The sequence below is a fragment of the Elgaria multicarinata genome, chromosome 1, assembly GCF_023053635.1.
Source record: "Elgaria multicarinata webbii isolate HBS135686 ecotype San Diego chromosome 1, rElgMul1.1.pri, whole genome shotgun sequence".
Classification (NCBI taxonomy): domain Eukaryota; kingdom Metazoa; phylum Chordata; class Lepidosauria; order Squamata; family Anguidae; genus Elgaria; species Elgaria multicarinata.
The window spans coordinates 122,201,147-122,345,325 of record NC_086171.1 but is presented as its reverse complement, the minus strand read 5'-3'; the positions used below and the strand labels follow the sequence as shown (position 1 = coordinate 122,345,325).

General features: G+C 42.5%; 1 protein-coding gene across 1 annotated transcript; it reads left to right on the top strand.

Annotated features, from left to right (window-relative positions):
- Positions 1–42,472: 42,472 nt before the first annotated feature.
- BCAR3 (BCAR3 adaptor protein, NSP family member) lies at positions 42,473–143,014 on the top strand. The gene is made up of 12 exons (XM_063135960.1): positions 42,473–42,708; positions 56,670–57,000; positions 79,311–79,350; positions 113,701–113,844; positions 120,041–120,483; positions 122,470–122,570; positions 127,809–128,440; positions 133,854–133,969; positions 136,541–136,712; positions 140,231–140,342; positions 140,854–141,066; positions 142,037–143,014. The coding sequence occupies exons 2-12, from the start codon at positions 56,678–56,680 to the stop codon at positions 142,213–142,215; spliced, it is 2,475 nt and encodes an 824-aa protein (XP_062992030.1). The 5' UTR covers positions 42,473–42,708; positions 56,670–56,677; the 3' UTR covers positions 142,216–143,014.
- The last annotated feature ends 1,165 nt before the right edge of the window (positions 143,015–144,179 follow it).

Genomic DNA, 144,179 nt, shown 5'->3' with positions numbered 1-144,179 from the left:
TGTGTTGATAAACATATCTCAACCCACTCTCTAGAACAGGTGGATTTCAAACTGTGTTCTAAGGAATACTGGGATTCCCCAATGAGAAGAACAGTGACTAATTATTCAATGTGCACTAAAACCCTGTATTTGAACCCAAACACTGGGATTAATTTTAGAAAAAGAGATTCAGGAGTGGGGCGGGGAGACCTGCTTAAATCCCTCCAATGCTGATCATAACTTCTCTGTTCCAAAGAGGATTTCAACTCATTTTGAACACTCGTGGGGTGGGAGTGAAGCTTCTTGGGTGTGTAATCTGGAATAGAGAAGGTGTGGGTGAAATAACCCCTCCCTTGCTATTTCTGTACTCCGAATTTCCCCTCTTAAGCTTTTTTCCTTGTTCAAACGAACAAGCTCCAATAAGCACATTTGCAAGGAATATGTAGTTAGCGTCTCAGTTATTTATACATACATACATACTACGTTTTAGGTAAACAGCCTCCTAAAACAGTCTACAAAGTGTTGGGGAGGGGAAATAAAGTTACATTAAAATGATTTAAATAAAGTGGTATTTAATAAAGACTTAAAGAGTATCACAGAATAACACTGCAGCAAACTAAACATCCTTAAAAGCCTGGGTAAATTTAAATTGATATCAATAAAGCACAGCTTGTTATGTTGTCTGAACCTGGGCAGCATGGCTTGTTTGAAGAGGAAACAACCCTCAAATAACCCCACAACAGACCATCCATTATCTGAGGGTTGCTTCGCCCTCAAACAAACAATGCCACCTTGGTTCAGACAACACGACAAGCTGTGCCCAGGTGGGTAATTAAAGAAATGGTGCCCAGCAAGCACTGGATATTAAAACAAGCCACTCTGACTTCTTTAACCAACCCACAGTGACTTGTTTTGATTGTGTGAACCAGTTCTCTATCATACATATGCATACAGTACCACCACTTAATTTCAAACCAGAACATTTGTTGGCAAATTTTCTATACCTTCTCCTCATTATTATTAGTATTATTATTAGTATTAGTATTAGTATTTGATTCAATTGGGAAGTTCTTTTCTTTCTTTGAACATTTGCTCACCATTTCTATTTAGGCCAGGGGTAGGCAAAACATGGGTTGTGGGTCACATGCTGGGCTCACCTGACCTAAGACTTAGACCCTAGACAGACCCTTCAGGATAAAATTTGAGCTCACCAAGACTCTTCAGGACAAAATTTCGCTCACTAATGGCCACATCAGTCTCCTCTCAGAACTGGAGCTTTAGGCTGCATCCCAGAACGAAGAAAGCTATTTGGGGGGGGGGGGTTGTTTGCTTCAGTGAGATGTGGATTGCCCCGTAAGGCTTAAACAGAGTTGTCTGGGTAATTTCTTTAAAACTTGCCTACAATATGTACAATCTGTTGAAAGACAAAATAATCAGGGCTTTAATTTTTCATCGCTGTAGTCTAAGGTTATGATATTACAAGGAGTTGTGTGCTCAGAACTCCACTGCCTGTAACAGCATGCACTTCTCAGAGACATAGCAAATTAAAGATCTCTGCTTCAAGTTTAAGGAAAGTTAAAAGTTACATTGTCAAAGCAGATCTGATTCAGTGCTGGCAATACTAATCAGCAATATGGATATTTTTTTTTATCCAGGTAGAACTACTCCAGGTAGTAACCAAGTGATTCAGTGGTCATACGTTATGCACACTACTTGTTGTGCAGCATAATCCTATGCATGATTATTTTGAAGTAAGTCCCACTGGCTTCAATGAGCCTTACTCCCTAATGTGTTTAGGATCACAGCCTTAATTTCACTAGCTGCTATGCCTGTGTACTGGGCAAAAGCTGGAAAGAAACCAGCACATAATGTATCCCTGTGAAGTAAAGCATGTCATAAAATGCAGCCTGTTTATTGGGGTCTAAGATAAGACACCCTCATCAAGATAAGGGGTGCAGTTTACTGTTTGCCCTGTTACTTACCTTTTATGAGCAAGTACAGTCTTGGCTTTTGGCACCAAAGTAGATATTTATCAAGATGAAGGGGGAAGTATATCCCCCCCCCGTTTTATTTTAATGAATGGGAGGAATATGTCATGTCATATCTATCTCGATACTTACATCAGATATTTAGCTGAAATGGAAATATCACTATTTAGTTCATGGAAACCAAATCCTTTCCTTTAAAAAACAACAACGGTCTGGAAGCTTTTCAGGTTTCAACAAATTTCTGCTGTTTCTTAGGAATTCTTATGTGCATTGTCATGCATTTTCCCACCCTTGTTCTGCAGCATTGGCTGTTGCTGGTGGGGGTGGAAAAAAGAGACAGGCAAATATTTTGCCTAAATTAGCCAGCTGAGGATAATGGGAATTGTAGTCCCGCCCATCTGGGAGGGTTGGTCTAAATGTTATAGAAAGAAAGGCGAAGAACTCTTCACGGGGATGTTCTTTTCAGCAACGTGTCCTTTTCTAAGGTCTAGTTCTTCCCATGCTAACAAATAATTAGCCCCTGCAAAAGTCTTTCTCATCTAAATAAATTGTACGTAAAGCCTGATCCTAGCTATGCATATACAAAAGTAAGCCTCACTAATGTTCAGTAGGACTTACTCCCAAGTAAGTGGTCATAGGATTGCAACTTCAATAAATACCTTTGGCCGGATTGTGCCCACAACTCTGGCAATTTTGTTTGATTCTCAGCACACACTACAACCACCATCAGCATCAGGAGTATTATGGGTTGTATCCAAACTTATTCCTACTTAAAGTAGAACCATTGAAACAAATGGGACTTAAGTGAGACTAACTGTATATTTCTTTATATGGCACACCTTATGTATGTACAGGGGTGGACAGGTTCATGTACATTGATGGTGCTATATAAATAAATAATAATAATAATAATAATAATCTCAAGATAGGCACACAAGGAAAAAAACACGTGGGAAGGGGATTAGAAGCAGGGTTAAACAAGGGAAGAAGCTGTGATGGTTTCAGTTGCACGTACCTAGGCTTAGTAACTAGGAAACGGTTCTAAAGGCTTCTTGGTGAGTTTTGAGGAGGTTAGTCTGATAATCTAAACTGATTAAAGACCAAAGGGTTTTGGAGATATGAGTCACTAATGGCTCCTGAAGGAATAACTTATTTTTCCCTAGATAGCCTGGGTCCATTCTTCAAGCAGGCACAGCATGGCATGGCAGTCAGCACTGTGCAGCATGAAGTTGGAGCGAGTTTCTGTGAGCCTTCTTTTTCATAGAACTGTCCGTTACAGACAGCAAACAGGAAAAGAATATGCACAATAGAAGTGCTTTCATGGTTAAATAGACCAGAACTTTGGCCTGAATGGGTAGGAATGAACTCCTCAATTGATTAATGTCTCATTTTGAATACGATAGATTTGTCCAGGCACTAGGGATCATTTTTCTATTAATTATCTTACAGTTCTAGAGGCTCTGTTTTATTACTGCCATCGAGATTGCCCCCCCCAAATCCAGAGACCCCCTATTGTTAATTTATATATGTAAGTGTGTGTCTGTATATAAATTCAATAGGCCTAGTTTGAAGGAAGTCCAATTAGATTTACATGGGATTTTGTGCATAGGAGTGGATCTTTAGCTCCAGGACTAACATGGAAAATTATTAATGCCTAAAGTAAGCCTACATTACGTTGTGTGGAACTAATATTAATGATGTTCCATTACAGTTCTTAGACCTTCTTTATTTTAAAATTCGCCCCAGTTTGAGTGTATTGAAGCACCAATGTACATAACTTTCAATGTATATAAGGCTATCAATAGCTACTAGTTATTGTGGCTATATATTACCTCAAGTATTGGAAGCAATATGCCACTGAGCACCAGTTGTTGAAGAACACAAGCAGGAGGGTAATATTGTACTTATACTCCACTTGTTGGCATCCAGTTGGCTACTGGACTTGATAGACCTTTAGTCTGATCCAGAAGGAGTCTTCTTATATTCTTAACTTTTACTGTTATTCTTAGCAATCACTCCTCCTCTGATCATGGTCTGATTCTTTTTCACTTAGCGGGGAAACATCTTTAATTTCTACGTAGCAAACTGTTTGTTGCCTTCATGGATTTGAAGTCCGCTTTCGACTCCATCCCTAGAACTAAACTATGGGAGAAATTAGATAAGATCCTGGTGGACAAAAGACTTCTTAATCTTATAATGGCTTTATACAGCGACAGCAGGATGCGAGTTAGATGTGGCACACAGGGACAGCTTTCAAATGAAATTCTTATGTCTAGAGGAGTAAGACAGGGCTGTATCCTTGCACCTACGCTATTTAACTTATACATAAACGATATTGAGGAGGCCCTGTCTGACCATGAAGGACACTTGCCCAAACTTGGCGCAAGGAAAATTCCTATTTTACTTTACGCAGACGATGCTGTTATTCTCTCCCGCTCTAGACCTGGTTTGAAACATCTTTTAATGAAATTTTCCAACTTCTGTTTGACCAATGATCTGAAAATTAATTTTGAGAAATCTAAAGTCATGGTCTTTGAAAATAGATTTTCTCAACGTCGGTAGTCCCTTGATGGGCATATCCTGGAACAGGTGAAAAGTTTCTCCTACCTGGGGCTGTTATTCCATCATACCCTGTCCTGGAGTGCCCATAGATCGGCCACCCTTAACAAAGCTTCAGTCAGTTCAGCCGCAATAACACGCTTTTTCTTTTCTAAAGGAGGAATGTTTATACCGTCTGCCATCAAAGTGTTTAATGCCAAGTCTGCAGCCCAGCTTTTATATGCCTCCAACATCTGGATAGGGGGATTAACATCTGAGATAGACAGGCTACAGACAAGGTTTTTGAGGACCCTTCTTCAACTCCCAAAGTGTGTCCCTAATTCGGTACTTTTGTTGGAAACCGGGGAAAGCTCTCTCTCACTTAGGGCTTGGTGGTCTGCCTTAAAATTTGGGATGGAAGTTAGTCTTTTTGGGAGGGACTCAGGTCTGCTTCCATGTCTGTCTCAGGACAACTATGTGAATAGTTGGTCCAAGCTTCTTGCCAGGAAGGCAGCTTCAATCGGTCTCTCCTCTTCCCTCCTCCTTAATCTGGGCTTGAATTTTGCTATGAAATCTGTTAAACAAAGACTGTGGGATATAGCCTTCTGCGACTTACGCGCTCGCTCTTATGTTTCCTGCTCTCCCAGTGCATTGCATGTTCATTACGTTGGGCCTCTTCAGCTGGCTGACTATCTAAAGAACCTGTCGGTGGCTAAATATCGTATTGCTTTCTCCAAGGCCAGATGCAATGTTTATTCTATTGAATTACTTCAGGGCAGATATGCTGGTGTCCCCTATCAGGAACGACGGTGCCCCTGTAGGAACATGGAAGTGGAGACGATGGAGCATATCCTTCTGTCCTGTAGCTTTTATAATCAGGCCCGCCATCTTATGATCACCCCATTGTTGAGCAAACTGTCCAGAAGTTCAGACAAATTTTATGTTAAGTTTCTGTTGGAAGATAAGTCCTCAAGAATAACTTTGGCTGTTGCTAAATTTCTTACAGTGGCGGCCAGGATTAGAGCTCTCTATGTATTAGACATAAGTTGATAATAGCTCCAACTGTATGATTTCATGTTTGATTCTTGTTCTTTGTTTTTTTCATGGATTTATGGATCGTAATAAAGAAGTATGTATGTTATTCTTAGAAGAATATGGCTATCCTGTTTGTTAAATGTCACAATTCTGTGGCCACAATCCAACACAGAGTTAAATGTGTTTAAACTAGTTTGAATCAAGGAGGCTTAAATGTGCTTAATTATGTGTGGGATTGTAGCCAAGAAAGCCATGGTCTTTCCTACAGATACTCTGATCTAATGCCCAAACTAACACTAATTCTCTATAAGATTATTTATTTATTGAGTTTCCTGCCTTAGCTCCAAAGTATTCAGAATGACAGTTTTCATCTTCCGACAGTCATGTCAGGTAGATTCGGCTTAGAGGGGCTGATTTGCCCAAGGCTACCCAAACAGCTTCATAGCTGAGGATTGGTTGTATTCTATGTCAGTCTAACTTAAGTCCCATTCATTTCAATGGGTCTACTCAAAGTAGGACTAACATTGGATACAACCCCAAGGATTTGAACCCGAATTTTCCACATGTAGACCAAACATTTTAGCCACTACAAAAGGGGGTAGGAACCCTTCCAGTTGTTATAGGACTCAAATTCCCATCAGCCTCAGCCAGCATTGTGAGTGGACAGGGATTATGGGAGTTGTCATCCAGCATTAGAGGGCCACAGGTTCCCCACCCACAAATGTTTAATAGTTTTATACCGAACTGTACACAATTAGCCATTTTCACATGCACCAGTCAAACTTTCCGTTCCAACTTTTTACAAGTGATGTTACCATTGAAATGGAGGTTTCAAAATTAAATAGAGGGAGTTTCATAAAATAATTAGCAACACCTTTGTCCCGTCCACCAATTTCAGGGGGTGAGGGTGGGTGGGACCAATGATGTTTTCCGGACTGTAGCTCAATTTAAAAATAGAAATTCTTTGCAGGTGGTCGTTGCCATGCATTGACTGAAACTAAATGTTGTGAATCTTTGTTTTATGGCTCTAGAGTTGAGATGCCAGTTCTTGTAAAAGATACCAGAATAGATCTCTAGGTTAAGAGCACCTTCCATCAAAGTAAATTCCAAAGAATGTGACTTTTAATGATCCTTGGACAAAGCTTAGCAAAATAAAAGTGAAAAGGGAATAGATGAGGACTTGAAAGAGCTTCTCACAGTGCTTTTAAATTATTAGAATAGCAGTAAAGTAACACATCAAAAATGAACTACTAAAAACAGTCTTTTGATAGCATCCTATTTTGGCAATGAATTAATTTTACAGTATTAATTATTTAATTTTGTTTCTTTTATTACATTTCTATACTGCCCAAGAGTCAAAGCTCTCTGGGTAATTTATGAATATTAAAACCCTAAAATACAATATAATAACATAATATAAAGCCAGTTACATACAAATATATATATATATATATATATATATATATATATATATATATATAAAAACCAATCAATATCAAATCCTAAGACCCATTAAAATCTTTCATCATATACTTCAAATGTCTGGGAATAGAGGAATGTTTTAACCTGTCATTGAAAATATGACAATATTGACGCTAGGCAGGCCCCCCTGGGGAGAGCATTTCATAATCAGGGGACCACCAGAAGAAGGCCTCCTCCCTTGTTGTCATCCTCCAAGCTTCCCTCAGAGGATGCAGTATTTTAGATAATTCAAACATTCTTTGCCTCACTAATCTAAAAAAGGTAACTCAAACTTTTAAAAGTCCCCCTCGGCCCCCATTTTCAGAATGTCTGATGTAGGCTTGACCCAAGCCATTTTGCCGTCTGAGGCAGAGCAGCAAATGGCCCCCTTCCCCACGTCTCAAGGTGCATAGTGCCAAAGGCTAAACAAGTTATGATGTCACCTGAGGCCGAAAATCTCACAAGCACCTCTTCTCTTCCTTGGCAACACAAACCCAACAATAATAAAATAAATAACTCAAAATTTGCTGTCCTTTAATTATACCTCTAATTAACTGCCTAAGGCGGCCATTTCACTCTGCCTAATAATAGAGCTGTTGCTATTGGGTATGGAACCAATCAGTTCACAGGATTGGATACTGGTTTGGCATTATATGAACCAATCCAATGCCATACCTTGTAAAGTAGGCTCTTGGCCTGTAGATCTATCTCTTGATGATTACGGTCTATCATTGTTTATAATAGTTCAGATGCCCCAGGTTTTGAACTGCAGCTCCTATTATTATGGGTCACAATTTTAACAGCTGCTGCTTTCTTTATGGATGTGCTCCATTTGCCTATGTATTAGAATGTTTTCATTCCCAAGGCGTGAAGAATGACCCCCAATATGGCCATGGGAGTCACATGTGGTCGGTGGACTTCACTTTGCCCACCACTGAATTAATGCAATAAATCCAGAAAGTGTCTAAAAGTGTAATAAATACATACATACATAAATAAATGCAAGTGAACTAAATTTTATCTATCAAGTGATGACATTTTATGGAATCCTTCTGGTCTACAGGAAGAAATCAGCAAAATGTCCAAAGATATCATGGAAATATGTTCTTACAGTGCAATCCTATATACGTCTACTCAGAAGTAAGCTGCATTGAGTTCAATTGGACTTACTTGAAAGGAAGTGTGCATTGGATTGCAGCCTTAATCGTATTATTTAGCTGGGAAACCAAATAAGAATTTATATTTTTCATTAATGTACTTAAGATTTTCTAAGCCATTTTCACTTTCATTGGGCCTATAATAGGATTTACTCCACCTGACTGAAGCTGAACTTCAGGAAATGGGAATTGTGAATCAAGTACACCGGACACACATCATTTCCAACATCTTGGTCCTTCAGGAAGTAGAAAGAAAGCAAGGTAGGAAATCTGCCATACGGTCTTCACATGTCAAGAGCCTGTAATCTAACAGCAGTGGTGGAAGCTATTTGAATATATAGAGGAAAGTATAAACAGCACCGGAAGAAGAATGGTCAACCTCCGTGTACTTGGAGGATCGTGTTATTATGCTATAGTGATCTCGGAACCTCCTTTCCACATGGGCTTTTGGATCACAGCTGTAATATGATTATCAAAATTAACTACTAACGTACAACAGAAGTAGGCAACTGTGGGAGGTCTGGGGAACATTTTTGCATCCCCCCTCCATGTCTGCTTTAGTGCTCCGTTCTGTTAGATAATAGGAACATTTCTGCATGCTTCTGACTAGGGAGCGATAGAGAATGCCCTGCAGCTTGATCAGTTCCTATTTCTTACTCCCCCCTACCTTTTCCTTTATCCTCTTGCCTCTGCAGCAAGCACCATGCAGCTTTCTCCCTGAAGGAAACAAGTAATCATATCTCATGCCTTAGCTTACTTACAAATACTGCTTGCAGTTAAACAGTATTAGAGAGCCTTCTCTGACGATGTGTATAAAAGTACTAATAAAGTAAGTTGATTTGAACTTCTTTTAAACTGGCTCCAGAGTGCGTTCATTGCCTCTAATACTAAATGCTGTGTTGCCACGCTTTCTCTATTTAAAGCAACTCTGCTGTAAGTCACACCAAACTTTCCAACATGTACCTGCTACAGAGTGCTATTTTGTGGTGTGTGTGTGTGTGTGTGTGTGTGTGTGTGTGTGTAAAATGTTGGGGTTTAGTGGGGGCCACATGTGACCCGCTGGGCGCATGTTGCCCACCCCTGACATAACAAAATACTCATCTAATATGGTTTTCTGATGATCTATTCAGTGTTGCATATAGAAAGCTGCCTTAAACCAAGTCAGATCCTTGATCCATCTACTTCAATGTGGTCTACACTAGGGATCGGCAACCTAATGCTCTCCAGATGATTTGGACCACAATTCCCATCAGCCCTATCTAGCATGACCAATGGTCAGAGATTATGGAAGTTGTAGTCCATCTGGAGGGCACTGGGTGGCCTGCTCTTGGTCTACACTGACTGGCAACAGCTATCCAGCGTTTTAGACTGGGGTTTACTCAGCCTTATCTGAAGATGCCAGGGTCTGAACCTGGAACCTTTTCCATGCAATGCACATGCTCTTCCTCTGACTTATGGCCCTTCCCCAAACTGTTGAGAATGTAGCTGCTTTCATTGCAAAAGCTGAACAGACAGAATCCAACTGACTGTTCTGACTTAGGCCAGAGGGATGGGGCTTTGTGGGTGGAACTAGAAATTATCATGGCAAATAGTGTCCCCATCCCCATGTTTGTCAAGATAAAAGAAATGCAGAGGACTCTGAGGCTGAGAGATGGGTTGACTGAGTTTCAGAGTGCTTAGCTGCTCTCATGCCTGTGGATTCTCATCTACAAATCTCCCTCCCATGAAGCCATTCTCTCTCTCTCTCTCTCTCTCTCTCTCTCTCTCTCACACACACACACACACACACACACACACATCACTCACTGTTTTGGAGCCTGGCTGAGGAAAGTAATTGAAAATTGCCAGGTGGGAGTATTTAAGCAACCCCCTTCAGTCTACCCATTCTTCCTTGGAAGTGCTCCCCACCCCAGACCTGAATTATGAGGAAAACACAGGGTCGGTATCTCTGAATTTTCCTTATATCCTTTAATTCCACCCACAGATTCTGGGTTTTATGAAATGTCAGGCTGGAGGTGATTAATAGCTGAAGAAGAGAATACAACGTCTCTTAAATGGAACTCTAAATAACAACAACAACCTTTAGGAACGGCTATTGTTGTTAGCGTGATCGTAGCATGACCATATTTTGGAACCCAAAAAGGAGGACAACATGGCTCAAGGAGGCGTGCCCAACCCAACCTGCTCAGCCCCCAAGGCGGGCCCATCCTGATATGACCGGCCCCAAGGGGGCGTGGCCTTCGTCACATGTCTGATTTTACAGCTCACAATTAAGACAAACGTGTTCTACAAAACATGTTAATGTTAAAACCACTGAAATAAAGTGAGCCATTCAATGTATCTGAAATTAACATGAATTTTTAGTTGCTGTAAAAAATTCTTTGTGGAGGTTCTTTTTGCTGTCCTCATACCAGATCAATGCAAAAGAAAATCTATAATTTTCCATTTTTCTAAAGAAAACAGGTCCTGGATTAGAAAAAACAAAGGCTAAAGAGCACTGTGGTTAGGACCTGGTACACAACTGCTAGACTAAACAGAAAATGGGAAACTGACAGTAAAGAAAGAAATGTCCTACAACTCCCAGCACTGCACAGACAGCATGCAAAGGATTGTGCCCTAACCAAAAGCAAGCCTCACTGAGATTAATAGGACTTATTCCCAGACAAGGATGGAGAAAGAAAAGAGGAAGAATGATTGGGTCACTGCAGCAATCTTTTCTCAGGCCCATTCAATGTGATTTAATATTGAGCAAGAAAGAGCGTCTCTCTTTAAAACATTGTAACACTTGAGATGTAATATAAACTAGATTTTCACAATTTCTGTTAAAGGTCTTGCTCCAGGCATAGCCTTTTGCAGATTTTTATCTGTACAATAGTGGGAGAACTGGTGAGAAGCACCCACCATAAGGCCTCAGTGTTGAGTTTCTACCAAACTCTGTTACTACCACTATCAAAACATCTGACTACAAGTTACAAGAGTTAGGTTTTATTTATTTATTTATTTATTTATTCCATTTATATCCCACTATTTTCCCTCTAAAGAACCCAAAGCAGTGTACATAATCCTCCTCTCCATTTTATCCTCACAACAACAAGCCTGCGAGGTAGGATGGGCTGAGAGTCTGTGACTGGCCCAAAAACATCCAGTGAGCTTCCATGGCTGAGTGTAGACTAGAACCCAGATCTTCCGACTCTCAGTCCGACACTCTAGCCACTACACCACAAACCACAAGTCAGACATTTAATATGCTAGCTATATTAAATGGATAGTCAGTGTGAAGTTCAGTTTAATTCTGGTTAACTTTGTGTGAATGACTAGGCAGTGTAGCCTAATCCTACTCAGAAGTAAGTTCAATGGAGTTTAGTGAACACAAAAAAAGCTCCGTCTGCTTTTCTTCACCTCTGCTCCCCTTTCTCCAGCAAGTGCAACCCCCTCCTGTCAAGGGAGGTTTGCCATAGGATTACATTGGCCTAAAGAAATGTCTATAACTTTTTTATTTTTAATGATATAAAAATGAAATTTGGTGAGCTTACAGATACCTTGGAGATGCTTAAGCATTTCCAATTTTAGACAGATATGTCCATCAGTTTTCATTCAATGAATTTTTTAAAATGTGAGTTCCAGTCACTTTAAAGTGCTATAACTTCCTCATTTTTCAAGAAACACACATGTAACTTTGCATTGTGATAGAACCTAAGCGGGGCTTGATGCATGGCAATTTTGAAGCACATATGTTCATCCACTGACTTTTAGAATTATTTTTAAGATTTTACCCTCAAACCATCCCCCCATTTACAAAAATGCATTTATCACCATCATTTTTTAAGGTAAACACACATAACTTGGCAACCGGATAGCTTCTAAATATATCCTTAAGAATGGCAATTTTGAAGCACATGGCTTCATCTGCTACTTTTTAGGTTTTTTAAAAAAGTTTGAGTTTTTAAAATTATTCTTTAAAAATACGCTGTCATTTTTCAAGATACACACCTGCAATATTGCAGCATGATAGAACCTAAGTAGGGCTAGATGCATGGCAATTTTGATGCAAATAGGTTCATCCGCTGATTTTTAGTAGTTTTTTAAAAAGTTTTACCATTCTCCTTTTACAAAAATGCATTCATCTCTGTCATTTTTAAAGGTAAAGCCATGTAACTAGGCACCATGATAGCCTCTAAATATGGTAGGTCTTTATAAGGGCTTGATGCATGGCAATTTTGAAGCATATAGGTCCATCCGCTGATTTTTAGTGATTTTTAAAAAGTTTTAGCCAAGTTCAGAAAGCTCTGTGTGTATTGGCAGCCGACAAGTTCTTAAATAAATTAGAAACTTCCTCTCAGCAGGAGTGTTAACCACTTCAAAGGAACACAGGCAATACTAAGACAGGGAGGCCCAGTGGTTTGGCCTAGTATTAGGGGATTTCCAACACATTCACCTGCGGCAGCAAGTGGGCTATCACCTTTCTTGCAGGGGGAGGGGTACTACCAAACAGAAGATGCAGCAGAGACAACCAGCTCAATAATATGTATTGATTTATTAGTATTTATAGAAGTTTTAAATCAACAGATTTCAGTGTAATGAACAAAAAACATAAAAACATAAACATATAAAAACTACGTTGGGAATACAATGCTGACATCAACTGATGTGTCTTCTTCCCAGCAGAACCCAGAGAGGATTGGAGAATGTCCCGGATCCCTCAGGAGAGTGGAGTGTACATAGTGGATGAAACAAAACCTCTGCCTAGGCCACGTTGCGAACCGTGCACGCTCCCCAAATTTGTCTAGCTGCCATGCCAACTCCTCAGCCGAAACAAGTGCCGACCAGCCTGCCGAAGGTGGTGGAGGCCTCCTTCCAAGGCCCGTGATTGAAAGAAAGACCCCTTGGCCGAAGCCAGTACAGGGCCCTTGGCAAATGCCAGTAGAGAAGCCTGTGCCGCCTCCAACAACGGTACAGAAGCAGTTGCCGCCTCCTGTGCGGAGCCCAGATATCACCAGGTGGCCAGAGCCACCCCACATGTCTACCCCGAAGCCGGTGCCTCCCCGTCTGCAGAGCCTAGTGACAACTTCGCCGCCGAAGCCACGCCTGACATCTCTCCCGACATCGATGGCGGCCTGCGTGGAAAAGGCCATGGTAAAGCCAGGGCTGACCGATGGACCCAAGCTGGATGTAATCAATCCTATGGCACTCTGGAAAAATAAAGGCATAACATGTTAGTCTTCCATTCAGACAAAAGGGTTTTCAAGTGATTCTGTGGAAGAAACTTAAATTATCTTGACTAAGGAGGAATACGGCCCTGAAATGGATTTTGTTGCCTAAACCGTCTTCTCTGTTTCATACCTTGCCAGTAGAGATTCCTGGAAATGAGTTCAAACGTTGGCAACAAGCTCTAGTCAAGTTCAGTGGAGGGGGCAAGCGCATCCGTGTCAATCAAGCGACTCTCTTCCGGCCAACTAACCTAGGGGGGTTGGGTGTCCCAAATCTTAGGCTGTACCATGATGCCTTTCAATTGAGGCAACTACTCAAAATAATTAGGAACAAGACCGCAATCCCGTGGGTTTCAATTGAAAGCGCCCCCTGCATCCCTACGATCAGGGCGATCCCCTTTCTTCCAACACTGAAAAAACATGTACAAACAATTAAAAACCCATTTTTGAAAGCAAATGTAAAGGTATGAGCAAAATGGGCAAAATGGTTTGCAACAACCCCTTCCCCCTAACCCTGATTTATCAATAGGAATCCTGGCGAATCCTTACAAATGTCGTAGTCTTGTCACTGACCTGTGCGGTGGCTTTGGATAATAAAGCCGCATTGGCCTGGACGAATTGGAAGGTGGTGGGTTGGGTCCATCAGTCTTTTGCCAAGGTGTCTCTCCCAGTTTTGCCGGAGCGGCCTTTTCGATGCAGGTCGCCATCGACTTTCGGAGAGATGCCAGGTGTGGCTTCTTCGGCAAAGTTGTTCCTAGGCTCTGCATTGGGGGTGTCACCGGCTTCAGAGTAGATATGTATTGTGGGTTGACCCACAAGGTGGTGATTTCTGGGGTCCGCACACGAGGCGGCACCGGCTTCTGTACCGTTGTTGGCGGCGGCACAGGCTTCTCTACTGACATTGCCCTAAGGAACTAAGAGATATCACTTTCGTTCAGGGGCCTCGGCAAAGAGGCCTCCACCAACTTCAGCAGTCTGGATGGCACTTTTCTCGGCTGATAAATTGGCCATGGTTTCGCTGGAAATAGACTGGTTTTGCGGTACGACCACTCATCACGTCATGGCCTTGGCAGAGGTGTTTCTCCCATGGTCATTCCTCTCTCCTGAGGGATCCGGGGCAGTCTAAAATCCTCTCTGGATTCTGCTGGGAAGAAGACACATCAGTTTATGCAAGCGTTCTGTGTGTAATTCATCCTACACTATACATACAATCTATAGCCGGTGCCAGACTACTTTGCACCCTAGGCAAGGTGAGCTACTTGCACTCCCCCCACCAAATGGCCAACTTTGATTTTTAAGAACAGATGTTTTGTAGAAAAAATAAAAAGCACAAAACTTGAACTTATTCTGTTTTTTCTTAAAACAGCTAATTTGTATAAAACGGTGACCCTTAAAGGGCAGTACGGCGCCCCTCTGAGGTCTGCACCCTAGGCGGCTGCCTAGTGGGCCTAATGGTAGCACCGGCCCTGCTTATCCCAATACGTTGACCATTTCTTGCACCCCTTCGTGGCTCAAATGCCTTCATATTTAAAGGAGACCTCTGATTTCATCTATAAAATAGAGGGCAAATATATTCCGCCCGATGCCATTATAGCAATTTTGGACGTCAATTCCCTTGATACTATCCCCCATATTGAGGCACACAATACTGTTGAATGGTATCTCAATAAACGGGATAATCTTTCTCCACCTACCTATGTCCTATTAGAACATACTGAGATCATATTAGAAAAAAACTATTTTAGGTTTGATGAAAAAAAATTCCTGCAGATTCGAGGCATTGCCATGGGAAGCCCTTTTGCCCCGAGTGCGGCCCATTTAATCATGGCACGGCTGGAAGAGGATTTTATCTCTCATCCGGCTCAAAACTCCTTCTATAAGGAAATACTATTCTATAAACGATACATAGACGATATTTTTTTAATTTTTGCAAATCCACATAGTTTCATTGACTTTTTAACCTGGATCAATACTATAGCAACATCAATTTTTCCTCTCATCAAGATAGAAATGAGACTGCATTTTTGGATATGTGGGTTTACTGCCATTATGATCACTTATATCTAAAAAAGTTTATAAAACCAACAGACATAAATTCTTTCTTACATTATTCCTCATTCCATCTTCCACATCTAAGAAAAAATTTCTTACCTGCCATGATGCTGAAAAGGCCACGACTCTGGAAATTTTCCAAATGCTGGAGAGTCACGCAGCTGCAGTCCTTACCGTCCCAAAGTCCGGTAAGAAATAGGCCACACACTTGCAATGATGTAAAACTGTTTATTGCTGTTCCCATGGTAACCTGGGATTTGTGAGGTGGGCTCAAGGAAAATATTCAAAGTGGGATATGGTGATGAAAGACGGTGTCATAGCAGAAGGTAGGGTGACCATATGGAAAGGAGGCCAGGGCTCCTGTATCTTCAACAGTTTTAGAGGAAAGGGAATTTCCCTTTTTATCTCAACAGTGAAAGCTGCAGGAGCTATACTAGAGTGACCAGATACAAAAGAGGGCAGAGCTCCTGCAAGTTGAACTGTTTGATGACAAGAGAATTCCATCAGGTACTCCATGCATACAAATGACACCTGCTGGGGGGCGGAGCTTGGCAGCCATGGCGGTGGCAGGTTTCTTCTGAGGCTCTGAGCGGCTTTGCCGGAAAAAGCAATTATCTATTTTTTAATGGGCATAAATCTTTGAGCAAACGACAGGAAATGATTATAAAAGCTATCGGAGCTGGAAAGTGTTGAGAAGAGCCGATGGGAGGAGGTGAGCTTGACGGAATGTCTTTATAAACTGCAGAGGCAAAACCGAAAGTAACATGATTGATGTCGCAGTTTGAAAAGAAAGAACTTATGCTTGTTAGACGTTGATCTGATTTACAGCGATCCTCACTTCTCATCCTTTATCTTAAGTTGGAAAGATTGAAATACTGGCTTTGAAGTTGTTTGCTGTAATCTTTGTAAAGTGGAAAGTGGAAGCTGTTTGCGGTGTGCCGAGAAGGGGGGGGTGAAGGGGAAGAAACAGCATTCTGTGAGGGAGATGTGGGATTTTGAGAAACTGTGAATGATTGGATCTGATCCCCTCTAGTGAATGCTGTTGTGAACTGAATATATTTCCTCCCCCTCGGGAAGAAGGTGGTGTGTTTGGCACATAGAAGAGAAGCCAGTAAAAGTTGCTAAAGAAGTGGGGGCTCTAAGATTTATGCCCTACTCAGAAGGGTCCTATGTCCAACATTAGAAAAAAGATTAAGAAGTGGGAAAAGTTGAATATACAAAAAAAGAAACCTTCAAATCATAATTTAACCCACCTCTCCCACCTGGAAGATACAGCCCCTGGAACAGACCAGGAAGACGAAGTTATAGACCCAGTTTCTTTGGATACAGTACCAAATAAAGAAAAGAATATGGCTGAAGGGGGAAAAGCAATGGACAGCAACTTTCCCTCCCTAGCAGAAATTAAGGCAGTTATTGTAGAGAATAATATCATCATTTTTAAAAAAATGGATCAGCAAATGAATGAATTTAGACAACAAATGCGTGTTCTTTCGGATAAGACCGCAGAAAACTCGGATAAGATCAAAGAGATAGAGGCAAAAGCGGAATTGGACCAGAAGAAGCAAGAGGCTTTTGAAAAATCAACAAATATTCAATTTAAGGAATGGGAATTACGTCTGATTGCCGTGGAAGACCAATCTCGTAGATCTTCGATTCGAATAAAGCAGCTGAAGCAGATACAAGGAGAAGATCTTAGAGAAATCATTCTGAACTGGTTCAAAGAGCTGATGCCTGACATACCAATAGATGGATCGGATCTGGACCGAGTCCACCGCGTGGGGGGGCAAAACTACAAAGGGACTAGAGATATTTTGGTGAAATTTGGTAACTATTATAAAAAAGAGCAAATCATGAAAGAATTGAGATCTTTGACCCAGTTACAATATAAAGGCAAAGCAGTGCAAATTTATAATGATCTTTCTCAACATACATTAAATTGGAGACGGAGTATTAAACCAATAACTGGAATGTTAATGCAGAACAAAATTCCATATGCATGGGGTTACCCGGTTTTCTTAAGATTTACATATGGGAGGAGGGAACACAGAGTAACCTCATTGGATCAAGGTAAAGAATTGCTGAAGAGGCTGGGTCTGGATGGGGAAGCAAATGGGGCTGGAGTGGGTGGGGGAGGGAATGAGGCTGGGACATCTGGAGAGTAAGAGAATTGTTAATTAGGTTTGGAGATAATTGCAAATAGAAATGCTAATATAGAAACCTGCGGGCCAGGCGCAGCACTGCCTCCCCCCCCCTTTAAAGTAGATGGCTGGAGTACTAGACTCACGGGGATATGGGGGGGGATTAGAGTGGGGGGGTGGGGAGGGGGGGAAGGTAGGAGAGGAGGGATTGGGGTAGGAGGGTGGGGGTTTTATGTATGGAGTTTGTTTTTTTATGTAAGCAAGTTTGAATTGCTGAGCACAAGGGATCGGAAGAGATTTCAAAAGGGTGATTATGGATAAAAAGATAAAGGTATCAACACTCAATGTTAAAGGTTTGGGGGCAGTCGTGAAAAGGAAGAGAATAGAACAAATGCTTAATAAAGAGGGATCAGATATTATAATGGTCCAAGAGACACACCAAGGCTCCGAGAATTCGAATATGATAAAATTAAAGTGGTTAGCCTATTATGAAAAGTCATTAGGGTCATCGAAAAAAAATGGAGTGGCCACTTTGATTTCAAAAAAAAGTGGGTTTATATTAGGAGAAGTAAAAAAGGATGATAAGGGCAGATATCTTATGTTAAAAGGTAAAATTGAGGGAAAGGTCTATACTTTGATTAATGTTTATGCCCCAAATGAGAGGCATAGAGAGTTTTTTATAAAGTTGTTTAAAGAAATAGAAGAATTTAAGGAGGGGTATGCTATATTAGCTGGGGATTTTAATATGGTTATGGATAATAAACGGGACAGGTCAAATCCCACTAATGCTGAAAAGAGGAACAATATGACTATATTGAATAAATTAGTAAAAGAAAATGATTATTTAGATTCGTGGCGTTTACTTAACGGGAATAGGCCTGGATTTTCATACTTTTCCCCAGTTCATCATACATACTCCAGGATAGATTATATATTTGTTTCAAAAGATTTTGCAACGAGGATTTGTAAAATGGAAATGGGGGTAATAAAAGTAACTGATCATGCCTTGTTAAGTCTAGAATTTACAGTTAAGAAAGATTATAAAGAGGCATATAGATGGAAGCTGAATACAAAGATATTGAAATATAATAAAATAGTAGATAAAATTCGGAAGGAACTGTCGGAGTCATGGGAAATTAATGAAAAAGGAGGAACAGCTGGGTCAGTCATTTGGGACACCATGAAGGCTGTAGCAAGAGGAATCTGTATTAGAGAAACATGTAGTTTAAAAAGACAACAACGTGCAGAACAGGAAAAGTTAGAGATAGAAATTAAAAACTTGGAGGAAAGATATTGGCGAGTTAAAGATAAATATAAATTAGTGGAAATACAAGCTAAGAAGAAACAATTAGAAAATTTAAATATAGAAGAGATTCAAAAGAATTTAATGTATATGAAAAGGGAATATTTTGAAAACAGTGATAAGAACTCGAGGTTGCTTGCCAAGCTCACACAAAAAGAAAAAGGGAGGAATGGGATAGAAACGTTGAAAGATAGCCGAGGGAATTATTGTCATGCAATGAAAGCTAAAATAAAAATTTTTCAGGAATTTTATCAGGAACTGTATAAGGGTAAAGAAATTCAACAAGAAAAGGTGGAGGAGTATATTGGAAGGTTTATAAAGAAGGGAATAAAATTAGAATATAAGGAGTTAATGGAGTCAGTAATAACTCAAAGAGAAGTTGAAGAGGTTATTGATAAGTTAAAAGTTGGTAAATCACCGGGAGCAGATGGTTTGGGTCCAGAATATTATAAGGTCTTCAAAGACTGTTTAGTTCCAAAATTAATGGAACTTTATAATAGGATATTATCAGGAGAGAAGATACCTGAATCATGGGAACATTCAGTGATAATTCTGATCCCAAAACCAGATAAAGATTTGACTAATCCCGATTCTTATAGACCTATTTCTTTAATAAATCAGGATGCTAAAATTTTTACATCTATTATGGCCAAACGGCTAAATAAATTTTTGGCAGAATATATAGGAGCAGATCAATGTGGGTTTGTGGTAGGAAGGCATATGCATAATTTAGTGGGTAGAGTTTTAAATGTAATAAATGTAATAAAAAAAGCAAATATTAAGGCAGGTATTATGGCATTAGATATTTTTAAAGCTTTTGATTGTGTGAGCTGGCAGGCACTAAAGAGTATTATAGATAAATTGGGATTTGGAAATAAATTTAAAAATGTAATAGAACAGCTATATTCCCAAAATACGGCGGTAGTGGTGGTAAATGACGGACTTACTGAAAAGATACGACTAGCCAGAGGAACAAGACAAGGATGTCCGCTCTCGCCGGTCCTGTTTGTAATGGTTATGGAAGTTTTGGCGAAGGCACTAAGGGAGGATGAAGAGTTAGAAGGAATTGGAGAGGTAAGGGAAATAAAGTTAAACATGTTTGCGGATGACACTTTATTGACCATTAAGAATCCATTAAGAAAATTAGAAAGAATTAAATATCAGTTGAGGGAATTTGAGGAAATTACAGGGTTAAAAATAAATTGGTCTAAATCAGAGATGATGTTGTTTAACTATACCAAGAAGGAAGAAAAGGATTGGGAATTTAAGGGAATGGAATTGAAAGTTAAGAATGAGATTAAATATTTGGGAATTAAAATTACAAAAAATTTAGAGAATCTTGAAAAGGAAAATTTAACGAGGTTAAAGAAAGAGGTATTAGAGAAATTGGAGAAATATAAAAGATTAAATTTATCTTGGTTCGGAAGAATAGCCTTAATAAAAATGAAGATATTAGCTAAAATTAATTTTGTATTTAGAATGTTACCTATAAAAATATCAGAAACCGAGATAAAAAGTTGGCAAAATATTATTAATAAATATTGTAATGGAGAAAAGAGAGCAAGAGTGAATAAAAATAATTGGTACCTAAGCCAAAAAAAGGGGGGAATGGGTCTCCCAAACATAAAATTATACTACGTAGCAAATAGATTAAGACATGTTGTAGAAGCAATTATGGGAGTAGGAGATTTATATTGGATGGAAGAAAAAACCATAAATAAGGTAGAGATGAATTTGGAGAATGTTTTTTTTAAAGACGGAGGAAGAAAGTGGGTTGGAAGTATAGATAATCCACTCCTGAGGACTCAATGGGAAATTTGGAGTAAATTTAAAGGGAAGCTGCTTCCGAGCAACTCTCCCTTAGCACCGATAATAATGTTAAAGAATTTCCCAGAGGATCTAAAGGGTAGATTATGTAAAATATTAAAAGAGAAAAATAAAATAAGATTAAAGGATTGGGTAAGAGATATTAAAACAAGAGAGGATATGGAAAATTTGTTAAAGGAGAAGAAGCTATCTTGGCTAGAATATGGTCAATTAGAGCAATGGAATAAAAAGTGGATTAAAGATAATAGAATGTGCAGAAAGATGACGAGGTTTGAAGAATTAGTAGTAAGTAAGGAGGAAGGGAAAGGAGGTAGTATAGTTTCAAAAGGATTAATGAGTGAAATATATAAAATATTGTTAGAGAAGGAGTTTAGAGAGAATACAGAGAAAATGGTTTGGGAATCAGATTTGAAGATACAAATAGGGCGACAGAGCTGGGAGGGACTATGGAAACAAAGAGTGTTGAGAAGTTTATCAGTAAGAATAAAGGAGAATTATTTTAAAATTCTATGGAGGTGGTACCTAACCCCGGTTAGATTGAATAAGATAAGTGATCAACATTCAGCAAATTGTTGGAGAGGTTGTGGGGAAAAAGGAACATATTTACATATGTGGTGGCAATGCAAATATGTACAAAGATTATGGAAGATGGTGTTCTCAGAAATTGAAGAAATAGTGGGAATGAAAATAGAACAAACACCAAAAATAGCATTGCTGTCACTATTTGAAGATATAAAGTGTGGAAAAGGAACTATAGAGCTGATATCGAATTTGTTGGTTGCAGCACGACTGATGGTAGCTAGGAACTGGAAGATCCAAGGGGAATACTCTATTGAGGAATGGTATAAAGAAGTCTGGGACATAGCCATTAATGATAAACTGACATGTAATATTAAGTGGAGAAAAGGCGTAACTAAAATAAATGAGTTCGAAGGAATTTGGAAACAGTTCCTAGTGTTTGTGTTTACTAAGGGAAGTGGGAAACCACCAGCAGAAGAAACGATTAGATTTTGGACTCAAGAATGATCCCGAGGTGGGGGGTGCACTTTTATGTTAAGAACGAAGATGTTGTAGTATGATAAGGTATATGTAATAGTTTTTGATATTTGTACTCAACAATCATTCAATATGTATGCAGCAGATATTTGATGTTTTTTTTTTCTTATTGTGTTTTGTTTCAGTTATATTTTGGTAATGTTTATCTATGTTTATATAGTGTTGAAAATGAATAAAAATTTAATAATAATAAAAAAACAAATGACACCTGCTGAAATTCCTTTTCCTCTACAGTTTTTACAGAAGCCCTGTCCTTCCTTTTCATATAGTCACCCTACAGAAGGCAGAAGAGCAGACCAAGGACTAAGAATTCAGCTAGGCAGGGAAGAGAGTTAGTGGTTCACAGGCTCCCTGTATCTGTCTGTTGAAGAATCAGTGATCTCCATCTTGACCTCTAGAGAGCAAGGCCTAGTCTGAGATGGCTGAGATATTTCAAACAGAATCACTTGAAACCCCTTTTGTTTGAATGGAAGACTAACATGTTATGCCTTCAGGTTTCCAGAGTGCCATAGTAGTGAAGGGTCCTTTTAGTTACCCTGGCACTCGGCATGTTTTCGACTGCCTCTCGTGTTATGAACCTGGCTGAGTACTAAGATCTGCAGGAGAGTTCCTCTTGAGGGTGCCATTACCTGTAGAGACCTGTTTCTTGGGCCCACTTGAAAGGACTTTCTCCTGTGTTGTCCCCAAACAGTGGGAAGTTCTCCTTCAAGAACTATGACTGGCCTTCCATTCTCTTGGCTTTTAGAGAGGGGTATAAAGACACATCTTTTTAATTTAGCCTTTTAAATTATGTAGTTAATGTTTTAATGTTCTTTTAAAATTGTTTGAAGTTTTTATTGTTTTAAATTGTGCACCACCTTGATGGCTTTTTAGTAAATAAGGTGATATATAAATGTTAATAAATGCCTCACATACATAAATAAATAAATGCTATCACAAAAGAACTCTCAAATCTCTAATGTGTCCCATTTTATTCAGAAAGGTAGACTTGTGCTGTTTAAATGGCAGTTTAACTGTCCAATGGAACTTAGTTTGTGGGGGTTGCCTATACAGTGGCTGGTTGCCGCCATGATAAGCAAACCCTGCACTTTTGCTGTGTCAGGGTGGTGGTGGCTAATCCCGATGTACAGCGGAAGTGTGGGGTTTCCGGTGGCCAGGCCAGCACCTGCCTTCTGCTTGGGCAGACGGCGACCAATCAGGGCTTGACATCCGCCTGGACATGCCTCCGCATCAAGGATGGAGCAAGGATAGATGGCGGAAGAGCCGTGTTCGCCTCACTCCATCCTGAAAAGTCGGGTAAATCCCCAACTTTTAAACTGTGAAGCTTCTCTGGAAAGCTTTCAGGTGGCTGCTGCGTCATATAATTGACACAGTGCCATCATGCAGACATCTTGGAGCTTCCAGAACGTTTAGACAGCCCCCTGGTCAGTATCTTTAGGATTCTGCTGTAAAGTGTGTTTTCCATTGGGAAGCTTAGCAGTGCAATCTTACACATATCTTCTCACCAGTAAGGGCCTTGCTAGACGAGGCCTTAGCGTGCTTTGAGGGCCGGTTTCCCTGCTGTGCGTCCACATGACACACAGGGGAATCCGGCCCCAGGCCGCACCGAAGCCTCCCTTAACGCGCCATAAGCGAAGTCGCTTATGGCGCACCTTTTCCGCAGCTCCGGCCTGAGGCCGGGGCTGTGGAACGTCTAGCGACTTTCGTGGCTTTTTGCGGCTACTCGCTTAAAGCCACGGACTGGGCACAGCGCTGAGCGCTGTGCCCATCGGGCCAGGGGGGATCCCGGGGAGAGGGGGAGGGAGGGCTGGCACAGGGCGACGAGGGGGAGGGAGGGCTGGCACAAGGCAATGAGGGGGAGGGAGGGCGGGGAAAGAGGGGGCAGGGGGCTTAATTTTTTTTAAAAAAACCTTACCTTGTCCACAGTCTTTGGGGCGCACGTGGCCCCTTAACAACAACAAAAAAAAATGGCCGACGCTGCAAGGCTTCCGTCGTCCCTGCGCGTCGGCCGTCTAGGAGGCGGGGCGGCACGCGCTAAAGATAAGCTGGCAGGGTCTAGCAAGGCCCTTGGTCTCATTGAGTCCCAGGTAAGTGGGTATAGGATTATAGCCTAACAATGCAGTCTTATGCAAGTCTCCTAAGAAGTAAGCCCTGCATAGTTCAATGGGGCCTACCTCCAGATAAGTATATTGTGGCCTAGATTATTTTTAAGCCTCTCTTGTACATTTGAATTAACTGACAGCTGCTAATGTGGAAGAGAGGCTTTTTTAAAAATGCAAATTGACATTCAGTGGTGCCGTCAGGGCAAGACTTTAGGGCAGATGTCAAGGGCCCCATCCAACAGAATGAGAAGGAGGTCTCCCAAGTGCAGCAGGGCTGGTTTGCTGCATTTTGAAGTAAGTGAAGTAAATATATATTATCATCTAAAAAAGGAGGGCTGTAGGGTGACCATATGTTCTACTTTACAGAAGATAGTCCTCTGTTTGAAGACATCCTGTATTTGTAGTCTGGTTTAATAATAAAGAATTATATGAGGAGAAAGCAGGAGCATTGAAATTGCCCATCAAGAATTAGTACCTTGCTTAGCAAACTGAGCAAGGAGGCAGATGAACTGTATTTCTATTTCAATTATAATTGTTTCTAAATATGCATCTGTACATATACATTAGCATTTGCAAATTTTATGCAAATCAGAAGACTCTTTTTGTCCTCTTTGTAATAAGTGGCCACCCCTACTGCCCCACAAGACAATTAAATCCAGACTTTAAAATTACATAAACTGCAGTTAATATTTTGATATATGGGTTTTATATTTGTATTACAAATCTTATTGAGAGTTGTAAGTTGCCTTACACCCTGTTGGAAAAGATATTTTGTAGATCTGAAAGACACCATCAGTGGTGAATTCATCTCCAGTAGTGTTTTGATTGTGCATAAATTGTTCACTGTGGCTCTAATCATCACCAAAAACAAGAAGGAATTTAATTTTCCTTCTTGTTTTTGCACTACTCTGTGACCCTGCATCAACTCTCCTGAAAGGGGCAATTGAAACTGGGGAAAATAAAACACAGAAAAGGCTGTTTCAAAAACAAATGTGAACATTGACATCCTCTGTAACTTCAATCCCAGTTTAGGATCAACAAACTTGAGAGCTTTCCTCAGGAATGTAGAGGAGAACTTTGAAAAACAAAACATGTAATCATAGCAAAGTCCTTAGAGATAAGTGAAAAATGGAAAAATGTGTACCTCAGCAATTAAAGCCTTATCAAAAGTGATACTGCATGCTTTATAGACAGTATTTATTCATAGAGTTCTTTTTTCCATAGAATGTTCATTGCATTTAAACATTTTTCCTGAACACTGTGCATAGCTTCAAATGAATATATAGACCCAAGATATGCGAAAGAGTATTTGTTGTTGTTGCTTTGTTTTTGAGGCTGATAATGATTTTGTTTCCTTGGGTATAAAGAGCTGTTTTAAGCATACCTGAGTGCAGAGTTGGGGGAAATTAAATGGCAGAGGTAATGATAAGAGCCCCAGTGAACAAAAAATCTTGATGAATCTGACCTAGCTTCCGCTAGAGTTTATTTCATGGTGGTGATGCCGGCAAAGAAATCTTAGTTTTCCGGCACACTGTGTCCGTATCAAGTAGCCCAGCAGAATTGTTCCAAGTAGTGAGTGGCCTTTTGCATTCTGATTCTTAGGAGGAAATGGCGGCCTGAACATCTCATTTTGGGGCATGGTGCTTGAGAATAGGGTGAGCAATTTTACATGTAAAAGGGGATGGAATGGGGGAGCTCTCAGCCCGATGCCCAAACTCTTAATCATGATTAGGGATTAAGAGCCTTATATTTACACTGTGCCAGAGTATTGAGAACTACATTGAGTACTATAGTGCTCGGCAATATATATCCCTTCTCTTTTTGGTAATGTGCAGGCATTTCTTTTAATTGCACATCTAATGCTAGCATGTGATAATGAGAGTGGCAAATTAGAGCCAGCCAATGAGGATGTTCAGAAGTGTTTCAACTTGACTGTGAAGTGAGGAGGGTTTGCGTCTTAATGAAAACAGTAGAAACAATTCCAGCTGCGGTTTCTGCTCCCAGTTTTTAGATTCAACTGAACTACAGACTGTAGATCTGAGATGCTGAATCACATCTATTCCCTGTTTTATGGCATTGGTGGTGAGGGAATAGGCCCATCCTATCCAAAGGCATGGCAATCTTGCTTTTATGGAGATCTGTTCTGTCAGTTAAATGTGACTACAAATGATTGTTTTCACAGTGGGGACTAGTAGCGGTTTTCTGGTCTCCAGCCTATTATCAAGTGTTTTGGTTTTGTGTCTGCCTTGGATAAAGTGCTGTGTCTAGGAGCAAGAGGGCATGATCATTTACTCTGGGAACACTTGCTTTTCAGCATTTGGACTATCCTGGAGCATTATGTTATTTTCATTTAGCCTTCCATCTGCAACAACAAAAATTAACTTCTCACTTAAATTTCTACTAGCACTGCAGAAGGAGAGTGTCACACCAAGCCTGAACCAAAAAGCTAGTTTAGAGAGGGTTATTTCAGCCCAACATGTCTCAAAAAAAAATGGCAAAGATAATGTCTCAAATCCACTAAAACACCCCTCTCCCAAAGTAACAGCAGATATAGAATATTTTGGGAATTGTTTTCTTAGACAAGGAGTGAGCAGAAGGCAGATCGAGAGCTGCTGGTAAATCCGTGGATGATTTGCAGTAGGTTGGGTTAAATCCAACATATGTCCTACTTACAGTAGGCCATTTAAATGAATGGGGCTTCAGTGAATCATGAATTACTTAAGCCTCATTAATTTCAATGGGACTACTCTAAGTAGGACATATGTTGGATTTTATCCTCTGATTCCCTGTAGTTTAACAATAGCAATAACAAAAGGCTATCCTCCTACAAAAAACAAAGTAAACTGTTAGAATCACTAATCTGTACTAAGCCAGATGTAGAGTGTCATCACATGGGCGGGAAAATCGCAATTGCTTACCGTCGCTTTTCTGCCTGGGCGTTTGTCCCTCATTATTTCCTCTTTTGAAAGAGAAAGTAAACAACGTGCATGTGGCCCATTCAGTGGCCTGTTTTGATCGTGCTGCTTCTCCTGCAGAAAGCAGGAGATAGCAGCAACTTCCGTCTCAAAAAAATAAGTCGGACTTACTGGGGTGTTTTTTTTTTTGTCACGCAAAGAAGGCTAGAAGGGGTGGGAGGCAAGCAGAAGGCAGATGACGTCATCAGAGGAACTCGTGAAAATCCGTGAGTGCCCAGTAACGAGCGTGCAATAAAATGCTCGTCTGATGGAATTCCTTGATTTGTACTTGTATATGCAGGACATCATGGTGTATTGCTTATGGGATTCTGTAAGCCGAGGGAGGCAATGTGTGGCCCTCCTGATGTTTAGCCTAAAACTCCCATCATGCCTCACCATTGGCTATGCTGGCTAGGGCTGATGGGTGTTGTAGGCCAGACTATCTGTCTGGGCACAATTTGTCTGCCATAAGCAGTTGGCCCTGTACCCTGAGCCACCATTTTTCATCTGGCTTGATTTTGCACTTGACTTCAACTGGTGAATCTCACAGTTCTAGTTATTTTAAAAAATAAAGAAGATCCCATAAGCCCAAAGTTGGCCCATGCCTGCTTTAGACAATGAGTTAAACAGTTACAGCAAGTCAATAATATTGCCTTTTCTTCTGCTGACATTTAAAATTCTCATGATCACAGCCAGATTTTTTTTGTTAGTCTACAATGTGTTTGATTCTCTATTTGCTTCACACACTACAGACTGGTGCCAAATATCTGGCAGTTTTGCCAGGAGACAGAAAATTCCACTTCCAACTCTTCCATAACATTATTATTCAGTCAAAGATTTTATCAGTACCTGTGTGGTCCTCTGGCTGTCCTTGACAGCTACCAGAACTGGAAACATTTGGACCATCCTTCCACCTTTAAGGAAGAGCTGATAGTGTATACTTAGTTGCCAAAAAACATAAATAGACAGACCTGGCTTTTATGTGCCATATGGGCCAGATTTAAAATGAAACGAATGACCCTGCCCCCTGTCCTTTGTAGATTCTAACTGCTGTATTTTTATTTGTTTTCTTTGGAGCTCTATGTATCTTTACCCTTGTTGTATTCATCAGAAACTGAATGAAAAACATCATTGGCATCTGTCTGTCACACACAAAGAGAAGCTATTATGCATTTCTATATTCTTTCTGAAAATAATAGAAGCAATTTCAGATACAGTTTTGTTTCTTGCCGCTCTCTATAATGTTAGAGAGAGATCCATAAGGAGCCAGGGTTGCATCCTTCAAAGGTGAGAATATATGCAAATAACAAATTTGTCTCTTAAGAGGACACAAATATCTCTGTCCCTTAACAAGCCACAGTATCTGTGATTCCCAAATAGCCATCTCTTACTTAACATCAGTATATATTACTGATTCCTAGTTTTAAAAGATTAAAATATGGATTAACTACATTGATACCAGATGATGCCTCAGTTCAGACTACACGTTAGTCAACGCAGTGTGAAAACTCCACTCAGAGGTTGAGTTTTTAGGAGGTACTCTCCATACAACGTGTTCTAACTTCACTGTTGTGCGACTGTGGGCTACCATGGAGCTGAGTAAAATCTGTTTGACTGACAGTTTCTCCACCCTCTCTCCTCCCCCAGTCCTCCTGATGTTATCCCAACAGCCACTGCTGCAACAAAACCCAATCCCAGCAGCTCTCCTAGAGTGGCACTTGCTCTTTTCACTGCTCTTGCCAGGAAACTCTGTAGCCAGTGGGAAAAGTCAACACGCAACACAACGTTAGTGTAGGAACTCTCCTCTGCACAGCGTGGATATTCGGCAGGGAGTGTTTTCCCAAAAAAATCCTCCATCGTGGGGTGGAGTTTTCCCGCCAGACAACACATTTTTCAACGGTGGTGTAAAACTCCACCGTGGAGTTCTAAAACCACCGGTGAGAAACATGTTGTCTGAACTGAGCCGATGTGAATATCCACGGTAGAGCTGGAATATACTTTACAAGGCAAAATGCTATTGGTGGCCATTTCAATCTTTCAAGAGGAACATTTCAGAGGTTTAAGTACATATTACACGCAAAAGAGGGCTGCTTCCAAAAATGGCATCACCATATCAAGTTCTTCCCTCTTTCCCCATAATTTTTCCCTATCATAACATTCCCCACCAGTATCAGCCTATAATTTGGAGCAGCAGTGGGGAAACTAAAGAACATAAGAAAAGCCATGGTGGATCAGACCAAGGGTCTGTCGAGTTCAGCATTGTGTTCACAGAGGGCCAACCAGCTGCCCACAGGAAACCCACAAGCAGGACGTAAGTGCAACTGCACCCCCCCACCCATGTTCCCTAGCAACTGGTGTACAGAACATATTGCCTCTGATACAGGAGGTACCAGATAGCCATCAGGTCTAGTGGCCATTGATAGCCTACTTCTCTAAGAATTTATCTAATCCCCTTTTAAAGCCATCCAAATTGGTGGCCATCACTACATCTTGTGGAATTAAATTCCATAGTTTAACTATGCGCTGTGTGAAGAAGAACTTCCTTTTATCTGTCCCGAAACTCCCAGTAATCAGCTTCATGGGATGATCCAGGGTTCTAGTATTATGAGAGAGGGAGAAAAATGGGGAAACACAATATATGATGGCATCATGATACAGGTAAGTGTGCCCTTTACAGAATGGGGGTTGGGGGAGAGACTTCAATGTCATTTTCACTGGCAGCCCTGAGAATGACATTTTCAGTGGCAGCCCTGAGTCAAGGATGATGTGTTGCTCCATCCTTACAACTCTGAAAACTGCAAAAACTTCCTGCATTTTATTATAATTTCCTAACTCCAAGTGTTCAGCTTAAAAAAGAAATTAATAGGAAGTAATACTGCCTGATTCTAAGGATGGTAAGGGTGGGACATGATTATGTGACCTGAGTAATGATCATCATTACGCATGACTCAGTTATTTTACAAGGATGGTTGGGATTAATTTCCTTTGCCTTACTCATAGCAATGTGAGCACTTGCAAATCATATGATGCCAATATATACATTCAACACTCTGGTATTTGTATGGTTTATTTAGTGCTTTAGACCTGTATATCTTTATACTTCGTTCACATATTAAATTTTCTAAGCAGCAGCCACAGGAAATGTTCTAAGCAACAACCACAGGAAAAAAGGAAGCTGCCTAAATTCAGACTATTTGTCCACCTAGTACAGTATTGTCTATTCTCCCATTACTTTCTACCTGATCCTTTTAAGACTGGAGATAGGAGGGACTGAACCTGCGTTGGGGCGTTCTGCATGCAAAGCATCTGCTCTCCCACTGGGCTACAGTCCCTCTGCCTGGACCATCTTCTGTCCTTGGGTGTTCATTCCCACTGTTTTAATTGAAAGTGTGTTGAAACTATCTACACATTCACAAGAAACAGGGAAACCTCTTTTCCTCGCTCAGCATTGTTTCATATATATGGAAGTAAATTCAAGAATATGGAATAAATGTGTATGATGTGCATTTATAGGAATTGCTGGATTTTCTGGCAAAATTCACTTGGACTTAATCCTTTGCTTATTACATTTATTTATTTATTTATTTCATTTATATCCCGCCTTTTTTTTTTCATCCAAGGAAGCCAAGGTGGCATACATAATCCTCCTCCTTTCCATTTTATCCTCACAACAAAACCCTGTGAGGTAGGTTGGGCTGAGAGTCTGTAACTGGCCTAAAGTCACTCAGTGGGCTTCCATGGCCAAGTGAGGACTAGAACCCGGATCTCCCGACTCTCAGTCTAACACTTTAGCCACTACACCACACTGGCTCTCTGCTATCAGTGGCTAGGAGTCCTGGCAGCTATACACCATTATATGGTACTTCCAGGATCAGAGGAACAGATCCAGTAAAATGTTGGCAACTCATTTCCTTAAGTATATTATGTAAACACAGTAGTGCTTGAAAACAGACATGGCAAACACTGTCACATTATCCAGCTGTTTTTCCAGAAGGCAAAAGGAGGGTGATCTTGGTGTGTAATTTTGGTATTCTGGAGTTTGCCATTGTTGAATGTTTATGCTGGCTTTGGGTTTCTGTGTGTTGTTGAGATTTTTGTGTGTGACTTTGCTTTTTAAAGCTATGCATCATTATATCTAATGTCATATCCCATAGCTGTGGCCTTTACCTCTCAGTGTTAAGTTTCTGCCAGGAGTTAGATTAGAAGCTTTTATGACTAGGGCTTCCAACAGTTTTGTGTGATTTTCATGGAGTTATGTATAAAGAGCTTTCGCTGATGTTGAGCATCCAGTGATAAATGTTCTGGTATGCTGTTGTTGCCTAGGAGACTGGTCATCAGAGCCAACAGCTCAGCTGATTATCAGCACTGATGAATTGAGTGCTCAGCTGCTCATCAGCAACGGAGTGCTCTTCAGAGAAGCCCAGCCTCAGCAGTCTGGGAATCCCATTTTGGAGAGCTGTGGACAAAACATGCAATGGAAAGGTTTTCCTATAGAAGAAGTAACAGCGCTTACTCCTACCCTTATAAATGAATATATGCTGTCAGATCTGCGTAAATACATTAAACAAATATTTGGTTCAACAAAAGAGGGGGCTTTTTGTTGAACATGTTGGTTGTGTTTGGGTACAGGGATATTTTGCTTGGCCATATTTGCTTGGAGGCTGCTGATAAGAGGTAGTTTTAAAAAATATTATTATTATTATTATTTTAGTTTAATCTAGTCCTCTTTTACTGCTATTGGATTTGGCGTAGGTATCATTGTTAGGTATCTCACTATGAACTCCTAAATAGATTGCTTAATGTGAATATAATGTTTATATTATTAATTGACATATTGGTAAGGTTTATACTCATTTAATCTTTTGATATGCTTTAAATGGACTTTTAGTTGTTGAAATGTCGATGTTGCATTGTAGCGGTATTATAATTTTTATTGTGGCTATTGTCTTTAAATTGTCTATTTAAAGACTATTCTGTGAACTGTTTTGAGCAGCAAAGAGGCTCCATATTGTCCTGCTCCTGTATTGTCTTTTGAATCTTCTGAGCCTTACTTTTTTGCTAGAGGTATCCTACTGCGAGGTGACTCACACCTTTATTCTGTGAGTTGACCCATGCCTTTCCCGGGTGTCCCCTTTAATGTGGCCAAGCTGAAAGCAGTACTGCTGCTAATAATGTGTGGTACACATAGTTGTATTTCTGATCAACATTATGACTGATGATGCTGAAAGTAATGGTGAGAAATGTGAAAGGAGGTGTGTGTAGGGTTTTTTTGGCAGAGGGGAGAACTGTTTCAAAGATTATTGAGAGGTGTGTGGGGTTGGGAACATAATGATTTTGAGCAGAAATCTTTGATCAATTTATTAAATTAAATGGATTTTTTTTTTTGCAAAACAGTGCCTTCTCCCTTCTAAAAGGTGCTCACAGAGACTTACATAGAATTGAAATTAGACCATTTCAAACCTGAACCCACAGATATTTTCTGGGGTGAAGTGATGTTGGGAAGATGCTGTTTGAAACAAACAAGTAGTGTGCTGGAAGAGAGTGTTTAAGCCTTCCATTTACCAGTTCTTTTAAACTACAACACCATACCCCCAAAAATGTTTTATCTTCACCAAGCATCTCAAGATCCAAAGCAACCATGGTTAGAAATCTCAATGTGGTAGAGAATGAATATTTTCCTTTCGGACTCCAAACTCATTCTATCACAACCACACATCTCGTGTTAGAAAGCAACCCCACAAATCTTGCAGCATGCCTGCTATTGGAAATCTTGGTGTGATTTTTTTTGTCTCATTCATTATGAGAAATGTAATAAATAAATAAATAAATAATAATAATAGTGGCACAATTCAAAATCCAGAATAAAAAAAAATATTTCAAACTTACCATTCCAATGTAATTCAGTCTTACCTTGTAGGGACACTGGTTTCAAGCACTCTGTCCTCTCAATCTGGATTTGGAACTGAAAGACCCAAGAAAAGTGTGTGTGCATGGAGGGTAAGTTGTAAGCAAGTACAACTTGTGACATTGCACAACATCAAGACTGATCACAGGGCATGTCCAATAAGGCATCAGCCTTAACTTCCAATTTCCTGGGTTTGTACCAACATGAGGTTGCCTTAGCTTCTGGTCTTTTAAACTGGCAGGTTCTTTTATTATTGAATCTATTTCAGTACAGTTCTAATTTACACCAGCAACCTTTTAAAGGGAATGTCTGTATTTTAACAAGAACTACTAAATCCCACATTCCACAGTGTTATATGCACTTAGTCTTCTATAAGTGTGTGAGACACCTGTTTTGAATTGAGACATATGCTCTTTAACTCCTCTTAAACATCTCCAAATGATATTCAAAACGATTCATCCTAAATAATTTCCAGTTGAACTTTGGAAAGGAGGCATTTCACGAAATAATGTGTTCACACAGAAGGGTAACAAGCTGAATACTAATGCATGTAGCTCATTTGCTGCTGTATGAGCACCTACACTAACCAGAAAATCAAAGCTTACTGTGACCTCCAAGCCCAGGATACACCATTTAAAAAACAGAATCATAAACAGGATTTGTTCTTGGCTTACAAATTCTGGTGTATTTGGAAGCAACAAACCAGGATCTTGGGTTTGGACATCATGGTAAACTTTCATTTTCTAGATCATTCACCTGCTTTCGTTACTGGGGGAAGCCAAGTGGGAGCGAATGGGCTTTGTAAACAATCGTGCAGGTTGTTCATGGTAAGCCAGAATTTGTTTAACCCACAAACAACCCCCACTTCCCGGATCTGGACATCACAGCAACAATCCCTGAGTGTGGCATTAAAGTGTTGTTACTAGAAACAGGTGGCTTTTAGGCAGCTCGGATGTGCCACACGTCTCCACAATTCATGTATTAATTGATCCACAAATTGCTTCCGGACTCTGCCGTTGCATCCAAAAGGACCACTGTGATATCCACTAGATGGTAGCGGTAATGGTCATTGGCTTAGATGGTAATGACAGTTGGCTACAAACAATAAATTTGACTGTGTTCGCGAACTAGCGTAGATGGCTTTTAAATAAGGAATGTGACAAATTAACACAAATAGGTTGATTTAAACTTTTTAGCCATGATAGCTAAATGGAGCAAACCTTAAACTTGGGTACCATAGACTGGGATTACATGTCCTGCTTGTACTCTTCCTAGAGCAGCCTTGGGTTCCTCCAGATTTTTTAGACTACAAATCTCATCAACCTCAGCCAGCATGACCAATAGACACGGATGATGGGACTTGTTGTTGTCCAAAGCTTCTAGAGGGCAACAGATTGGGGAAGGCTGTCCTAGCGACAGCAGGCTGACTACTGTTTGAAACAGAATGCTGGACTGCATGGGCCTTTGGTCTGTTCCAGCAGAACTGTTATGTTGTCATGTGTGATGTCAAGAGAATAACACCAGTACTATAACTACTGCGTGTCATATTGGTAGCAGACCCAGAAGATGGACTGAAGGCAACCTTGAAAGCAACCTTGAAAGCTGCCAGACCAGAGATCAATACTGCATGTATCGTGAGCTTACTGAAGGAAGAATGGATTGTTAGTGTTAATAAAATGCTGATATTCTCCCTCATTAGTAGGGAGAGTTCAAGTGTGAAACGTCAACTTACTCCTAGGCCTACCCACCACAACAACCCTCATCCACATAAGTGTGTGAAGCAGCCCAACTTCTCTCCACTTAAAAAAAAAAAATCCTGACTTTATATCCTAGCTGTAAAGAAGAGTTCGTTTCTTCTGCTTTCATCTTTGTTTCCAAACCCACTGAAGCTCCTTTTCTCCTTTGCAACAAGCATTTTGAAGAGAATTTCTGTCGCCGTTCCAAATTCAGGTCAATTTTTTCAAAACTATAATCTTCAGATGCTTTGATTTTTAATACATTGCCTTATGGGAATATTGAAATACAGTGTAAAAAAGGACTTCTAGAGAGGGATAATAAATATTTTAGGCAAAGTTCTGAAGAAGACGAAAGAAGGGGGAAGATGATACCTGAGGTGAATTAAATCTACTCTCCAGTGATTTCATCTGTTTTAATTCCCCAGAACCTACTGTGTTTCTAACAGTCTTACAACAAAAATCAGCTATCAGGCTCTTGTTGGCTCAAAATGATTGCCCTTGCCTCTCAGCTACTTTCTCTTATGTGACATGTTTGATGATGTGGCAGAGGTCTGTTAAAGTGAAAACAATCTACTGTTCAGTGACCCCTATAGTCTCAAAGAAAAGATATCAAAAAGAGAAATGCTGAAATCATCATAAATGGAACTATAGCACATCAGTTAGCTGTGTTATACAAGTGAGGGAATGGCTTACCTGGCCAGGAAGAACATAAATAACATAACATAAATTGCTTTTGTACCTATGATATTAGGAAGTATACAAGCTGGATGGTTGCTTAATTTCATTCATTGTTAGTCTTGGCTCTTTGTGGTTTTGCCTTTGTTGCAGCTTTTTGCTTGTTGTAAATGTGTTTTAATGATTGATTATTGATGCTTTTTTGTTTTTATATTTTGTAAGCCGCTTTGAGCAACTCCCTTTTTTGGAGGGGAAAATTGGGATATAACTTACAAAAATAAATTTTAAAAATAGTTATTTTCTGTGTTTGAGACTGCAGTTCTGTCCTCACTTACTTAGGAGTAAGCTCCATTGAATTAAGTGGGGCTTGCTTCTGAGTAGACATGCATTGAATTAGACTGTGAGACTGTCAAAGCAAGCCCAGACACAAAAATGCAGGACCCTGTCCAGGGCCACTCCCATTATAAAGTGATCCACTCTAGCTTTAAATAGTTTGGCTCTCAAAAATATATGCACAACCTTGTAGATACCTCAAGTTACATCTACTGCTGTCTCAAAAGCTGAGGCCCAATTCATATGTTACAGAATTGCACCAGTAGCCTCTGAAAAAAACTTCTTCCCAATAGCCTAACCCATATCGCTTCAATAGCATTGGAAAGTTCTGACCACATTGTTCATTCCCATACTAGTGTGTCCACCCAAACTGAGTAATGGACAGTGCTGGGGTAACAAAGTGATCCAGGCTTCCCACAAAATTATTGAGGCGAACTAGACCATAGGGAAGCAAGTTTGGGATAACTGCATCATCATCTCATTAACATTTTAGGGGGCGGGAATCCAATGATCCTTTGGATTTAGATATGGGCCCCATCTACACCAGGCAGGATATTGCACTATGAAAGCGGTATATAAAAGGCAGGAGCCACACCAAGCAGGACATAGCGGTATGAAAGCAATATATGGCATGTGTCAATGGGCCCCAACAGTTGTCAGTGCAGTTCAATACTGCTGTAAAGCAGTAATGTGGCTCCTGCCTTTTATATACCGCTTTCATAGTGCAATATCCTGCTTGGTGTAGATGAGGCCATGGATTCAATTTTTCCTGGCTGACTTCTTATATCATTAATATATGAAATAGCCCTTCATCTCACCTTCTTTACTGCTTCACATAGCAATATCCTCAAAACATGAGTTACCACATCATTTCCCAGAGATAAATATTTAATTTGGATGCACCCTGATGTGGTAGAAACTGCTCTTAAACATGTCAGAATGTTGTAGATAACAAGCTGAATATGAGCCAACAGTGCGATATGGCTGCAAGAAAGGCAAATGCTATTTTGGGACGCATCAATAGAAGTATAGCTTCCAAATAGCATGAGGTACTGGTTCCTCTCTATTCGGCCCTGGTTAGGCCTCATCTAGAGTATTGCGTCCAGTTCTGGGCTCCACAATTCAAGAAGGGCGCAGACAAGTTGGAGCGTGTTCAGAGGAGGGCAACCAGGATGATCAGAGGTCTAGAAACAAAGCCCTATGAAGAGAGACTGAAAGAATTGGGCATGTTTAGCCTGGAGAAGAGAAGATTGAGGGGAGACATGATAGCACTCTTCAAATACTTGAAAGGCTGTCACACAGAGGAGGGCCAGGATCTCTTCTTGATCCTCCCAGAGTGCAGGACACGGAATAACGGGCTGAAGTTACAGGAAGTCAGATTCCAGCTGGACATCAGGAAAAACTTCCTGACTGTTAGAGCAGTACGACAATGGAACAAGTTACTTAGGGAGGTTGTGGGCTCTCCCACACTAGAGGCATTCAAGAGGCAGCTGGACAACCATCTGTCAGGTATGCTTTAGGGTGGATTCCTGCACTGAGCAGGGGGTTGGACTCGATGGCCTTATAGGCCCCTTCCAACTCTACTATTCTATGATTCTATGATCCCTAGTGTTGAGTGCTGAAGGATGGAAATGCACAAGTGCAGATATGGGTCTCTATCCCAATATTTCATCTGCAAAAAGCAGAATCAGCAGCAGCTGTTGCTGGCAGGATCGTGGTAAAGAGTGCAAAGTACATTGCCTGATTCATATAATCATAACTCGTTTTCTCTTTCTGGATCTATTCTTATTGATTGCTAGCAACGCTCTGAGCAATCCCATATTCACAGAAGCTGGTTGTATAACCCTGAGACATAATGCAGTGTAATCGCTAGAAATACATAATGGCCCAGTTCAACTATACCAACTTCAACTTCCTAAACGGAAATATGCTGGAGACTTACGCCTGTGTGTTCTGTTTTCACATCGCCTCTCTCCTTCCCAGCACACTGAGATTAACCCACAAAGTCTTCCATTACCATAGTTTCCTGTTACGTCCAACATGGGAAACTGTGGTTACCAATTTTAGAACAAGCCAGATCTTCAATAAATTTCAAACTGTGATTTCTGATCCTGGCTTTTTCTGTACCTGATAACCATGGTTTCCTGGGTCAGAAACTATGGTTAATCATGGAATATTTCCTGAGTTAACTTCCACATGCTGAGGAAAGCGGGTTAGCATGAGGACAGAATGTATGGGTATAAAGCCAAGATTTGTACACCCAAATTGGGTTGGTACATGCCATTTATAGATACTTGACTCTTGAAGATTTTTTACTTGACACCATTATTGTGATGACTGTTTTAGCAGAATTATTGTGAAAATCTGGGGGAAGTCATAAATCCCATGATGGAACCCTATGATGTTGTTTAGACATAGCTTAAAGAAAAGATAATAGCTTTGTGTAATGAAGAAATAGATAGAAAGGGTCAGACTTTGGAACTAAAATGGTTAAAGAAAAGCTTTTTTTAAAGCACTCAGATCTCCAAAGGAAATATATGAACTGCTGTTGCTTAACAACCTATCATTCTAGTTAGAAAGAAGCTTTGCTGGCTAAGGCAGAATTATTATCCATGTAGCAATAAAGCCCTTGGGCTCCTGCTTTATGAACTCGGACCAAAAAAAAAAAAAATTGAACAATGTTAAGAAAAACTTTTGGGGATTACAGAAGACAACACAGCTGCAAAATATCAACATTCAATGAAAGTGAGGAATCCCCTCAGAGGCAGCTACCAGAATGTGGAAGTTTAAAGAAGTTGGTAGCAAAAGGGCATAACCTTAACAAAGAAGGAGCAAATTTGGAAATGCAAGTCCTTTGAAATGATGGGGTGCATATAAATGGCCAAATATATAAAAGAAGGGATTACTGATAGGCACTTAAATTAATCGTAGAAATAAAATACAAATACTGTATCATAATGCTGGTTCATATACTCATACCTGGTCAAAGGCTAAGAAACTATTGCGGATACTTTCCACAGTGCATGCAAGGCATTATATGAGCTAGATTCCAACCCATAGGTCTGTATGCTCCAAGGCTTAATTTGCACAATCTTTTGCTTCCCTTAATGAGAGATTAATAGAGATATTTAATGGGTGGAGGATTATGTAAAATAGGTCTCCGCACATATGGAGCTATGTTAGACCTGCACATGCCAACCAATTTCCTCCATCGCAGCACAATTATCGTTTGCTTGGTGAGAATGTGATTCTGTCATTAGAAACAGAGACTACAGCCATTTGAACAGAAAAGATTACTCATTTGGGGTCTATACCTGAGCAAGGATTGGGAAAACTGTGGGCTAGGACATGACAGAAACCCACTGAAAGAGGTGCATTTGTCCATTGTAGCACATCTCCAATGGGCTGGTTTGCACGATCAAAACAGCCCACCGTGGCTTGTTTAAATCATGGTGGGCTCTGGTGCAGACAGGCAGCTATTTTGAATATTTAATGCTCCGCTACATCTTGTGTTGTGTGAACTCAGGGACCTTGGGTTATGCAAGACTTAAACAACCCTCGCATAACCCATGGTGTGTTGTTGGGTTATGTGAGGGTTTGTTGAACTGTCACATAACCCACAGTCCCTGGGGTTGCATGGCACAACAGGTGTGGCAGGGTGTTGAATATGCAAATCCCACCTGGCACGTGCCAGAGTCCACTGAGGTTTAATCAACCCACAGTGGGATGTTTTGTTTATTCAAACCAGGTCAATGTTAACTTCCTATACCAGGGATAGGGAATGTGTGGCCCTCCATATGTGGTTGGATTGCAACACCCATCATTCCTCATGTTAGATAGGTCTGATGGAAGTTATTATTATTATTTATTTATATAGCTCCATCAATGTACATGGTGCTGTACAGAGTAAAACAATAAAATAGCAAGACCCTGCCGCATAGGCTTACATTCTAATAAAATCATAATAAAACAATAAGGAGGGGAAGAGAATGCACCAAACAGGCACAGGGTAGAGTAAAACTAACAGTATAAAAGTCAGAACAAAATCAAGTTTTAAAAGCTTTAGGAAAAAGAAAAGTTTTTAGCTGAGCTTTAAAAGCTGCGATTGAACTTGTAGTTCTCAAATGTTCTGGAAGAGCGTTCCAGGCGTAAGTTCCATTTCAACAACACCTGGAAGATCATATGTTCTCTACTCACCCTATACTTCCAGCTGTGTGCTGTAGCATCCTACCATGTGTACAATGTGCATCCCCCAGTAACCATCAGATTTATTCTAAGACATTAACCATGCAGGATGTATGGCTTGCAGTGTTTCTCTGGCCAGTCAGTCATGTAATTTGGCAGGAGGCAGCATGGACTGACGTTCCTTACAGATCTGGACTGCCAAGCGAGAAAAACTGATACAGCATAGTCAGAGACATCAAGAAGTGCCCTTGGAAAACAAGTGCAGACCCAACAAAGAACTCAGTTATGGTCATTTTTATTTTATTTTCTTATAATACCTTGCTGTGATTATCCTCACAACAAACCTGTGAGATAAAGGACCAAAGTTGAAAGCTAATAACTTGCCCACTAGAGTCCATTGCAGTGGGCAATGGAGCAGTGATTTTATCCCAGTAATTTTAACCCAGATCCAAATTCAGTTCTCCTTCCACAAGACAACACATGCAGGAGCTATAGAATTTTTCTTATCGGAAATGGTTGTCCACACAATTCTTATTTATCTTATTTTGCATTATATATTTCTAGTACATCTCCCATGTATTGTACGCTTTATCCTGAGTGAATCCTGGGTAAACAGCACTTCACTTTATCTGACTGCATGGCTGCCTGAAAGACTCTTATACCTCTCTTACAAATAAACAAGGCTTTATGGTAATTGCTACAATTGTTTAAAAGAAAGTTCATTTTCTACTATGTGAAGCAGCCTGTGGCAGCTCTTATCTCAAAATGAATGTCCCCCCACTTTCGTGGCATTTTAAAACAGTTATATGGTGTGTAAATTTTATAAAAATTTACAGGTTTATAAAATAGCAAAAGATACACATATGAAAACTTATTTGCCTGTAATGCCAAACCAGAGTTTAGTGTTACATGATCTCAGTTTTATGTAATCCCCTCTCCTTCTTCAGCATGGCTGTGAGGAGATCGGAAGCATCTGCTTCCATTTCAACTAATTGTGGTGTGTTGCTATGTTTGGTAACAGATCTGTTTTAGTATTCTCTATGCACCTTATTTATTTATTTATTTAAGGATTTTTATGCCGCCATTCAGCCAAAAAAGGCTAGATCTGTGAGCTCCTCTTTCCCCTCTCTGGTGCAGCTGTGTGTAGATCAGAAGTTTATGCTTCTGTTTTCAATTAACTGTGGTCTACTACTATGTACGAATCCCAGACTGTGGTTAATTGTAACTATGATTCAGGGAAACAAGCCAAGATCATTAACCGTGCTTTGAAGTTGACTTCTTTCCCTAACGGCTAGGCCTAACCCATAGTTTAAGACAGTTTGCAGGGTTCAGACATAATGAGCCTGTTCACACACGGGCAGGGGGAAGGTGATTAGAGGAACTACGGAATGAGGAGAAATGACAAAATGATGTGATTGCCCATCACATAGTTCCCTTACCTTTCCCCGTTCTACGGTTAACCTTTTGCTCTTGTGCCGCTGCAGCCGCATGTCCCAGCAGTGGGAATTGGGTTGTACTGGATGCTGTAGCCAGCATGCAGCGCTCTTGACCATAGAGAAAGTCCATGCTGTCTAGAGTGTTGGAAGTTGTGACCACTTTAGGCGGCTGTCTCTGTGGTTGCCGTGGTTTTTGTGTGTGGAATGTCCATTTTTAACAATGAGGAACCCAACAGATGACATGGTAAGCCACCCCAGGGGGCCTTAATCACACTGCAGATGGTGGTTAAAGTAGCCGTCATGGTTCCCCACCCACCCCATCACGGCATGCTAAGCTACCATGGTTGCCTCAAAAACACTAACCACCATGGCTTAGCGTGGCATCTGAACAGGCCCAAGGAGTAACTGAGGTTAGGTAAAATGGAAGCAAAAATATCCTATCTCCTCTTTGCAGTCATGTAAAGAGTTGAGTTGAGGGGGAACTTGTGAGCCTGAAGCTTGTTGATGTAAAGCCAAAGGCGTACTTTAGTGTTACATCTGACCAACTGTGGTTAGTATTAACTGGTTTATTGAAACAAGCCAAGTTCAAATCACGTCTAATGAGCCTGAGTTGTTTCAGCGACCACCACCGTTTCCAGTTTGGACATAACAACAAATCAGATTTAGCTACATGATTGGCAGTTTGCTGATCCTATCCCATTTCATCCCGCCTAGTGGCAGAGCCAGCCCTGCTTTGACCCATGAGTGATGGGAGGCAGCCAATTATGTGGGATATTTTCACCTGTCTGATATCCAGGTTTGGTGGCTCATGTAAATTGCCCTTTTCCTTAATCCAGTTAGGGAAAACACACAAGAGTGAGCAGCTGTTTGTGTATTGCTTTTGTCACCTGCTGTTTTAATTAAGCATGCTTATTTGCTGGTATGCAAATACTTTATTTGACATTGAAACAAACTCACTCACCTCCTAGGAGACTGGATGCCAATGAAGGGGGGGGAGGCCCCCCTCCCCTCCCCTCCCCTCCCCTCCCCACCCCAATAACGAAATTAGCTGCGATTATAGCCTGGCCTGCGCTAGGCACAAGAAAGAAAGAAAACCTTGTATTTAGGAAGTACTAAATCACCACTTTTTAAGGGAGATTGATTTTACAGAGAGAAATTGCGGGGAGGACAGAAGGAAAATTCTTTTTTTAAAATGGCTAAAAGGGCAACGGGAGGTCACTATGTGTAAATGACTTTTATGGAGGGGGCTCCCGCGTGAATGAGCCCGACGGAGGGGTGTGGTTGGAGGAGCACTAAATCACGGCTCTGTGTGTGGGGCAGGATCTCCTCCCTCCCTCCTCCTTTCTCTCCGCTGGGCTCGCAGCTGCTTGAGTTCGCTGCCTCTGCTGCTGCTGGCAGCCCCGGCGTCACCGAGCGGCCAAGTCCTGCCTCGCAGCTCAGCCAGAAGCGTCAAAAACCCAGCCATGCATCGCTTCTGTCCTGGCCGAGGCTCTGCTTAAGTGAACGCCGACCAGGCTGGCTGCCAAAAGAGCCCGGAGCAGCCGCGTGCGCCTGATGATCGGGGTGCAGGGGGGTCACTTGCTTGCCAGGCGTCGCAAGATCCCTGGGGCCGAGTTTCCCGGTCTCCTTTCCCCCGGCAAGGTAAGAGCGGTGCCTTCTGGCTTGGGAGGAAGACGGGATTCCCCAGATCAGAAGTGAGCGGGGCGTGATCTGGAAGAAAGTCCTGTTGATTCAGGGTGAACTATGCCGGGGGTGGGGTGTGTGTGTTAGGGATCTGTGGAGTTGGGATCAGGCTGCTGGCGGAGTTTTTCATTGATTGGTTTGCTTTTAAGAATATGTATATATGGCCGGAGTCAATTGTGGCTGGAGGAAAGGAGATTATGGGCAGTCCAAGCCTAGGCATGTTTACTCAGAAGCAAGCAACTCTGCAGTTACGATTAATGTCTGTTTGTTTCTAGTTGGGGACAGCTGCCATTCTGAAATGGCTCAGGCTATATAGGAAAACTTTGGCAATACAAGTCCTTACTACAAAAAGTCATTTCTCAAGGTTTTTTAATGCAGGTTACTTATATACCCAAGATTGGCCAATGTGAGTTACTTACCCGGTAACTGTGCTACTAGCAGTGCAATCCTATGCATGTCTTCTCAGAAATAAGTCTCACTGTCTTTTACTCCCAGGCAAGTCTGGGTAGGATTGTAGCCTCAGCCATCATCATGGTTGGAATGCTAAAAGGGTGGGTTTTTCTTTACCCTTTCAATGCAACATACATGGGATTTAGTCAGACAGTGTAGTCCATATTGGTGCTTGTGAGTATGTTTTGATATATGCCTGTAGATTGCCTATTCTTTCACCCTCCACCCTCCCCACTTAATTTACATGAAGACTGGCATGTGGTATTGGTGCAAGATTAAACAGTTATTATTATTTTTACATTTTTTATGCCTCTCAGGCAGAAAGGATCCCAGAGCTGCTTAAATATAATCAGTTAGACATTACATTACATGTACATTATCAGAATATATATATATATATATATATATATATATATATATGCTACATGGTAAAGATGCTACATGGTAAATCTTACCAGGCTTTAGATTATCTATATCTATATCTATATATCTTCTGATAATGTACAACATTGCACAGTTGTCTATACATTTATCAGATGATCTATGCCTTAGGGTACAATCCTTTGCATGGTTAGATAGAAAAATGTCCTACAACTCCAAGCATTCCCCAGTCAGGTTGGCTGGAGAATGCTGGGAGTTGTAGGACATTTTTCTGTCTAATAATGCAAAGGATTGCATCCTAATTATATTGATTCCATTATTTATTGGCATAACATCCTTGTCCCTTTTCCATACTATACCTGAGCCTAAATACATGTAACTTCAGCAATTGTATATTTTTTCCCTGCCTCCTCTTCCTCTATTTCCCTTGTGTTGGGTTATAGACTGTAGTCTCCCTGGGACAGGGACCTGTTCTTTTGCATTTCCGTAAAACACAGTGGCAGTTGATGGTGCTGTCAAATTAATAATAATTATCAATTTTGTCATGTTTTTCAGTGCTAAATATCTTCACCATTCTTGTCTCACTCATTTCTCCAATATATGTACAAAATTCCAGAACTACTTGTGTAATTATGCAAAGGGTAAGCAGCTTAAACAGACACCTTTAAGATGCGCACTCTCTCTCTCTCACTCACCCCCCCACATGCGCTCTCTCTCTCTCACCCTCACCTCCCCCCCACACTGTACTTTGTGTCTGTGCTCTTACTACCTTAGTTGTGATTATTTTAGCCATGTTTAACTTTGTTTTCGGAAGAGGAGGATAATGGCACGATTTGCTTAATGAATTGCAAGCAACTATGTGTGTCAACTTGTAAGAGTGACTTTAAAAACAACATGTTACTATGGTAGTTGGGATGTGAAGGAATTTGCCCATTAAATATCCCGGCTGAAATATCTCTCAGCAGACATAACTGGCATTGATGTCTGAATATACAAAGCATTTCTCTATGGAGTAAAGTTTGTTTAAAATACACAGGTTTAAACAAAAACGTTAAAAACTGCTTATGTTTTCCTATTGTTAGGAACTACCTAAATAATTCCAGAGGGGTAGCAGTGTTAGTCCACTGTAGCATAAACAGTTAAGAGTCTTGTGGAAGGCTAACACATTTATTCTACTATAAGCTTTTATGGACTATGTCCGCTTCAGATTTACTTCATCTTGCATAGGATGAAGTGGACAGCGTCCACAAAAGTTTCATGTCAGAATAAATTCGTTAGCTTTTAAAGTTCCGCAGGAGTCTTTGTTGTTCCTAAATAAATTCTCTTGGTACTCTTCTCCTCCACACACTTGTTTACAGTGTTACATCCAGATTACCCTATTATCAAATGACTCAGGTAGCCTTGGCAGTATTTTGTGTAATGCTCAATTGGAGGCAGGGTCTTTGGGGGGTGGGATAGGCTCCCTAATGAATCTGTTTGGAAAGTTAGTAAAGAGGGAGAGAAGAGGGCTGCCTTGTAACTGCGCTGACAACATTGTTCTCTTGCTTTGTTTGGTCAAAGAATGAATAGCTGGTTGTGTTTGTCCCTGAGAGGAGGAAGGGAGAAGAGAAGAACCCACTTCTCTGGATGTGACTCACCCTGAACTCTCTCCATTTGTAAAAACCTGATGCAAATCTTAAACTGCTAGACAACAGAAAGGGCTATGGAGCCAGTGTGAGCTATGTATACTAAAAGAAATAACCTTGGGTTGGTAGATGGGGGGCAGGGGAGATTAGGCTAAACTTACCGTTATTTCAAAGCAAAGTCTAAAGTTACATTTGATACCAGAGTCAACATGATTCTGTATCTTTCAGCCTAACCTTCATTACAGGGTTGGTGTGAGAAAGATAAAAGGGGATTATTACCCAATGCATCATCCTGAACTCTCTCAATGACGAGCAGGATAAACAATATAAGGCCCAATCCGGCCAAAGTTGAACACATTTTAGAGTCCCATGTGTTTCAGAGTCCCATGTGTAACATTCCCATTTCAATCCTTTTGGTTGGATTGTACCTTAAATACATTCCAGTGTTCCTAACTTTGTGCTTATGCTATTTTAATTGAATGAGTTAATAAAAACATAGTTTGAATATGCCAATTAACTGCTTTGGGTTTTATTCTTTCTTTTGGAAAAATTAAAAATGGGTGAGAGTCCATTATTTCGAAAGATATTTAGGTTTCGTGAATGTTAGTGGGTTGGAAGAGTTCACATGCGTATCCATGACAACTCTTAGAATCATGATAACTGAATAGTGGGAAAACAATGGATGGACTTGCCATGCAGAATAAAAGAAGGATGTCTGTCTAGGAGTGCAGAAGGAGAGCAGAAGTTTTCTTTGTTTTCAGGTTTTGTTTTTTGCTATTTTAACTCGTTCCCTTGATTATATATGAAACAAATCCAACACGAGTTATCGTTAAGGTTGTAATCCTAAGTATACGTATTTGGAAGTAAAAACAACAAAAGTAGCTTGGTCTTCCCTAAAGTGAAAAACCTTTGGCTGAGCTGAACTGCAAGCTGCGGTTCACACAACTTAATATTCCTCCTTTTTATAAAATTCTCCCTCCCTCAACTAGCATGCCAGGGAGAAGGCTAAGCTATAAGCCTTCTCCCTGACATTTAGTTTTTATGTGGAAGGAATCCTTTTTCTTCCTTTTTTTGTAAGTAGGAATATTCAGTCATGTGAGCCTCCACCTGTAGTATGAAGTGGTACAGCCCAGATAGAGAACATGTAGGCTGTAGCCCATACAAGCTTGTCCCAAAATAGTTGTGTTAGGGCAGCGTCCAATGCTGCCTGCGTACCAATGGGAGCTAGTGGTTCTTAAAGCAAGCAGAAATGAGTGGAAATGCTTATTGAACAGGGCAGGTCAGCCAATCATATAGAAGGGAGCTGTGCTGATAAACAAGCATTTCCGCTTGTTTCTGGGGTTGCTTTAGGCGGCGCTAACTTCCCATTGTGCTAGTGGTGGGTCCTACTGGCACACCTGAATGAGTGGAAGTGCAGCAGCAGTAGTATTGGATACTACCCTTAGTCTTTAAAGTGCCACAAAACCGCCTTGTCTGTTTAACATTTCCTCTGTAGCCCTGTGTGAATAGGGTAGGGGTCAGGAAGTGGGTAGCAGGGCCACACATTTAGAAATTGTGCAGGGACTCAGGGAGCCTCTAAGACTATAGGATGCTTCCTGCTTCCAAAGTTATGTAGACTAGAGCAGTGCGCCATAAGGGGCAAGGCTGAACTTGCAGTCCTGGTGGTCCTTTCACCATGCTTACCCCATTCACACATGCAACACATGAGTAGGACTTGTTTGTTCTATGCATCTGATGAAAGCGTCAATATGTTTGTGAGTCTTTTAGTTGTTTGCTTTTTGCCGTGGGAGACTTAACTTGCCTCCCCTTTTGGATTTTGCCCTTCCTTGAAATAAGTCTGATCGCAAACAGATGAGTAAATGTGCTTGGCTTGGGGGATTTGCCAGCTTTTCTTAAATGGTAAGAATGACAGAGCTGTCCTGATGATCCAGCAGTGGCCAACCTTTCAACGTTAGGGATCCTGTACTTTTAACAGTTGTGTTGATAAGGGTATTTGGGCGGGCACAGCTTTTCAAGCTGTTCAACACTGTGACACGACCACTGTGACACCTGCCCGAATCCCCTTTTTCTCCATAACTATTAAGGTTATTGGAGCCCCGATGCTGAAAGGTTGATCATCCCTGCTGTAAAAGAACTTGACACATTACTGAGTAATGGGCTATTCGAGAAGGGTGTATATAGTTTCTTTCCCTCATGTGCGAGGAGCAGTTTTCAGAGAGTTGAATAATGTGATCAAAAGAGGAAAATCATGAATTGCATTCTTTTCTGAAATCTGCTTATTAGTTCTTAAATGAGCTGTCAGCAAAATATATTCAGTCAAGGGGCTGTTTTCTAAGTGACCTATTGATTAAAAAGAAATGATAGTATCTCGGTAAAAGCGACAGAAGGATATTTAAACAGTTGTAGTTACTTTTGACTAAATGACACAACCAAACCATGTATTTTTTGGAAGTGGATTTTAAATGCACTGGTTATGGGCATAGGATATGCATATTGCTTATGCATAAAGGCATGTTGTGTAGCTGCACAACTATCACAGGGAATGGTTTGGATTATAATATGAAGCCAGTGGTCCTTTTGGGAGCACCAAGTGATGCAGTGTTGTTGCGGCTAAGCAGGTGTAGACGTCATCAGCTAATTGCATGGGAGCCTGAGGCAGAAGCAGGATATAAGGGCAATAAATACAAACATTTAAAAACAATTACATTATGAATAAAAATGTCATTTGCACTGGAATCCTAACAGCCCTGAGCATGAGCAAAAAAATAAAAATAAAATAAAAAATGCTTCTGCTTGAAGAGAGACTTCCTGATTTTTGCTTTGAACTGAAGTCCTTTGTCCCAAATTGATTTCTACTCTGGATGGTGCTCTTGACTTCGGGAGCAGCTTCAGGAGACATATGAGGAAGGCAGCAAGGGAAAGGGAGCATTCCCCCCTCCCCCAGGTGCATGTGCAGTAGTCCCATGGGGCTGCAATCTTATGCATGTTTAGACAGAAAAAAGTCCTACAATGCCCAGCCATGCCCTAATCAGCCATGCCCCAGCCAGTCATCCTAGCAGTTGTAGCACTTTTTCTGTCTAGACATGCATAGGATTGCATCCTGACTCACCTTTACACTGTATGTGATTTTAAAAACTGTTTTCTAAAAATTGAAGCCAGAGCTTCTCAAACTTCCTTACTGAATTCCTTCCATCTCTCTCTCTCTCTCTCTCTCTCTCTCTCTCTCTCTCTCTCTGTGTGTGTGGGGGGGGTATGTTGGGGTGGCGGTGGGATCAACCCAAGCCGTTCTTGTCCTATCATCTTTATTGGGGCTGTAGCAGGACCACGTTAAGGCTGTGGTGGATTATTTCCCACAATGCTCATGGGAGGGGTGGGAGATTCTAACTAGCTTAATGTTATAAAGGTCAGCCTATTACTGATTCATTAGAGATTCACCTAAGATCCTTCATACCTTTTTTTTTATCAAATCCAGTACTTAGCATGTGTTTCAAATTCCCAAGGAAAACAAAAGCCTGTTTGTTTGTTTGTTTGTTTGTTAAAAAGAGTAACTGCAGTTTTGTTGGGCCTTAGTACCATCAGCCAATGCAACACAGGAATTCCTTAGAGCCAGAATTCCTTAGAGCCAGAGCTCCATGACAAGTTCTAAGCTTCCATTAGAGTTTCTTTCTCAAGGACCAGGTTCGCACAATCACAGAGGGAAAATAATCCATTCTGGTTTACTTTCCCTCCCCATGCATGAGCCTCCTTGCATAATTTCTCTCACTAGCCGTGGATTATTGTGGTGTCTGAACCTGGTGAGGGTGGGTGACTGGGGTGGATTACAAACCACGCAACAACCCTAGAACAAGCTATGGGTTTCAGGATGGTTTGCAAATAGCCCCAGTCACTCAGACTTGCTGGGTTCAGGGATCCCAACAACCCGTGCCCTGTAGGAGTAATTATGTTAATTAGGTGGCTTGCGACTTGCAGGGAGGGAAAATAAGCCATAGATACCTTCATTAAACAGCATAGAAAGGAAATTGATCTATAGTAGAGAGCAAGGATGTTTACAGACTAAAAGGTGGTCAGTAACTCTTAGACAGTTGGTCTATTGAAGGTTATAAGACAAAAAATATATGAACCAAATGGAGGGCTAAAGATTGCTGAAATGCCTTTTATCTGCAGAGAGCGCTCATGAATGTCAAAATCTATATTTTCATAACAAGGCCATGATCCTAAGCAATTTTGTTTAGAAGTTCAGTTAAAAGCAGTGGGACCTTTAACTAAATAAGTTTAGGAGAAGTATGGAAGGTCATACTAGAGAGTTACCCTAGCAGCAACAGCATGAGTAAAGCAGGTATTACATCAGGTAGAAAGGCCCAAAGATTTCTGAGGATGCATGGCGCTGTTAGATTGCTAAAGCTAAGCAGGTCTTAGCCTGGTGAATGCATGGATGGAAAACTACCTGGTGAGAGTAGCATATAAGCTGCTCTGAGCTTTATAAAGGTTGAATGGGATATAAGTGATGGAACCAAATGATTGCAAAAGGCGTTCATTGTGTGCCTGAACTTAAACATTTCACTTCTTCTTTTTTATCATTTTAGTTTCTCCTAGTTGCCTATATAGCACCTGTAATTGCAAAAGAGGGCTCTTTATTGTGTTTGCCCTCACAATAACGATCATATAATATTGTTATTCCCATCACAACAACAATCGTATAATATCATTATTCCCATTTTACAGACATTGGTTCTGTACAGTTTGGGAAAACTCAATCTTTTTGTTTAGAAATAGCATGTGGTACAGCCCTCTTGAGGTTGGGCTGCTTCCATTGGCCATGCTGGCCGGGGGCTCACAGGAGTTAAAGTCCAAAGCATCTGGTAGGCTCCAGGTTGGGGAAAGTTCCTCTAGTGCTTGTGTAATCACTAGCAGAACAATTTGTACAGCTACAACAAGCAATACCTAGCTCTGAAGTTGTAATAAGTTGAGGGACAGGTTGCACGAGTGGAATCAAAGTATTGGATTTGACACTTGCACAAGGATGAAAGTGGGCCTTCTGTAAGCTGTAAATGCTTTGTGGTGTGACACCATTGGATAAAACCCAAGGATTTTTTTTTAATGTGGGATAGTCTGATGTGAGTTCCCCATCTGCATTCTCAAGTGATAAAGTCCCAGGAGGGCTGCACCATATGCTTATTTGTGGGATTGGCCCACAGATCTATCTTTGGTAGTGCTAGGTTTCAATCCCATTTCTCCCTGATCTAAGTGTAGCTTTCTACCTATAGACTCTTTAATTAACTGCTGACATAAGAATGTGTTTCTCACCAAGATTTGAGGTTTAACATTTTATCTCTTCTTTGCCGTTTTCAGTCAACAAAACTAGCCACAGGTTTCATGACCCTCTCCCAGATTTAATTCTGCTGTAACATGTTGAAAGAAAAGATACAAGAGACGCAAACTAAAATAATGTTTTTGTTGGTTTTGGAATCTGTTTTTGTTATTGTTTTTGGCATCCCCTGCTAATAAGAGAAGATAACATGTTTCCAGAGATGCATTTTAAGTAGTTTCAGACTCTTTTTAAATGTCCCAGAGCACAATCCCCCTTTTATTTGATGTGGATTCCGGGATTATCAAACTCTCTCATCCAGTGGCTGTAAAAGACAGGACTGAAATAACAAAGATTTAGGTCAGAAAAACAACAAAACATGTGCTCTAAAAAGAGCCTAAACCAAGACTGACAAGACACTGCAACAATTTACTGGACTTTTAGATCAGGCCAAGCCAATAGTTGAGTGCCACTTGCCTCAAATAAAAATGTATTTATTTAATCACATTTATAGTCCACTCTTTATTTATAAAAAAGCTCAGAACAGCTTACATGATGCTCCAGGTATTCACTAATCCAGGCTTTGATGAGGTCAACCCTGTTTACACTTATTAGCAATGCTGCATCATTGGGTGTGTCCAGCCCATTCACCCGGCCAACTATATGTTTCATTTTTCACTTTTCACTCCCTCTTGTAGGCTGAATAAATCATGGCAAGCCTGGGGCAATGGAGGGAAGTGGAAGGAAGTGACATCACTCCTTCCGTTTGCCTGTAGTCTTAATCGAGCTGTGCTTGTCTTAATATTGCTCATACAGTCACCTTCCCTTAGAGCAGGAGTGGGGAACGTCAGGCCCGTAGGACAAATCTGGCCCTCCTGCAGTCCCAGTCTGGGTCTCTGGGGTTCCCACTATGGCAATGTCCCTCTCCCTAGCCACACCCTTCCCCTGACTACCAATCACCTCCTGGTTTTCCTACTTTGCTTGGCTGGTTCCCTCCCTCCCCCCGGCCATTCTAAAGGGTTGTAATGCTTCTGTTAAGGATTAGTTACTGGCAGTAAGAGTTTTAGGCTAAAATATGCTAGTATTTTTGGCCCCACCCCTTGTCTTTGCCCCCATCCATTACTGAAATGCAGCCCCTGAGAACTTCCCAGAAATTGAACTCAACCCTCGGTTTGAAAGAGGTTTCCCATCCCCACCTCAGAACCAGATCCAGGCCCCAAAGGAATCCCCTCCAGTCCAAAGGAATCAACCCTACCAAATTTGAACTTGTTTTCGGTAAGACATTTGACCCCAGCTTCAACTTTCCAGGAAAAGAGAAATGTTTTCAGTCTGTAAGACACAGCAGTTGCACACATTTTAATATTCCATATTAATAGGTCTCACTATTTGCGTCCCAAAAACATGAAGTCTTTTTACTGCCAGATGGTACAAATTTTATTAAGAAGCCATGATGTTGTCATGAGGAGGTTTGTTTGTATGTCAAAATATACTTCCAATCTAGCGGCCACTTCTGGAAAATAGAGGGCCCCAAGAAGTTGACCACTCCTCCTTTCTTAGAATATATAAATGAGGAACATGCAGAAGCTCCCTCGCATCATAATAGAGAACAAGTTGTTACAAGAATATATTCCTTTCCAAATGTGTCAGACTACAACTCTGAGCTTAGCAATGCTGGCTGGGATTGTGGGAGTTGTCCAACACATCTGGAGGGCACCAGGTTGGGAAAGGTTGCCCTAGATAATTGTGTAAAACATTTATAAATGTATAATGGCACTCTAGCTTTATTTTAAGCAGCCTTGCATATAATCCTCTGTAATCAGTGGAATTGCTTCTATTTTGTTAGTGCCCCTGTTGCCAAAAAGGTGTTAAATCAACAAAGATAAGTATAAGGCCTCTAATGAACTCATTTGAATGTATGGGGCTTAGCTTTAAAAACATCTAATGGAGTGGAGCTAATTTTTGATGGCCATATACTGAGGGCCACCATTTTATTTTCTCAGAATCCCTGGGACGTTGTGTTGCTCCATGTCATTCTTAAGGGGGTGAATGGCAGCTCCCACTGATGGCTCCATTTTTACCACAGAATGCCCCAGAGCAACGCAATGTTTTGGGTCATTCTGGGAAAATAAAATGATGGCCACCAGGAGGTAGCTGCTGGAATCAGCTCTGCTGCTACCAGAAAAAACAACCCCTTCCCACAAATGGGTATGAATAGGATAACAACGCCAAATCCCCTTTGCATCCATTTGTTACTTATGGCATTTGTTCTGTTTCGAATGGAACTTGAACCGAGTGGGCACTATTTGGTTCAGATTTTTATTCATTGTAGATCTTAACAAGTACATCCATGCTTATTAAACCAATTTAGGTTGCTTAGATTTCAGTTGTGGCATAGATATATTCATGGTTTCTGGAAGAAACTTTGATTCTGGCTACAAGGAAGGGAGATGGAACTATTTTAAAGTAGAAAATAGTGTGGAGGAAGCCTGTATTCTATATTTTGCATTATGCGATACTGAGTGAGTTGATTTTTTTCTCCGTTCCAAGTAGAAATAAGGGTTTGCTTTCCACGCCGTTATTTTTATAGTCCTTCTTTTCAGAATAGTAACGTGGAAAAAATATATCTACTAATTATACGCAGATATCCCAGGCCACACCTGGGATTCCTCAACAGGTTGCCAACTGACCAGGTAAAAAAGTCAATCTGTCTTTCTTTTTGACTTCAATAGCAGCTTGACATGTAAAAATCAGCAGGTCAATTTTTTAATGGTGGGGAGATAAATGTCATTGTTTGTGAATTGCTCCTGGTCCAGCTGCAAATAAAGGCACTGTTACAGGAGCTGTTGCCCTGGTTGAAAAGTTAGCAACCCTAACTTTTATTATGAATTTTGTCATGTAAGGAGCTGTCAGATAACAATTGAGGAAAGTTGCCTTAAGGCATATAGTTCCCAGGGTCCCCCACAGCTTTTGTACTTGATTGCACTTCAGCAAACAAGTAACATTCAGAGCTTGTTTCCATATCTCTTTGTAATGAAACCCTCTAGCGGCTTGAGCCAACCTTTGAAGCTGTGTGACTGAGCTGACACTGGCAGGGGAAGAAGAATAAAAGAATATTTTCTACTAGATAATGGTTCTTCAGCTGTATTCCCTTCTGAATGGAATATTGCAGCTTTTAAGGCATTTTGAGGTTTTGTAGCTGTGAAGAGACAAACTTCTGAGAGCTCTTGGGCTCAGCAAAAAGCAACATCTGCAGACATCTTGTGCTGGTTACTTTTATTAGTAAGCAGGTTAACAATGTCTTTGTTCTGGGATATTGGTTTCCATTAGGAATCCCCCTGGGGGAGAAGTAATCCTTTTTGTACCCCCTTTAGGGGTTACATAGAAACATGTTTTTTAGAACAAGGTGTTATAGAAGTGTGTGCTTTATGATGAAGAAAACATCTTATGAGCAACAGTCTTAGTGCCGCTCTCCAAAGGCATAGATCACTTTTCATAATGATGTTTAAGGCTGTAATCCTATACACAGAGTAACCTGTTCGTATAGGACTGCAGTCTTAACAGTGGGACTTGTTAAGACTGAAGAATTTTAAATTCTTAAAACACCAAAACCTAAACATCAAATAGTTTTTTTTTAAAAAAACCTACCAGTCTGAATAGATAAAATAAAACCAGCAGCAACGATATAACAATAAACATTTAAACACAAAATTGTTAAAGGTATTGAAAACAATATTAAAATGACCTTGAAAACCTCTTAAAATGCCTGGTAGAATAAAAAAGGTATTTTCCTGGTGCCAAAAGGTCCACAGTGTAGGTACCAGGTGGGCCCCTTTGGGAAGGGTATTCCATAGTCAGGGTGCCACATCTGAAAAGGCTCTTTCTCTGGTAGCCACCTTTTGAACAACACTTGGCAGGGGCACCCTGAGGAGAACCTCTGAAGATGTCTTCAGAGTAGATAAATATGTTACCCATATGTCACGGAGGGGGCATGGGTCTGTGCTAGACTTCCTGTTTTGCATGCGGAAGGTCCCCGGTTCAATCCCAGGCTTCTCCAGGTAGAGCTAAAAAAAATCTTGTCTGAAACCCTGGAGACCCGCTGCCTGTCACTGTTGACAATAGTGAGCTAGATGGACCAGTTGTCTGACTTGGTGTAAGGCAGTTTCCACTTGGATGATTGTATCTGATCTCTCTGTTATGACCTTGTTTAAAGTACATCTTGCTTGCATCTATTGTAAGTATGCAATTCCATGAATATAAGATTGGTAAGGTCCTGCCTGAAGGTTTATATAGCCACGCACCTTCCTCAAGCCCTACCCTCTTTTCCCCAGCAGCCAATTTTTTGGCCCCTGAAAGCTTCTCTGAAATTGAAGTTGGCCCTTAGGATGAAAGAGGTTCCCTACCTCTGCCTTACATTGTCCCCAAATCTCTGGGACAAATTTTGTTTGTAAGTTGGGTGGGGAGGGGAATTTGTAAAAATTGCCGCCATCATCCACCGTTTGCTGGCAGGAGCATCTCATGGGTAGAGTTCCACTTATGGGAAATCAGGATCCATGCCATAAAAAAATTTTTTGACACTGTACTGAGATGTTGCATCGGAGCGTCCTGAGCTGAATTTGCATCAAGTAGTTTGTGTTTCCCAGGAAAGAACTCCAGTTGCTTGTTCTTGCATCAATAGATCCTTTTGCTTGCAGGCATTTAGAAACATGTGAACTATGCCTGTGCTCCTTAGAGAAGCCTATTTCCTGCAGCACTGAATATTTTTCAAATTGCACCCCTTACTCAGTTTAGATTGGTAATCTCTTAAATTGAGGGTTGTCTTCACAATAGCAGTCCTTTCTGACTACCTAGCTGTAATTGATTCCTCGCTGATGTTTGACCTGCTTAAGAACTTGAGAGTTAAACAACAATTAGGAAGATAAATGTTGTTGGTAATTACAGCCCACCCTCCTGAAATCCTTCAGAACATTTGTGTATGTATGTGTGTTTTGGGTTTTCAACCCCGGATTTATCATGCAACTTGACCTAAACCTTCAAGTCGGTGGGCCTGTTCAGACGACACTCTACGCCATGGTTAGGCCGCTAACCCTTTTGCAGTAAATGGGTAGTGAGTGTGTTTAAATGCGCTTATGTAGCCAACATGGTTAGGAATGGTTCATACAACACGCTAAATCAAGGTTCACATGAAACACTAGGCCATAACGTTTAGCTCAAAATGCTTAACCACCATGGCTTAGTGTATCATCTGATCAGGGTCAGTGTACTGCCAAAGCAATACGTAAAACGTGCCAATGGATGACACCAGTGTACAGTCACAACTTGTAACTGGAGCTGGTGCCACACTGGCTACTAGAGCAGCAGTATCCATCAATGTTGGTAGTGTATCTTTTCCCCTTGCTTTGAACAGAGGTCTCTTTACATCTGGAGGGTCACTAGCTGCCCATCCATACTTTACAAGGTTCAGCATTATTAGGGATAGCTGAGTGGTTGTCAACAACTCTTCATGAGTTTCACCATTAACTCTGGGATCTCCAAGGTGGGATCCTTGGGCACCATAGTGCTGGGATGGTGGCATACTGCAAGGCAAAGTTCTGCCCTCCAGTGCCAGCCCCCATCTCTGCCTTGTGCTTCGATTCTTGGGCGAGTTAGTTTTCCTTTAGTCTCATGACTTTGTTTTTCTGGGAAATGAGTGCTTTTGACCATCCATGCCTGCCATTTTATGAATGGGCAGCCCCGCCCCCATGGCACCCATTTTGTAAGAACAACATTCTCTCAAAATTTCAAATGAGCCCATCAACCCAAAAAGGTTGGGAAGTCCATGCTTCTATTCTCCTCTGTCTTTAATCTTAAAACAACAACAGCACCATGGTAAAACAGGCCAGTGCAAAGCTGGCTAGAGAGCTGCATTAACAACTATGGTGACTGTTGGCAGCCTGCCATTTTAAACCTAGATGTATTTGTGGCAACTTTTCTTAACCTTGGGCTGTCAGTTGTCAACTCTTAATTTTAACACATTTTTTTAAAAAATAACCCACATCTTCCTCTAATGTAAGATGGATGAGCAGTCTGAATGGGGGCTGTTGATCGTGATTTATCCTACCCTGATCGGAGGTTGCTATCAAGTTTTCTAACCTCCACCATGCACTATTTTTGTTTTCTAGAATTGGAAATGATCGCAGCTGGGAAATTTGCAAGTCTCCCAAGAAATATGCAGATGAACCATGAGTTCTCACTGGCCTCTTCTATGGACCTTTTGAGTAGCAAACCATCTCTGGCCACTGAACGTCGCTCAAATGCCTGCAGTGATGTGTCTATTCATGGCACCCTTCCAAGGAAGAAAAAAGGAACCATTCCTGTTGGATCCTATGACACCTTTAGCCACATGGGAACTTTGCCCCACTCCAAAGCGCATCGAACTCAAGGACCTTTGATTCAAGATGTCATAGAGGAGTATCCCCAGAAAAATTGGAAGTATGACAGTTTCCACCACAGGTAAATCGTATTAAATTTAAATCTGCTATGAATGCAGGTTTATTGGCATTTTCAGTGACACTCAAGAGAAATTGCACATGTGTATGTTTCCCAAGGAAAAAACAAGTCTGCATTCCTATACCTCCTTACTCTGGAAGTAAGACCTATTGGACTCAATGAGACTTACTTCTGAGTAGATGTAATTTTAAAGATTACTATGGAATTCATTCAGGTTCTTAAGATGTGCTCTGTGTTTCTTTCCCCCCTATACCTTTGTTTAACCCAGATTCCATCATTTCATATTGTAATAATGTGAGAGTTTGGGCACGTTGTGTGTTGTATTTTTCAAGGCCCACTCAAGTTGATTTCATTCTTCAGTCTGAAGCTCTAAACCTGTTCTTAAGCAACTTCCAGCTGTTTTGTGTCTCTTCCTGCAGCAGCTGAATTTATTTCTCCCTGTGCCTGCATATAGCCACTGTTGTCTTCTTAGATATTTTGCCTCATTTGCTTTTACAGAGCAGCCATTTCTTTCTATTTTATTTCATTTATTAAACACCACATAAAATACATTTCTATAGGAGATTTGCAACTTAAACATCATAATCCAAATACAGTTGGAATAAAATAAACAATAGAGAACTAATAAACGTGCCTAATATATCTGTGTGTATGTTGTGAGTGGTGGGCACAGTGGGTCACTGGCACAAAAAAGCAAACTTCATTGCCTGAGTTCCAACCCACCCTCCGACCCTGAAGAAACACGAGCATGTCTTTTAGCCCTCTTTCCTCCATACTGAGCCCTAATTGGAACCAACATTACATTTGATGCTCATCCTTTTCAGCATGACTATGGCGATGTTCATTGTGTTCCTTTTGCATTGGCCAGTTGCTCTTTCTTATGCTTTTGTGGTCAATTCAGGAAGTGCCTTTTGGCCTTCTTCTTTTTCTTCTTCTTTTTTTAGACAGACTAACAGATGTGTCTGTCTTTCACCACACAAACAAAAGCAACTAGCATCTGGCACATAAAATGCATCTTTGTCTGTTTTGACCGCTGCTTGTGACAACAGCCTTCATGCCTTCCTTTTTTAAAATTTAATTTAATTTTTTTAATGTCTTCATTTTCATTTAATACACTGGAGGTTCTGTCTTATTTTGCAGAACCTAGGCATCATTCCCTGACTTTGAGATGGGGTAACAAGGAAGGGAAGCCATGTGTTGGCATAAAAATCAGGTGTACGAAATAATTTAACTCAAGTAATTTGTATGAACAGGCTGTATACCATTTTATTAGGGTTGTCTTAATTCAAAAACTTAATAGTAAAGGGTATGATCTGCTGGGTTGGCATGACCCATCTCTTCCTGCCCACGCACCGTAGCAGCCAGTGAAGTCCTGGCAAATCCCTGGCATGCCTGGCGTTGGAAGCACAAGGGGTGCAGCTGCTGGGCGACAGCTGCCAGTATTCCTGCAGCTGTTTGGAGCCGCTGCCTGCCATTGCTCCTGTACAGGAACAATGATACTGTAGGCTCAAGGCCCTTGCTTTGGGGTTGGGTGGCTGGCTAGCTGGCTGGGTTGTGATTTGATTAAACAGTTTCTGAATATCTGGAGTTTGGGGAGATTGAAAAGGCTGGGGGTTTCAGCACACTACCCTAAAGTAGAGCCCACACATGGGAGGGACAAAGGGGTACACTTGTCCAGGGCTTGTAGGCTCTGCTTATGCTGCGAGCCCATTATTATGAGGAAAGCACCAGGGCTGAATTGTAGACCAGCCTTCCTCAACTTGGGGCTATCTAGATGTTTTGGACTACAATTCCCATCAGCCCTCCACCAGCATGCTTAATGGTCAGGGTTGATGGGAGTTGATATCCAAACCATCAGGAGGGCCCAGTTTGGGAGAAGGCTGTTATAGATAATTCCTGAGGGTGTTTATGCATTTCTACCAATTTCCATGTATCTTTTTGGGGTGTCCAATTCTGGTAAAGTCTTTTGAGATTTTAAAGAAGCAATCAGAAGCAGTGTTAAAACAGAACAAGAAACTTTATTTATGTATTAGCCATCTTTATAATTGTATGGGAAGCTCTTGGACTTATTTGACAAACAGCAAGATTTGTGACTCCCTGTGGGATATACTTTCTCAGGAACTCCGCAGGATTGGAGATAGGTTAGAGTTGTTACAATCTTTTAAAAGTGGGGAAAGGAGGATTCTGGAAACTAAAGACTGTTCAAACTGACTCTATTTGGACTTAACAACAGTGTTTGGTGGCAATTTGTTGGTTAACCCACGAATTGCAGGGATGCTTGATATGTGTGAGCCCCTTTCAGTTTCCAGCAACAACCTATGAATCTGGCATTTGTAAACTGTTTCTGTAACATCTGAACTCAGGCGTTTGAGGTCATTCGAGGGTTAAACAACCACAATTTAAACTCAATAATAAACCATGGGTTAATTAATCCAAAATCTGCTGCTGAATGCTGCCATTGCATCTGAACAAGGCCTCTGATTTCGATAACAGGGAAGATTATAAAGGAATCTGCTTGTTAATATTTTGATGCAATGCGGTTATTAATAGAATCCAACATGAATTTGTTGAGAATGCATTTCACCAGCCTGATCTTTTTGATCAGCTTCCTAGCTTAGTGAGTTGTTTGAATGCTGTTATTTATTTTGTTTTCAGCAACACATTTGACAAAGTTCACCATTATATTTTGGTTATGAAGCTGGTTAAATGTGGACAAGCTTATAATGCCATCGGATAGGTTAAGAGCTGGTTAGAAAACAAAGAGTGCCCATTAGCATGTGGAGTCCTACTCCTTGGTTCTGTCCTGGGCCCAGGACTCTTCAACATTTTTAGCAATGACCTGGTTCTCACCTAACAGCAATTTGTGGGTTATTTAACCCAGAATTGCCAAAATCTAGTGGGAGTGAGTGTGTTGCTTCCAATGTGCTCTGCTTTCAATTAACAACCCACAATCACTCATTTGTAGGTTGTCGGTGTGACACCTGAACCCAGACACCCTGGTTGTTTAGCAGTTAAACAACCTACTGTTAACCCAAGCACAAATCATTTGCTTGTTCCCACTTGTGCCTGACAACCTATGGCTTTAACAATCCATGCATTGACATTAATGTGTTAATCAGTTCAATTAGTTAGATGAATGGATGGAGGGAATCCTTATCAGATTTGTGGATGATACAAAACTAAGAGGAATAGGTAATACTTCAGAAGACAGGAGTAAATTCGATGGAAAGCCATGCTGAAACTAACAAAATGAAATTCAACAGAAACTAATGCAGAGGCCTAGGTTTAGGTACCCAAAAAAAGTAAAAGAAGTCAAAAGCACAATTACAGCATGGGGGATACCTGGCATGGCAGTAGTAAATGTGAAAAGGATCTTGGAATTGTAGTTGATCAGAAGTCAAATACAAGTCAACAAAATATATAGCTGCAAAAAGGGCTAATGCTATTTTGGGCTGCATTAAAAGAGCCACAGTTTCCAAATCACAAGGAGTAATAGTTCCACTTTATTCTTCACTAGTCAGATCTCATCTGGAGAATTATATTCAACTTTGGGTGTCACGCTTTAAGAAGGGAGTAGATAGAAAGGCTTTAGAAGATGGTTAGGGGTATGGGAAACAAGTCCCATGAGGAAAGGCTGATGGAACTGGGTATGTTTAGCTTGAGGAAGAGAAGAGGACACTGGAGGTCTTCAAGAAGAGCTTGGGCAACCATCTGTTGGGAATGCTTTAGCTCTGGATTTCCTGCATAGGTTGGACCAGAGCCCCTCTAACTCTGTGATTCAGTAAGCCCCAGAGAGCCTTCAGGCTCATCTACACCAAGCAGGTTATTCTTCTATGAAAATGGTATGAAAGCGGTATATAAAAGGCAGGAGCCACACCACTGCTTTATAATGGTATTGAAGTGCACTGCAGGATCTACACTACTGCTTTATAATGGTACTGAAGTACACTGACAACTGTTGGGGCCCATGACACATCTACACCAAGCAGGATATAACACTATGAAAGTGGTAAGAAAGCAGTATATGGTATGTGTCAATGGGCCCCAACAGTTGTCAGTGCACATCAGTACCACTATAAAGCAGTAGTGTGGCTCCTGCCTTTTACATACCTCTTTCATATCACTTTCATAGTGGGATATCCTGCTTGGTGTAGATGAGCCCTTAGTGCCTGCTGGCATTTCATGTGCCCATGCAGGAGAGCCAACAGTATGTAGTAGCTGATTGGCAGGCAGGAAAGAGGGCCAAGCACCCATAATAATCAGGGAAATTGAGATCCTAAGAATAGTGGTACCCAGTAATGCTGCTGGGATTTGCAGGCCCCAGAACTTATGTGAGTCAATAGGTTTGGTCTCCAAAGGGCATAGAACAGCTGGTATTAGAAACTTAGGTATGGGGAACAGCATCTAAAGGGCATGTGTTGATTGTGTATAATTTACATACATAAATTCCATACTGCCATGTCGGCCCATAAATACAAATTAGGCAGCCAGAAATGTAAGGAATGTAAACAGGCAAGTGAGGGTTAGGCGGTGGGGCGAGGGGAGGACATATTACAAGTTTATAGCTGCCATAAAGGAGTGATGGTTAGTTGCGCCCCTGCAGTGCTGCATATTGCAACAGATTTATGGGTCAGGAACAAAATGAATAGCTTGTCCCCACCTTCAGTAGATTTCCAGGTTTTATGAACACATTGTGTTGTAGGTCTAATTTTTACTGAACCTTTGTCTGGGCCATTTAAGACTGCAAGTGGAGTTTGTTTGTTTAAAAAAATTGTTTTTATGTAGAAAATGGTTGGAGAAAAGGGCAAGCTAGATCCCTTCTATCTGGCATCTTGTTTTCTTTGAGGAGGGATTTTTTTTTTCTGGTGAGGTATGAAAGATTTTTCAGTTCTGTTGAACCTTCCATTTGCAGTCTCTATAGACCAGACACAAGTTGACTAGTCCTTGGTGTGGACTAGGCCTTAAATTTAAGATGGTCGTGTGTGTGTGTAAGATTAATATAACTGCATGGTTAATGTCTTGGAATGATTGTAGAGCACCAGGTTGGGAAAAGGCTGATGTAAACAGATGGAGATTTCATCCTACATTTCCATCCATTTGTGATTCTCTCTTTTGAATAATGCAACTTTGTTTTCTATCCAGGCCACATGCCTTTCCTTCAGCAGCATTGATCTCTGTCCCCAGTAATAATTTTTTTCCATGTCACAACTTTTTGGTTTGCTCATCTTGGTGTTTGGATTGTTGACACCAAGTATATCTGTTCAGCCTGGAACTCAATATCCAACTTTTCCAATAATCTTAAAAACAACAGCAAAAAAACCCCAAAACCCACCAACCCATTATTTTGGTTATTGTAGCCACAAACTGTTTTAATTTAGAAAACAGTGGTAGGGTATGTGTTTATGCTGTGACATTGTTTACGACTGCCCAACAGCTATTGAGTCACGAAGGGAGGCTGTGGATTCCTTAGCTCTGGAAACGTTAAAAAGCAGCTGTACATAATCTTCTCCCAGGGTGGCTCGTGTTAATCCCATTTCCATGCAGCCTACAGATGATTAATGCTGTCACCACGGAAGAGAAAGAAGGGTGTGGGAAAGAGACCCTTCTGAACAATAGTTCTGTGAATTTGTGACAATGCTTTTTAAAAATACATTGCAGTAAATTGTAAAGAAGAAAGAAAGGCCTGTTTCTATGTTGTCTTTTGAGCTTTTTGGTTAGAAAAAAAGTCCTTCTACTCCCAGCATGCGCCAGCCTGCCATGCTGGCTGAGGCATGCTGGGAGCTGTAGGAATTCCCCCCCCCCCCGTATAAACATGCATACGATTTCCCCCCAAAAGTACCAAGTCCTAATGTTAGGATTTACGGTGTGAAAGTGAATATATAAAATTTGTAAACGTCATCAGTTGTACACCAATGTTACAAAATATATCTAGGAATTATGAATTGTCTAAAAGCTACAAGACACTGGTGAATGTTGACAGTTATTCCGATTGTGTGTATGTATTGTGGAAATATATATGTATGTATATATGCTTTCCCCAACCTGGTGCTTGACTGCAGCTCCCTATCCAACTTAGACTTTCACAAAATTCATCTTAGACGGTCAGCATTCATATTTGAATGTTGAATATTCAGGGCCAAGCTACACATAATATGGGAGACCTGTGAAAATCTTTTATCTTTTCTTTTAAAAAAACCTTGCATTACTTGTGATTTGGATTGGGGCGGAATCACCGTGGCCACTGTCCAATTTGTCCTTCCAGCATGGCTGCTTTTAAGTGAAGGCATTGAGAGACCCTACCTCAGAACTTCTGCTTCATATGTCATTTGGCCTTCACTCTCACATATTATGTTGGCATCCTAAACTGATTTGCAAGTTACCTATACTTCTTCATCATGTATCCATGTTGCATACTTAATACATGCTGGAATGTTTTGGTTACAAAACCTTCAGTGAAGGTGGTGCATAACCTTCCACCTTGCACCAATTGACTAAGGTTCTGCTTGTACACTTACTGAACTGTGGTCCCTCTTCAAGTGGTTTAACAAATGGGCATGGATCTACTCTACTACACACAAAGGTATGGTCCCAGTCATGTGTTCATGGACCTGTGGGGGTGGGGAAGACTCTTTATTGTCAACAGTTGATTCACCAGAAACCTACCATCTTGGGATGGAGATCCATAGCTTGGGTGTCACCACAGAAGAAGCCCGAATCTAGCACTCCCACTCAGAAGGTGGGGACACCGAGAGCAGGGCTTCCTCTGCAGATCTTCACAATCAGACAGGTTCACATGGGACCAGGCAGCCCTTCGCATTGTTGTGGAGGAATCTTTTCAGAGGCTCACTACTTGTTTGAACTGGTTTGTGAACTTATTGGCTTGTTTCACTTTGCTTTTTACTGGGAAATACAGGCAGGCTGAGATACTATCAGTAGAAGAATGCCCTATTGCTTTCTCACTGGTCTTACTTCATCTAAGCAATTCACTTGTTGGTATAGTGTGTAAAGATTGCAGTTCCTGCCCCCAAGAAAGCAGGAACGTGGCCAGTTAAGCCCATTTATTATGTTGTAGTGTTATGGCGGGTGATGTAGATGCCAATTTTATGTATCTTCTGTCTTTTTTATTGTAGCATATTGTGGTTTTATTAGGATTTTTTTTAAAAAATTATATTTTGCAAACCACCCTAGTACGATAAAATGAAGGCTGGTAACAAAGAGCTTTTGACTTTTATGTGGGTAGTGGCTTGACTAACTATAGCATCATCTTGGAAAAAGGAAATAGCAAATCCAGTGCCAATTTGCTGGAATAAGATATGGTCCATCGTCCTGATGGAGAAATTGACCAACCAAGTTAGGCTACAATAGTCTGAAAACCACAAGCATATCTTCTACAAAAATTGAGCAGCTTTCATAGTTTTTACAAATAATTCAAATAGTACAGAACCTACATATTCTCATGGATCCTGTTGGAAAGATGTCTTAGCATATATGAATGAATCTAATAATTATTTACTAATGAAGTAATTTAATTTTTATGTAAACTTGGAATCCTGAAATTAAGTTGAAAAATAATTCAGTTCTAGAAATGTAATGTAGCCAGTGATTGTTTTGTTATGTTTATTGGTTTATATATTCATAATGAAACAATATGTTTTGTATCAATTTTCTATATGAAAACACAAGAAAAATATTTGAAAAGAATAAATAAAATGATGGCTGGTATATAAATATTTTAAATGAATGAATAAATGCAGGTGGGAATTTCTCTTGTACTTAAACACATGGTAATTTGTGAAGCTTCTGTAAGTCTGAAAGAGGACATGCATTCCTGCTTTTTCCTGGACAAATATAGTGTTTAGTTGGCCTGATACAGTAAACATGTTTGGATGTCACAACAGCCCACGGTGATTAATTTACCTGCGGAGGCTGTCACATTGTGATGGTTAGCCGTGGCCGCCATTTTTTGCATGGCGCCTGGTTTGCCATAGCTTGATGTGTCATGTGAACCCAGGAAGCAGGGTTTGTTTGAAAGTTAGACTACCCTCAAATAACCCTAAAACAAACTATGGGTTAGCTGAGGGTTGTCTGTCCTCAAACAACCCATGCCACCTGGTTTCACATGACACAACAAGCCACAGCAAGCCCAGCATGATTCAACACCTCCCCCCATGGGTAAATTAAGTCACGGTGGGCTGTTGTGTCATGCAAGCTAGGTCATTGATTCCCAAACTCTGTTCATAGGCACATTTAGTGCTGAAAGAGAACTGTTAGTATGACACACAATTTAATTCACAATCTTCTGTGAGCCCTAAAATACCTGCCCACAGAGGAGTCTTGCCTTTTTCTCTGTTTGAATCACTGCTCTGGCCTGGACCTCTAACCAACTTCTGCTATGGGTGGGGTACTTATTCCATGTCGTGTAATAATTGAGTCATTCAGTCATTCCTGAAGCAACGGAATAACATACCCACAGATGAGGATGCCTGTGACTTTTCTACGTGCTTTGAACTCAGTGCTGGCTCCAGGTTTTGGGGAGGCCCTTGAGCGAATGCCACCTCTTTGCTGCTGTTACGATTGCCTGTTCACTTGCCCTCCTGCGCTGGGCCCAGTTTGCACGGCCAGCCAGAGGGAGAGGGTCAGATGAGTGGAGGCTGCTGTTGCTCCTTTTTGGTTTTGCCTGAGCTCGCATGCTTAGAGAGGGCAGAAGCACAGGCAGCAAGAGCAAGGAGGTGGTCAGCATTGGGCCCCTCTCTCAGGGAGTGGGCCTTGGCGGGTGCTTAAATCTACTTTTGAGCACATGGTTGAGGTAGCTTGGTTGATTACAATTGTCCCGATTAAACTGTGGCTTTTTGGTTCTGTAATCCTAGTACCTGATGAATTAAAATATGTTTAGCTAGGATTCAGGAACAAAAACTCCAAATAAAACCATAACAGATTAAGTAATATTATGTGAAAAGGCAGAGGGAAGCAGAGAAGAAAAATGCAAGTGGGTCTCTGGAATGTACAATGCCCTTTAGGCTACCTCTGTGTACTAAGTTCAGGTTTTTTTATTTAAAAATTCCTTTCTTATCTCATGATGCTTGGTCAAGTCATCATTCAGTATCAACTATTTAAATAAAGGTATTTCAAAAATTACGCAGAGAAGAATTGCTGCTATTAACACGCTTGTTGAGATTATGTTCTAGAAAGCTTTATGGTTATCTGTATAAAGCAGTATCTTGAAGTTTCTCCACACAGTGGAGGGTTTAGTTGTAGAATATGTGCTCTGTATGTGGAAGCTTCTTATATCTGCATTTATTTGTTTATTTAAAATATGTTTAGGCTGCCCTGTGGGACAAAAGTCCAATAAAGGGGGCTTAAAAATTAAAAATAAGATCTTACATAAACCAAATAAACATGGAGTTAACAGTAGTTTCATATCGATAGTAAGCTTCGGAGACAAAATAGATCCTTTACAGCATGCCAAAGGCTGTGTGCTAAAGACCATGGGGCAGCACAGAAGTCCCCCAGCACCATCTTCTACAAATCTCTCTCCAGGAAGGACTGCAGCCAACACAATACTGTGCCTCCCAAACACAGTCCAGCCGGGAGACCTAGAAGGATACCATGTTTGATGGTAACCAATGTTGCTGAGAGGTTCAGGGGAACCAATAGGGTCATACTTCTACCCCACCCATTCCCTAGAGTAAGAAATCCACCAAGGCAACCAAGGATGCTTCCGTCCCATGCCAGGCCTGAAATGAGATTAAAATGGATCCAGATACTTGGTACCCTCCAAAGTCTGCTGGATTTGAGAAGCCACCCCTTGCTGCAATACTTTGCCCAAGAATAGAAGGATGGAGACTGGGATAATTACCCCAGATCATAGGATCAAGGATTCTCCCCCCCGCCCCGGAAGGAATGTCACCATGGCCTCCTTAATGATGGTAGGGACGGCATTCTCACTCGGAGAGACTTCAACCAGCTACAAGATCCATCAGACCTGACTGATTTCAGTGGACAAGAATAGCAGAGATCTAGAAGACATTCGGCAGTCCTCAAGGTATCTTGTCCTGGAGGACTCAGCTTGTACAATCCATAACCACAGGATCAGATGGTGTCTTAGCTCTATCTGCCTTCTACTCTGTTACAATTATGGCATCCAAGTTGGCCATAGATGCGAGTGTTTTATCTGCAAAATGTAATGCAAATTGGTCACTGTGGGGCCTTTGAGGGTTGTATCTACTGTGCCCACATCAACCAGACTCTTTAGGACCCAAGGAAACTCCACTGATACTGTGTGGATGCAGTGGTGGAAGAAAACCACTGAACCGCCCAGAGAGCTCCGGCTATTGGGCGATATAGAAATGTAATAAATAAATAAATAAATAAATAAATAAAAGTAAGACATCTTCACCTCCATCACTGCCACAGAATATATCTACACATAGGTTCTCACCTGTGTCCAGTCAGATTCATTATATGTTTTCTGCCACTTGCACTCCAGCAGTTGACCCAAACATTTCATTGCCTACACCTCCTCAGTATACCAAGGATCTGATCATGAATGGCTTGACCAAAGACATTTAGGAGCCATTGTATCAATGGCTCCAGCCATCCCCTCATTCTAAGCAGCAACTAGGGCCTCAGCATGTATATAGATATTTACTAATTTATAGAAGACAGTAACCTGGACCCAACTGTATACATTGCACCTGTAACTGCATGTGTCCTCCTGGTGAAATCACTGGTGATGGTGGTAGTCATCTATTCAGGGATAGAATGGAGGGTGGTTAAATCCATTGCCTTGCTAACACCTGATCAGCTGTGTTGGGCTATTGTCAGCCCAAATCTAAGTTGGAGATCCACTGACATTGCCCAGGTCAGGTCAATTAGTTCACATGCAGCATCTATTTGCACACAGTTATTCATCCAGCTATCAAGTAAAGCAAGCAAAAGCTTGCTTTGGTATAAGTGTGTGCATCTGCCCGCTATACTAACAGGATGTAGGGGAATATCCTTTGCTAATAAAGACATCTTCAATCCAAAACGTGTGTTTAAAAGTAATTGTTTTGTTTAAGGTTGCAATCCTATACCCACTCAAACGGAAGTCTGCCCCATAGAGCCCAATGGGGCACATATCTGAGTCGGCACATAAAGGATTGCATTGCAAAAGATCGTTTATGGAGCAGTCTTATTTATGTCTATTCAGACATCAGTGCTCTTGAGTTGGGCGGGATTTACTTTCAGGTAGGTGTGTACAGGAATATTTGAAACTTCCTGTCTGAAAGTTTCAGATATTAAAAAAAGGATCTTTAGAGGTTGGAGTTTAAAGGGAACTCTGTCCAAATTCATCTCTGTCCCACATCTAAACTATTTCTGATGTGTTTCTGTTCAATCTACCTAGGGCTGTCCTAGATTTAGGTTTTGGGTTTTTTTAAGTTCCTTGTCTGGTTTTTAACCAATCAAGGGCACACTCTTATTCATGTTTAGACAGAAAAAGCCCTACAACCCTCATGTTGGCTGGGGAATGCTGGGAGTTTAGGACTTTTTTCTGTCTAAACTTACATAGGATTGCACCCTTAGTAAAGGCAAATATTGCAAAATCCCAATGAACGTTCCCTTTTTTAAGGATCTTGATTGTGGAGGTTGTTTGTTTCTTTCAAGTGTGAGAACTTACAAACACCTTCCCAAACTCACATTGGTTGAGGTAATGCAAATGCAAAGAGGGGGCGGCATTTGGGGGGGGCAGCAAATAATCAGCAACCAGCAGGAGGGGTTCTTAATCCTTTCCAGTGCCTGCTGATTTTCCCCTTCAAATGGCCCCTGAGACTTCTTCCCCAGACAAACATGTTTTGGGTGCTCGACATAAATGGGCTAAAAGGAGCAGGCTTTTGCAGACGGAAAGCAGTTCGTTAGGGAAGGATTGAGCAGGCCTTTCTACCTGCCAATCTAGCCCTGCAAACATTGTTCCAACAAGAACTTGAAGAAGGGTAATGCTAAGTGAGGTTTGTTAAAGGAGGCATCTGTGTTCTACTTAAGCTGTGGAAAGAAACTCCTTCATCCACCTCTTATATCTTTTTCCTTTTTTGGAGACTTGAACTTAATATCGATAGTGGGGTGCAGACAGGGGGCAGGTAGACCAGAAAATAAATGAGCAGCCCCCATATGCCTTTGCCACTGTGGTTGGTGACACAGCCATGAATGCTATGGGGTAAGCCAGATTTTTTTTTTTTTTGCAAGTTTACTTACCTCTATAGTTTATCCCTCTCCCAAGATCTCCGTGCAGGTTGCACTGGTTTCTGCAATCAGTTTCCCCATTAAACCATTTCTCTTCTTCTTTGCTCTTGAGCAATGGTGCTAATCTTAACTTCCTCAGTCTGGCTCTCCACCAACCAGCCTTAGTCCTTTCTCCAGCAGGTACTTACACATGCCGAGGTGTGTGTGTGTGTGTGTGTGTGTGTGTGTGTGTGTGTGTGTGTGTGTGTGTGTGTGTGTGTGTGTGTGTATGTATGTATGTGTATGTGTAGCCTTTGTTCTGTCCTCCACACCACTCCCAGTCTGGTCCCTTGCACAACATGTTGAGCATAGTGCTTAACTGGACATAGCTTCCTCATCCATCTTCTCGGGCTGACAGGTTCCAAAGATAACACTCCAAGCAGTGTGCTACATTCTTATGGGAAATAATTGCTAAACACAAGTGGATGAGAAAGCTCCCTTACCTGCCACAGCTCCCTGTGAATGGTGGATTAGATTTTGTGACCAGCTGCTGGGGTTACACTCTTTGGGCTCCAACAAAGGAGAAGATAGACTAATGGCATGGTGGGCGCCATCCCCTGGCTACTAGGCTCCATGCCAGACTTTCCTAAGCCTCAGGAGATTTGGCAACCCTCTGTCCATCACAGGTTTAAAACAGGGGTGGGGGAGAGCATTGCTTAGATCCCACTAGCATGAATAACTTCCACCCTTGCCTTTTGGCATTTGAGATCATTGTTTAGCACAAAAATGCAGATTATTTTCACTATAAACCACAAATAGTTTCCTATGAGCGCAGTGCGGACTGTTGCAATGTTGGCACACTGAGTCACGTACCAGCGTTCTTGTTTGGTGGATGGAGAAGATACCCTCTTGACCTCTCTGGGTTTAGCTTTGGTTTGAATCCTCATGTATTTCTCTGAACTCTTGGTGCATCGGCATCTATAGTGTGGCAAATACATTAAGGGTCCTAAATCTGCACCATCAAACTCAGTTCAATAGCTAGAGAAGGGGTAGGTAACGTGTGGCCCTCCAGATGTTGCTGGACTGCAATTCGAACCATTCCTCACATTGGCCATGTTGGCTAGGGCTGGTACAAGTTGCAGCCCAACAACATCTGGAGGGCCACAAGCTGTCCACCCATGGTTTAGTGGCTAGAGCTTCAGTGGCTACAAGGTAAGGTTTTGGTTCATTTGTTCTCCCTGGGTTTCAGTCCTGCAACCTGTATGAAGGAAGAGTAGAATGGCTCCAATAGGCCCCAGAACTGGTATATCAGGGGTTTGAACCTCTTTCAGCTTTGGAGAAATTCTCAGGGGGCTGCATTTCAGTGTGGGCAGGGCTGAAGGCAAAGGAATGGGACCAAATATATCCACATATTTTACCTTAAAGCTCTTATAGCCAGTCACTAAGCCTTAGGAGAGGCATTTCAACCTTTTAGAATGGGAGAAAACCATACAAAAGCTGGAAAACCAGCAAATGAGCCCTTGTGTGGCTCTTCAAATCGTACTGAGATTTGTCAAGGTCATATAAATCCCGCTAAGAGCCTTCTGCACCTTAACTCGAAGCACCCTTGCATCAGAAGCAGAAGTAGAGCTCCATGGTGATGGTTTGGGAAGAGCTGCACTCTAAGAGCTCCATCTGACAAGCGTTTTACTACATGCTCTTTACTGGGCACTCGTGAATTACTCACATGACATTGTGTGCCTCTCGCCTGTCTTCCGCCCCTTCTGGCCATTATTGCGCCGCAAAAAACCCCTCATTAAGTCCGGTTGCTGCTCTCTCCTACCAGACTGAATGGGGCTACTTACTTCCTGTTTTCAGGAAGCGACGGGGGAGTGGCGACATAAGAAGTGATGGGAGCCACGCATTTGACTAGGTGTGATGAAGCATTAATGCTCCCCCAGAATTGCAGCGCACTCTGAAGCTGCTGTGAGGGGAAGGGAAGGCTATGTTACGGTCCTATAAAAAGCCATTCTGCTCTTTGTGAGTGCCAGTTCTGGGGTTTGGATTAATAGTGTTTTCAGCTCCAAAGAAGCAACATAGTTGTTCTCATAAGCACTCAGTTCTTCCATCTTTAAAACACTATCTTTGATTTCAAATGCCTTTTCCTCTTTCTGAAAATTATGCAAGTGGAAGATGTTGTATTTTGCAGAAGAAATAATCTTAAAGGTATGTTTTCAAAGATCCACCTTCACTGCATTGTTATGTATATTAGCTTTCACATTTTGAGCTACTGATCCTAAATCTCAATAGGGGAAGCTTATTTAGCCCAGTTGAGTGCCATAATCTTGGTAGAAAGGCGGGGTACAAATAAATCAATCTGTAAATAATTTACAAGGCCTGACATGTACATGCTGACTGAATTTCAAGCTTCCAGCACTGATGACTGGCATGTATGGATGATTCTGTATTTGCAAATGAGTGCATGCATGTACTTGTAGAGTGTATGTTTGGTTAATTAATCCACTAATACTGAAATGGCAAAGATACATCCTGATCTCAAATAAGCATTCAAGTGCTGTTAAAATGAGCATTGATCATTACTTGGAGTCTAGCTGTGAAATCTCTGGCAACTGAGAGAACTGACCACATTGAAATCTAAAGAAAATTGCTTTTATCTATGTGTGTTTATGTCAGTTTGAAGACTATTTAAACCAGCATGTGAAATGCAATGCTAAAATGTTATGGAATTCTTGTAGCAAAGTAGAAATCTGTAATAGGTTTAACATTTAAATGCAAAACTTAATGAATGAAGTTTCTCAGATCAATCTTGTGGTATGATATGTGGGTATGTAACATTATTTAAACCTTTGTGCATGGTCCTACTAAATGTAAGCATTTTGAAGTCCCATTGAAATCAATAGGACAGTTTAAGCACTTTGAAATCCATGGAACTTGAAAACACTTGTTTGCTTAGTTGGGCTCTCTATTACTGTGGACACCTAGGACTGATCGAAACCCATAGGTCAGGGGAAGGAAGCCTGGTGTTCTCCAGCTGTTTTAAACTACAACTACCATAAGCCCATAGAATAGCCAGTGATCAGAGATGATGGTAACTGTAGTCCAAAACATTGTAAGGGCACACAGTTATCATCCACTGCCCTAGATATTTAGTTTTTAGGAAATCTTTACTAATTAAATTCAGACTTCAATCCTATACATAAATCCCACTGAACTCAATGGGACTTACTTCTGAATAATTATGCATGGGAGCACACAGTTAATTTATATAAATAAAGTTCTTATGCTTGTTCCATTTAGCTATTTTAATAATAATAATAATAATAATAATGATGATGATGATGATGATGATGATGATGATTGGCCTCTATTCACACAATGGCCAGTCAGATGCCCACAGCACTCTCCCACCCATGTTTCCCAGCAACTGCTGTACATAAACATAGTGCCTCTTATACTGGAAGTAGCATACAGCAATTAGAACTAGAAGCCATTGATAACCTTCTCCAGGAATTTCTTTAATCCCCTTTTAAAACTATCCAAGTTGGTGACCATCCCTGTGCCTTGTGGAAGTGAATTCCATAGTTTAACTATGGCACCATAGATTTGTATAAGAGGAGTATGACCTTGGCAGTTTATTTTCAATTCCTTTCCTAATTACGCCTAACATGGAGTTTGCCACCTTTACGGCGGCTGCACACTGGGTTGACATTTTCCTTGAGCTGTCCACCACAACCCCAAGACCTCTTTCTTGGTCGGCAACTGCCAGCTCAGATCCCATCACGTTATACTTGAAGTTCTTGGGGTTCCCCCCCCCCAACATGCATCACTTTACACTTGCTTACAAGCATCTGCCATTTCGATGCCCACTTTCGCAGCTTGAAGAGATCCATTTGGAGCTCCTCACAATCCCTGTTTGTTTTAACCACCTTAGATAATTTTGTGTTAACAGCAAACTTGGCCACTTCAATGCTCAGTCCTAATTCCAGATCAATTAAGGACAAGTTGAAAAGTGTTGGTCCCAATACAGATCCCTGTGAGACGCCACTGTTTACATCCTTGCATTGGGAGAATTTGCCATTGCTATTCTCTGCTTTCTGCTATTTAACCAGTTACTGATCCATCAGAGGACTTCTCTTATTCTATGACTGCTAAATTTGCTCAGGCATCTTTGGTGAGGGACTTTGTCAAAGGTCTTTTGGAAGTCCAATTAAACAATGATCACCCTGTCCCAGCATGCACCACTAAGACAACAGTAACTGCGTTGCCCTAGTTAAAAGTAACAGCACAGTTTGGAAGCTCAGCTAGGATGTCTGAGTGATGTGCTAAAAAGGCGCAAAAGTCAATGCCTTTGAAAGATTAGCACACTAAAGGCAAGCAGCATTTGCTGTTGGCCTCTTTTGCCTCCAGTGTGTGTTTCTGAGTGTCTATGATGTCACCTGAATAAGTTCATAAGTTAATGCTATTCTTTAAATGGGAAGCTGCTTTTTGTTATAATTGTTCTCTTATCTTCTAAAGCATGAAACAGCTTTTCCTTTCCAATGCTAATGAGCTGCTCTCTACATCAAATGCTTCTTTGTTGACATGGAAATAAGGCTTATCTGATCGCTGGGAAGCCAAACATGGAGTGCAAATTCAGCACTTGCGAACCCCTGTTTTAGTCAAACTTCATCATGTGCAAGTCGAAAGCGTCCCTCTGTCTAAAAGCACACATCCTGTAAGCAAACAGCAAAACAAACCAAAGAAGCAGCGAACGTGGGTTCTGCGGAAAGTTAAACATCTTTTAACTAGGGACTTTATAATGCCAGATGAAAGACAGCTTATTAAGGTAGTGAAACAAGCTTTCAACTGCAATTGATGCTAAAGGTCTCATGCGCAGCTGTGTTTGAGCATAGTTGTAATCCTGTTGGTTTATTGCTGGTGGCCCCATAAACATGACTAATTAGAACTGGTGGTAAGAAACTAACGTTGGTGGCGTGTCTTCTTTATTGGTTGTGTATATATATATTGCTTGCAGAGAAATAACTCGGGGGAATTGTTACGGATAATCTCGAGAGGCATGGTTTGGGAACATTTTCACCCACAGAAGCAAACCTGTAGCCAGAAATCTTGGAGGGGAAAGTATATATGCTTTTGAGAATTATATATAAGATGGACCTGCAACAAAATGTTGCAGTGTATATCCTTTCTCCTAAAACAAATGCTTCAGTTCTAGGATTCCACGCCACCATTCTCTCCAAGCAGGGCATTCCATTCTTTTTCTTACTTCCCCGTTCGATTTTTCCTTTTACAACTATCACTCTGCTTCTGTGGCTTCTGAGCATGCTCAGTCTGCATTGGCCCTCCTAGATTTATTTTTTAAAAAATATATTTCCCCTTAAGCATTCTGATGCTTCCCTCTTATTTCTCAGTGATCCTGTTTTGGCAGCGTTCCGGTGGACATCCACTATCCGAGTTTGCCATTAAAATGTGTGATTCTTGTATATAAAATGTAGCAAATAAATAAAACCCCAATTTTAAACAGCTTAACTCTGCTGAGGGGTAGTGTGCATTCTTTGGAAAGTTATTTTATAAATTGAATGCCACTGCCAAGAAGGCTCTGTGCTCTATGAATGTAGATTTCTCTTCCCATGTGGAGCAAACCATTATCTGGTGACTTAGAGCTTTTCTACACAAGGCTGTTAATCCACTGTATCTACTTTTGGTTTCATCGCAGAATTGAGACCCAAGCATTACACAAGGAATGTTTCCTTTCCTGCTTTTCTGCTACATAACCTCTAGATGGCACTGTGGTATAGTGGAATAGAGTAAATACACCAAAAAAAATCACACTTCCTTTGCTTTCACAAATGCCACATTTTCTCTGTTCTAAAATATTCACTGAAAGTGCTTATTAAACAGAAGTGAAACTGGGGGTCACAATGTCATCTAAAGAACCCATAAACAACCATGAGTAGGGAATGATGAGTGTAGAAAAGCCCTTAATATGAGACAAGGTTCTTCCCCTATAGAAGAGTGTATGCCAGCACTGATATAATACTAACAGTAATTATGCAAATTTTACCTTTGCTTTCAACAGTCTCTGATATGCTGTAATTAGAAAACAATGCCATTGAGTTTGATTGTGTATTCATTCCCTACAACAGTAGAGTATATCGGTGGTGCAGCATGAGTTACGTAACTATGAGCAACAAGCTCATGACGCCACTTTTTGACTTCTGTCTTATGTGTTTAAACTTTAGACCAGGGGAGGCCAACTTGTGATCCTCCAACTGTCGTTGGACTGTAATTCCCATCTTCCCTCTCTATTGGCTATGCTGGCTAGGGCTGATGGGAGTTGCAGTCCAACAACAACTGGAGGGGCACAAGTTGCCCATGCTTGGTTTAGGCCAATGGTCTTAAACTTTCCAGACCGTGAACCCAGTTTCAACCTCAATGGAGCCCATTACCTGTCTCTTGGTCCCGGTGTCTCTTTCTACTTGGGTCTGGACAGATGGAGACATAATGCGTAACCATTTTGAGCTTTAATCTTGCTGGTTAAGTTCCCAAACCCAGTAAAAACTGGGTGTAGCTTGTCAAGTTGAGCCCTATCCCCAGAGCAAGCGTAGTCAGACTTCAAGCTGGTGGAATCTACTTCATTGTTTTTAGTAGAACCCCAAGATCTGCAAACTAGACGGTGATGCAGATTCTATATTCTTAGAATTCGATTGTGGGCCCATGAATTTGTTTTGAGAACCAAAACTTTCAGTTTACAGTCCATTCACACAAAACCCCACTTATTTCAGAATAACAGGGGAGGAGGTCATTTTGTTGCTGAGTTATTTTGTAGCTGCTATTGCTAAGCAGTTGGGAGACAGGAATCCTTGCCAATCTGCTACAGATCACCAAGAAATATCTACCAGCTCTGCTCTAGAGATGCTAGAAGATGGTGCTTGTCACTTTGTGGCACGATGCTATTTTTAGTCATGGTTTGTTCAGTGCAGATGTAATGCGGAAAACGCTTCTTTCAAACCCCATTTAAATCATGGTTCCACATCCTCTTTGCAGGCAATTCTGAACCATGATTAGGTAATGCAAATGTAATGCTTAACCATCATTAAGGGCTCCACCTAGCACTGGTGTGGCATTCTGCTGCTTCCCTTCCCTTGTATCCTAGCCAGCATGAAACCTGTGCATGGTCCAAGGATAATCTGCATAATTGTGACACATCAGACGAACATGAGAATTTCTTATGAAATTTGTAGAGTTTAAGGCTGCAATCCTATGCATGTTTAGGCAGATAAAAGTCTTATAACTCCCAGAATGGCTAGCTGGGGAATGCTGGGTTTTTTAGGACTTCTGTCTATCTAAACATGCATAGGATTACATCCTGAAAGAATCTATTTTCAAGCAATTTGGGGAGGACAAAGGAAGAGACTTCCTTATCAGACTAGGTGCAGAGAAAATGTTCAGAAGTTGGATATCAAGTTACAAGCACAAGACCAACTTAACAAAAGTCTCCTATGAGGATGCCTGTAAGAGATTAGCTTGTCATTCACCACAGTCCTGAACATGTTTACCATGAAGTAAGACCCTCTGATTTCAACGGGATGTACGTGGGAGTAAGTGTGTAGAACAAGGATGGGGATGTTGCTGGACTGCAACTCCTAACAGCCCTAGCCTGTATAGTTAATAGAGAGGGATGATGGGAGCTGTAGTCCAAAAGCATTTGGAAGGCTACAGAATTCCCATCTGTGGCGTAGAAGATTGGAACTGGAGACAAACCAACCCTTTTGCCGCCAGTCCTTTTTGTTCGTATTACAGAAGAAGATAAATTTGTGATATCTGCCTAATATTACACAGCTATAAAGCTGATTTACAATGTGTAGTTGTTCAGTTCCCTTCCAAAGAATGCTGGAGCTGCCTAGTGAATCTTTATTAATAGGCATTTGGTTGAAGAGTACCTTCTATGCCTGGGGAACAATTTGAATCTCTATATAAAATAGCATAGCTGCCCCTCTGTTCTTTTAAACAAGGCTTTTACTGATTTAAACTTTGTTTCTAAACCAAGTAATTGCATCTGTGTGTGTGTGTGTGTGCGCGCGCGCGTGCGTGCGTGCGTGCAATTTACTTAAGTTCACAATAGATCTTTCAAGAGGCACGTTAATACAGAATTCAATATTCTAGATTAAATTACCACTTAGAAAATGAAAGATCCTTCCACTTTCCATACAATGATTAGATTCTTCTTTAACCCATTCATTTCAATTAGAGGTGCCTTGGAAACCTGCCTTCTAATTATTTTTAAATACATATTTGGGTGTAATAGAGAACTTTTCAGTGTGCTCGGTCAAGTTTGATGGGGAATGACTCCCAAAACGAAAAAGATGTGCTGTCCTTTCGCTCCGTGAAGCGGGCTGTCTTTTTCTTCTAAAGTCAATAATGCACCATCATTTTGTAGTCAGCGTTCACAAATTTGCTGTGGATATAGGAAATATTGTGGTTTTGGGGTGTGTGTGTTGTAAACATAAGAGTTTTGAAATAAATATGTGGAGTATGCAGTAATAACCTGCTGGTGGATTACAGTGGTCCAGTTTGCAAATCGTCAACAACTCGGGTCCCTGAGTTGTTTATCGCAATGTCCCAACCTGGAATTCTGGATTGTTGGAGGATGAACAACCTAGAGTTTGAACCTATGGCTTGCATGAAAGAAACAGTAAAAGATGTCTTATTACTGCTTGGCAGGATGATACAAGGTAGCTTGATCATCTCTGGCCCATACAGATGAAAGGCTTACTCCTGAAGTAGTAGCTTGGGCATCTGTACCTCCTCAAGTAGTAGTTTGGGTATCTGGAGCTCCACCTCGGTATTTTGTTATGCCCTAAGAGCTTCCTAACATTCCAGCAATGGGCAGGGTCAAATGCAAAAGGGGTGGAACCAAACATAAAAGGGGTGGAGCCAAAATACAAAAATGTCAGTATAGTGTAGCTTGAAGTTCTTACTGCCAATAACTAAGGGCATGGCTGGGTGGAGTGATCTCCCCACATGATACACAGGGGATCCTGGGAGCAGGGAGGGATAATCCCTCCCTTGCCCCAGGATATCACCCTACCCTCTTAGCCCGCTTTTTCTGCGGTCTTGGGTTGATCCCGAGACCATGGAATGTGTGTGCGGGCGTCGCGGGTTGTCCTGCTCATCGTGAAGTAACGGTGAAGACCTGGGAATGGGGCACAAAGCTCCTCAGGAGCTCTGTGCCCATCGGGGGCGGGGAGCAGGGATTTTTTTTAAAAAAAACACCTTATGGTTTGCGTTTGAGCGCTCGTGCACTCCTTCTCCTTTTTTAAAAATGGTGGGGCTCAATGTCTTCTTCCTCCTGGGACATCGCGCACTGTGTGTAGACAGAGGGGGAGATCTTGCGATAACCATATCACAAGATCCTCCCCCCTCCGTCGCGCTAGACCCGGTAGATCTAGCCATGGCCTTAGTTCTAGGGTAGGCATTTCAATCTTTAAGAATGAGGGGGAACATGCATAAGCCAGGAAATCACCAAGGTTTAGTGATTAGGGAAAAGGGAGTGGGGCCATTACGGGAAAACTGGAGGGCAACACTTGGCCCCCAGGCCTGGGGTTCCTCACCACCAGATTTACACAAATGGAGCTGACAGCCCCTCTTATTTTCTATAAGAGTCGCAGCATACAAGGTCATTGGGAAAACAGAAATAAAACTAATTATGATTGTCAAATGGTACGGTCACAAGGTTTACCTCAGGAGATGGAGGGCTGACCCAGAGTTTCATGTTTCATGTTCATAAATCCATATTAAAGGGCTTTGGTTACTTCTTCAGTTTATTTTCAATACATGTGGGCATTTTGATAATCCAGACTGAATGTCATAGAATGAATGCGATACATTGAACATCTCCATGTGCCACATATGTTAGCAGTGGCAATTGCTGGTAAATGGAAATTAGTAGAGACTCTCAAGTTCCTATGCTTCTATTGTGACTTTCTGTGCTGATTTCTCAGCTTTGCGGTATTGGTGTGTCACCACTAGATCCCAAAAGGAAGAATAATCACATATTGATTTTGTTCTCAATCAGATGCAGTCGTTGTACTCATTGATGTGCTTCTCTTTTGCAGAGATCAGAATACTATGGATCCAGCTATGGAGTATGTAAAGGTATGAAATATCACTTCAGTGCTAAAAATCACTATCTTATTAGTAAATGGCAATAATTCCAATAACATTTCTCTTCTCTGGTTCATGTTATGGTGGGTTGGCTCTTCGGAAAGAGTCAACCCACCCTCTAATTTGATTGCTTGAATGAAGCAAGTAGAAAGTAAGGTCAGTTTGTGACCTTGGTAATTAATCATCACTGTCACTAAAGGCTTTTTCATTTTCTTCTGATTATATTCCAACATTCAGGCTGTTGTATCAGAACTGGAACAATTTTTGTTTTGGTCAATTGATCTTTGATGTGTTCCTTTCACGCAAACTGCATTGATATAAATGGAAAGTACATTTAAATCCAGACTCCCCAATACCCCTCCCACCCCCACAATAGAAAAAAGAAACATCAAGGAAAACTGGTGGGATTGTTGAGACAGAACTGGAAAAATATGCCTCCTTTTGTGGGACACTGGTGGTCGCTGTATAGAAGAATTAAATTATACTGTGGATTTGTAGAACTCCAGGCAACACAACTATTTTGTGACTGTGAAGCATCTAGTAATTCGGGCAATGCGTTCTTATTGCTGCACAGTGCAATCTTACATGTTTCCACTCGGACATGAGTTCTGTTGAGTTCAGTGGGACTTACTCCCAAGTAAGTGTGCATAGGATTGCAGGATAGCACTAACAACTATGACAGTCTTTCTCAATATGGTGCCCTCTGTATATTTTGAACTACAACTACCATCAGCCCTAGCCAGCATGTAGTCCAAAACATCTGCAGGGCATTGTGATGGAGAGGGCTGAACTATGGGAATGCCTCAGCAGTTTTTAGCTATCTTTTCTTTTCATTGCACGTCTCTTTGAAAAAGCTTTCCACAAATTACATCTTCACTTTTTTTTAGTTTAGATCATTTCAGGTGCAATTCACACTACTCAAATGTTAATCGGTATTGATGGATCATGCCACCATGTGATGTCCTCATGATCTATCAACACAGGCTGACTTGTTGCCACATCAGTCTTGGAATGTGCTGCGGTGGCATGGCTTAATGTTATGCCACATTGAAAAATCTGGTTTTTGGTCTGAGTTTTACTCAATCACATGTAACCACTTTTCCCATGCAAAGCTGAAATACACAATCGGGAGTATCAGGTGGTGCAGCTTTTGCCGGGCTGTACCATTTTAGGCTGCAAGTGGGGTGACTGTATGTTTACATTTTATATATATAAACTATGTGTAGAAAAAAAATCATGGCAGGGAGAATGCTAAACTAGAACTTTTTTCCCCATGATATGCTAGTTTTCTAACTGCTGAGAGAGTTTGTTCCTCTTTTTTAAAAAACAGGGAGTATTCAAACATTACATCTTGCCAGTTAGGAATCAGAATGGTACAAACTGCACCATGTCATTCTCCTGAGTTGTATGTTTAAGCAATGCTCCCTCAGTGGTAGCATTCACATGGAATGGTAAATCAGAATTCACACAGCCCATTTGCAATCGTTTAGCTCCTAGTGTGAGTGGCTGATTAAATCAAAAAATGGTTTCTTTAGCTTGTCATTCCTTTTACAAGCCAAGATTGTAAACCAGGGTTTGTTTTTTGCTTAAGAATCCTGGCGTGTTTGGGAGCAACAGATTTGCGTGAAACACCCCCAACAATTGATGATAAAATAATAAAGTCTCCATTATTTTATTGAAATTACTTTCTGAATGGAATGGTATGCAGTCATCCATAAACAGTCCCAAGGCTGTTGAGATTTGCTGAGCAACCAATTCTGCTTCTACCTCTTTTTCTGTTTTCAGTTTAGACTTGCATAATGAGTGTACCAAGGCACAAAGTCTGCTTGTTTTCCTTGAGCTCGGAGAGTTAAACCTTATGCTCAGAGAATCCATTAGTGATTTTACGTCTTTATTTTAGATAATCTTGAGCATGGGTCTGTTCTAGAAGGAAATGACCATGATAAGCCATAAGCTATAAATATAACCCTTAAAGTGTACTTCTATGCACACTTATGTAGGATCAATCACCACTGAAGTCAATGGAGCTTCCAAGTAAAAGGATCATGCCTTTAGATGGCAATAAGTCCCACCACAATTGTGTCTTCTATCCACAACAGATGACAATTCAAGGATATTGGAACATGTGGTTTTAAATGGTTCCAAATACACCGAGAAGGGTTTGGTTGCTCCCCAACCCATTCCAAAAATGTACAGTAGAGTTTCCTGTGTCAAGAACTGTCTCAGGGAAGAATAATGTCTCAGAGCCTGAGAGGATGTGCATGAGTTTATAGTCGCATATGTGCAGTTAATAGATTTTACAGACGTCTGGGTAAACTATGCACTGGCTTAAGGCTATAGGTCAGAGGCTCTCAGACTTTGACGTAGCAGGCCAAATCGAAGTTACGAAATTGAACTTTGGAAGGATAACTAATGGGGCTGTGAATGTGATAGTTTCACCTGGTTTTGGCCAGTCTGGTAATGGTTCTATACAAAGTACATATGGTATGAAGCAGTGACATACCGTGGCGTAAGCCAATGGCAACTTATGCAAGATCCATTATGGTGTGGATGCTGCAGCAGTACCATAGAAGTACAACAAAGAAGTAGGATTGGATACAGCATTCACAGTGTCATCAGTATCTAGGGCCTAATCTACACCAAGGAGGATATTGCACTATGAAAGCGTCATGAAAGCGGTATATAAAAGACAGGAGCCACACCAAGCAGGATATACAGCACTATGAAAGCAATATGAAAGCAGTATATGGTATGTGGCAATGGGCTCCAACAGTTGTCAGTGTACTTCAATACCGCTGTAAAGCAGTAGTGTGGCTCCTGCCTTTTATATACTGCTTTCATACCACTTTCATAGTGCAATATCCTGCTTGGTGTAGAGTAGGCCTAGGTTTGCTTTTTGTTTTTGTTTTTTTAAGGAAGGTTTCCTCAACTCTGAGGTTTGGAAGATTGAGGGCAATAGCTAGTGGGCCCCTGAGAAACATTCCCAGTGATGGTAGGCAGGCCTGGCAAAGTTCTTTGTCCTTTCTCATAACCAGCAGAAGCAGAATAAATAAAGCAAAATAAGGAAATACATGGAAATTGACTTGGAAGATACTACGGTTTTGTGGAGAGGCCCTTCTCCATCTTCTGACTATGGTAGAGGCTTGGTTGATGGTCACACAAGAGAGAGGGCCTGTTCTGTGTCTTCCATGCTCTTTGTTTTGTTTCCTAAACCTGACTCTGTTTTTGTTGTATTGCTATTTTATGGGAAATTGCTGTATTTTATAGCAGGTTTTAATGGCTGAGTGGTGTGCAAGCTCTAGAAGGGCAGGGTGTAAATAAATAAATGATGCAGGTTGCAGGATTCGCCCTGTATCCCCCCTTTTAAAAAAATATTCATTTAATGTTTATAGGTAAAATATAAATGAAAACACAGGTCCTATTCAAACACTAGTTAGTTAAATTAGCCAATCACAATCGTCTTCACATTTCATAGTACGCAGTGGTTCAGGATCCAGCAGAATTCCATACAAGTTCTTACTGGACGGAAGTTCCAGATCTTCAGATTTGACTAACCCTGAAGAATGTGTCCAGGTCTGCTGATTGACGTCAGACAAAGGCACAAGGTGATGTTGGTTAAGATTAAGACCAGGCATATATGGATTATGTTCTTGCAGTGCTTATGTAGATCTTTGTGTTTGTTCGTGTTTTTCACATGGATGTACCCATTGATTGGCCCTGCTTGGAAATGTCCGTGCCAGACGGTGAATGCAGCCTTTTCCCAAGTGGTAAACTACCCTGGAGTGCAAGTTGTTAATTTACAAGCTGGTATAGTCCCACCAAGTGGGGAGAAGAATCTTACTCTGTGTCCAGGTTGCTTATCAGTTGCAGAAGTATGATAATATCCACTTCACATCTTGCCGGGACAGCCAGGTTGCCAAGTAGTTACATGCACACCCCAGGAAGTCACCGCTTGGCAAATGCTAATCCCTACCTGCGCTTAGCTCTAAACAGCATGATGGGTTAATTCACTGTGATCTTGCCAAATCTATTTGAGTGAAGATGAAACACACATTGGCCAGTTTCAAGCAATAGTAATTACGTCCTGTGTTGCGTCTACACACATAAACCGAGCCAAGCAGTGTTGGCCATTTAAACCCTATTTATAGTCTGCTTTTACCTTTGTTGTAGGTTTGCTGTATCATTTTGCCTTTCATCACCTGTGCTTTCCCTTTGTTTGACAAACACTTCCATGTCTCTGAAGCAAATGATTAGTTGCACTTTAGATGTAAATTATGAGATCTGTCTAGAGATGCCACGCTAGAGAGTGAAAGCAGAAAGGAAGGATTTTGCTTCCTATTAATGTTGCTCAGAGACACATGAGAACTTGAGATATTTTTAGCCTGCGTATTTGTAACATAAATTGTAGAGGGGGGATCTTTCTTTTTCTTTTAAATGGCTCTGCAAAATAGCATTTTTGTAATAGCTGAATGCAAATGAATGCTTTTTATAACATCTATAAAGTATTGATGCATTAGGTCATTCTGTAGCTTAAAGAGGAGGCTGCTACTTATACAAAAGCCGGGTCCCGTGAACAAGCCAGTGTACTGAGAAGTGGCTGCATGATGAGAACTCTTCTTTTGTTCTGTTAGCACTACTGAAACTCTCTGGTCACAGTTAAATAGCTCTTTTAGAATTGGCTTTTATTCTCCAAGTGAAACAGGCCAATCCACTTCAGGCTGGCTGCTCACAAGAAGCGATGAAAGAAATTTTATATTTAGGGTTGTTTTTTTTTAGAAAAAAAAATTAAGAAATGAAAAGGGAGTGAGATGCTTTTCAGTAAGGCGAAACAGCTGCATTGTTGTTGGTTGAACATACCTTGAGGAAGAGAGAGAGATTTATTTTGGGACAAAGACAAACAAGGGCAGCCTTGCCCAACCTCACAGGTAGGCAACTTGTGGCCCTCCAGAAATTTTGGCCTACAACTCCCATCATCCTTCATCATTGGCTAGGCTGGCTAGAGCTGATGGGGATTGTAGCCAAAACATCTGGAGGGCCACATGTTGTCTGTCCCCTGCCCAACCTGGTGCCCTTCAAGGAGGCAGTAGTGCGACCACTCCTGAAGAAGCCCACCCTGGACCCGATGGTATTAGGCAACTCTACCGCCCAGTTGCTAACACTCCTTTTTTAGGGAAGGTACTTGAGAGGGTTGTGGCGGAGCAACTGCAGGCACTCTTGGAGTATACTGATTATCTAGATCCATTCCAGTCTGGGTTCCGATCTGGTTACGGGACTGAATCAGCCTTGGTCACCCTGATGGATGACCTTTATCGAGAGAGGGACAGGGGGAATGCAACCCTGTTAATCCTGCTCGATCTCTTGGCAGCTTTTGATACCATTGACCATGGTATCCTCCTGGATCGACTCTGTGGGATGGGCATCGGAGGCACTGTTTTACAGTGGTTCCGGTCCTACCTACGGGGTCGTTTTCAGAGAGTAGCATTGGGTGACCAGTCCTCGGCCTCCTGGCAATTGAGCTGTGGAGTGCCGCAGGGCACCATCTTGTCCCCAATGTTATTTAACATCTATATGAAGCCGTTGGGAGCGGTCATTAGGGGATTTTGGAGCTAAATGCCATCAATACGCTGATGACACACAGCTCTATCTCCCTGTGACAACTGAATCAGGTGAGGCTGTGCAAGTCCTGGACCAGTGCCTAGACTCAGTAATGGGCTGGATGAGGGCTGAGACTAAATCCTAGCAAGACGGAAGCCCTGTGGGTGAGTGGTTCCCGAGTCCGGGAGACAGGCTCATTGCCTGTTCTGGATGGGGTTGCTCTGCCTCTGAAAGAACAGGTTCGTAGTTTGGGGGTACTCTTAGACCCATTTCTGTCGTTGGAGGCTCAAGTAGCCGCCACAGTTTGGAGTGCCTTTTACCATCTTCGGTTGGTTCGCCAACTACGGCCTCTCCTGGACAGGGATAGCTTGACCATGGTGGTACAGGCATTGGTAGCCTCGAGATTGGATTACTGCAACGCGCTCTATGTGGGGCTGCCCTTGAAGCTGCTCCGGAAGCTGGAGCTAGTGCAGAATGCTGCAGCTCGGCTGTTGTCTGGAGCTGCCCCTTTCCAGCATGTAACTCCTCTGCTGAGGGAACTGCACTGGCTGCCTATTCGCTACCGGGCCAGGTTTAAGGTTCTTGTACTTGTGTACAAAGCCCTAAACAACTTGGGACCAGGATACCTGAGAGAGCGCCTTCTCCCTTACCAACCTGCCCGGTCACTGAGGTCATCCAAGGGCCTGCTCCTGGTGGTTCCACCTAGATCCATCCTCCGATTGGAATCCACCAGGGGAAGAGCCTTCAGCATGGTGGTGCCCCTCCTGTGGAATTCCCTGCCTCTGGAGGTCAGGCAGGCAGGCTCCAACCTTGTACTCCTTTCGGCGCCTCCTGAAAACATCTTTATTCCAAGAAGCCTTTCTTTAACATGCAGCCTTGGATTTCTGTGTTGTTGTTGTTGTTTTGCTTCTTTTTAAATTTTGTTTTAACTGTTTTATTCTGTTTTTATTTTCATTTTACCTTGTACACCGCTCCAAAAATTTTTCAATGAGGAGCGGTATATAAATATTCTAAATAAATAAATAAATAATAAGTGCGCTGGACTACAGCTCCCAGCATCTCCAGCCTGCATGCCCAGTGGTAAGGATGATGGGAGTTCTGGTTCAACATTTGTTGGAGGGCACCAGATTGGAGAAGGCTGAGCTAGGCAGATAAACTGGCGGCAGGAGGATTTGTTTTGCTTTGCGCAAGGCTGCATATGCGCAGCCTAACATGCCAACTCCCTGCGGGGGAAAGAAGATCAAACAGTACCAGCTGTGAATTTGGAAGAAGAGGGTATTAGAGCATTTGGAATAAAATTTGTAGAATCTCTCTCTCTCTAGCATGGCTGCCTCCCACCTCACCCACTGACAATATTGAAAATGTGTTTTAAATAGAAGGGGGCTTGTTTCTATTTTTAAGAAAGGAAGAGGGAAGAATGGGTTCATCTCTTCCTTAAAAGGAAGTATTTCCATCAAATACTAGAGCTGTGCCAATGTCTGAAAAGTAGTGCTTTCCCTTGTATCAGTGGTTCTCAAATGTTTTAACTTGTGTCCATATATTTTTCGGGGTTTGTGTGTCATATGTACTGATTCATCCCATGCAATATCCACATAGAATTTAAGATTTGTCTAGGAACCTAAGCATATGGGAAGCTGCCATATACTGATTCAGATCCTTGGTCCATCTAATCCTAGGTCCATCTAACACTGACTAGAAGTGACTCTCCACGGTTTCAGGCAGGGTTCTTTCCCAGCCCTAATTGGGGGATGCCTGGAATCGAACCTGCGACCTTCTGCTTGCAAACCATGTGCTCTACCACTGAGCTACAGCCCCTCCCTTAAGATCTCATTATGGTCCACATGGCAGACTCAGATAAAGTCATGGGCAGAGAGGGTGGAGTCCACTGTACCCTCCAAAATTTTGGTGATTACAGAAGGGACATTCGAATTTGCTTCTAACACCGATGTTTGCATGCCAAAAATCCATGCATGCACTGATTAAAATTTAGTTAAAATTGCTAAATGGTTGTTCTCTACTCTTGTTCACTTATGTTGCAGTAGCTTGTCTGAACTGGTTTCCCAACAGGATGACTTAGTGAATTGATTGTAACAACTTTCCTTTAGTAAAACCACAAGATTTTATCCTCACAGTGGATCGATCTTGTTGTACTTATTACAGACAGTCTGAATACATTCAGCAACATTTACTGTTTGCCTAACCGGGAAAAGTGTACTAGTCTATTGTGTCCTGTGTTTCTGCAGTTTCACACCAGTACACTAGTGTAGAACAGAACATATAGAACAATAGAACACTTACACTTGAGCCTAGACACCCACCCTCATTTAACAGTTTAATTTCTAGTACAAGTTAAAGCCTGAACATCTCTAATGCACATGCAAACATTTTAAAAAGATGCTCCCAAAATGACCCCCCAAAGGTAAAATAGGTATGGGCAAAAGAGGGACTATTCCTGGTAAACAGTCCACAAATTCCAATGTATGGTCCATAAGCCGGAAGAGATGCGTGAAATCCATACAGCAGAGTACTCCAACTCACATCATCCCCAGCTAGCATGGCCGTACATGGCCACATTCATCAACAACTGGACCATGCATATTTCCTATTCCTGCGATACAACATGATACTGCTTCGGGCAATGATTATTTCATTTAGAATATAAGAAGTGCCATGCTGGATCAGACCAAGGGTCCATCTCATCCAGCTTTCAGTTCACACAGTGGCCAACCAGCTGTTGACCAGGAACCCACAAGCAGGACACAACAGCACCCTCCCACCCATGTCCCCCTGCAACTGGTGTACATAGGCACACTGCCTCTGCTACTGGAGGTAGCGCATAGCCATCAGGATTAGTAGCCATTTGTATGTCAAGAAACCAAACTGGGAGTACAGTCAGTCCCCTTATGATGCACCTGAGGAAATTCCACAAGTGGAGTTCGGTATTGGTTGAAGACCCACTCATCAGTTTGACCTTCTATCTTGGCAGGAACAGTCCATTAAGCTCCTCTTGACACCTTATCCCCAGTGCCCATTGATTGGCCACCCTCAGCCTTGTAACCCCCCCCATCCAATTCCCGCATATCGTTATTGACTGCATCCTGGCATTTCCCTTGAACTGGGCTCCGCTTTGCAGCACAGTCCTGTGTTCTGTAGAGCAGCTGACCTCCCTATGGGAAGCGTTGCTACTCATTAGGTGACATTTATTGGGTGGTAAATCAAGAAAAGACTGAGGGCAATTGTTTTTATCAATTTTGCCAAATCAAAACTAAGCACCTTTTTTTTTTTTTTTTTTTTTTTTGTAACTCATTGGCTCTTTGGTGGACAATGATTACACTTGGAATCGACACTAATCTTCTTGTCCTTGTGGGTCATATACCTACATGTCAGATTCATGTTTGTGCCAAAAAAGATGAATTGAATTCATTCCTCTTTCGGATATGGAAGTTCAGCATTTTTCTAAGCCCTTTTCTTTGGCATGACTGGACTAGAAGGAGGCTGATCGGAAAGGTTTTATGATTGGTGCTTTGTGTTAATCTCAAATGGCTTTGAGAGCTGAATAAAGAACATTAGTTTACCATTTCACATTAAAGAATATGAAGGTTAAAATGGATGGAAACTAGCAGGCAACAAGTTTAAAACGATAAGGAAATCATCAACTGATTCTTAGAACCCATAAATCATATCTACTTTACCTCAGCTTGGGGTTGAATGGCCTTCTTCAAGAGGAATGGACTTACCACAAGAGGAAGGCTCTGCTTGTGTAATGTCCCTCTGCCAATTTGGGGTATCCCTGTTCCCCCAACACATTTGAGCTCACCCCATTCGGCAGGGCCTCCTGACTCTCTGGGTGGCATTTTAGGGGACTGAAAGGGCTGCATGGGAAGCAGGGGGTTGTGAACTCCACTTCTGCCAGTGCAGTTGATCCATATTAAATCTGGATCCAACCTTTGGTGCAGTATTACTTCCAATCATAATGTTATGTAGAAACGTTGGCAAGATGATACGCAGCATTCGGACAAGGATCGTCAAGCATCACTCCAAACTGAAACATAATATTTTGGAAACACCATTGGTTCAGCACTTCATTGACTATTCACATAAATATGATGATTTCAAAATTTTGGTGACTGACAGGATTTACACTCACCAACATAATTGGTGTGGTTATAATAATCTCCTTCTCAAAAAAGAGGTGGAATGGATTTTCTGTTTAAATTCAACACAGCCTAATGGACTCAATATCAATATAGACTATTCTATTTATTTGGGTTAACCATGGCTGGTTGCCAATTAGTTATCAGCTTTTCACCGATATAAAAGCCTTTGAATGAAGTAACAGCTACCAGTTGCTCATGAAGAATTTGTTTGAGGCGTTTGGCCAGGTTTTCAAGGTTGGAGTTTCTCTATTCCTCTATTGATAAAAATACTATTGTTTAAAGTTTTCTTCCTGATATATATATATATATATATATATATATATATATATATATGCATATATACTTCTTTACAGAGAATCCACATGGGATGGAGGTTTGAACACTCCACTTCCCCCCCCCCCAACGGCATTAGCCCTAAGCTATACGGTGGTGAGTTACACACTTCTTCAACCAAACTGAATACTTCTTGCACCAACAATATTATGTTTGCATTTTCAATTTGTTTATGGGTGATAATAAGACTTTTATCTATTATTACATCTTTTCAATGTTTCTGAGGAAGCAACACGTGAAAACAGGAATTATATACCAGTAACCTGTTACACTGAAGAAACCTATTAATTTGTGACTTTACACTGAAAATTCATTCTGTAACCACATTGTATTGCATTGTTTATTGGGTTTTGAAATAATGAATGAGACCTATACATGTCTCAATATTATTGATTATTTATTACTGCTATTGTACTACATTGCAATTGTTTATAACTTTTATGTTATCTGCTAAAGGTGGTTACAATAATGTTGAATTTTTGTTCTTATTATAAAACTTTTGGTTCGTTATAACTGTTCACCCCATTTTTGACTTAACGTTTTTACTATAGTAGTTGTGTGCTTTGTGCACTATCTGTCTGGATTCAATCATAACGTTAGACATTTTGGTGTTCGAGGTGGGTTAAGGACCCCTTCTTTGTGTGTGTATCTTCATAGCTGGGAATGAGTCAATGGATAAAGCCAATGTTGCCAGCCCTTCAGATTTTTCCAAATATATCCCTTCCTAAAACAAAATTAGTTGCTTATTAGAGACTGATTTGTTGCTGATTAGAGGCTAAAGTACTGCTAATGTTGATGGGGGGTTACTTTGAAAATACTCTGGAAACTCCAGCTGGTCAGTAAGGCAGTAAGACTATTTACTGGGACTGGCCAATATGATCACATTATGCTAGTGCTTTATGATCTACACTGCCTGTCAGTCCATTTCTGGGGCAAATTCAAAGTGTTGGTTTTAACGTACAAAACCCTAAATGGCTTAGGGCCAGGTTACCTGTTGGATTGCCTTCTTCCAAATACACCTGCCCTGACCGTAAGATCATCCTCAGAGGCCCTTCTCTGAGTGCCCCAATCGAATGAGATGAGGCAGGTGTCTACTCAGGAGAGGGCCTTTCAGTGGTAACACCCTGGTTTTGGAGTGATCTTCTGATGCATACATTGTAATCTTTTCAATGCCAGGTGAAAACGTTTTTATTTTCTCATGCTTTTTCCCTCCAGTTCTAAAAACGGTATTAGTAATTTTTTAGATCTTTGCACTGCTGCTGTCTTTGATCTTGGCTACTAGTTTGCTTTTATTCTGTTTTGAATTTAGGCTTATAAATGCTGTTTTTATTGTGTTATTGTATTTTCTGGTTTTAAGTTTTATCTTGTAAACTGCCCAGAGAGCTTCAGCTAATGGGTGGTAGAGAAATGTAATAAAAAAACGCCTAGTATACTTGCTCAAAAGCAACCAAAAATGACTGACTCACCAGGAAAGGATATTGGCCTAGAAGAGCTGCACATTTGCCACAATTAAGACTTTTTTGTGTCTTGTTTGGGTACCTTTTTAATTGTTGGACGGATTCCCCCTCTCCCCAGAATTTGAAGAACATGGAAGAATTCTCTGAGAACATAGTCTTCACCTTACTCCTTAGCCAGCCATGATAGAATCTCTTTCAACCATGTAACTCAAACCTAGTCATCCTGATGACAGGAACTGCTAGTTAATACCGCCCTTAGGCGGCTAGTACAGTAATGGGCTTGTTGTAGCTTGTGAGTGTTGAGTCTGTTGGATTCCTAGTGCATTCTGCCAGAAGGGAAGTGCCTAATGACTGAAAGCTGAGAGAGTATTTGTCAGTGTTACACAAGCAAGTGAAACCCCTGTGCTCAGATTCAGTAGTTGAACCCTGTGCCCCCATTTGTGGTATCCCCAGCAGCAATATTGGAACAAGGGTAAACGTTGAGAAACTGTCACTGGGCTACAAGCAGAAACAAGAAAGACTTCTACCAATTCTAACACGCTGCATTTCAGTTTCTGTGCTGTAATGACTGTGAGCTAATAAACGGGGGAAAGGTTCTGGTGTGGATGTGTCTAGGAAACTTCATAAATTATTTTGTAGAAGCCATTTAGGATTTTATATTCCTGATTTAACCTTTTGGCCAAACGTTGACTTCCATGAAGGGCTTAGTAAAGAAGAACCAAGGTAGTAACTCACATATGAGTGATATTGTAATTTTTTTTCAGATAAATAACCTCGGTTCTGTGTCTAGATGTTGTTAGATCCAGTCATTTAATTTCAAGATTCCATTGTTTAGGTTTAATTAGGAATATGTCCTTTGAAAGTCTGTGCCTTGTGGTAATACAGTGCCCTCTAGTGTGAGAAATAGAGTGGTATTTTCCCACTAATACTAAAGAGAAAATGGCTATTTAGTGTCATAGAATCGATTTAACAATAGCTATGTGCTTCCAACCTATCAGAAGATGTAGTGGTTTGTTTTGATTTTTGAAGTTTGCTTTCAACTTGGAGAGACTCTGGAAATAAATACAAAATAATAGTTATTTGAAATAGTTTTTCTATTGAGCCCTCAAACAATATATTGCATCTAACAGTGCAGTCCTTGAAGTAAGCAGCACTTTTTAATGGGTTTACTTCTACGAAAATGCATATAGGATTACAGTCTAAGTTTATGGACTTACTGTTAATTTTTTTTATTCTGGAAATGCTACATTTACTTTTACTAGGCCTGATAGTGTGTTTGTTAGATCAGCCATCTCCAATTGGGTTCCTTTCAGATGTGGTTGGACTACAGCTCTCATCATACCCAGCCCCCAGTTGAAGAAGGCTGGGTTACGTAAAACCATTTTTATTAATCTTAGCAAAATTGCAGATCTTGCAAAACTAAAATGCCTTCTCCAAAGTACTTGTAATCTATATTGTATTGTATTATTTTATTCATTTATTTATATTTATTTATTACATTTATATACCGCCCCATAGCCGAAGCTCTCTGGGCGGTTTACTCATGGCAGTGTAATTTTTGACACCAATTCTAACTGCTCAGGAATCAAAACTGTTAGAATTTCTGCAGTCCAGCTTCAGTGAGGGAAGGGAAATATGTAAATATGGATGGTGTTAGAACTTCACAAAGCTATTCCCCTGGGGACAGAAATAGCTTTGTGGGGTAGGCAGAGGACTGAAAGATAGGGAAGTTTAATGGCAAGGGGCACAGATGCCAGGTTCTGAATGAAAGCTGAAGAGACACAGAGTTGAGGAAGGAAGGGCTACTGAACAAGGAAGGAAGATTTGGAGGAACCAGGGAGTATATAGTTGCAAAGAATAGAGTCTAAACTTTGAGGGGCTTCTGCATCCTTAAGCGTAGCATAGTCCTGACACCTCAAAAGGGAACAATGCGGGTTAAGAAGCCGCAGAAGAGGACGCTCCATTCAGCAGGTTTTAATTTAGAGAAAAGAGCACTTTTTCATTGGAACAGATGCCCGTGCTTGTAAAATGCAGGTTTCATTTCCGTGTGTGTGTGTGTATGTGTGAGAGAACATTGTTTCCAAAACCGGTCATTGTTAAAAGTCAATTTCATCAGGGATTCAGCTTTGACAGGCTCCTCAAAAGGAGCAAAATAAAGCAGTGCCTGTACAGTGGCGGTGCGTGTGTTTTAAAAAGACGCATTTCCAGCATATGGTTATCCATAGGGGGGAGCCAGAGTGTAATTTCTTGCCATGCAGATTCTGGTATAGGGGTGTATAACAAAGGAGACACAGTGTATGCCTCTGTGATGCTTACTGTTTAATTAGCAGTCGTGGACATCAGATAGACTAGCTGTATTGAAACATTTTGAGTCATATCACTCAAGTAATAATGTGGCAGTTTGACCTGAAGAAATTGCTTCCTAAACACAAGGCTGCTTCCAGACAATCCTGCCTCATTCACAGAATTCTGTGAGGGCTCCCGACAGTGACGTCTTGCACTCATAACCCTCCCGTGCTTTCCCACTGCTTCCTCCCTCCTTTTTTCTCTTTAAAGTGGAAAGTCTATTAAAGGTGGCCACACAATGCCTCCAAAAGGTTGCACTAGAACCCCTCTGTCTGGAAGCAGCCACATAAGCAAGTCTCTATTTGTTTTATGCACTCCCAAGAGAAAATATTGACAGCGGTTTCCTCTGACTGTCCTTGTGATTTTTGGAAGGAAATTTGAGGAAGAGAACAACATGGCTTCCTGAGGATCAAACTATCTGGGCACATGTATACTGCATGGAATGTAAGAGCCAAAATAGGGGGCCTGATCTGGATCTCAAAAGCCCCCTGCCCTCTACGCTAAGGTCTTGATCCAGATTGGGTCCCTTGGGTCCCTTGTGCCTATTCTAGAGTTAAAACAAAAACAAAAAACACCCATCACTGCTAGACACAGATTTAATATAATGTCTGTTTTGGCCTTCAGCAGCCACCTAATACGAGGTCAGAACATTTATCAGTGTAGTCTAGTATTGTGTACTCTGATTGGCAGTAGCTCTCCAGGGTTTCCCATCAGCTTCTAAGTGATGCTTTTAACTGGAGAAGGTAGGGGTAGAACCTGGCACCATCTGCATGCAAAGCCCATGTTACCACTTGTGTCCACTCCCAAAAATGTTTCTCCAGGCTAATGCTAGATGGGTCCTTCCATTTTAGAAGAGACTTTGGCTCAGAGATAGAGCACATGCCTTGCATCTCCAAGGGCCCCAGGTTCAGTCCTTGGCATCTCCAAAGGATCTGATGGGGCAAGGGTGGGTTCATTGGGTTAAACTGCACCGAGAATGATTGGTGTGATCAGAAATGGATGTTGTCTTCCCAATTTGTAAGGCAGCCCTGAGTGTGTGCATACTGGACCCAAAGAGCCATAGGTGGAGTCCCCTTCCTTCCCACTGCAGAGAACATACCTGTTTCAAGTCACTCTTGAGGGCCAGGGAGCCCTAGTTGCTACACCACACATGCAGGGCATGTGTGGTGCAGCAACCAGGGGAGGACAGAATCAGCAGAAATCAGCAATCCTATCCAATTTATAGAGGTGCAAGGGATTACTCAGGATGAGTTCTAAAAGTGAGGTCAGTAAGTAGACCCATTGAAATGAATGGGGCTTAGGTTTGTCGTGATTTAAGTCCATTCATTTCAATGAGTTTACTCTACATAGTACTAACATGGGATACTACCCATAATTCTAGCAGTCTAATATACCTTTACTAGTGAGGAGTCCTTATTTCTCAGGCGGGCACTTTTGAAGCCGGTCGAGCCTGAACCTTTGGATGCCTTTGCTCCCTGGAACTAGGTAGCTGCTTGGCGTCTGCCTCTGAGTTTGGAGGGGGGCTAACTAGCTGTGAGGGGTAGGATCCCCCTAATCTGTCTCAAAACCCCTAGACAGAGGCAGTTCTTCTGCGATGTTTGGCTCAGCATTCTTCAGGTCATCTTCCTTTGAGGAGTCCTCCAATGGGAGTGTGATAAATCCTGCCTGTTATGAACAGTTGCTACCCCCACTTGCCCAAGGGGATGCTCTGGATCCAAGCCATAGTAGTCTGGTGTACTAAAAAGGATTTGTGCAATACTTTTTTCAGAGACTTGGAGATAGTATGAACATGGTGAGTACATGAATTCCATTGTTGCTTCATTTCTGGTAAATAGGTTTAGCAGGTGTTTGTGTGCTTCGATACTGGCAATACCCATTTCACCAGTGGTAGCAGTCAGGCAAAAGGAATTGATTGACAACATATTTCATTAAACCATATTTAAGTCTCTCAAAAATGATTGACTGTGTCCAGACTGACTTTAAGAAGATGTGTCTTCAACTGACTTCTAAGCAGTCGCCAGAGATAAGTCAAGACTCTTGACAGAGGGTTTGTGCAATCTGCCACTAATGAAATGTACAGGTTAAATGGAAACTATTCAAAATGAAGGCTACAAAAGCAGGCTGTGTGCAAAAGCCCTTCTGTATGTGCCTGCATGCCCAGAGTGCTGCATTGCTGGCATCTAGTGCTCCCAGATGCAAATTAGATCCAGACAAAGTTGAGGCATTTTGAAGTTGTGTTTATTTCAGGAGGAGGATTGAATTAAGCATATGTCTTAATTTGAAATCAGTGGGATTTAGAAGTGCTCAATTTTTGTGGCTTTGGGTTCATTTTCTGACTTTTTAAAATAAAAAAACAAACCCCCAATGACAATCACGGGACTGAACTAAATTAAAAACAACATCCCTAGCTTAATTTTAGCAGCCACATAGCTGCTGTTTTAATTCTGAATGGTCATATTAAAATGGGATGTATTTTTCTTGGGTGCTAGAATAGGTTTCCGGTAATCACCTACTGTGAGCTGGATTCTGTGAACTGATACTTTACTTTGACTATTACATCAATGCTCTGGCAGAGTATGGTGAGTGTTGACTAGAGCTGTTCTTTTGATTTTGAAAAGTGACAAAAATCCACCTACGCCAGTCACTTGCCAAACGAACCTCAACACCCAGTTATTCCTTTACAGTTAGTAGTGGGGATCCCTTTTTGTTGTTGTTGAGGGTCACATTCCCAAAAGTGTAATACGTTGGAGGCCATATGCCAGTGGTGGGAGGGGCCAGAACCCCAAGTGGGCGGGGTCACCCCTTCTCCCTTTCTGTATCCTCCCTTTTCTCTCCCACTCTTTCTTTCTGCTACCTCCTTTTCTCTCTTTCTTTGGCCTGCCTCTCCCTCTTTCTTCCAGCTCAGCAGGTTGCTGTGAGAGGACCACTTGCTATTGCCAATTACTGACCTAATTGATTTCAGAGAAATTAGCCCATTTGCTTTTGAAATTAGCCCAAGAGGTTGCCCACCTCAGCCTAGGGATTGCATTACAATTGCAGGGTTTTGTTTTGTTTTACTAAATGTGCCCCTTTTAGCCCCACTTGCCTCTTATACTTGTGTGAATGCCCTCCATCTAGGATAGAAAGCAGAAAAGAGTTCTTTTGAAATCAAGTGTATATTGTAGCCCAACGTCATTTTTTTACATTTTGGAAGGGACTATATATGGAAGCACAAGGAATAACAGGATGCGTGATTTCTTGGTTCAATGTACTTTTTCTTTATTATGTTTGTATTTTATCATCTTCCTCACCATTGTTAGGCAAGACTGGTGTTTGTTGTAAGAATGGCCAGTGGCTAAATACAATCAAGATAACTTGTCCAAGTTCTACATTGATTCAAGTTAAAGATATAAGCAACAGTGGTGAAATGGGGAAGATGGAGGGAACCCAGTGCTCCAGGGAAAGAGAACACACGAAGACTACAGGCCACCTTTTCTTGGAGGATTGTTGCGATGCAGGTTTAACCTTGCTACAATGGGGGGAGACTTTTAGTTTCATCACACCAGGGTTATACTGTGCAATCACTGTGAATTTGCGTGCAAAGGACTCTGAAGTTTTCCAGTTTATAATCTGCTTTGACTGTGAAGCATTCCCATGCATCCTGCTTTAATTGTGCTTCATATATAAAAGTACCGACATGTTTAACTACCTCTTTAGGAGCGAATCTTTTGTCGTTCTCCGAGCAGCCACCGGGGGTGCAGGAGGATGATTTGATGTGTTTAAAGTACAAATTAAACAAATGCTTACATCTGCGTAAGTTTTAAAGATAAAGATATCAAAATTGGCACAGTAATAGATGTTAAGTTGGGCTTTAAGCATACCGAATTTGAATCGTATTGGGTCATCCGTTGATTTTTTACATTTCTCCTCCTTAAACCCTTTCCTGGTATGCAAAGGATCTTAGGAGCGCTGCCGCCAGGGGTGTGATTTAGCTAACAACAACAATGACAGCTTGACGCAATGGGGATAATTTGAGGAAAACAGGTACGTGGGATGAAGATCTTTAACTTCGCCCCCAGCCCTCTGATATTACTCAGTATTTCTGAGATAGGAGGGAGATTAAAGCCTCCCTCCTCCAAGTGATCTTCACTAGGATTGTCTGAGATTTGTGTGTGCAGTGCGTGGATGTCTGCAATATGCTTGTATGTGGTCTGCATCTGTGTGCATGTGTGGATGTAGATAAGTATGATGTGCATGACCCCCAGCCATCCCCCCAACACATGATGCAGCAGTTGATTCAAAGGAATTTGCCCACCCCTGATAGAAACCATCCCCCTGCCTAGCTGCTTCATGGACAAGTTATAAATTCATCTCTTTCACAAGGGATTGCTGATTGCATCTACAATTAAATACCTAAAATTAAACATTGGATGTCGTTCTCATAACTCTAAATGGCTGGCCACATTCTTGAAGCTATTTAAGTGATCGTCTCACAATAAACATCTTGTGGTGGTGAATTCCAGAAACTATTTATAATGTTGGATGAAAGCTATATTGCCTGTATTGTGGGACTTTCACATTAAAAAAAGATCACGTGCTGCACCCTTTTTTTAGTTTGAACTTCTTCTGACTATTAGTAGGGAATTACATTTTGGAATGTTCCCCTACATTAAAAACAACAACCTCAAACACATGTGCCCTAAGCATAGAAAACTTGAAATGATACAAAACACTGCTTAGAACTTTTCTTTGTAATGCTAGCTTTCTACAAGCAAGGGGTTTTGACCCTGGAGAGTATTCAGACGTGCAATCTCTTGCTATGTTCTGCAATGGACAGATTCATGCCAGTCTGCTTTATGCTTCGCGTGCTGCTCTCTGGACTCCTGCCAGCCACCTGGTTGCCCTTGCTCACTGCATACAACAAGCTGCTGGGTGGTCCGCAGTTGCCCCGCACACAGACACCTGATCTCTCAGCAAGCTACCATTTTGGGTAAAAATGGCAGCTCATTCTTTTATGTAAAGGGCCTTTTAGGCAAATGGTGGCCATAAAGTGGCCATTTATGCAATATTACCAGTCTGTAATCTTGTGTAAATGGCTGCATTACAGCCTCCATTTCAATAAAAGGCCCTTTACGTAAAAGAACAAGCCACCTCATACATACATACATACACATACACACACACACACACACACAAAATGGCAGCCTGGGCAACCAGGGAGACTACTATGCTTGCCCAACTTAACACATGCTAAGTTGGGCAAACACAGCGGTGTGCAGATTGGACATCCCTATTTGTAACTCTCCCATATTTTTCCACCTTTCCTTCCATCTTTTCTTATTTAAACACAATATAATCCAAAGAAGGCAAAGATGGAATGCTTGCACAATGCCTGTAAATTCATAGTGCTAGGGCTGGGCATCTGGAAGAGCTAATACAAAGGCCTTTTTTTTTTTTTTTTTACAATGTGGAGATAACTCTGGGGTCACCTGCCTTAACCACAGACAGGCTGTTGTGTGGGGTTGCATCAAATAAATACCCTTTGGGGTGCTTCGAGACAGATGGTGCCTACCGATCAAAAGCAATTATGTAACTTTTCCGTCTTTCCCTCCTGAATGGATTTTCTCTGAAAAGAAAAGGAAAAAAAACATGGAAGAAACAGTGGGAAAACACAGGGAGGGCTAGCAAAGCAAGACACAGGGAAGGCTACTTATGGAAGACAATGTTCTCTGGAGCCCCTCCTAAAATTATGCAATTGAGGCAGTAGGCTTTGTAGAACTTGCAGGGGACCATGACCCACGAGCTCGCCACATCCTGCTGAGTGAGCCTCCTGAGCCCTCAGCAAAGTGCGCTTTCCAGAGGCCCCGGAAAGCGTGCATTGCTGTCATGGTTCCCGCACCAATCAGGGCTTTAAGGGCCCTCTTACACAAGGCTACCTTGCATAAGAGGGAGTTTAAAGCCCTGATTGGTGCAGGGTGTGTGGAAGGCAAATGACATGTTTTCCTAGGGTGACCATATGACCGGATTTGCTCGGATTTGTTCGGGTTTTTGATGGCAAATCCAGGAGGGGGAGGGGAAATCCGGATTTTTTCCAAAGAGCAGCTCTAACAGGAATTAACAAAAATGCTTATAACTCCGTCATTTTTTAAGATAAAGACATGAAACTTGGCACAATGGTAGCTCTTAGGAAGGGCTTTAGTCATACAAATTTGAAACAGATCCATTCATCCATTGATTTTTTAGGAATTTTTTAAAAATTGAGGTTTTAAAATTATTATTTTTTAAATCGTCATTTTTAAAGATAAAGAAATGAAACTTTGCACCATGATAGCTTTTAGGTAGAGCTTTAGCCATACCAAATTTGAAACAGATCTGGGGCCAGTACCAAACCCTGTTAACAACAACAGCAGCTTGCAATGAGTGAAGATACAGTCAGAAAAGATATTTGAGGGAAGGGGAGAATGTAACACACACAGTATAGCAAAAGCTTCAAAGTACAGCAAAACCTGCAAAAGTAGGAGTGAGTGAAGTTAATTTCAGATACATTGAATCTCTCACTTGTTCTTTATTTCAGTGATTTTAACATTAAGATGTTATGTAGAACAGATTTGTCTTAAATGTGTGCTGTAAAATCAGACATGTGACAAAGGCTATGTTCGGGTGGGCACGCCCCCTTGGTACTGGACACGCCCCCTTGGGAGGTGACCATGTTGTCCTCCTTTTTGGTTTCCAAAATATGGTCACCCTATGTTTTCCCCCTCTACTCTAGGAAAACTGGTTAATCCTAGTTTCCCCTGCTACATTAATGGTGGCCGCCATTAACACAGCGGTGGAGAGGCAAAGGGCACAGGTCATGGCAGACCCACACCTGACCACTCTCAAAGGCTCGAAAACGGTCAGGCGTGGGCCTGTCCTAGCACTAGGAGGGTCTAATTGGGACTGTGAGGGCCAGAAGCGGGGACATCCACTGCCCTAGTGGACCCAGTCGGACATTCAATACAATACTATGAGGCAGGGCGATTGCTGGGAGTGTCATTCAATGAGTTTTCCTAGGCCCAGGTTCCTTGGACTTCATTTCGGTTCCTTCTGTAGCACACAATGCGATCTGCTGTGAGTCGGGCCAATTCGCAGGATTTCCCAGGAATTTTGCACATTTGGGGGAAGGTTCTGCAGTTTGCGTAATTCCTGAGCAATTTGTGCTAATTATGGCCAGTTTTGCACAAATTATGCAGATTATGCCCAAAATTTGTGCATAACATTTAAGCAAATGGCAGAACTTCCCCCCTAAAAAATATGTGCCAAAATGTTCCCAGAGTTTGGGGAACAGCCCACAACTGGGCTTGCTGATATAAATAGAGTCGTATAAGCCACAGAACTTCGTTGAGCCAAAAAGAACTACATTTTCCAGAGACAGACATCACTAATGATGGCATAGTGAAAGCCTCTGGAAGCACCTGTGATGCATTGATTTCATTCATGCTTAAAGTCTTACTGCTGTAGTGAAGGTTTGGGAGGAACTTTCTTCCAGGATAGTTTGCACAGTTACACCTGGTGCGGATTTCCTTGCCATATGTGGCTTGGATCACTTACTTGAGACCTCTAAAACTGTTTATTATTCTGGAAGTCCCTTTCTGCAGGGCTCCTGCACTCCGCTTTTGACATATTGTAGTCTGGTTTCTGTCATGCCGCCTATAATGAAAGGAAACTGTGGAAAGGGATATTTCTAGGGTGACCCATATGAAAAGGAGGACAGAATTCCTGTATCTTTTAACAGTTGCATAGAAAATAAAATTTCAGCAGGTGCCATTTGTATATATGGGGAACCTGGTGAAATTCCCTCTTCATCACAACAGTTAAAGCTGCAGGTGCCCTCCTCTTTTAAAACTGGTCACTCTAGTAAAGCTTCTGCAGAAATAAAGACACCTGCTGAAATTCCCTTTTCTTTGCAACTGTTAAAAATAAAGGAGCCCTGTCCTCTTTTTCATATGGTCACCCTAATATTTCTCAAATGTGCCAGTCCTTTTATGTTGAGCTTTTCCATGCAAAACCATAGCATTTGCATAGATCAGGGTTCGGCCACTTGGAATCCGCAGGTTCAGTGGTGCCTGCCAAAACTGCCCAGTGGACCTGCAAGGCCGCTTTTCTCTACCTCTGTTAAAACCAGTGGAGTGATATTGCTACATTAACTTCAAAAGAAATGGAGGACTTGGTTCTCTGCCCCCAAAATGGCTGAAGGGGGTGGGTGGTGGAAGAAAAAGGAGAATCCAGAGAAGGTCCTAAGATTTTACACACACACACACACACCCTGCAAGCAATTCATTGTGGTGCCCGGGGCTCTTTTCCAAAATGTCAGATGTGCCCCAAACAGTTGCCTACCCCGGCATAGATTGACATTTAATTTTGCCTGTGGCTCATACAGTTGATCTTAACCTGGGTTTTGCAAAGGAACTCTTGTTGCTTTTTCTTCAGCGTCTGAAATGCACCTCCCATTGAAATCAACATCAAAATTTGGGGTGGATTTTCAGTGGAGTGGGCTAGCATCCTCTGTACGGTAAACCTTATTAAGTCCAGGAGCCTGACGTAGTTGCGTGGGGCTAGTACCAGGCCTGGAAATCCACTGGCTGGTCTTTTAATTAAATGGCAGAAGGCTGTGTTTACTGCTGTGACGCCACGAGTAGCTGCAGTGATGTTACTGGCTTCTCTCTGTTGTCGTCATGTGGCCAGCAGCTTCCTAATTCAAAACAAATAGTCTTGATGTTCCCCCCCCCTCCCTTGGTTACCTTTATGCTAGGATGTAACGTCATATTTGATCATGCGGAGTAACAGAGATTTGTAGCATCCTAGGCAACTGTCCCCACCCCCCTGCCCCGCCATCACCCTTATCAGTTGTGTACCTAGCTGTGTTACTGATGTAAGCATGAGCGTGACTTATTTTTTTGTAGCTGTGGAGAAACAGCTGGACCAGAGAAACCTTTCTGGGAACCAATGACTCTGCTAACTACCGCATGCAATTGTTTTTATTTTCCTTTTTTGAAAGGTGATGCTTTTTTGTTGGACTCTGGGGGTTTGTGCCTCTAATCTTGGGGATTCCCAAATAGCGGGGGGGGGGAACTCTCTCTCTCTCTCTCTCTCTCTCTCTCTCTCTCTCTCTCTTTCTCTCTCTTTTTGAGGGTTAGGATTTCATTGGCAGACTGAATCAAGTCCCATGATGATACTGATCCGTGCTAGATGGACGCAAGCGGGAAATGTCCAGATGACAGGATCAGCTTTCAGTGAGGAAACAGCCTGGAATTAAAGTATGAGGTGGGGGGTGTTTTAGAAGCCCTGACAGGCAGCAGCTCAGCACAAGAGCTCAGTGGGAACACTTGAAAGTAGCTGGAAGGGTCCATTCATCTTGCACTCCAAGGGAGGTTGTTGGTCCACGGGACAAAGGATTTGAAAATGCCGAGGGACTCTAACGTTCTTCAGAGAGTCATAGCATCCCTTTGCTGTTTTTATCACCGTAAGGCTATTATTGGCGTCAAGGTAGGTGGTCCTACAACGTTAACGAAAAAGTGTTAGTGAAAGTGAAATAAAACGTAACTTGGGATAGTTGTAATCTATCTAGAAATTAGTAAAAGTTCGTGTTGTTTATGATATTATAAACTACTGCATATGACTAGTGTGGTTTGGTGGCAGATAAAGTGTTGAACGTTTGCCAGGGAGACCTGTGTTCAAAGTCCTGATCCTCCATAAAACTTACTAGCTGATCTTGAGCAAGTCACTGTCTCTGTGAAAAAGTATACAGCAGCCTTCCTCAATCTGGAGTCCTCCAGATGTTTTGGACTACAATTCCCAGCATTCCTGACCATTGACCATGCTGGCTGGGGTTGATGGAGGTTATCAGTTAAGGGAAGCCTGACATAGATGAACCTACACCACAAGGTTGTTGTGCAGGTAGATGTGGAAAAACGCTCATGAATGCCACCCTAAATTCCTGTATATAAATGCATATGGCTGAATCATTCTATTTACAGTCTGTGTCACTTTTGCATGGGTTTCCCCATAAGTCCATTCTATTCTGTTGCTGCTTTAATCTGCAATTTTATTTTAAATGTGCATGAAAATATCTACACACACACACACACACACACACACAAAAACAAATCCATGTTTTTCTCTCAAAATATGCATTTCTAAATGTATTTTCACACAAAATACGCTTGTCCAAACATATTTTCTATGGGGAAAAATTGCATTTAAAAATACTTTAATATGTTTTTTGAGCTAAGAACGGCATTGGAATATCTGGGAAGTACGAAAGCTGGTAGATAGCTTAGCTCTTAGTCTGGGAGGTGTGGATCAGGTTAGTTTGTATCAAAATTCTTCGAGCATCCCTGTTTTAATTTGGACTGCCTACCAAACTGAAGTCGCAAAAGGAAGGAAGGCTGCACCAGAAAGCAGAAGGAAAGGTGAAGCCTGTAGGTGCAAGACAATTTATTTACAAATTGGTTATCCCATTTCCTAAGGTAATTTCAAAGATCTCTGCTCTTCTTCAGGGGAAACTGGAAGTGATCTGAACTGATTAAAAATAATACCTTCTACAGTGTACTTTCTATTGAGTTTCATGTAAAGGATTCAGCGATGCATATCTAAACATCAATTCTTAAAAACCCTTGTGTTAGAGCTGTGAAGAACCTTAGACCTTGTATCACACACACATCTGAGGACTGTTTTATTCATAAGAATATATATTAAAAAATACTGTCAATATGTGAAATTCATCAATGGCCCAGTGCAAATGTAACCTTGGATAAAAAATCAGGGGCAAGCTACAGGGTTGTACATTCCCTCCTCTGTTCTCCCTTGTGAATGTGCCTCTCCCTCTGTATGGTTGCTTTTAATCATGACATAGCCCTGGTTCACGCATCACAATAACCTAGAACTTTTTTAAAATTCTGGGTTCTTATTAATGAGACAATGTTATGGTATATGCTGCCCAATAGCTCTTGGTACAAGGAGTGGCTAAACAACCCATGGACATTTCTGTCTGTGGGTTGGTTAGTATTATGTATGAACCAGGAACTTTGGCTTGTCTCTCCCCTGACAAGCCAGAGAAATAACCCACAATTTGTTGTGGGTTATTTGTTCTCTGGTTTGTCAGGGAGAGGTGAGCCAGACTTCTTACTCCATGTGTAACACTAACTAAACCACAGGCATAAGGTCCATGGTTTGTTTAGCCCAGGGTGCAGAATCTCTTTCAGCTCAAAGCTCAAATTCATTTTCAGGGATGCTCCCAGGGACCACATTCCAGTGATGGGCAGGTCTGAATGCAAAAGAGGCAGAGCCAAATGCAAAAAAATAGGGGTTGCAGAGGAGCTGGCATCCCCTGAGGCAGTGGTCTTGCCAGAAAGACCTCAAGGTGAGCTGGAGCTTTCGTCAGATGTAACAGCAGATGGAATCGAACGGACACGGAGTGGGCGAGAAGTGAGACTACCAGCAAAGTTTAAGGACTATGTTATGGGATAGTGGTGAAGAGCTGAGATTGACGAGTTAAGATTTAATTGAACAAAAGCTATTGTTTTTATGGAGAAGGGGGGATGTGATATGCGGATGTATATACCCTTAAGAGGCCTGTAGCTGCTAGTCTCCAGGTCCTCATCGAAGGCCTGGGTGGGGCCTCTGTTTCAGCCACTTGGTGGTGTGGGCCTTGCTACAGGGTTTTTGGAGTGTCACTGTTCTAGGAGGTTTTAGTAATAAAGGAATCCAGCAAGGAAAAGACTCTGAAGTTATTGCCTAGTAGTCTAGGGGCAAGCGGCAGGCTGAGCAGGTAAGCTCACCCGTATGGTCCCTATGCCTGAGGGATACTACACATATTGTAGCTTAAAGCTCTTAATGCCAGTAACTTACCGTAGGAGAGGCGTTTCAACCTTTTAGAATGGGGAAAACCACACAAAAGTCAGGAAACCACCAAACAATTTGGGGGAAAGGAGGTGGGACCCAGGAAAGGGCCCATAGCCATCTGACTAACACTGGAGGGGCAGACTGGGAGCTCAGGATGGCTGGATTTGGCCCACAGCCCTGAATGCCTCCACCCTGGTTTAGCCATTCCCACTTCAGTGCTAACCAGATTCCCTCATAACCAGGTATTCAGAACTAGGTTCAGTTCTTGATTTTGACGTTTAGTTATGTGGGCAGTCCTGGTTAGTTTTAAACATGGTACAAGGCAGAAGTGGGGTATGAGCCCCAACACACAGCAATCTTAGCTGCCAGTAAGAAAATGTGTTAATTAAAAAAAAGTGGGAAGGATAGGGCACCTTGGTGGGCACCAAGAAAGGTGTCAAGGCTGCCACCAATTTTCTACCCATGTTGTCCATCTTGTCACTGTATTTCCATGTTGAGGAAAGATACAGATGTTGAATTTATGCCTGATGTGTAGCTGTGAAGCTGTGAAACCTAGGTTGCATATCAACTTGTCTTAGCAGGCATTTTACTCACAAGGAGTTCCTATGCTGCCCTTTGTGGAGCAGATTGCAAACCTACAGAAGGCGATCCAGGAATAAATGGAAAGAGAACACACACAGCTTAACAAAGGTGTTTGAGGCCCTGATTAAAATGGTAGAAGCCATGATTTTAATTTGACTGGAATAAAATGTTCATGTGAATTTTGAGGCTTAGTGCTCACTATCAAAGCAGAATTAGAGCTACAGTTCTTGACTCTGTTGTTTATCTTGGCATGAGCACCTAATACCTAAAATCATGCTGTATGTTGTCATGGTAACTTTCCATTGGTCCAATCCACATATCCTCTGAGGGAGCTGGAAAGGGAGGGGGGGTAGCATTTTATATAGAAATACATCTGGCCCTATTCCAAAGTAAGATGCTATTTAAGAGGTTTCCAACTCTTTAAAATAGACTTGATACATGTGTTGTAGAACTTTTGAGGTCTCCATTCCTTCATGTTTAATGACATCCGAGGAAGTTCTATTTTAAAGCATTTGTAAGCATAGAATGGAAGGGCCAAAGATGTCTGTCCACGACTACTGTTTCTGAGGATATAAGGAGAATGAGAATGTGTGACAACAAGATTGTAGGCCCAGGTTTGGGCTCTGATCAGAGTTAGCACATTGGAATCAGTAGAAATGCACTCAAATGTCTAGAAGGGAAGCATAATGGATGGTGTGGACTTTAGAGGTCTTTGTGTATTATGTGAGGGACTATTAATCCATGCTCAGAGTATACCAGATTGCTGTCGGCAGCTTGGGAAGGAAGCAGAAACTGTCCTGCTTATCACCCCATATAATGTTGAATTCCTTCCCCCCCCACACACACACCTCAAATCAGCTTTTCAGAGGGACAGGATCTGAACACCCATCACATTCTTGATCATCCACTAGATGCCGTCTCAGTCAGAAAATACATATACTATATAAAGAGGTGTTCTTAATTATAGTTCTTTGCAGCACAAAATAATTAGTTCTGCTGCCTGGGATTCTAATGAGATAGCATATGGGATGTATTTATAGCTTTGTTTCAAACATTCATGACCTCCAGTGAATGCAGTTATTTTCACACATGTAGCGGTATGCCTCCTATAAAATGTTTAATCACTAAAGAGATTATTGGGGCATGAGAAAATAATTGAACAGTTGGTAATGGATAGCCTTCCATAGTCCAGAGATTGCTTGGGGTGACCTCATGTGTGTGTCACTCTCCAAATCACTCTGGGATATGTTCGTAGCACTGATGAGTGAGACTAGACCAGCCTTTCCCAGATGTGTTGGACTGCAGCTTTCATAATTGGCTGGCTGGGAATTATTGGAGTTGCAGTCCAACATATCTGGAAAGCACTAAGTTGTGGAAGTCTGGACTAGACCAACTAGGAGTTACTCTGAAGCTTAAGGTCGCATTCTGACATAAGACCAAACAAATGTTTTAGCATTACATGCACAAAAAGAGCTAGGGGCAGTTGAAATTCAGGCTCTCACACTTCCTACTCCCTCCACATGCCAGGTGTTTCTAAACTGACTTCCTGTTTGTTGGCAAGCCATTGTTTGTTGCTGCAACTCAACGTGGCAAATTATGGTTCACTCAAGCCATAGTTTGCCATGGCTGGATGCAATGCCAACTGTGGTTTGCCAGCAAAACATGAAGTTGGTTTTGAAATCCTGTTGTGCAAGGAGAGGAACTAGGGAGTGTGTGAGCCCGAGACTTGGCTCAAATAATGCTCAGGTGTGAAAAGGTGTTATTAACTAAATACAGAGTTCCCATGATGGTTTCTGAACCTGGGCCTCATGTTCGATAAGCCCCTTGGAAGATTCATCCCTGACTCCTGGATACTCTTGGGAGAATTTCCTCCCTAACTCCTCTCCTGGCTGGGCTTCTTCTAGCTCTGCCTCCAAATCTGAATCATAGTCTGATGGTCTTCAAGTACTGTAGAGATGCTTTCACATCACAAGAAGCTTGGGAGTTCTTCCAAGTTACTAAGAAGAAATATACAAGCATGGGAAAAATGTTTCTGTGGTTATTGTTGCATGGTATCACACAGCCTACAATCATGTTGTCTCCAGCTTTGTGTTACTTTTATTTCTGCTCCTTCCTTAAAAGTAGCAAGCAAGGATTTATTTAGCAACAAGCAGGCTGCCACAAATACCTCAGAATCTATTCATATTTTGTTGGCTTTTCGATGAGCAGTCAGGAAAGTGCTGAATTGCAGGGCAGTTTTGTAGTAGTTGCTTTTCTCTTTTTCTGGAAAACATGGCTTGTCTTCTTGTGGGTCCAGATGAATCATGCTGTTGATTTGTGAGAAAAGCCCCAAATCCCAATTGTTCTCCTCACCTTCCCACTCAGAACTTCTCCCAAATTTCTCATCAACTGCAGGAGATATAGAAATCGAGGTGTGTCTTGCGCAGAGAGAGGCTTTTCTACATGAGGCTACTAATCAGCTGTTAATCTGGATTGAGATCAGGGGCCCTTCCACACGTCGTCCCCAGAGCGCATCTATTCGACCCCAGTGCACTCTGAGGACGATCGTGAAACTTCCCTGTAAAAGAAACGACGAAAAGACGTCCTCCGCGCCGGCGCTACCCAGCTTCCTGCTTCCCGCCCGGGACGATAGCTCGGCAGAAGAAGGCGGAGGAGAGAGCGGAAGAAGCTCTCTCTCCCAACGTCTTCAAAAAAAGCTCTCCGAGCCGGCCGGGGAGCAGGAAGCTGGGTGGCGGCGGCAGCGGCGCCGAGGACGTCTTTCCCAGCTTCCTGCTCCCCGGCCGGCTCGGAAAGCTTTTTTTGAAGACGTTGGGAGAGAGAGCTTCTTCCGCTCTCTCCTCCGCCTTCTTCCGCCGAGCTATCGTCCCGGGCGGGAAGCAGGAAGCTGGGTAGCGGCGGTGCCGGTGCCAGCGCGGAGGACGTCTTTTCGTCGTTTCTTTTACAGGGAAGTTTCACGATCGTCCTCAGAGTGCACTGGGGTCGAATAGATGCGCTCTGGGGACGACGTGTGGAAGGGCCCCTGAGCACTATGCAAAGAGTGTTTCTTTCCCTGCTTTTCTTCAACATAACCTCTAGGTGGCACTGTGATTTAACAGAACAGCACAAAATACACAAGAGGAATTACATTTTCTTTTGCTTTTACAATTAAATTTTGCATTTTCTCTACTCTAAAAAAAAAACTTTGCTGAAAGTCGTGAATAGACAAAGCACTTATATATGAGACACCTTGGCCTGTGAAAATCTCAGAAGGAAGAAATTAATCAGATCCTTAGTTTTAGTCCAAACCACTGCATTGCCGTGAATTTTTTCACCCAGGAAGATGGCCACTAAGTGGGAGGACTCAAGGCTGGAGGAAGAGAACTGGGAAGGGTCACAGGAAATGAGTGCATAGCAAAAGGCAGTTCAGACAATTTTTATGAATGATGAAAACATTTAACACTGGAGACAAGCAGTTTGGTTTGGGTGGGTAGTTTTTTGGGGGGATTGTTTGTTTGTTTTTAAAGAAAAGAGGTTCAGTGCTCATAATGTTTTTTTAGATTGTAAGCCTGTGTGCAGGGACTGTCAAGAAATATTTTTGTAAGCCGCCGTGAGAGCCTTTTTTGGCTGAATGGCGGGATAAAAATGCTTAAATAAATAAATAAATACAATAATGTATTCAGACACCCCTCTTTTGAAAACCCACAAATCTTGTTTGAACAGAGGCTAGAGATGGGGCAGAGGCACACAGAAATGTGCTGTTATGGAATGGGGAAATCACTTAACACTCTCCTTAAAAACCTACTGTGTCTCCAGCTTTAAACTCAAGGGTGTCTATATGACTCGGCTTTGTAGCCAATTCCCTCAAAACGCCGCAGGATCACTGCTGCAAAACAGAAGTGATAAATATAGATGGCAGGAGGGCGCACAGGCTTTCCAGCCAGAAAACTGCAGCACCGGCGGCCATTCGACTCATCAAGCCCATCCCCTGCCCTGCCTTCCCATGCTGACCCTGGATGGGGGTAAACCACATTTGGGCTTGGATCCACCTCCAGTAATGCCCAGCAGGCTAAATCTGAACTGAGGCCACCACCATTAGATGGAGAAGCAACGTGGTGACCTCAGAGCAACAACAACAAAAATCGTGGTAAAACCACGCTGCAAAAAAGTGGAGTTTCCAATGTGCTGTGAGTTGGCAGCTGCATCATATAAACAATGCATTGCCACTGCCAGCCACAATGGGGTAAATAGGTTGTAGAGACACCGTCCAGAATGGGTGACTTGTGAATATTTATAATGTGAGATTAAAAAGTGCAAGAGACCCATTTTGAAGCAGGACATTTAAAAAATATAATAATTCAAAATTCAATGTAAGCATCACATGTGCAAATGTTGATGGTGACCAAACCATGTGCTTTCTGCTTTGTAAAACCATTGTAACTGATGTCTGACTTTAGAAACAAACTCTGTAAAAGCAGCAGGAAAGCCAGCTGGGCTTAATTAAAATGCCATCTCAACCCTGGAGAGCTCTCTGTTTGAACTAAGAGAACAGGAGCAGACTGGAGGGGAGGGGGCAAAGATGACTAGGAGGATTGGAGTGGGTGGGATTAGCTTAGTTCTTCTGACATCTTTTAATTTAACCCTGCATCTCCTAATTCGGTGGTCATAAAAAACATAGCAGCTGATCCTTAATCAAAGCTCCCAGGATGGGAATCCCTCATTTAACAGATCATTGACCTTGTGCCAAGCAGGACTGTGGGAATATGTCAGTAAGAGCCCTGTCAGCTGGGAAGATGGAAACAAGAGAGGGCTACTCAACACAGCTGGAGTGGTGTGGTGAAGGTGTGATCTTAAAACCAGCTTGCCTGAGTTGTGTTCTTGGTGAACTGGGGGCGAGCGGTTGCTCCACCAAGAGCACAACTCTTCCACTCCTGCCCCAGCCACTGATATTCAATGACAGTCAGACAATGAGCATGGAGGTTCCATGCAGCCACTATGAGTCAAAACTGTGGATGAAGCCATCCTCTTTCCAAAGTTTCTAAGAGTGGTAGGACACCTCCCACCTTCCAGATGTTTTGGACTATACCTCCTATCAGCTCCAGCCAACATGGCCAGTGGTAAAAGATTGTGGAAGTTGTAGCTGAAAATATCTGGAGGACATTGGGTTGTCTACTCTAGTTCTAAGCTGTAGGCAGGCCAACCTACCCCAACTTGGTGCCCTCCAGATGTTTGGACTGCAGTTACCATCATCCTCAGCTACCTTGTCCATATTGAGTGGGGATTATAGGAGTTGTAGTCTGAAGCATTGGGGAAGGCTGCTGGAGGTCATCATCTGCTTGTCCATAAATGAATTGTGGGCTGTGCACCCTTTTGTATGTTCTAAATTTCCTGCCCGTCAGTTTAATGGAATGACACCTAGTATTATACAGAAAAAGACTCTGTATCCACTTTCTCCACATTATGCATAACTTTATATATCTGTTGTCTCCTCTACATGCTTTTATTCCGAAATTAAAATTCCCTTAATGTTTTAGACTTTCCTTGTAGGGAAGATGCTCCAACCTTCTAATCATTTCAGTTGCCCTTGGCTTTGCACAGCCTTCCCAAACCTAATGCCTTCCAGGCATATTGGACTACAAATTCCATCATCCCCAACCAGCATGCCTGATGGTTAGGAATAATGGGAGTTGTAGCTCAAAACATCTGGAGGACACCAGACTTAGGAAGGTTGCTCTATAATATCCTTTTTGATACACAGGGTGACCACGAATGTATACAGTATTTCAAGTATGGCCACACCATAGTTAGGACATAACAACACCAGCATGGTGGTTGTTTTCTTCTTTCAGTTTCTTTCATAACAATTCCAAGCCCGGAATTTGCCTTTTCTACAGCCCGACGTATCCATCACAACAGCAAGATCTCTTTCATGACCATTTGCCTCTGAGCCAGACTTCCATCGGTGCATGAAATAATTATTTTTTATAATTGTATATCACAGGGTGTTTCATGTACTGGCTGGTTTGTGAGCCCTATGAATGGGCTTTGGCAGTTTCACTTCATACTGTGAGAAAGCCCGGTCAGTTTCATTTTTCTTGCTTTTGATTGCAGAAGCCAAACTGAGAAATAAAGCTCAGTCTCTAACATAGGAGGCTACCTTAAGCCAGGCCAGACTATATGTCTAGCTAGCCCAATATTGTCAATGCTGACTGGCAGCAGCTCTCCAGGGCAGAGGGAGAGTTTTTCCCCATCTTCTGCTACCTGACTCTTTTAACAGCTGATCTTACAAAGTGTCCTGAGATATTCTCCATGCAAGGCACGTTCCGCTCCCTCCTTAGAGCACACCTCTAAATGTCCCTTTTTGAAAAGAAAGAAAAAAGTAGAAGTGTGTGTGTGTGCGTTTGTGTGTGTGTGTGTAGGGGGTTACAATAGTGGGCTAATTCCTTTGAAACAAGTTGCTGCCTCCACAACAATGCAAGCCATCTCCTCTGTATCCTATGGGGACCAGATATACTGGTATTGTTATTGAGGAAGGAATTGCAGGAGGTTTATGCAGAGAAAAGGATGTGACTGATTGATTTCAGAGGGTTTCTATACCACCCTTCATTTAAAATAAAATAAAATAAAATCCCAAAGCTGTTTACAAGATAAAATCATGACAAAATACAAGAAAACCAATCATAAGCAATAACCAATATAACATTAAAATCTCATTAAAATTTCCAGGGGTAGCTGACATTGCTAATGGTCAAGGTTGGTTCCTGGGAGCTAGAAGAACAGGAAATAGCCAGTCCTAAACTAGCAGCCTCCACTTTATAAGCAACTCGCCTTGTACAGCTTGGCCTGGATGTCTCCAGAGGCTTGTTGCATCGACCCAGAAGACAAACAGACTAAAACGGGTCAACAAAGAACAGGGGGGAACTACCAAGGTCAGAAAGAGAAGCTGTGGGTCTGTATCCTCTCAAGGATTTATTTCTTTATTTAAGAGAATTTCTATATCACTTTTCATTAAAATCATCATCATCCAAAAGTGGTTTACAAGAGAAGATCACGACAAAATACAATAAAACCAATCATTAAAACAACAATAACAATAATAACACCCATTAAAATAGCCAGGGACAGATGACAATACTAGCGGGCAGGGCAATGCCTGAGCAAACAAGTGTGTCTATAGTTGTCGGCAGAAGCACTCCACACTAGGAGCCCACCTAATCTCAGTGGAGACATCATTCCACATGGTGGGTGCCACAACTGAGAAGGCCTTCCTCCACATCATGGCCAAATAAGTCTCAGTAAGCCAGAGTTTATTAAGCAAGACCTCCCCTTCTGAACATAGAGCCTGGGGCTCCCCATACAGGAGAATCATATGAATTGTAGGATCATATGAATACATTTTTAGTATACATTGTGTTTGGCAACAGTGTCAGGCATAACTCCTAACTTGTGTAAAATATGTGAAATTTGGGGCTGTGGCTTTTGAGAATGTAAGAAGTTGCTTTATATGGAGTCAGACGATAGGTCCTTCTAGCCCAGTATTGTCAACACTGGCTAGCAGCAGCTCTCCAGAGTTTTAGGCAGGGGTCTTTCTCAGCCCTGCCTGGAGATACTGAGGATCAAAACTGGGGCCTTCTGCATACAAAGCCTGTGCCTGACAAGTGAGCTGCTGTGGCCATTTCTTAAACTGGGAACCTTTTTTTCTTTCTTTCTTTTTCTCCATAAAACATTCTTACTGGGCAGGTACGTAAATGACTCAGCATGCACACCAGTTATTATCTCAAGCATCCAGGTGGGACATTTACAATACACCTTGCAAAGTGTGTAATCATTACCTAGCTTCTCACCTGGCAGTAGCTTTCACAAATACTGCTTTGGGATCAAAGGCTTGGGGAATGCGGCGCGTGTGCTCCATTGGCTATCGCAGACCTTCTGACCCGTGGGGCAGAATGAAAGATTTGAGCAAGCTAAGGTGTTTCTCGCCAGACCTGAAATGATCAAGTGGCCTCCATCTCTCTTTTTTTTCTTTCTTGCAGTTTTCAAAAGAGAGACAAATCATGGACCGGCAGATTATGGACAGTTCCCCAGAAAAACTGAAGAAAGAGCTGGAAGAAGAGCTGCAGATGAGCAGTGAAGATTTGCGCAGCCACGCCTGGTATCACGGACGTATTCCACGACAGGTGCGTCCTTTCTTGGCCTTCCATTCACGTTACTCTGTCAGCATTTCCCCCCCTGTTGGTTCGTTCTTGCTGAGTCCACCTACGTCACAGCCCCCGCCACCTAGTTTTTTTCAGCAGGTAGGATCCAGTTTCTCTGGAATGTATCTGTGCAAGAGTTCAAACCGAGCATTTATTAGGGGGAATGATGAAAAAACGCTTGAGCGTGTCATTCTGGGAGGAGGAATTGTGTACATACAAGGAACCCAGTAACATATCCCTTCCTGGCTCTGAGCATAAAATAAAACAGGAGTGCTAGTCTGGATACTGTTCAGCCGTATCGGTTGCACACTTGGAGCAGTAACGAATAATACAGAGGAAGAAGTGTACAAGATGCCAAGGTTGTTTTCCCTGTCATTATTCCTCAGCCTGTTGTTGAATATAGGGAAATATGATTGTAGTGAGACATCCCAGAAACCTCAGTTGGTAGCATACTCTGACCCATTCTCACTCTCCGTGAATGTGTATAGTTAGCTTCTGAACCCAATTATACTGCTGGCAATTGAGAGCTAAATACTTTTCTGTGCCATGTTTTTACATATCTGTTGTTGGGAATACAGCCAGGTATTCAAAGTGTTGGCGGTTTTGCCACCAAAACGCAATGTCTGTTACCCTGGCACAGAATTTGGCATTCTAATCTGTTCTGAGAATCCAAGTTTTCCTGTCAAAAAAACAGCAACAAGCAAGTTCCAAGCTCTCATGGTTTTGATATTTTGCCCTTCCTCTATTGCTCTCTGCCAGCTCTTTCCAGGGGGAGAGAATTCCAAATTATTTTAAAACCTGCATAAGTTAATGCTAAATATATTTTTTTAAAAACAAAACACTAAATATATCTAACTTATATAATCTATTCTGAGTTGGATTCAATGCTATCATTCTGCTGACAGAACTCATTCCATCATTTCATTTCATTTATTACATTTTTAGACCGTCCCATAGCTGAAGCTCTCTCGGTGGTTTACAAAAATCAGTGGAATCAGGAGAGGGCCGTTTCCCCCCACTCCAGCGCGCCTTCAAAATATGCTTCAACAGGCTGAGAAAACCGCAGCATCAGATTTTCAGATGATAAGCAATGTTCTAGGGGGGTGGAGGAAGAAAGCCCTGTTGAGCTAGCGGACTTCCATTAGTGTGCCGTTGGATTTAACGCTTTGATTGCAGGAATTGGGCTTTCTAGTAACAATTAAAAGAAAATAGCAACACAGAATAAATGTAACTCAGGCAACAGAAATGGCTTGATATCTTGACTGAAAGCAGTAGTGCACCCATTCTAAAACTGAATAAATATGAATAATGTTGCAGCAATAGTTTTTTAGGAATCTGGATTAGGAAGCCAGTTACAAACATCAAGCAACATTAGAGATGTATGGATTTTGTTACATCTGTTCTGTCGGTGTTGAAGGTTGTCAGGTGTCTTTCATTCTGTGTTCATTAATGGAATCAGATTTTTTTTTACCAGAATTTCGTTCTACTTGCATTAATCTACATTTGTTAATGTGTATTACAGACCGTTTACCAATTAGTGCAAATGTCCCCCCCACCCCCAAGTCATCAAATTCATGTGACTCGGAAAGAGCTGGTCAGATTCATAAAAATCCAAACTTATCTGAATCTAGGATGGCCATATGAAAAGGAGGACAGGGCCCCTATATCTTTAACAGTTGTATTGAAAAGGAAATTTCAGCAGGTGTCATTTGTATTTATGGGGAACCTGGTGAAATTCCCTCTTCATCACAAAAGTTAAAGCTGCAGGTGCCCTGCCCTCTTTTAAATCTGGTCACTCTAGTAGAGCTCCTGCAGATTTAACTGTTGTGATGAAGAGGGCATTTCACCAGGTCCTCCATATATACAAATGACAGCTGCTGAAAATCCCTTTTCTATGCAACTGTTAAAGATACAGGAGCCCTGTCCTCCTTTTCATATGGTCACCCTACTCAATCTGTTGCAGATTTCTCCGAGGTCTCTAAGCAACATTTCCCCCCTTGTTTTTTGCCATCATATTTGCATGCATCTCAACCTCTGTCTGGTAGCAGCCATTATTATTTTAATCTAAGGCAACTGAAACAGCGTGAGCTGGTAATCAAAATGCAGATCTTCTCAGTTACGAGCATCCCTGTGGATATCTGTCCTGGAAACCATTCAGAGGCAGCAGAACCTGGCAACATTGTGCTTTCCATGTTTATTAACTAAAGCTTGATTGATGAAAAGGGGAAGGCCATTAAAATAGCATTTTATAGTTATGTGTCATTGTGCCAAAGAAAGCTAAAGAAAGCCGCAATATATTAAATCCATTGAAGGAAATAGTTGACAATGTCACTTTTAGAGCTAGCTAAATAAAAGTTCTGCTTCAATGGCAGTCCAGCCCAGCCACATTTTTGGAGGTAAGGCGGCTACTTTATAAGCCGGGCACAATCTGGGTAGTTTTCTTTAAGTCTACCTGAAAGGATTGGAATCTTTCTGGACTGAACATCAATCTTACAAATTTTGAAATTCAGCTATTCTAGTTTTTAATGGAATTGCCGGTTTTCTAAAGTTGTGCTTCCCTGAAAGTCCTGAGCTTCTCTATATGAGAGATTTATGGCATGCTCATAACTGACCACTCATGAAAGTGTCTCATGCCTTCCCCTGGAAAACTCACTAAACCACCCACCCACCCAAGAAGATATTCTAGTATATAAAATAATTTTGGGATTAATTCCGCCACTAGATGGCACTGTTTCATTTAGCTCTATGGAACATTGCCCAGAGGGGAAGGTTTCAATTACAAATCATATAGTCGCGTCTGAAGGAGCCGATATTGAATGCGGAAAAGCCCGAGGAAAAAAAGCCTGGTAAGGGGCTGTTTTTTTCCTTAATGTAGAGGCGCTCTCTTTCTCTTGTTAATAAATGCTTTCAAAATGGCATTTTTGGTCAGGAACTGGAAGGCCCCAAGCCAAATCCAGCCCTTCTGAAAATATCTAACCCGCCTTTATTTCTTGCCATCTTACTAAAAGCAGACATTTCTAATAATCCGAGAAGGAGGGAATTTTAGAATTAATTGGGAGGTGGGGGAGAATACAGGGAAGGAATATTTTGGGTAGGAAGCAGCATCTGTGAGAAACCTCAAGCTGCATGTGGCCCTCAACCTAATTTCAAAAGCCCTTTGTTGGTGATCATTTGAGACCTTTTGCAAGAGCAATCAGTCCCTTCTCTAGCAGCCTGCTGGGGAAGGAAGAAGGAGAGAAAATGGGATGGAGGAAAGAAAAATGGGGGTGGCAGAAAGAGAAAGAAAGAAAGAAACAAGAGGTGACCCAGCCACTTTTGATTCTGGCCCTGCCCACTACTGGCTTTGGCTCCACCCACTTCCAACATGTGGTCTGCAACAGATTAACTGCTAAGGAATTTGGCCGTGGACAGAAAAAGTTTGGCTACCCTTGGTCCGTGATATGATTCATGAACGGTCTGGGATTGTTCTGGTAGGGCACTTCAGCCTGCCACTGCTGCCTGCCTCTTAACATCATGTCTAATTTGGCCCACAGGGCAAGCTAGACATTATGTTAATTTGCATGTTTGAAAAAAATATAAAAAGCGATGCAATGGGAACAAAGCAGCTGTGGGACCGTGCGGTGTAAGGAGAAAGAGTTTGAACCTTCCTTCCCCTGATGAAAATTGCCCCCTGCCTCCCTGCTAGTTGGAATCACAAGGGCAGCTCCCTTTGGTGCCGATGCAAGCTTCCCTCCCAACGCAAGTAGAATCTCTGAAGGAGCATTTTCATCGGGACCTCTACAGGGAAGGAAGGGATAACTCACCCTCGCTATTCCCCATGGTCCTGATGCGACTTGCCCCCCCCCCCCTGCAGCTGCGATGGACAGTTAAAAAAACAACACATTGATTGCATTCACACAGTTAGTGTTTGGCCCTGAAGAGCAAGATGTGGGAATGTGGGAGTCTTGCCAAAAAGAGAACACTCCTGTAAACTCTGTTGGTTTGCCTTTCCCAACCTAATGTGCTCTCGACGTGTGGGACTATAAATCCCACCACCCCCAGCCAATATGGTTATGCTGGCTGGAGATGTTGGGGTTTCTAGTCCAGCATATTTGGTTTGTGCCAGGTTGGGGAAACCTGGTTTACATCATTCCGAGTCCCATCAGAGCTTTGCTACTACTGGAATGCCTGACACTCCTTGCGTTTGGATCCCTTATTTGCCTCTACAGATTAGTGTGTGAGAGATGTACCTTGGGAAATTCCAGAAGAATTTTATTGTTAGTTTTGTATCAGCAAAAAACTCTTTAGTGTGGTGTGAGGAGCCTTGGAGATTACCTGGTTTATTGTAGCCTCTGTAATTAGCTGCATTAGATGTATTGAAAACACAGCAGGTCTCCATGTCTGACTTGAAAACAAAGTGAACCAGGTGGATGCTAAGGCTGGCAGGATGCTTTCTTATTCCTGAAGCACTCCATGGTTGAGTACAGTTCATCAGAAAATGGCAACCAACAGTTTGTAGCAAGAGAGCTACCCATAATCCTGATTCAATATTATCAACAAATAAAAAGCTCTCAAGGTTCACAGTCCATATGTACCCTGTAATTTATAAAGCTGCCCCTTTAATTAAATTGAATGATGAACCTTTGCTGCCGGGGGACTGTCAAGTGCACATCATAACCGCCCCCCTACTTCCCCCTGCAACTAGTTCCTGGATCTGAGCCATAGGGACCTTGGCTTTGATTTCAGAAGTAACAAGGATCAGAAAGATCTCTTCACCTTTGGGAGGCTGTCCCTTGAATTTTGCCCATAGTTCTAGACAAATCAGAATTTGGACTGACAGTTCTTTCACAAGGTCCAAATGCAGCAGCTTAAAATGTTGAGCACTGGAAACTAAGGCAATACTAGATTATTATTATTATTATTATTATTATTATTATTATTATTATTATTATTTATATAGAGAAGAGCAGATTAAAGCCTGACAGAGAGTTGACAAGGTAGGTAGCTATACAGTGGCACTTTTGCTACTGCCCTCCCCCCCCCAAAAAAACTTGCAGCATCACTCCAGCAAAGCAGCAACGATAGTGACGCGAACTATCCAGCCAGGAAAATTTGCAGTGCCATTGTCACACGGTGGTAATGCTTCGTGTAACCGAAAACTTCCGAAAGCATTTTTTGTTTTGTTTTCTGACAACTCTGTACAACACTAGCTTTGAGTGCTTGTTGCTGCACATTTGTGCATTTATACGTTTTAAATGTATATACGTGTTTCTATTTATAGGTTTTAAATGTTTATGTTTTAAATTTTGTAACACTGCCTTGAGGCCCAGCATTGGAGAAAAGGCAGGCTATAAATATAATAATAATAATAATAATAATACAGTTCATTGAATTTATGGAGTATACATAATACCTGTCCTTAGTTTCATTCCTGAATCGTACAGCAATGTTGCCATGGTGACCGTTACTGAACACTCACCTTGGGTCCTTCCCCCTGCTCTGCAATTTCCCATTGACTCTGTGTTCTCATGATGCTTTGGACATGCTCAAAGTGAGGTGTATGTGCTTAGTACACCCTCTATTTTAACCCAAAGTGAAGCCACCACTGACACACGCACGAACAACCGTGGGCACAGTGGAGCAAAGTAAAAACCTGCAGTAAAACGGCAATTCAAAAATGTGCAACTTCATGGCGTGTACCATGATACGGCTGCGAATTGATGGCTGCATCATATAAACGATGGAACAGCCACCATGTATATGTGACTTATCTGCAATCCTACACATGTTTAGACAGAAAAAACTCCTATAACTCTCAGCATGCTCCAGCTATACTGGCTGGGACATGCTGGCCATTGTAGGGCTTTTTTCTATATAAACATGCATAAGATTGCACCTTTTGCTCACTTTGTTAAACATTGGTAAAAGAATATAATATATTGGAATAAGAACTATGGTCCTATACCAGAATGTATCTCCGTTGTGTGTGTGTGTGTTTCCCCCCCACACACACCTCATTTTTGGAATATTAGGTGTTTATATTTAGTAGATGTTCATATCTTGCAATGTTTATATTTAGCTGAATTGTTTTCTAAAGAAGAAATGAAATTATGTGGAGGCTTTCAATAAAATAAAGTAAGTGATATGAATACCCAGTAGCAATGTTTTGATCTGAACAGTTATCCCTTTTCTCTTCAAGGTGGCTGAAAGCCTGGTTCAGAGAGATGGAGATTTCTTGATTAGAGACTCTCTCTCCAGCCCTGGAAATTTCGTCCTTACCTGTCAGTGGAAAAACATCTCCCAGCACTTCAAGATCAATAAAACCATCTTGAGGCTCAACGAAGCTTACTGCCGCGTCCAGTACCGCTTTGAAGATGAGAGTTTTGACAGCATCCCGGGGCTGGTTCGGTGCTATGTGGGAAACCGCAGGCCAATATCAAAGCAGAGTGGAGCGATTATATTCCAGCCCATCAACAGGACTGTTCCGTTGAGGTGTCTGGAGGAGAAATATGGCATCTCTCCAGTCCTGCAAAGAGAGGGCAGTGTTTCTGAAGGACAAGGAGAAACTCCGAAAAGGCTGAGCCTTAACATGTGCAATCGCCAGGCCAGAGAGCAGAACTCAATCCGAGGAAACCTTTTAAGGTATGGTCATCTTGCCCCCATGAGAAAGTTCAAGCCCTGATCATGCCTCAATTATTGTATAGCCTTATCGAAGGGCCATGCAGAGTGTGGCGCAAAAGTTCCGTGATTGGGGCTCTTGGCATGGTTTTTTAAAAAAGTTTAAGAACAGCTCTGGGGAGCCTGAAGTAAACCCTTTCACCCTTCATTGTTCACCAGTGAAAATTCCCACTGAAAAACTACTGTTAGCCCTGCTGAGGGGGAAAGACGGTATTGTGGTAATCTTCTCTCCCCACAACAAATCTATTAGTAGCTTTGCTGGGTAAATGTCACGGCGGGGAGGGTTAAGCAATCCCTCTCTCAATATTGAAGCTGAAGCCAGTGTATTTGGTTGTCTTCACAACAACCCTGTGAAGTAGGTTAGGCTCAGCGATAGTGACTGGTTCACAATCACCTAGTGAGCTATCTGGCTGAGTGGAGCTTTGAACCCAGGTCTTCTTGGTCCTTGTCTGACGCTCTAACCACTGCACCAAACTAGCTTTAGTGGGCAGTGGCCAATTTTAACACACTTCCTTCTTACTTTAGGCTGGTTTGGATCTGAGAGGTTTGTGTTAACAGGTTGAAAAATAAATACTAAAGATAGACTTTCCTTCTAACAATTACGTTATTCTTGCAGGTGTAGCTTTCAGAGAGCAATGTTTGCCATAGCTCAGAGTTTCCCAGGCTTCTTATAGCTCGAGCACACTTCTTTTCTAATTTTTTCTGTGGTCTGGTGCTTTGGGCTCACAAATCAGAGGCAGAGGCCTGGGGCAGTGGTGGATTGGCAAATTTTGAAGTGCAGGTGCTCATCATGACAGTCCCCATCGCCATGCTCCCAGGGAGAATCCAAAAATATGCAGCCAGTTGGGTGGCCCATATCAGCAAACCAGTTTTAACTGTTGCCATCTCTCTACCAGGAGCAGGAAAAGCTAATGGGTTTAAATTGCCCATTCAGGACTAAGCCACCTCAAAATACTTTGCAGTAACTAAAATACAGAATTTGCAACTACAAGACGTTGTGATGGCCACCAATTTGGATGGCTTTCAAATGCGGTTAGACAAATTCCTGGAGGAGAAGGCTATCGATGGCTCCTAGTCCTGATGGCTATATGCTACCTCCGGTATTAGAGGCAGTAAGTGTATGTATACCAGTTGTTGGGGAACATGGGCAGGGGGATGGGGGGCTGTTGCACTCATGCACTCAGTGAGTCTCCCGTGGGCAGCTGGTTGGCCACTATGTGAACAGAATGCTGGACTAGATTGACCCTTGGTCTGACCCAGCATGGCTCTTCTTATGTTCTTATGTAGTGATAGGTCACAACAATACATTGTTGCTGGGAAAATTGATCCCACCCACCCCAGCTTTTGCAAGAATTGCAGTTAAATTCAGAAGGAACAGGGAAGTCTGAGGAGGTGGGAGATGACATCATCACCCCTGCTAAGCAGACAGTCCTGGGGCTTCGGCCCTGCAAGCCCTGGCTCCACTACACCATGGCCTGGAGGCAAGCAGGCAAGTCAGGATGGACAGTGAGTTTGAGCCAATACAAGCTGGGGAGCCAAGCTTATATTGGGTCCTTCTGCCAGCTGATCCCTGTGCTGCAGTACCATCCTCTGGCCATTGCAGTGGTGGCATTGCTGCACAGCGGAGAGATGGCCAGCAGCTCTGGCAATTGGCCACCAGTGAGTCAGGCAGCTGAGTCATCTTGCCAGAGTCCCCAGTTCATCATTCCTTCTCATTCGAAAGTCCTGCCATTTCGATTCTGCAAGCCTGGTGCCTTACGACAGGCAACATTTTTCTCTGTGTGAAGGCCTCCCTTTCCTCCCCCTGCCAAGCCCACAAACTGCAAACCAACATGGCATCGAGTTCTAATGTGGCTGCCGGAGGAGAGGGCGGCTATGCGCAGAAGTGTAAAGCTGAACTCCAGAAAGGGCTGAATTGCACGGGGACATTTTTTCTCTTTCTCCTTTCAGAAACAAGGAAAAAAGTGGTAGCCACCCGGCATGTTTGGACCACATGCAGGAGAAGAGATTCCCCCTGAAGGCTCACCAGTCAGAAAGCTATCTGCCAATAGGTACGTCTGGCATGAGTCGTGAGTGATGGGTGACCGAGTCCCATGGGTGGACTTGCTATCCTGTTGCTATAGCTTCTGTCGGAAAGATGTCCTCGGTGTTTTATATGTTTTATTCCATTGCCTTAATGGAAACCCAATCCTTGCAATGCTGCCTTCCTTTCCTTAGTTTTGTGACAAATAATGTCCTTTGTCATGCCATCTGTGTCCCTAGTGATATGCCTCTTCAGGGATGTATTGGTGTGGCATAGTTAAGCAACAAGTGGTTAATGGGGCAGTCCATTGAATGCAGTGGAACTGACTTTGGAATAAATAGATATGCTCAGGATTGCACTGCACGGGAGCAGAGATGCCATGGGCCCCAAGTTCAAATCCCACCACAGCAGTGAGCTCACGAGGTAGCAGAAAGGGAGCCCACCCTGCTCCCTCTTCCTCAGCTTTTATCTGCAATATGAGGGTAATAACGTTAACTGCCCTACTGTGCTGTTGTAAAGCTTAATGACAAAATGAAGCACCCTGAACCACCTTCCCCAACTGGCTGGCCTGTAGATGCGTTGGACCTGCAACGCCCAGCCGGCATATTCCATTCCCAGGCTGGCATAGCCAGAAGATGTGATGCCAATACTAACCATTGCAGAATAAAAAAATAAATAGGCAGAGTAGGAGAACTTGGGTAAGTTTTGATTAATGGGCATAACATAAACAGGGTGCAGAATTTTAACACGGTGCAGAATTTTTATTGTCTGGGAGCAGATTTTGCTTTGGCATTACTTTTCAGGTAAAGTACGTACAGCCATGTTATCAGTACCACCAGCTTTGTAGATATTGGGATGGAGCAGGAAGGGGCATATTCCACTACTTCTTACATGATGCCCCTCTTCCATTCCCCCTAATAAGTTGTGACCTGTTGCCGAGACAGTGCTGCTGCTCCCATGCCCTGCCTCTGGCCTTCTGGTTGGCCGCTGTAGGGAAACAGTATGCTGAACTACATAACCCTTTGGTCTGATCCAGCATGGCTCTTCTTCTGTCTTTACACTGTGTTAATTTTAAGGAACCAAAGGAAAAGTGGCAGTGGCCGGTTTTGCCTCAGATGAGGGGCTTTGGGGATGAGGGACTTCTTTTTACACATGCACACACACACACTTAAAGTCCTCCTCAGCAAAACCTCTTACATCAGGGAGAGCTTTTCTTCTGTGGTGATGGGGTTTGCATGTGCCTCAAAGGCCCCGTAGGTGTTTCCCCACATTATGGAAGCCATGAGCTTTACGGGTAATGAGCCATGTCCCTGAAGTTCATTCTTGTCATACCTCCTTGTATACTCTGGTTCTCTTTTTCAGTCAGTGTTCTTTCCGTGCAAAATGTGGGGCTCTTCCGAGTGAGTCACAAGCTGTTGTTTCTGCTTCTGCCCATCAGATTCCGTTACAAATCAGCTCCTATTCCAAGCCCTGGAGATTTTCCACCTCTGACAGTGCAGCCTATAATATTATCGTACCCACCACAGATTGACATGACAGTGCAGCTGCTTTGTATTTCTGAGATTGTTAAAGGAAGAATTGACATACTGGTGGGCTTTGCCACTGGACTGTCTCTAAACTACGCATCTAAAGTATGCGGCACTGGGAAGAATTTGAGTGATCCGAAACATTTTACCTCAGGAAACGATGACAATCTGAGAAAGACCCAGTGTTGGCTTGTGGGTTTGGCATGATGCCCTCTTTCCTGCAGAGGAATCCCCATAAGGCTCAGTGGAACACTGTTTCTTTCCTCTTCCCATGTTGGCCTGTGTGGCTGCAGGACATTATAGAAAATAATTAGTCTACGCGCACTTCCTAGGAACATAAGCAGCTGCCTTATATTGAGAGTCAGACCCTTGGTCCATCTAGTCCGGTATTGTCAACATTGACTGGCAACAGCTTTTCAGGGTTTCAAGCAGGATTCTTTCCTTGCCCTACCTGGAGGTGCTGGGGATTAAACCTGGGACCTTCTGCATACAAAACAGGTGCTCTACCACTGAGCTACAGCTCCATTCCTAACCACTGAGCCTCCCATATCTCCACTCAACCCTCCATCTCCAAGCTATTCAAGCTACCCAAGTTCCAGATCGTGAGTAAACTGCAATGCGCAAAGAAGGAAGATGGTCTGGGAATCGGGAAGGGTTGTGCCCACCATTAGTAGTCATTAAAAATAATAATCTTATGCCTATATTACCTGGAAAACAGAAAAAGGAGAAGTGGAATCTGTAATAAAATGTCGCAGTGTGGAGTGCTCCTGCTCAGGGTTCTAGCCAGCCAGCCAGCCTGCCATGCCCTTTCCAAAGATACTCCATTCCATTCCCCACTCTCCCCTGATATTCCACTAGGGTGACCATATTTAGGAAACCAAAAAAGAGGACACTTTGTGGGAGGGCAAGAAAGCAGCTTTCCGGGGCCTCCAGAAAGCACCTCATTCCCCCCCCCCATGCCACCTTAAAGGCCTTGATTAGAGTAGAGGAGGCGAAAGCCTGTCATTCTCCCCACCCCCCACCCCCCGGCCACACTAATGGCAGATGCCATTAGCATGGCGAAAGGCAATGATCTGCTTTCTTGAGGCCCCATAAAGCACACTTTCCCCTCCTCCACTCCAATCGGGGGCCCGGTTGGAGGGGAAAGTGTTTCATTTCCACTCCACTGCTCCAATCGGGCCCTTTTCTATAATGTTCGGGAATGACATGCTTTCCCCTTTAAGGCCCTGTTTGAAGCAGTGGGGGGAATGACACAGTTCCAGAAAGTGTGTCATTCCCCCATGCCACGCTAATGGTAGCCTTAAAGGGGAAAGCGTGTCATTCCAGGACATTACAGAAAATCCCCCTGACACCCAGGATCGAAAAAAAACCAGGACATATGCGGGGAAATCCTGACAGTTGGTCACCCTATATTCCACCCATTCCCGAACAACCAGCCAGCATTCTGTGAACCACTGACCATGCTCAGGTCTCATGGTGCTGTTTTAGTTCCCCTGCCCCTTAAGGTTTTTTCCTAATGTGTTTTTCTTGCTACTGCTGCTGTTCTTTTACTTCTGCAAACTTTCTGCTGACATCATCCTACTGTGCATGGCTTTGGTTACATAAGGATTGGCCTATTCTAATGAGACAATAGTTTACACACTCACTTCCTCGACAGGGAAACACATTCTCTTGGTACCCTCGGCTATCCTCGCATGGTCTGTCTATTAATTTCAGTGTATGTGTTTTAATAAAGTAATATAAGTAAGACAGAAAAAAGGCAGGGCCTGGCCCAATGAGCTTACAATTCAAATTCAACTGTAGGGGAGACCACAATTTTTATTTTTATTTTATTAATTGTTGCATTTATATCCTGCCTTTTTTCCTCAAAGAAACCCAAGGTGGCATTCATAATCCTTCTGCTCTCTATTTTATCCTCACAACAACAACCCTGTGAGGTAGGTTGGGCTGAGAGTCTGTGACTGGCCCAAAGTCACCCAGGCTGAGTGGGTGACCCATGGCTGAGTGGGGACTAGAACCCGGATCTCCCAAATCCCAGTCCAACACTTTAGCCACTACACCACACTGGAAGGGAAAGGAGTGGCAAATGTACAGGCACTGGAGAGGATGATGGGCCCTTGACTGCTGATGCAAAATTCCTAGGGGCATAACACATATGCAAATTCAAGCATCCCTTCCATTTTGAAATTATATTAAAAAAAATCCCTCTGGCTAGTTCACAAGTTACCCCACAAGTTATTTGAGAGAGCGCCTTCTCACATATAGGCCACCCCAAGCTCTACTTTCTGAAGGGGAAACCTTGCTTACCATACCCCAGCCTACTGTGGATCACTTTCCCCGTGATGCAGGAGAGGGCCTTCTTGCTTGTGGCACCCACCATGTGGAATGATCTCCATGTGGAATGATCAGGTAGGGTCCTAGTGTGGCATGCTGCCAAAGACAACTGAAGACACAGTTGTTTGCCCAGGCGTTTCTCTGCCTGCTAGCTTTGTCACCCACCCCTGGCTTTTTTAATGGGATTTTATTGGTTTTATTATTATTTTATTGTTTTAATGATTGGTTTTATTGTATTTTATCATGATTTTATCTTGTGAACCACTTTGGGATGATGATGATGATTGAAAAGCGGTATAGAAATTCTCTTAAAGAAATGAATCCTTGAGAGGATACAGACCCGTAGCTTCTCTTTCTGACCTTGGTAGTTCCCTCCTGTTCTTTGTTGACCAGTTTTGGTCTTTTTAGCTTCTTGGACAAAGCAACAAGCCTCCACAGACATCTGGGCCAAGCTGTACAAGGCGAGTTGCTTATAAAGTGGAGGCTGCTGGTTTACGGCTGGCTGTTTCCTGTTCTTCTCGCTCCCAGGAACCACCCTGCTCGGTCGTTCTAATTTGCTCCTCTGATTTGTCTCAGTTTTACATTTCCCAGGTAGCTGGGGCCATGTTGTCCAGACTGCTATTGTGTGTGGGAACTCCAGTTCACATGGATTCACCTTAGGCTGGCCTTCCCCCAACCAATGCCCTCAGATGGGTTGGACTACAGCTCCTATTTTCCCCAGCCAGCAGGACCATGCTGTCTGGGGATGCTGGGAGTTGTAGTCTAAGTCATCTAGACAGACAGGCTCTCCCACAGACAGGCTCTCCCACACTAGAGGCATTCAAGAGGCAGCTGGACAACCATCTGTCAAGTATGCTGTAGAGTGGATTCCTACATTGAGCAGAGGTTGGACTCGAAGGCCTTTTAGGCCCCTTCCAACTCTACTATTCTATGATTCTATGACCCGGATTGGGGAAAGGTTGCCTTAAGCTCTGTCCCTGTGACTAGCTCTGACTCTGGGAATGCATTTTGTCTATGTCCCTCCCCGACAGCCTTGGAAATCGGCTAGTAACTTTGGGAGCAGCGCTTTCACGAGACCATTTCAGAGTGTGAAAACAGCAGGGAGAAAGGAAATTGCCCTGTGATATCTTTTGTATGACTCGTCGTGTGGTCAAGTCACTCTTGTGAGCTTCCAAGCCCTCCTCATTCTTCATGCTCGTGGAACTGTTGGCATGAGAAGAGAAGCCTGCCACAGCTCCAGGCTACTTATTGCCAAAATGTGTGGCTCCAAGCTCCTTGGCATGGGCCTTCTAAAAAACTTGGCCTTGGGAATCCTCCTTTTCCCCATCTCTCTGACAAAGCTCTGGTCTCTTGTCATTTGATACCTTCATAACACTTGCTCTACCCCCACCCCCTTTAACCTCCAGGTTCAAGGTATCCATCTCAGGGAACCGAGATCGAAAGCAGCCCTTGTCCAAAGTCTCCGGCATTCCGAACTGGCAGCGAACCGGCTCTGAGCCCCCTGGTCTTCCGGAGATTCGCCTCCGAGTTGCAAATCAGCGATGTTCTCCGGGGTTCCGACAGCCAGCTGTACCCTAAGCCTCCACCCAAGCCCAGCAAAGTGCCCTTTCTGAGGCCACCACAGGGTCCGGAGGCCCTGTACTGCGAACTGAATGCGGCCATTCCCACAGACGGCTGGGCGCCAAAGCAGCCTTTGTGTCAGAAGAACAGCTTTGTCGGGCAACTGACAACACAGGAGAATGGCACACATTCATCCAGGCATCCTGAAATGAGCCACTTGATTCTGGACGACCAGGATTCTTTGCTGAGCTCTGTGGACCTGCCTGCAGCCCAGATGGAGATGAGCAAAGAGAGCTGCATCTTTGTCGCGCCCGTTCTCGAGATGGTCTCTGGTTTCAGGCCGAACGATTTTGAGTCGAAACTCCTTCCACTGGAAAACAAGCCCTTGGAGACAGCAATGCTGAAGAGGGTGAAGGAGCTGTTCACTAACAACCATGCGAAGGTCATCGCTCGGCATATGCTTAGGATGGACTGCAAGGTAAAACCGTCTGTTTCTTTAAGAAAAGATAATAAAGGGAAACAAGCCCAAAGAGCACTGTCCCTTTAAAAGAAACGGCCTTGTTCAACCAGATCCAGCCGTATATTTAGACTAGTGCCCTGACTCGCACAACAGCCAGAATCAAGGGTGTTTTAATGGCACAAGCTTCGGATATTTATATTTATTTATCATTAACTTTTATATCCCCCCTTTTTTCCAAAGGCAGCTTATATAGCCCTCTTCCTCTCCATTGTATTCTCACAACAACCCTGTGTGGTAGGCTAGGCTGAGAGTGACTGGGCCAAGGTCACCCAGTGAACTTCACAGTTAAGTGGGCACGAGAACCCAGGTCCATAGTGTTTATTCATGTATTTAGCACACTTCATTAACCTTGACTCAATCTAGGACACACACACATAATAAGCATATGATAGAATCTCCTATTATAAAGAAATGATATCAAAATGCAGCTCCAAACCAGCAGAAAACCAGCAACATTTGGGAAAAAACCCAGGACAGAGAATAAAGGGGTTTCTACCTGGTTCCTAAGAAGTGTGACTGCCAGGCAAACATCTCTAGGGATGTTAATTTGACTATGCAACCTCTTGTCGGCCCAACGGGGGGTGGGGAAACGTAGCTGCTAGACACATATTGAAAGGATTGCCTGTTCTGGCCCTTCGAAAGTGAATGGCACACAATAAAGAGATAGCAGTCATGGGGTTCAATGGACCTTCTGGAAATAATTCAGGCCTTGCAGTGGCAGGAGAGGGTTAAGAGCTAGACAGCCTTTCATGAGGGTAGTGTTCATTTCTTCTTGGGATGCAGATCACTCCTTAGTTTTGGTAAAAATCCAAATGACATTTGGCTCCTGATGCATCTTGTCCTCTGGGATGTAGTTAGCAAGGCAGCTCCTGACTACATGGGCTCCAAGGTAGCCGGATCCGGGACTCCTGGCATGCGAACTCTGCCCTCTAGTGGAGCTGCCTTTGAAATATATGGAGCTCTTTGTCTTTACGGGAATGAAGGATTTCGATTTTTGTGGCAAAAGGTGTGCTGGTGGGTAAGCACCCCACATTTTAAACAGCAAGCTCTTGCAAGGGACAGTGTTCTTTGTCTCAGACAGTGAGACAAGTGTCTCATTTGTTTCTATGCTGTGTTTTAATGGAGATGTTTTTAATGTGGATGTTATTGTTAACCACCTTGAGTGCCATTTTTCTGGGCAGAAAGAGGGGATATAAATCAATAAGCAAACGAATAAATTAGACATAGCTAGGAATGCCGCAGGGCGTTTAGAAGAAACTTTTAGAAAGAAATGAGGTTCAGACTTTTCCTTGCAACTAAAACCTTATCAAGGAAACTAGGTAGCAGGGGGAAGCAACCTGGTACCCTCCAAATGCATTGGGCTACAATATCCACAAGCCCCAACCAGCAAGGTCAGGGATTATGGGATTTGTAGTCCAAAACATCAGGAAGGCACCAGGTTGCCTTCCCCCGAAGTAAAGCGGTGGACTGCACCAGCTATTCTTGATTCACCCAGGTACGTGTCGTAGGAGTAAGTGCTGATGACGACACTTCTAGAATCAAGTTCATTTCAGCAGCAAACAATAAGCTGGTCCATCTACTCTGCTGATAATGGCTAGCCCAAATATACTAGCAGGAGCAGCATTGGGCATTGGGGATGCAGTACAAATCAGCAGTGGTAGCCCCAAACGACTCTGATAACAAGTACATCTTGTATTTCTTGTTTCATGTTCAGAGGTAGCATTTAGAGTCTGGTGAAGCCGATATCAGAACGCAAAAAGGGGTTTGTTGGCCTTCAAAGCCATCTTTCCTGCTGTGGTAATCTCCTGCACTCGCTTTCTGTGAAAATAACCTGTCACTTTGAATCCCTTCCTAGTAACCTCCCGAGTGTCAAATGGCATTATCTCGGCCCCAGCTTCACCGTGATCTCTCCCCTTTTGCTGTCACCAGTTCAATGACGTCCTTCCAACGCTTCCCCGTAAAGCTATTACGGGCTTGTTAGAATTGACAGCCTCTTTGAGGATTGTGTAAATCAAGTGGGCATCAGCTGTGGTCCGTTGCGCCGGGAGTGAGGCGATCTTTCTCTTGCACTCCTCCTCATTACTTAAGAGCACTCCACTCTGAGAGCTTAATCTAGATTTATGGGCAGTTTCAACTGGGCACTAGAGGAATTGCCTGTTTCCTGACATCCCATTCGCCACGGGCACCGGAGAGGTCTCCAGATGAGATCACTTAAGCCAAATAGCCCGTTTGGGCCCATCTTTAAGGGAAGGAGGATAATGTTACTAATGACACGTCGTGCCACCTGCCTGCAGCCCAGAGGGGCTAGAGGACCCTAATGAGGCTGACGCCGGATACTTGGATAATGCTGTAAAATATGACTGCCATTATGACTCATAAAGGTTGTTGGTGGAGGCTGTAAAACTTACCAGCTGTTACTCTCATCTGCCTCTTGGCCATAGAGGTTGGAATAGTGTCATAGGCCTGTAGCTCTAGCAAGTCCCCAGGCCACTGGATGTCACACAGGCCATCTTCGTCATCAATATACTGCTTACCATATCTAAAAAAAAAAAACCCTCTTAAGCGGTTTACAAAATCAAAAATTAAAATTCAATATGCATCAGTGGCTTCTAATGCTTGTACAAATCACAGTAATATGGAGGTTGCAAGGGAAGGTGCAGTTGGGTGTACACCCGTGTTTCACCAGCATACCCCTTTTGTTAAGAGGAGTAGGCCATATTATATACAACTGTCTTGGCTGGGGGTATTGATTGAATGGGTGGGATTTGACTCTGTGAACTGGACGCTCCTACAAGCAGAAGCAGGGGGAGGCTTTTTTTGGGGGGGGGGGAGAGCATATACCCTTTCCTTCTGTGTGGCCCTGAAAATCTACTCCAGGGCATTGGGGGACCCTTGAGAACAGCGCTGGGGGCTGCAGAGGGAAGGAGGAATTGGCAGGAATTGCCACCCTGCCCCCTTCCTCCAATGGGGAGTCTATACTAGATCTTGGTTCCCTCTGTGAACAGAGAGAGCCCTTCCCTTCGCAGAGGGGGAAATCCCCATTCAACCCAGAATTCCTATCAGAGGAAAGAAACCTGGGTCCATTTTAGTGTCACAGGGATTTTCATAAGCATGAGGAAATGAGTTGAGACTTACGCTACAGGAATCCAGAGAGGAGGGCCCAGGTTGCCTCCAAGGCGCTCTTGAAACCCTTTATTAAGGCACCCACGCCTTTCAAAGTGGTTGATTCTTTTTTGCTGGATGGTGGGGGGAGGGGGGTTGAAACAGTTTGATCAAGACGGCCGCCAGGAGCAAAAAACCCCGATTCTGTGTGCAGTCATGGTGAAATAGGTGTGCTTGACCCAGAAGATGAGCAGTCTGACTCCTTGCTTCTTCAGAAATTGCATTAAGTACACCTTTTGAGGCATCCTCCTTGCTTTGTCCCTGTATTTAGCTTAATGAAATGAATGTCCTGTGCTATTTTCTGTGCTAGAATGTCAAGTGAACCCGCACACCAGTAGATGGATATTTCGTTCTTGAATAATTAACCTTTCTATTTGGTCTTTACAGCCCCATGGGATGCTGCCTTTCCATGGTTACGTTTCCTCTGCTTCCCTCCCTCTCCATAGCTAGATTAAATTAGGCTACTGTCCAAATGTTTGATAAAATTCAAGGCAGTCTTCATAAGGCTACCCGGTCTCTTATCCAAGCATGGACCCAATCCAGACCTGCTTAAGTGTACTGAACTTGCTGAATGCCTTGAGACCAGCCTTCCCCAACCTGGTGCCCTCCTGATGCCAATGACCATGCTGACTAGGATGATGGGAGTTGTAGTCTCAACACATCTGGAGGGCGCAGGTTGAGGAAGGCTGCTTTAGGCCATACCTTAGGAATGCTTTCTGGGATGGTTTATCAGCAGTCAACCCCCTAAATAGTTGTGGTCAGATGGGCAAGTTTTGTTGATGACAGTTTTTCAACGTATTAATTTAACCGACCTGCTGCTTAAATTTGTTTTACATTATGAAAATAGTTTGAACTATGTGGTTTTCCTCCTTTTGTGAGTATACACCCTGCTCTTCCCCTACTCTCTTCTCAGAACACTAAACATTGTTTCCAAAAGATTCAGTGTTTTGTTAAGATAGGAAAGGAACCGTGAGCTCAGAAACTGTTCCACCCCAGTGAGTGCTATGAAAGAAAACCTGAATGGCGTCATCTAGGCAGAACAACTCTTGAGGCTTCCTGGCAAGCTGGGGAGGAAGTGGGGATAGCAAGGAGATGGCAAGTTTTGGAATGCCAGTCGGCTGGGGGCGTGGGGGAAGCTGGCCTTGCCTGCTCATGTACCTTTTAAAAGCATGATACATTTCCCAGAGAAGCAACAGCTACAGGGAGCTTGCTTTCCCCTTCCCTGTCAGAAATAACATCTCTAAGAACTTTCGAACTAAGGACTTGTGTCTGTTTGCTTTTTTCCTCCATCCTCCCAATCCCTTTTCCTTTTGTGTCGTGTCTTTTAGATCAGGGGTGGGTAGCAGATAGATTTGGTAGGTAGTCCAAGGGTTTGGCAGTAGATCTGCAAGATTTCTGATTCCCAATTGTTTAACAGTAGTAGCCCCAAAACGGCTCCCCCTCCTTTTCCTTTACTGCTGAAATGATGGGAGCTGGAAGGAGGGCGTAATCAGAGTGAATTTGATGGGGACTTTGGGCTGCGTTCAGTTCACATTTCAGGGCACAACAGCAGCAACAAAATGACTCTTTTCTTTTTTGAAGTAATCAGGAGTGGGTATTTGTTTGGAAGGACAATGTACGCCGTTCAGTTCTGGAACTTTAAACATTTTCCTGGGCTCAGAATTCATTAATTCAAAGTGTATGTCTTTTGCACCAGGATATAACGGTTCTAGTAGAAACAAAAACAAGTCCGAAGTTTGCCTGCCCCACTTTAGATTGTAACCTGAGGGCAGGGAATCTCTTATTATTAATCCAAAAAGGCCTTTTTCAGCTGAAGAGCCGGGTAAAAATGTGGGGAAATAAATAAATAACAGAAATCAGCAGGCCTTTCGCTGTGTGGAAGTAACTGGTTGTATCCCATGTTAGACTAACTGAAGTCCCATACTGACTGGTTGTAAAGTTGGCAACCCCATTGAGAGCTGCTAACGAATTTTATTGGAGCTCTGTGAAGATTTTGACCGGAAGAATGACACGTCCCTTCAGAGATCTGTTGTCCTGTGTTATATGAATTGCTGCTGCAAGTGGATAGCCCTTAACATGTCAGGTGGGGGCTCATTCAATGTGTAGAGAGGCAGGAGGAGGATTTTTTTAAACATAAATCTTGGTTAATGTTCAGGCTGTCCTGTTTCCATCCTGACTCATTCTGTGTGTGCACTCTTGCACTTGACAGGTTGCTAGGATACTAGAGGTCTCCGAAGAGATGAGGAGGATTATGGGAGTGAAGTCAGGCCTGGAACTTATTACATTGCCATATGGACACCAACTGCGCCTTGACATAATTGAAAGGTAAATGTTGTTATAGTTACCTTACGTTTCTCTCCCCATCCCTCCCCTGGACACTTCATTTCAAATATCAGGCTGCCAACCAAATCTTTGAGATTCATTTTAAATCTCCATGCAAAAACATTTCGGTCAATTTCACCCTTCCGCTCACATTTTTTTTTTTTTTACTATAGCTATTAATAGATTGTATAGATTATTACTGGATTACATATTAATAGATTACCTGGGAATTGGCTAATATACCCATGAAGAGATGGGGAATAAGTAGGAAGTAATTTTATTGGGCAGCTGAGCTACAAAGTAACCTTTTGGAAATAAGTGCCCAGGAGAATATTTGTATATCTTCTCTTTCAAAGCTGCTGTTTAATTAATTGATTAATTCATAGATTTTCTATACCACTGAACGTATTTAAAAAGTATCTCTAAGCAGTTCATAAAATACATTAAAATACATAAAAATTGCTAAAACATTCACATTAAAATCACTTCAAACACTGTCATTTTAAGCATGTTTATGTGGATGCAAATTTCATGGAGGTCAGGGAGACGTAAAACATGTTTCCGATTGAGATGTACTCGAGTCACTCTTTTGAAGAAAAACATTGCTCAATGGTAGGACACATTATTTGCATGCCAAAGGTCCCAGGTTCAATCCTTCTTATGTCCAGTTAAAAGGATCAGACAGCAGGTGAGAAAAAGAGACCTCTGGCCAGAGATCCTGGAGATGTATTTTAATGTAGTGGTAGATAAAAAATGTAAACCACTTAGAGATGTTCTATTAAACAGTATATAAATATTATACATACATAAAGAAATAAAATATCTTTGTTAAGCAGCAAATAAGTCTGAAAGGATTGTACCATGGGCTGAAAAATGCAACGCCTTATGTTCCACACGTCTCTCACAAAGATAATCCGAACAATCTAAGAGCAAAATGTATTTTCAGAGATACTGAAAGCCTCCTTTGAGGCCTACAAAGTAATAAATGTGGGCCTCAAACTGCTGCATTGAAAACTACAAGGACTGCACATGCATGCAAACCCTCCAGAAAAGTTGCATGCAGCAGTTTCAGAACTTTTAGCCAATCGTGGGGTTGTCATGGTTTCCTGCTCCCGATCCCAGGGCAGGGCATGGTCTGACTGGCTGTTCCTGCTCTTGCCAAGCAATGAGATGACCCACTCCTGTGCTGTTGTGATGGACATCTTTAAATTGCTGTGCCGCTCTTGGCACCTGTGCTGCCAGCATGAGAGCTGGCAAGTTCTCTCGTCCCAGGCCCTTCCAACAGAGCTGAAATTCTTTTGTAGGCTTGTCATGCCTGGACACATTGCATTACTGTCTCCCCGTCTCCTCTCTTCTTCCTCAAAAAGGTGGGCAGCAGTGAGGCAAGGATTGTCAAAACAATCATTGGGCATCCAAAGTATTTGCTCTTAGTTTCCTCTGGCTCTCTGCTTGGGGCTTGCTTAAATCGCTCCTCCTTCCCCAAGATGGGAACTGTGCAAATCAGACCGATGGCTGGCTATTCCCTACTCTGAAACAATGAAAGCCTGCATGTTGATTATCTCCCGTGATGCTTCTAAATGCGAGGAATTGGTCACACGGGCAGAGTGTTGTCACACATGACAATCTCGGTGTTGCTTTTAGGACTTTGCCCTTACACAGAGAGATTTCCAAGGTAGAAAAATGGTAGCGCCCAAAGCCACTAGGACCACCACGCCGATGAGCTCTCTGGGACACGAGAGAGGTGCTACCTACACAGTGTGGGGCTCTGCAGCAAGTTATGATTATAATGTGACACTAATAACGGACTACGTATTTTTTTATTTGGTTCATCTATTCAAATCTTTTCATCAACACAGCTTTCAGTTTCTAAAACCTGTCCCCAATTAAATTGGACAGCAGATTTTTAAATCTGCTTTTAAGGGTTAGGTCCAGACTTCGTCATGCTTGGTTGGACTAGGCCCATTGAAATCAATGGGCTTGTGCTGGAGGAAGTGGGGGAGGTGGCGATCCAAATGGTTAATTTCCTCCCCCTGCAGTCTCCTGTGTCTCCCAAGAAGCTGGCCTGGAGGGCTGGAGGACTCTCTGGAACGGCATGAGAAGTATGAGCACCATGCAGGGGTCTGAAGGGGGAAGGGGGTTTCAGTGGAGCCTCTGCTTGATCCTTGGGGGACAGAGTGCCCTCTTCGAAGCACCATCCCTCACACAGGAGGGAATGTCTCTTCTAAGAAGGTGCTCACTGTGACAGAAACGTGCATCATAGCAAAGGAATAAGTTTTCTCCAGATTTTATTGTAAATATATGCTGATATAATCAATCAATCAATCAATTGCTAAAGGCTCATATGGGGTTGTTGTTTTTAATCGGCCCTAACACGATTAGATTGGCGAGCCTGCAATGCCGTGTGCTCATGTACATTCAACGTCCTTGTGATCAAAATGGTGGTGGCAAGAGCGTGATGCCTCTTCTGTACTCGGATCTTTTCCTCACCTAGATTGAGTCCCACGTGGAGTGTGGCACCACGGGGCTCTTTTGATAACTTGCCCTTGACTGTCTCCAATTGGCTTTTCCCTTTAGACACAACACTATGGCGATAGGAATAGCAGTGGATGTCCTCGGCTGCACAGGAAACTTAGAAGAGCGAGTTGCTACGCTAAACAGGATCATCCAGGTGGCTGTGGAACTCAAAGACTCCATGGGGGATCTATATGCATTCTCAGCTATAATGAAAGCCCTCGAGATGCCTCAGGTAAAAGGAAATCCCTATACTGGGGTATTCAGTGTAATGAATTTATTTCTCAAAGGGCCCAACAGTATACAAACAGATAAAATTAAAAGGGGCCCTTAACTGAAAGCGTGAACACCTTTATATTATTTCTCTCGTGTGTGTGTGTGTATGTGTATGTGTGTGTGTACCCCACCCATTCAGTTTAGATGATGCTTCTAGGATGGCTTACAATAAACATTTAAACATAAACATATAAATAAACAGTATTTAACACAAGAGAGCAAATCCAAAACCACATGGTACCACAATATCAATCCATTTATTGAAGCCAACCAAATACAGGTTTTAGCCAATTACATAGACAAAAGTTATACACAGAGTATAAAAGTGTGTTATATACAAAAGAATAGATAAAATGTTACAAAATGTTAAAACGTTCATACACATACAACTAAAACCTTACATGTTAAAATATTAAAACATACAGCAACTTAAAGAGGCCTGCATAAATAAAGAGCTCTTCACCTGCAGGCAAAAGGACACAAGACTTGGCACCAGGTGAGCCTCTTTGGGGGTAGCGGTGCCACAGCAAAGAAGGCCCTTTCCTCAGCCCTAGGATGAGGCTGAAGGCAATCAAAATGACTTGCAGCAGTTCTGGATCGATGAGAGGGGGACAGGATCTGCGCAGGGCTGGCCAGTGCAGGGCCGGCTTTAGGCTAACACAAGCACCTGCTTGAGGATGCCAAGGCAAAGGCGTGGAATGTTTAATTGCGTAGCGAGCCTAATTAAGCAGAAAGACTCGTCAGCCACTTCCCCTGTAGGTGGTGCCCTTTTGGGAAAGAGAGGAAGAGAAGATGCTCGAGAATGAAGGATCGTATCTTTCATTAGTTCCCACAAGCAGAGATCACCAGCAGCAGCTTTCTGCCACTGCTGCGTTGTTTGTACCACTTGCAGGGCTGTAAGCTCCGTTTCCTTGGCAGTTGTGGTGCTGTGGGGAGCAGGACAGGGCCATGTTGCCTTTGCCCAGCAGGCTGAGAGGGGAATTTCTCTTTCATGGGCTGAAGCTACAGCTCACTCTCCCACCCGTTCACAGACGATTTGCTTGGGAGTCAGCGATAATGAATAATGTGTTGATCATTGGTTGGTACTGAGCTTTTCTTTCTGCCTTTCCTTTGATTTTGTGTTGCAAATTGCAATCCGAGAACAGAGAACTAGCTGGGTAAAAAAATCCACAGGCACAGTTGCTGTTTTTGTGGCTGCCCACTCAAACCTCTCCTTGTTTGCTTGTTCGCTTTATTTTAAGAAATGTACGAAGAGAACACTAGTTTTGCCAGGAACCTACCTACACAGTGGCCTAATCTACACTAAGCAGGATATTGCACTATGAAAGCGGTATATAAGAGGCAGGAGCCACACCAAGCAGGATATAGCAGTATGAAAGTGGTATATGGTTGGTGTCAATGGCCCCCAACAGTTGTCAGTGCACTTCAATACCGCTATAAAGCAGTAGTGTGGCTCCTATACTGCTTTCATACTGCTTTCATGGTGCAATATCCTGCGTGGTGTAGATTAGGCCAGTGTTCCTCCTATCTGCAGTGCCTTGCATACAATAAACTGGATCCAGAGTAGTGTCTAGTGGATTCCACCACCACTGCAGGAAAGGGGTGGGGAGGTGACCTTTACAGTCCCCCCTTGGCCTCCTGAAAAGTTGCTCTGGAGGGCTGGGAAGTAGGGGTGTGCACGGACCCCCCGCTCCGCCCACAGGCCGATCCGAAAATTTTGGATCGGCCCACTCCGCTCCGCGCCGCTCTGCCCATACTCCACTCCTCTTCGCCGCGGAGCTCCGGCTCCGAATCGGAGCTCCGCAGTGGAGGGGAGTGGTGCCAGGTAAGGCTGGGAGAGGAGGGTGGGAGGTTTACCGGGCCCTGCCGCCATCGCCGCCCGTGCGGCGACGGCGGCAGAGCCCAGTAAGGGACCAAGGGAGAGGGGGGCCTTACCTGCCTCCGTCCGCGGTCCGTCGGCGTCTTCAATTGAGCCTGCGGTTCAACCAGGAAGTCTGGGCCGCAAGCGGGCTCAATTGAAGACGCCGACGGACCGCTGACGGAGGCAGGTAAGGAAGAGGAGGGCAGGGGGGTTACCGGGCCCTGCCGCCATCGCCGCCCATGCGGCAACGGCGGCAGAGCCCGGTAAGGGACCAAGGGAGAGGGGGGCCTCACCTGCCTCCGTCCGCGGTCTGTCGGCGTCTTCAATTGAGCCCGCGGTTCAACCAGGAAGTCTGGGCCGCAAGCGGGCTCAATTGAAGATGCCGACGGACCGCGGACGGAGGCAGGTAAGGGAGAGGAGGGCAAGGGGGTTACGGGGGGGGGGGACAGCGACAGCGGCAGGGCCCGGTAAACCCCACTTACCTTTCCGGCAGAGCTCCGGATCGAGGCAAAGGATCCGCCTTCACCTTGATCCTCTTCGCCACGCTCCGCCGGCCCCCCAATCCTCTTCGCCTCCACCTTAAGGGCAGGCAAAGCCCCCCGCTCCGCTTCTAATTCGCCGGTCCGATTAGAAGCGGAGCACATCCCTACTGGAAAGGACTCTCTGGAGCAGCATGAGTAGCAAAGCAGGGGGAAGGGGGAGTTGGCAGAGATGGCCTCCCCACCCCCTTCTTCCAGTGGCGAGCCTCTACTGGATCCCAGTGCCTTTCAGTGAATGGAAAGAACCCTTGCAGTCACAGTATGGCCAGTCTGGATCCAAACTATTTCTTCTATTTCAGCAACTCAAAATAGCATTTAAAATAGGGGGTTTATCTTCAAAATGCACTATGTTTAATTGACACTTTCTTTTTAAAAAGGGTATGTTTCCCCCTTGAATGTATCCTGTAAGCAGTAGGGGCAGCTTTCATAGCCCAGGTGCTCTACTTGCAGGTTTGCAAATTACTTGTTAAATAGGAATTCACTTTAGGGCTGCAAGATCTACTTAGGAGTATTTCCGACCCCCAAGTCAAGCAGCAAGCAGGGTGCTTATTGAGCACAACTGTTGGCTCAGAGGACTCAAGTCCTGCTTGAGAAGGAGCTTCTCTAAGGAGCTGATTTGCTGGCTATGAAGAGTTCTTTTTAAGCAGCTTTCTGAAGCCCTCCCTGCCCTCAGCCCTGCTCTCAAGTGCTCCATCCAGTCTGCCACTGCCTGTGGTAGCCTTTCCCAACCTGTTGCCTTCCAGATGTGTTGGACTACAACTCCCATCATTTATGGTGTAGTCCAACACATCTGGGGGGGTAGCAGGTAGGGGAAGGCTGTCCAATGGGAAGTTTTTCGCACATGACTTCTGCTGATCTTTGAGGTTGCAAACTGCCCGCCTGAAAGAACAGCGGCAGGCCAAGGGCAGCACCCTTCCCACCCCCCAAATCCAAAGCAGTGCAACCGACTTGCTTTCCTGGGAAGTCGCTGCACCATGCTTTGTATGAGAGTCTAAGTTGCAGCATGTTCAGTGAGATAGTTTTGTAGCGTTTGAGAAGGTCAGGACACTTGACCATTTAGCAATTCTTCCTCTGCAGGTTGCAAGGCTGGAGCAAACGTGGACCACTTTGAGACACTGCTACACACAAACCGCCATTACGTACGAGAAGCAGCTGAAACCGTTCAGCAAAGCCTTACATGAAGGAAGAGGTGAGTGCTCCGTGTACAGTTGCAGACAGCTGCGTCACACTTTTCATCATCCGCAGGGGAGCCTAACTGAGTCACTAGGCCACATCCATCATTTCATTAATGGAGAATGCGGAAGCAAGTCAAGCCCTATCAGTGATGGTAATGAGCAGAATCCATTAGACAGAACCACATCCTGCCTCGCTCATGGCTCACTCCTGTTGTGTGGGAACAATGCAGAAGGGAGGGGAGGTCCTCTAGTTCCCTTTTGTTGAGCTCTGAACTGTTTTGTTGGTGAAGGGTATGAATAAAGAATACATGTGCAATAGCTCACACATCCACACACCCCTAATGAAAAGGGCCACAGGTGGACTCGTTTTTCAGGAATAGTACAGCATTCTCATGTATTCCCCCTTTTTAAAATAAGAATTGAGCAAATAAGCTTCCCTGGGACTGCAGCTAGGTTTATGGCCAGGTCACTTTCCCCCCACTTGCTAAAAGACGAGCATGTGCAAAACGTTTGCTTCATTTTCAGAGACCACCTGCGTTCCACAAAATGTCGTCACTGTGCCCCTGCTGATGCCGCTGGTTCATCTGCTGGAGCGCCAGGCTGTTGTGTTTGATGGGATGGACGTGTGGGAGAACACGGACCACAGCTGCGAAATAATGCTGAAACACTTGGCCACTGCTCGCCTGATAGCGCAAAATGCCAATCTCTACGCCACAAATGCAGAAAGGATACTAGCAGGTAGTAGGCACAAGCACCACTCTAGGGGTTTTTGTGTTTTTAATTCCACTCCCCCACCCCCCAAAAAAGGCAAGGGGGATCCTGGCCAGGGGTGTTGAAATGCAATCCTAAAAAACAGGGGCACTTTCCCCCTTGTTTCTGGGGCCTTGCTTTGTGCTGTAATGTTGAAGGATGGAGAGAGAAATGCATCTCTGCAGTCTACATAAGCTGCCAGCTTCGGCTGGGCTGTTTCCGTTCTGCCTCTTCATATGATCGATAGAAAGAGCTGAAATTGCAGCGTACCATAAGCAGCCTCCCTGCTCTTGCTAGGTACTCCCCATGACTTATTTCTTGAGAAGCACAAAACCATGAATTTGTGCAAAAGACGCATGAGTGAGTATGGTGGGAATTGTAGCTGAACAAACACATCTGGAGGGCACCAAGTTGGGGTAGGCTGTTTTAGAAACATGTCATTCGCAGGCTCAAAAGCATGCTGCTGGCTCAACCTTGGAAAAATAAATTTTCCAGAGGTCAAAAATTTCCTGCAATATTTTTAGAATTGATTAGCTTGCTACGGCCTCTGGTTTTTAGGTCAGGGCCTAGTTTATTTATCCATGTTTGGCCCCTTGAGGTTGGGGGACTCCAGACTCCATTTTCAAAATGGCTAATTTCTTATGAGGAGCATCCTTAGGGATGTCACCCTATAGAAGAATCGCCATCTGACCCACTATGGCCCCTATTGCAGCCACACCCTTTCTGGCTGCAATTCGCACAAGCATTTCAGGTGCCATATTCACACAAGGGAAAACAGCAGCTGCAGCTGGGAGGGGTGGCATTAGGTCAAACCTAACAGTCATCACAGACGTTCTGCATCGAGGAAGGCAAGAGTCCAGTGCCATTTTAAATTAATGTGGATGCTCGTCTAGAATGCCTTCATGGTGACAAGGCTATTTTATAGTAATGCTTCTACATTTCTCATTTTCTTCATCAGATTTTCAGCCAGATGATGAAATGAACGAGATCTTGAAAACGGAATTCCAAATGAGATTGCTCTGGGGCAGCAAAGGAGCACAGGTTAACCAAAGTGAAAGATATGAGAAATTCAACCAGATTTTAACTGCACTGTCCCGAAAATTAGAACCCCCTCAAACAAAGCAGACGGAGCAGTGAAATGTCTAATGAATTCTCAAATGCAGTTAATTCAATATGTTACTTAAGAGAAAACACTGTAAAATAAGGCTGTGCCAAATGTTTGCCCCCTTTTTTTTTTTTAGGGTAAGAAGATAGCTTTGGGGAGGCAAAAAAAAGTGTTTTTTTTAACAAAATACTTTTTGAGGAAAGTTTGCTGCCTGTTCATTCCCTGATCTGCTGCTGGTTTGGCACATTTTTAAAAAATTGCATCTTCTTCTTGGAAATAATGATCCCAGTCAACCAGGGATCATATAGTGAATACGATCACATGACACACATAGCCAACTGGGAATGAGAGCAATGCTCTTTCTGGATCATGGTTGTCCTCATTCTTAATGGTAAACACTTCCATACCATTTCAAAGCAACCCCTGAAAAGGGGGGGGGGGACGTTGCCACTGCCCAGAAAATTCCCAAGTTGCCCCCTCCTTTTTTAATGCTCTGCTGTCAAAAGTATAGCATCTACAGAGACTTTGGGATTTGTAAATTGTACTATGTGCATTTATTTATGAGTTACCTAATAAGAATGACTACTGATTTATAAAGTAATCTTTATTTATTGGTTTTGTTACCTGTCATGAACTCACGATCAACGAAGACACTGCCCATTACAGAAAGTATTGCAGACAGTGGTTTTATTAGATTTTTAGTCTTGCAGCCAATAATTTTATTAACAAACTGTAATGTAAATATGAGTAAAGATGAAAGAATGGCTTTGCAGAAGATATCAGTTGTATGATATCCCTTAAATGGATATGGGAGATTGTATATACACTTGTGAATTAAAGTGTATCTTTGAAATATTTTATTTCATTCTCTCAATAAATGAAAAAGGAGAAATATTTGGGGCCTCAAAATGTTCATGACTGAATTTCTCATCTTTCCTCGGAGCTTTCTTCTCCTTGATTATTCTGTGTCTTGATTCTCTATCCTGTTAGCGAGACATAAAACCTTGGCTTTATCTTGGGTTCTTCCCCTCCTGTGTGTGATATGCTGCCAAATCATGTTGCTTGTCCCTAAACACCTTTGTTAGAATCCATCCCTTCCTCTTCATTACCTCAGCTAAAAGCAAACTTTATGTTCTGTTCCCCTTGCCTGAACTACTGCAACTACCTGCTCTCTGACCTTTCTTTAGTAGCCCTCAATCGTCTCTCCTCTGCCCAGAACTCTTACCAAAAACATTTTTTTTACATCATTCATACCATGCTACACTTCTCTTAAATTTCTTTGGGCTTCCGATCCCATCTGCAGTAGATGTGGAGAGTGAAAGAGGAAGTGTTGGGAGAAAAGATGGCTACAATGGATTACGTTACTCTGTAAAGCACCAGCTACATTTCTGCTGGTATGGGAGACTCTGATCCAGATTGCAGTTGGTTGCAAGTTTATTTTTCCTTTGAATGGTTGCATCCATAGTCACTTAATTGGCTTTTTGAATACTAAAACCTCCCTTCATTAATATGTAGATTTAGTCCCCCATATAGTGCATACAATTAACAATTCTCTCCTCTCCACCTCTGCCCCAAAAGATGAGCCATGCTCCCTTCGCAGCAGGGAAAACTGCTATGCTAAGGAATGACTGTTCCCATCACTAGATGTCTGTGACATTGCATTTTCACAGCATCAAAATATTAAAGTGTCTGAGTGATAGCAGTAGGGCCAGCTCAACCATTAGGCCTAGTGAGTGCACTTTAAATAATAGATGAGGATGTGGAATGGCCTTCCTTCGAAGACAGTAATTTGTTAATTATTACATTTTACCCATGTGGTATGGCACTACTTGGATTTTCTAAGTCAGGCATCAAAAGGCCTAGCATCATCTCTGGTTGACAAGAATGAAGTTTCCCTGCAATGGACATTCTAGCTGGAGGGAGAGAAGGAGAGATGGCTGGATCCCTCACAAAGAAAATATCCAGTGTACATTATTCAGCAATAAAATAACTGGAA

Coding starts and splice junctions, on each gene's coding strand:
- BCAR3 (XM_063135960.1), top strand. CDS start 56,678: ATGATCGCAGCTGGGAAATTTGCAAGTCTCCCAAGAAATATGCAGATG. Junction 57,001..79,310: donor TATGACAGTTTCCACCACAG/GTAAATCGTATT, acceptor TCTCTTTTGCAG/AGATCAGAATACTATGGATC. Junction 136,713..140,230: donor AAGCCCTCGAGATGCCTCAG/GTAAAAGGAAAT, acceptor CTTCCTCTGCAG/GTTGCAAGGCTGGAGCAAAC.